General features: G+C 51.9%; 6 protein-coding genes across 14 annotated transcripts; 3 read left to right on the forward strand and 3 right to left on the reverse strand.

Annotated features, from left to right (window-relative positions):
- The first annotated feature begins 366 nt into the window (after positions 1-366).
- LLGL1 (LLGL scribble cell polarity complex component 1) lies at positions 367-17749 on the forward strand. 3 transcript variants are annotated; one of them, XM_058559552.1, is made up of 23 exons: positions 367-481; positions 3956-4053; positions 6239-6320; positions 6412-6542; positions 7740-7898; positions 7978-8140; positions 8223-8358; positions 8672-8726; positions 8888-9042; positions 9115-9338; positions 9550-9617; positions 10707-10860; positions 10935-11039; positions 11647-11939; positions 12264-12411; positions 12602-12749; positions 14072-14367; positions 14887-15151; positions 15356-15470; positions 15676-15788; positions 16032-16152; positions 16303-16391; positions 17111-17749. In XM_058559552.1, exons 1-22 carry the CDS (start codon positions 401-403, stop codon positions 16379-16381), a joined length of 3189 nt encoding a protein of 1062 aa, XP_058415535.1. In that variant the 5' UTR covers positions 367-400; the 3' UTR covers positions 16382-16391; positions 17111-17749. The 3 variants fall into 3 exon arrangements, with proteins under 3 accessions (XP_058415535.1, XP_058415534.1, XP_058415533.1); XM_058559551.1 differs by having other exon boundaries at positions 8226-8358; positions 12596-12749; XM_058559550.1 differs by having other exon boundaries at positions 368-481; positions 12596-12749.
- On the reverse strand, positions 17590-30987 carry FLII (FLII actin remodeling protein). 2 transcript variants are annotated; one of them, XM_058559549.1, is made up of 30 exons: positions 30892-30987; positions 29059-29169; positions 28687-28758; positions 27380-27460; positions 26975-27060; positions 26677-26838; positions 26331-26434; positions 25784-25959; positions 25536-25693; positions 24792-24876; positions 24240-24387; positions 23920-24053; positions 23518-23730; positions 23069-23248; positions 22413-22495; positions 22213-22287; positions 21889-21972; positions 21611-21782; positions 20966-21070; positions 20681-20872; positions 20277-20465; positions 19764-19903; positions 19444-19684; positions 19150-19304; positions 19011-19071; positions 18798-18926; positions 18616-18722; positions 18419-18524; positions 18229-18294; positions 17590-18145 (listed from the first exon to the last, which is right to left on the reverse strand). In XM_058559549.1, the coding sequence occupies exons 1-30, from the start codon at positions 30952-30954 to the stop codon at positions 18011-18013; spliced, it is 3813 nt and encodes a 1270-aa protein (XP_058415532.1). In that variant the 5' UTR covers positions 30955-30987; the 3' UTR covers positions 17590-18010. The 2 variants fall into 2 exon arrangements, with proteins under 2 accessions (XP_058415532.1, XP_058415531.1); XM_058559548.1 differs by having other exon boundaries at positions 23920-24056.
- Positions 30988-31244: 257 nt separating this feature from the next.
- Positions 31245-37464, forward strand: MIEF2 (mitochondrial elongation factor 2). Of its 3 annotated transcripts, XM_058559561.1 has the most exons (5): positions 31245-32374; positions 33329-33407; positions 34379-34534; positions 34740-34920; positions 35461-37464. In XM_058559561.1, exons 3-5 carry the CDS (start codon positions 34388-34390, stop codon positions 36513-36515), a joined length of 1383 nt encoding a protein of 460 aa, XP_058415544.1. In that variant the 5' UTR covers positions 31245-32374; positions 33329-33407; positions 34379-34387; the 3' UTR covers positions 36516-37464. The 3 variants fall into 3 exon arrangements, with proteins under 3 accessions (XP_058415544.1, XP_058415542.1, XP_058415543.1); XM_058559559.1 differs by lacking the exon at positions 33329-33407 and having other exon boundaries at positions 31246-32374; XM_058559560.1 differs by lacking the exons at positions 31245-32374; positions 33329-33407 and adding an exon at positions 32439-32551.
- Positions 37465-42845: 5381 nt separating this feature from the next.
- On the reverse strand, positions 42846-79974 carry TOP3A (DNA topoisomerase III alpha). Its single transcript, XM_058559553.1, has 19 exons — positions 79594-79974; positions 72984-73043; positions 72006-72079; positions 70860-70935; positions 70008-70116; positions 68352-68495; positions 68023-68193; positions 67645-67745; positions 65759-65833; positions 64153-64235; positions 62965-63172; positions 54285-54470; positions 53961-54090; positions 50942-51055; positions 50676-50841; positions 49698-49841; positions 47613-47735; positions 45845-46545; positions 42846-44271 (listed from the first exon to the last, which is right to left on the reverse strand). Exons 1-19 carry the CDS (start codon positions 79771-79773, stop codon positions 44093-44095), a joined length of 3024 nt encoding a protein of 1007 aa, XP_058415536.1. The 5' UTR covers positions 79774-79974; the 3' UTR covers positions 42846-44092.
- Positions 79975-80059: 85 nt separating this feature from the next.
- SMCR8 (SMCR8-C9orf72 complex subunit) lies at positions 80060-94436 on the forward strand. Its single transcript, XM_058559554.1, has 2 exons — positions 80060-83154; positions 89395-94436. Exons 1-2 carry the CDS (start codon positions 80795-80797, stop codon positions 89846-89848), a joined length of 2814 nt encoding a protein of 937 aa, XP_058415537.1. The 5' UTR covers positions 80060-80794; the 3' UTR covers positions 89849-94436.
- Positions 94287-121646, reverse strand: SHMT1 (serine hydroxymethyltransferase 1). 4 transcript variants are annotated; one of them, XM_058559555.1, is made up of 13 exons: positions 121511-121645; positions 114955-115069; positions 113472-113617; positions 106523-106638; positions 105952-106112; positions 102463-102544; positions 101747-101959; positions 100218-100334; positions 98763-98885; positions 96443-96559; positions 95748-95858; positions 94547-95419; positions 94287-94507 (listed from the first exon to the last, which is right to left on the reverse strand). In XM_058559555.1, the coding sequence occupies exons 2-12, from the start codon at positions 115048-115050 to the stop codon at positions 95247-95249; spliced, it is 1455 nt and encodes a 484-aa protein (XP_058415538.1). In that variant the 5' UTR covers positions 115051-115069; positions 121511-121645; the 3' UTR covers positions 94287-94507; positions 94547-95246. The 4 variants fall into 4 exon arrangements, with proteins under 4 accessions (XP_058415538.1, XP_058415539.1, XP_058415540.1 ...); XM_058559556.1 differs by having other exon boundaries at positions 121507-121645; XM_058559557.1 differs by lacking the exon at positions 98763-98885 and having other exon boundaries at positions 121511-121646.
- Between the last annotated feature and the right edge of the window lie 12072 nt (positions 121647-133718).

Below are 133718 nucleotides of genomic sequence, written 5' to 3' on the forward strand. Positions count from 1 at the left end.
TCGGAGGAAGGAAAAAGCCTCCTCCAAGTTGGGGAGCACGCACCGGGCCCCTCCAAAGCTCGTCTCCAACCGCCCACGCTGGAGCCCTGGCTCGCGGACTACAAGTCCCGGCAGGCCGCGCGCCGCAGTGCATGCTCGACGGGCGTCCCTTCGCGAGCCCGGCCGAGCCCGAGGGCCCTATCTTCCCCATTGTCTGGCCGGCAGGGGCGGGGCGGCGGCGTGAGGGCGCGCCCATTGGCCGGGTGGCACGTCAATCGCGCCCTGTGCCCACCCCACACAGGCCCCGCCCCGCGCGCCCGCGCCCGGCCGCCAGGCGCCCCGCCCGCGCCTCAGGACCGGCGGGGCCGCGCGGCGCATCCTGCGGGCGGCGGCGGGCGCGGCGCCGGCGGCCGGACGCAAGATGATGAAGTTTCGGTTCCGGCGGCAGGGCGCCGACCCGCAGCGCGAGAAGCTCAAGCAGGAGCTCTTCGCCTTCAACAAGGTGCGGTGGCCGCCCGGCCGGGCGGGAGGGGAGGGGAGGGGAGGGGCGGGGCGGGCCGGGGGCCGGGGGCCGGAGCCACGTCGGGCCGGGGGGAGGGGGCGCGCGGCGGGGCGGGCCGGCCGCCCCTCGGCGGGCCCCACTCCGCGCCTGCTCCGCGGCTCCGCGCCGGGCGCTGGGGGGGGTCTGGGTCTCCGCTCTCTGGGCCTCCCTGGCCCGCTCCGCAGGTCTCTGTCCCCGGGGTCTCGGGGGCTCCCTGTCTCGGGGCGGCTCCGCGCGGCTGCGGGCCTCTGCCCCGCGCTCTTGGGCCGCCTCCCCGTCCTCGTCTCTGCCTGTGTTTGGGAGGGGGTGTCTCTGCCTCTGTCCCTGTGTCCCTGTGTCTCTCTTCTCTCCCTGTCTTTCTGTCTCTGCATCTCGGAGTCTTTGCCTGTCTCTTCCTGCGTGTCTCTCTTTGCCTCCATATGTATCTGTGAGGTCTCTCGAACTCTCTGTCTTTCCCTCTCTGTCTCTCTATCTCTCTTTCTTTGGGGCCCCTCCACACCCCTGCTCAGCCCTTGGGGCAGCCCAGGGCCCCGTTTGTTTTGCTTTTGCGCCCAGGCTGGGCGGGAGGGGTGCGGAGTGGAGGCAGATGTTGGGGAGTGGGGCTGGGAAATCCCTTCTCGGTTCTCTCCTCCCTGCTCCCACGGCCCTCGGCTCTGCCGTGCCCTGCTGTACCCTGCCCTGCCGGGGGCTCCAGGGCAGATGCTTGGCTGTGTACCCAACTGCGCTTCACATCGTAGGGCCTCAGTTTTCCTTGCTGTGAAATGGGGCCACGTTCCTCTCTGCTGTGGGCTCTGCCCCCTGTGTCACATGGGCCAGCCGACCGAGGAGGTGGGGGTGGAAGTCTGCTCCTTCCTTTCTTTCCCTGGGTAGGGCGAGAGGGGCCTTGAGAAAGGGGCTGCCTTCAGCCCCAGCCTGCCCCTTGCTAACTCCTCCCAGGGGTTGGTTCTGGCCTCAGTTTTACCCCAAAGCCCTCTGATTGCACAGCCCTCACTGCTCTTGGGAGCTAGAGTTGTTATCCCTGTCATACAGGTGACAAAATTGAGGTTCAGAGAGGGCTGACGACTTGCCCAAAGTCACAGAGTGAGCTGGGGCACTTTGTCCTTGTGTCCCCTCGTCGGTGGGATTTGACTTTAGTTGAGAGGCAGGGGTTTTCCGAGGGGCTGCTGTGGTCCAGGAGGAGACTCTTGTCCAGGAGGAAGCTCTGGGACAACTGGACTTGGAGTGGCTGAGGCACTGGGACATCTCTTGGGGTGGGCAGGGTTTCTGAGGTGGTAGTGAGGGGCTGCCCGGACCCGCAGACTTGGTGGTTGAGAACCTGCCAGGGGCCTGAGGGGAGGCTGGTGCCCAGGTGCTCCCAGACGGCCCCCCTCCTGTGCTGCGTGGCTGTGAGGGTGAGCCCCCGGGCGGTGAGAGGAGAATGACAGTGGGGCAGGCACTGGGCTAAGGTGTCACCTCCTCAGCCAGTGAGTTGGAGTGTGAAGTGGGGACCTGAGACAGATGGTGGGGAGGCTCGGCTCACCCTGGCTGGCGCTGGGTTGGCAGAAGGTGAGGGCTCCCCGCTAAGGAGCCCTTTCTGAGTGGGCAGCAACGGTGGGGGCGTGGTCTTGGGCAAGGAGCTTGGTCACCAGAAGGAGTCGTATGTGATCACTAGAAAATAGGCCCCAGATTCTCTAGTCGGGGGGCTCGTCAGGGGCGAGCATGGACTTTGGACTCTGTCTTGGGTCCGAATTCCAGCCCTGCCCGTAAGTTGCCTGTGGGATGTCCACTCTATGACAGTTTAACAAATACTGAGCTCCTGCTGTGTGTGAGTTCTTTCTAGGTGCTGGGGACACCACAGTGACCAAAAGGGACAAATACCTCTTCCCTCAGGGGGCTGATGTACTAGTGGGGGAGAGAGTGAAAAGCCACAATAAGAGTAAATGCTGCAGTAATTTGGGTGGTGGGCAGTGCTGTGGATAAAATAAAGTAGGGGGAGGGCATGGAGCCTTTGGGCAGGGATGGCTGCTAGAGCCTGGGTGCTTTAGGAGGGAACTGACTCCTGAGCTGAGACCTGAGTGATGGAAAGGAGCCTGCCATGGGGTGTGCTGGGTGAAGTGCCTTGCAGGTAGAGGGATAGTAGATGCAAACGCCCTGAGGCAGGAGCCTGCCTAGTAAATTAGGGGAGAGCAAAAGATCACTGGGCCTGGAGTCCGGTGAGCCAGGGGAGAGTGGGAGATGGAGGGCGGAAAGGGGCCAGTTGTAAGGATTTGGCTTTGCCGGAGTGAGCTGGGAGCGCCTGGAGGGGCCTGAGCGGAGGAGGAGCCTGGTCAGACATGGTCAGGTCCAGCATGGGCATGCTGCCTCCCCACCCCCGGCGACATGGGTGATTGTTGTCAGGTGGACTCACTGCCCCCAGTGCCCAGGTGGGAAACTGAGGCTTGGAGAGTGCTGAGGCTAGCCTGAGGCTGAGCCAGCTGCCCAGAGGGCACAGTCCCTACCTGGATGGGATGAGGCAGGAGGGAGGCTGGGGTGCCAGGCCCGGGGACCAGGGTTTCTTACAAAATATGTGTCTTGCTGAGGCAGTGGTCAGGAGGTACCAGTGGCCCACATCTGGTGGCCCACATTGGTGTTGAGGACGGGGGCTGGGGGCCCAGGGCTCGAGGGATGAGTAGCAGCTCCTTGGGGGGGTGGGCAAATGGAGGAAAGTGCAAGTGAGCGGAATTAAGGAGCGAGTGCAGCCTGGTGGGACGGGCCTCGACACCCCCGGTGCACAAGCCCCCTTCACACCATCCCTGCCACAGAGGGAGTGTGAATCTCATTGCCTGGCTTCCAGGGAAGGAACCCACGTCTGGGAGGTGGGTGACACCTTCAGGGACTGGGCAGGAGGCTCCCCCTCTGGGCCTCAGTCTCCCTGTCTCTGAGTCTAGGGATGGGGGCAGTCCTCTGGGGGTGAGGGCATCAGGAGCCTCTGCCTAGATAACCTTTGGGTATTGGCCTCTGACCTCCACGTGGGGTCTGTGTTTGGGGAGCGCCATGGACTTCCCGTGGGAGACCGGGCAGCGTGGCCCCTCAGCAAGCTTCTGTGCCTCTAGGATGGGGTGCGGGGCGCCACCCTTGGGGTAGGTGGAGTCCACTCCCAGGCCTGCGCCTCGCTGAGTTTTGTTCTGTGTGTTTGTTGCCAGAGCCCGTGCACAGTGAGGTGGACACGGGTGTGGAGAGGGACGTGGGCTTGGCCAGAGGAAGGCCTCTGGTGGCGCCAGGGGCTCAGGCCCTTGTACGCTGACTGGAGGCATGATGGCCCATTTCACAGTTGAGGACACTGAGATACAGATTGCAGGTGGACCCAGCTCTAGTCCTGCTGTGCACCAGCAGCAGAGCCTGGAGGCGGCCTTGGGGTGGGCCTCGGGGTGGGGCAGCAGGGCCTGTGCGAGTGCCCTGCCCCCTCCTCCCCTGTAGACCGTGGAGCATGGCTTCCCCAACCAGCCAAGCGCCCTGGCCTTCGACCCCGAGCTTCGCATCATGGCCATCGGCACCAGGTCTGGGGCTGTCAAGATGTATCCTTTGCGGGCCACGGCCTCTGGGCCCTGTGAGGACCACCTGCTTGCAGCTCCTTGTGTGCTGGGCTCCGTGGGCAGGGTCCGGCCTGGGAGGGAGGCTGCAGTAGGTGCCGGGATCCTGGTGGAGGCCGCTGCAGCTTCTGCCCTGGGCTGTTTCCTCAGAGAGGATGGGGTGTCAGCTGGTAGTGGCCACAGCTGTCCCTCACTGCATTTCAGCCAACCAGTTACCTGGGTGACCCTGCCATTGTCCCAGCAGCTGTGACTGGGGAAGCTGGGCCAGGGGGCTGGCTGAGCATGGGACCCATCAGGGGTAGTGGGTGGGTGGGGGTCACACAGTGGGCCCCTGCCCTGGTGACCGGGCACACACACGTGTGTGCTGTGAAGACACGTGTGTTCGGCTGAGGGGCTGGGGGCAGTGCCAGGCTCGGCATGGTGAGCGCGGCGCGGCCCCCACCTGGATGCTGGCGGCCACACAATGGGCCGTGTGAGCTGCACAAAGCGGGCATTTTCCCTGCAAGCGAGGGGTGGGGGTGAGGGGGGCAAACAGGCAGCTGAATGCCTCCGTGCCTGCGGTGGAGAGTCCCACCCCCATTGCTCGCAGCGAAGCCCCTCAGGCGGGGACACTGAGGTGCAGAGTGTGGTGACGGCTGCATAGTGCGAGCTGCCCACCCCCACCCCTCCCCGTGTGACCCTCTGGGTCTCAGTGTCCTCGTTGGGGACATCAGTTGGCACAAAATGAGTCAGTGCCTGAAAGGAGCAGGGTGGGGTGGGGTCTGCCCACCCCAGGTCTGGGGGCACTGGCCAGGCAGGGGCGGGCGCCTGGCCTGCGGTGTGTGAGCTTGCCTCCTTGGGAGTCTGGCAGGGCCGGGATGCCCCTCCGCCACGGGCACTGAGGCCCCAGTGGGGAAGGGGATGGGCCAGGTGGGTGCAGTGCCCTGGCCCCCGGCCCCCAACCGCCCACCTGCCCTGGGGGGTGCCCACTTCCTGGCCTGCTGCTCCCACCCCTCCTGGGTGCTGTCCTGCCCCACTTGTGTGTTGTGTCCCCACAGCCCCTTTCTCCGTCATAGCAGTCGGTATCCCACAGTGCCCTGCACCACGCGTCTCTGTTAGCCTCTCAAGCTGTCCCTCCTGGTGTCCTGGTCTCTCTTGGGCACAGACTCCTCATGGTCACAAGGAACGTGATGTACAGACGAGGAGATAGCCTCAGAGGAGGCCAGAGCCCTCCCCTTCCCCCCAGACCACCCCAGCCCGGAGCCCTCGGTTGGGAAACTGAGGCTGGAGAGGACAGGCCCTGGCCACAGAAGCCGCCCCTCCCCCTCAAGGCTGGCCCTGTCTCCTTGACGACCCTGGTTCACGCCCAGCACTCTTGCCCCCTCTTTTGTCCCCTTTTCTGTTCTCCTGGCTCCTACAGGGAATCCCAGCTCCAATTCCAAGCAACGGCTCTTGCCTTGTTGCCGGGCAACGTTGCTGACCCCTCCCATCCCTCCCTCCTGGGCCCCCTTGGCCCTGCCCATCCACTGTCAAGTTGCTTGGCCTCTGGCACTGAGGCTGGGCACTTGAAACAGGTCGTCCAGCCTCCCCAAGCCTCTGTGTACTCATCTGTAAAATGGGCAGGCTGCGGCCTCTCCTCCCTTGCTGTGGGGGCTGCTGGCTGTCTGCCCCGGAGGGAGGTTGGTTGCCCACAGCTGGAGTTTGGCCTGGAGCTGTGGGAAGGGGCAGCCTGGACTCTCCTCTTCCCCGGGCTTCCCTGCCCAGGCCTGGCCTCACATCTCTGCCTGTGTGATCCTGACCTGCGGGCTCACGAAGCTGACATAGAGTGGACCCTGGCTGTGTGCCAGTCTGGGCCAGGCGTGCTGGGTGTGTTTCTCTTCTCACTTGCCCTGTGCCAGCCCTACGAGGCAGGAGTCACTAGCCCATTTTACAGATGAGGAGGTGAAGGTCACATGGCAGCGCCGACTTGCAGGAGCTCAGTGGAGCCTGCACTCGGACCTGGAGATCCCATGAGAGTGCAGGATGGCGCTTCCTCAGGGAAGGCCCACCTGGACTTTGGGGGCTCCTGGGTAGGCAGGGCTGGCTGGGACCCATTGGAATGGTCTTGGGAACGAGGACGCTTGGGCATCTCCCGTGCCTTGGCTTCCCGGCCCGTGCCTGCTTCTTTCTGCCCTTGACCTGTTGCCCTCAGCTACGGTGCGCCTGGCGTGGAGTTCACGGGCCTGCACCGAGACATGACCACTGTCACGCAGATGCACTTCCTGCCCGGCCAGGTGAGCCTCTACCCGCCCACCACCAGTTGGCTCCTATGGCCCCTAGACCCCCTCCCCAGCTAGCCCAGTCCTGGTCTCTGCTCCCCTCCAGGGTCGCCTCCTGACTCTGCTGGACGACAGCAGCCTGCATCTCTGGGAGATCATCCACCGTAATGGCTGTGCCCATCTGGAGGAAGCGCTCAGCTTTCAGCCACCCGGTCGGCCAGGCTTTGATGGTGCCAGGTACTGGAGGACTTGGCTGGACACCAGCCGCCGGTCATGGGGGAGCTGGGTGGGGGCTGTGGAAGCGGCCATGCGAAGGCGTGGTGGGGACAGGAAGCTGCCCGGGGCAGGGTTCAGGGTGGCGGGGTGCGTTGAGTTGGGCCTGGGTCCCGGAAGGCAGCACTTGGACCCCTCTTGACTGAGATGTGCTGCATGGATTTTGCGGGTGTTAGATGGGGAGTTGCAGCTGAGTCTAAGTTGAGCAGGTAGGGGCTGTGCTACGGGACTGCTAGGGCCTCGAGACCCAGGATGGGAGAGCGTGTTGTGTCGCAGGCTCCTGGTACCTGGTGTGTGGCACTGCGTTCCCTGCAGTGATGGGGGTGTCTGGGGGCACTGGGCAGGGCTAAGCAGAGCTGATACTAGCAAGGGTCCCCTGGCCCCTTGAATTGGGGGTGGGGTGACAGGCCATAGTGTACACAGGTGAAAGGGCGAGTTTAGGGGCAAGGAGGGTCCTACTGGGCAGTGCTGTGTGAGGTGCTAGCAGGACACCCCAGGGGACAACAGAGTGGCCTGGACTGCTGGTGAGAGTGTAAGGCGCCTCAGTCCCTCAGTCCCTGGCCCTGCTGGCCCTCACTGAAATGGCTGGAGGCTGGAGTGGGCAAGTCCTTCACCCTGCAAGATGCCTTTCTCTAGCTCAGCGAGAGGCTTGTACTGCTCCTGCTGGGGGCTGGATGACACCCCTACACGTGCAGCCATAACCTAGGGGTGCAGTCCTGGGATCTCCCAGCCTCTGCAGACAGGACTGATCTGGGCCCTCCTGCAAAGTCAGGGGGGCATCCAGAGGGCTGGCGTCAGGGGTTCTTGGGTGGGGCTCAGGAGGGCTGTGTGTCCTGGAGCTCCTGGTCCTGGCCCAAGGGGTTGCCTGGTTCCTGCCTTCCCTTCCTGGAGGGTGGGAGGAACTTCGGAGCCCGTCTCCAAGACCTAGGGAGCCTATTTTTATCCCTCTCACCGCCGACATCCTGACGAATAATTGAGCGAGCTAATTACCATGCCCACAGCCACCACCCTCACCTTCTGGTCACCAGCCTGCTTGATAATCAGGGCCCAGTGAGCACAGAGGAGCTGTAATGAGCTAACAGTGGCAGCCCAGCCCCCCCGCACCCTCCTCAGCAGGTGGACGGGCTTGCACTCTCCCCCGCCTCCCCTTGTCTCCCGCAGTGGCCCGCCCAGCCTCACCCGCGTCACAGTGGTCCTGCTGATAGCTGCTGGTGACATGGCAGCCCTGGGCACCGAGGGTGGCAGCATCTTCTTCCTGGATGTTCCCACGCTGACGCTGCTTGAGGGGCAGACCCTTGGCCCTGACGAGGTTCTGCGAAGGTGAGAGGTGGGCAGATCTCCCAGCACCCTGTAGTGCCTGGGCAGTGCTTCTGCTGGCTCACCTGAGCCCCCTCTGCAGTGTACCAGATGACTACCGCTGTGGGAAGGCCCTGGGCCCCGTGGAAGCTCTGCAGGGACACCTGCGGGACCCCACCAAGATCCTCATTGGCTACAGCCGAGGCCTGCTGGTCATCTGGAACCAGGCTGCACAGTGTGCAGACCGTGTCTTCCTGGGGAACCAGGTGTGTGGGTGAAGCCGGTGCCCGCAGCCGGGGCCCTCTGCTCATGGCCGCCTTGCTCACGCCCACCCGCCCTGCCCTGCAGCAGCTGGAGAGCTTGTGCTGGGAGCGTGGCGGCGGCACGCTGGTCAGCTCACACAGCGATGGCAGCTATGCCGTCTGGTCTGCAGACACCGGCAGCTCCCCGACAACGCAGCCCGTGGTAGCCACCACGCCCTATGGTGAGTACTGGGGAGGCCTGAGCACGGGGTTGATGGAGGATCCCAAGCTGAGGCACTGGGGGCTGCCGCGCCTCAGTGGGGGTATCCAGGAGGACTTGTGGAAGGCAGCAGCACCAAGCCAAATCTGCAGAGGTGAGCCCCCCGGGAGGCATGGTCAGGGGCAGTGGCCTTCCCCTTGGAGAGGCAGAAAGCAGCTGGGAGGCGGGGAGTGGTAGAGGCAGGACGGGAGTGGGCAGAGAGGTGAGCAGTGCGACCTGAGGCCCTTCTGGTCCCAGCAGGCGAGCGAGTGAGCCTGACACTGTCCCCCCTCCAGGTCCCTTCCCCTGCAAAGCGATCAACAAGATTCTGTGGCGAAGCTGTCAGTCTGGGTAGGTGGGGAGCTGGTCTCAGGTGTGGGTCGGGGACTGCGTCAGGCTGTGGGGCGGAGGGTGTGTTCCGGGCCACAGGAATGTCCTGCGATGCTCTCCCTGGGTCGGGCAGTGTGCGCTTCCGGCCCAGGTGGCTCACGTGGCTGCTCCACTCTGCGCAGGGGCCACTTTATCATCTTCAGTGGCGGCATGCCCCGCGCCAGCTATGGCGACCGCCACTGTGTGAGTGTGCTCCAGGCCGAGACTCTGGTGACGCTGGACTTCACCTCCCGCATCATCGACTTCTTCACGGTGCACAGCACGCGGCCCGAGGATGGTGTGTGCCCTGCCCTCCCCCGGCCTGTGCCCAGCGCCGCTTATCCATGCTCACCCCGCTGCTGCCCCACAGAGTTCGACGAGCCCCAGGCCCTGGCCGTGCTGCTCGAAGAGGAGCTGGTGGTGCTAGACCTGCAAACGCCCGGCTGGCCAGCTGTGCCTGCTCCATACCTGGCCCCGCTGCACTCATCCGCCATCACCTGCTCGGCCCACGTCGCCAACGTCCCTGCCAAGCTGTGGGCCCGCATCGTGAGCGCTGGCGAGCAGCAGAGCCCCCAGCCTGCCTCCAGCTCCTTGGTGTGTGTCGTGGCGTCCTGCGGGGCCAGGTCTTGGGGAGGGAGGGTGTTCCCGGTGGAGGGCACTGTCCAGGCACAGGCCTGGAGGTGGTTAACGTGGCAGGTGTTTGTGGGGATCTCTGGGGCAATTTGGGTCCTGGATGCCATGTCTGGGGTGAGAGGGAGAAGACATTTGTCCTCACTTTGCACTTACATCTCGCCCCTTCTCCCAGAGCTGGCCCATAACCGGGGGCCGCAACCTGGCCCAGGAGCCATCACAGCGAGGGCTGCTGCTGACTGGGTAGGGCAGATGTCGTGTCCCCTGGCCACGCACAGTCGTGATGTGTATGTGTGCATGTGTACGTGGGCGCGTGGGGCCTGGTACACTTGTGTGGCCCACACAAGTGTAGGAGAGCCGTCCTGGGCCTGGCGGGTATTGACCTGCCTGGTGACTCAGGCCCTGGCCTTGGTGGGACCAGGTTGCCCCATCCCACAGGGTGCATTGGGGTGAAGCTTCCCTAGATCCTGGTTCAAGGCCCTGCCCTGCCCTGCCTTTTGGCCTGGAACTGAGCTCCCCCCACCCAGCCTTCCTTGGGACCGGAAAATCTGGGCTGGCCCACGCTGAGCCGCCCAGGGCTGGTGTTGGAGAGCCCGGCCTGGGCCTGGCAGGTGCTGACGTGCCCGGTGACTCAGGCCTCACTTCCTGCCCTGCCCTTGCGCTTGCCTGTGCAGGGACCCTCAGGCCTCTGACTCCTGCGTCCCCCTCCCCTGCTTCAGAACTCTTAACTGTGGCTTTCAGGGCTGCTAGAGGTGTCCCAACCAGCCCCACAGACTCACTCACCTTCTCATGTCTTGTCTCTGGGCTCCCTCCACCGCCCAGGGGCTCCCCACTTGGGCTCTGCAGCTGTGTCCCAAAGGTGCACCCCAGATTTGTCTGCCCCTTCCCCACCCTTTCCCTTCCCTGCTTCCTCCCGACCTCCCCATTCTTCCTGCTGCTCTACCTACATGGCTGCCTCATGCCCCAACTGATCCCTCTGCTCTGTGACTGGCTAACTTCTGATTACCTTTTCTGGATGCCCCCGTGGGGGCAGAACCCCCTGGTCCTCTGTTCCCAGCATTACCCCCTCTTTCATTTCCTGTTCATCACACTGGGGATTCTTTCCACCCTTTCTCACCCTGTTTGAAGAGCCCAGGTGCATGTGGCCTGGCCTCCAGCAGGCCCTCAGTTATGTGTTTGCCCTATATAGTGGGTGCTTCCTGTTGGTTGTATGCAGTAGGAGTCTGGTCAACGTTCAGCATGTGCAGTAGGTGCTCAGTGAGCGATCACTGGATGAGTGGAAGGAGGGGTGCATGGGCACCCGGTGTGGGCCTGATGTCGCCCTCCCTGCAGCCACGAGGACGGCACTGTGCGGTTCTGGGATGCCTCTGGGGTGGCGCTGCGGCCGCTCTACAAGCTGAGCACAGCTGGCCTCTTCCAGACGGACTGCGAGCATGCCGACAGCCTGGCCCAGGCCACCGAGGACGACTGGCCGCCCTTCCGCAAGGTGGGCCCCCCTCCCAGCCCCTTGGAGCCTGGTCCCCGCTCTGCCCTGTGTCATCACTCCATCGCACTCCCCAGGTGGGCTGCTTTGACCCCTACAGTGACGATCCCCGGCTCGGCGTGCAGAAGGTGGCACTCTGCAAGTACACAGCCCAGATGGTGGTGGCCGGCACTGCAGGCCAGGTAGGCCTGCAATGTCCTCAGGGTTGGGGGTCTCAGAGGGCTTTCTGAAGGAGGTGGGCCTAAACTGGAGGGTCTGGTGGAGTGGTAGGGGGTCAGCATGGGCAAAAGCCCGGAGGTGGGAATGGGGCTCCAGGCGGGGCTGGCTGGGGTGAGGCCAGCCAGGGCGGTGGGGCCCATTGTTGGGGACCTTGCCTCCAAGCTTTGGCTGTAGGGGACCATGGAGGGTTGGGGCCGGGGGCAGGAACATAGGTGTTAGATGAGCCCAGGTAGGGCAGGGGCCAGTGGGTCTTGGTCACTGCCATGCCGCCAGCACGCGCACATTATGTAGAAGGTGCTCAATTTGTGCTTATTGCTAAATGGGAGACAGGCTTGGTGCGGGGGGATTACTTGGCCCCAGAAGGGCAGGGACTGGCAGGTCTTGGTCACCACCATGTTCCTCAGTGCTCACTGAGGGCCTTGGTATACAGTAGGCATTCAGTAAGTGCATATTCAGAAGACAAACTGGAGACAATCCTGGGACCACCCCGGCAGTGGCTCTGTGGGCTCGGTGGGGCACGGGGGGCCCCTCCTCCGTGCTCACCCCCCCCTCGCCCGGCTGCGGTCTCAGGTGCTGGTGCTGGAGCTGAGTGACGCGCCGTCAGAGCAGGCAGTCAGTGTGGCCAGTGTGGACCTCCTCCAGGACCGCGAGGGCTTCACGTGGAAGGGCCACGAGCGGCTGAGCCCGCGCACGGGGCCCCTGCCCTGGCCCACTGGCTTCCAGCCCCGCGTGCTGGTTCAGTGCCTGCCGCCAGCTGCTGTCACTGCGGTCACGCTCCACACTGAGTGGAGCCTCGTGGCCTTTGGCACCAGTCATGGCTTTGGCCTCTTTGACTACCAGCGCAAGAGCCCTGTCCTGGCCAGGTATGTGGGGGGCAGGCCCGGAGCCTGGTGAGATGGGGTCTGCACCTCCACCTGGGCCCAGCCTCCTGTGGGACCTATGGTGCAGCCCTGCGCCTGCCTGGGCCTCAGTTTCCCCTTCTAAGCCTTGGTGTGGTGATGGTGGTTCTATTGCCTCTGGCAGTTCTGTCCTTATGTGCAGTGCTGCTGGTGGGGCTCTCAGGCCACCAGCTGCTGGGCTGGGTGGGCAGCATAGAGGGGCTCGGGCTTCCTGACCGGGTCAGCAGGAGCACGGGGGCTGCTCCAGGAGGCTGCTTCGTAGCACGACTGGCGCCTGCCTGCCCCCAGGTGCACCCTTCACCCCAATGACTCCTTGGCCATGGAGGGGCCGCTCTCCCGGGTGAAGTCGCTCAAGAAGTCGCTGCGCCAGTCTTTCCGGCGCATCCGCAAGAGCCGAGTCTCAGGCAAGAAGCGGGCTGCCAACACCAACAGCAAGGTGAGCTGGGGCCTGGCTGCCCGGTGCTGCTCCTCTGGGCCGTGCTGTAAAAATGGAGCCCCCCGGGGCCCCTGGGGTGATCCGGGTGAGCGGGGAGGATGGAGGAGGAGTGTTGGGCGCCAGGCTGTGTGAGAGCAGATGGGGTGCAGGGAAGGCGATGTTCCGGAGCCCCACGCCCTTCCAGTTGCAGGAGGCCAACGCACAGCTGGCGGAGCAGGCCTGCCCGCATGACGTGGAGATGACGCCCGTCCAGCGCCGCATTGAGCCGCGCTCGGCTGACGACTCCCTCTCGGGCGTGGTGCGCTGCCTCTACTTTGCTGACACGTTCCTTCGAGATGGTGAGGCTGGGGGAGGGACAGGGCCTGGGGAGATGGGCCTCAGTTGGCCGTCTAGGAAATGGGTGGTGGTGGAGGAGGGGTGGGACCACACCTTCCAGGAGGTTGGAGAGTGTTCTGAGTGCCTGATGTGTGCCGGGCTGTGCTCGCAACAGGGTGCCCCGGCCACCCAGGCAGCCCCCCAGAATTTCCTATGCTACGGGGTTGGTCACTGAGTCGGGCTCCTCTGAGAGCCAAGTGGAGAGAAGGGAGTCCGAGATAGGGGGAAGGGAGCGTGGGGGGTCGGCCGGGGCCGAGGCCCAGAGGTGGCATGTGTTTGGGAGACTGCCTGAGTGGTGTCTGGAGTGGAGGGACAGGGCTCCGGGAGGCACTGGTGCTGGCCGCCTGCTGAGGAGCCAGCTTGGACCCCGAGAGTTGGAGCCCCGAGAGGGCCTTGCGCAGAGAAGTGATGTGGTTGGGTTTACTGACTGATTCGCGGATTGATTTTTAACTTGTATAACGGACAGTTTCAACCATACACAGTCATTCACGTCCCTCCCTTGGTGCCAGCGAGCAGGCCACTGCTGCACCTGTTCCCGCCCCACACTCTTGTTTATCTGGTTCGAGTATTCTACGTGAAAACCCTTGTGTGTGCAGGTTGGGATGTCTTGGCCGGCCGCGGCTTGAGTTGCTCGCTACCTTTTCTCTGGGGTTTGGCTCCCCCTCGTGGTTGTGCTGAGTTCATCAGTGCGTCACAGGCGCCCAGCGCTGCCGCCCGGGTCCACCTCACTCCTGTATTTTAGCTTTGATTCTCCTCTAAAGGACCTTCTCCAGAGGTTCAGCTCACACACGGAGAGCAGGCTAGACGTCCAGGGCCAGCCTTGGTTCATTTCAGCCCAGGCCCAGGACCTTCTGGGTCTGGTTGCCATGGAGAACACACCAAAAGGGGTGGGGGCGGCACAGGGGACCAGCAGCGGGGCACAGCCGGCACGCTGACGCCCCTTTTGGGTGAGGGACAGGACTGGTGATGGGATGTGGGGGGACGTTGGGGCTTTGTGACGGGGCTGCATTGCTAAGATGGGGCTGAGGGAGTGGCAGGTGGGGTTGAAAAGATCAGGGTCCACTTCGGGTACCGTTGATGTCCCTGTGGAGGTGCCTGAGAGGCCGTTCCTGCTTCTGCAGGAGGCTGCATCTGAGGCCCCCATTGTCATCAGCAGTCTAAAGAAGGGGCCCGAGGCCATGAGGCTGGCCAATAGAACCAGTCCTGGGTCCCAAGGTGTCAGGAGAGGAGGGAGGAGCCTGCAGCGTGCAGGCAGACACCTTGCCTCACTGCCTGTCACCCGCAGCGGCCCACCACGGGCCCACCATGTGGGCAGGCACCAACTCGGGCTCCGTGTTTGCCTACGCGCTGGAGGTGCCGGCGGCAGCGGCGGGCGGCGAGAAGCGGCCGGAGCGGGCGGTGGAGGCCGTGCTGGGCAAGGAGGTGCAGCTGATGCACCGTGCACCTGTGGTGGCCATTGCTGTGCTGGACGGGCGCGGCCGCCCATTACCCGAGCCCTACGAGGCCTCGCGGGACCTGGCGCAGGCACCTGACATGCAGGGCGGCCATGCTGTGCTCATCGCATCTGAGGAGCAGTTCAAGGTGAGCCGCGTGGAGACCCTGCAGGCCCCCGCCTCCTAGACACCATTGGACCCTCTAGAACCCCTGCTCTGCCTACACCCCCTACCTGCTGAGACCCCCCTGGGCTACCCCAGCCAGCAGAGATGCCGCGAAGCACCCCGATGCCCCTTCAGCCTGCTGCATTTCTGCAGACGCTTCTACCTGAGTCCCCACCAGGACCCCTTGACTGTCCCCCAGGCTCTGTCTGGCAAGAACTCGTGGTCTTGGGGGGTACCAGCCATCTAACCCTTACAACCCAGTGTGACTGGTTTTGCCACAGAGGGAGGGGCCCTGGGAGGTTTCTGGGAGCAGTATGGCACCTAGGTCGAGTCCGAGGATGGCAGCTCAGGGGGGAGAGTGTCCAGGCAGAGGAGGTAGTGTGGTCAGCGGCACAGAACTGACTGGGCTTGGGGTGGGGGCTGGCGCCGGCAGCCAGGAAGGATGGGCCGTGGGGGCGTGGACAGGCCAGCCTCTGCTCACCAGCCACCTGCCCCTGGCCAGGTGTTCACACTGCCCAAGGTGAGTGCCAAGACCAAGTTCAAGCTGACGGCCCACGAGGGTTGTCGTGTACGTAAGGTGGCACTGGCCACATTTGCCAGCGTGGCCTGTGAGGACTACGCTGAGACCTGCCTGGCCTGCCTCACCAACCTGGGCGACGTGCACGTCTTCTCGGTGCCTGGCCTGCGGCCGCAGGTGCACTACTCTTGTATCCGGAAGGAGGACATCAGCGGCATCGCTTCCTGTGTCTTCACACGCCACGGCCAGGGTGAGGCGAAGGCTGCCTGGGGCAAGCGACCAGGCAGGGCCAGGAGAACTGCCGGGGAGTGTCAGCAGAGGGGTGGAATCCAGGCGGGGGCACGGCGCCAGCCAGGGCGCAGCACTTGCTGGGGGGAGCCCAGCCGAGGGGCTGTAACTGGAGTTTCGCCTCCTAAATGCTCTCTTGGCTCCTTCTTTCCCCCAACCAACCCAGGTTTCTACCTGATTTCCCCGTCGGAGTTTGAACGCTTCTCCCTAAGTGCCCGGAACATCACAGAGCCACTCTGCTCCCTGGACATTAGTTGGCCCCGTGATGCCACCCATGCCAGGTGCATGGATGGGGAGCCCCTGGCCCAGAAGGCCTGTGACCAAGGCCGGTCTCATCCCCACCCCCACATTCTGCATGGAGCAAGGGTGGTCCTCCCTGGTGTCACCCCTTTCTGGTCCCAGGGCTTGGGAATGGGAGGGCAGGGGTCTGGCCCTCAAGCCTTGAGGCACCTGCCTGTGGCCCCTATCATGGCCCCATATCTGCAGCTACGAGCTCTGCGAGTCGCCCAAGCTGAGCCAGGCTAATGGGACCCCGGGCATCGTCCTGGCCCCACGGAGCCACGATGGAAGCCCCAGTCCTGTCCACAGCAAGGGAGCTGGTGAGGGGTGCTGGGCATAAAGTGAGGGTGGCGGGGTGCCCACACAGCTCAGACATCAGGGCAGGCCTCTGCAGGAGGCGGCAGCTGAGCCAAGGCTGGAAGCCTGGGGAGGGGCATGCAGGCCGGAGAGGGGTGGGGTCTGTTGGTGCTGCGTCCCACCGTGGGCTGGGTTTGGGACTGGGTCCCCAGGTGCAGAGGGTGCCCAGGGACCCTGGCAGGGGCCTGATCACTTCCTCCCTGCAGACACCCCAGAGCCACCCGAGGCCACACTCTCACCCGTGTCCATTGACTCGGCCACCAGTGCTGACACCACACTGGACACGACAGGAGACGTCACGGTGGAGGACGTGAAGGATTTTATGGGGTGAGGCGGGTGGGCAAGTCCACGGGAGGGGCTCCCCTGGCTCCCCAGCCTCCCTCCCCTCCCCTTCAGCCAACCTTAAGTCCAAGCTGGGCATGGAGAACCAAGGAGGGGCCAGACCCCAGACCGTCTGGTCACAGCCCCTTTCCCCAGCTCCTCAGAGGAATCGGAGAAGAATCTGAGGAACCTGGCGGAAGACGAGGCTCGAGCCTGTGCCATCCTGATCAAATGAAGTGCTGCAGGTGTGCCGGGCCCTGGGTCCACCTGGTCCTCACCATTCAGCCTTGACCCCTTGGGGCCCCCCAGCCCTAGTCTCCCACCTGAAATCCTGGCAGGCCCCTCGAGGCCTGGTTTCCTTCCAGAGATGTCCCGGCAGGGGCTTCAGGGACCCACACAGACAGGATTTTCATAGTTTGGTATTACAAAAACGGCCAGCTTCTCAGTTCCTGGATGTCATGGCGGGGGGAGTTTGGAACAAGGGCAGACCAAAACTTAGAGGTGGCGGCAGCTTGGGGCTCAGTGGCTGGTTGGCCCACTTCCGCAGATGAGATCACCTAGGCATATGAGGTTGGGCCCTGACAGGTGAGCCCCAACGGGGCTGGCCAGTTCCCGCTCCAGGCCCAGGATGGCTTCCTGCCTGGGTCTGGGGCGTGTGTCTGCCCAACCTGTTATGTGCCGAGTGCCCCCGCCCACACAGCCTTGCCCTGCACCAGGTGCAGACACCCCAGCTCTCTGTGTTTTGCTGGGGTCACCACTGCCCCCTCCCTGGCTACGTCCTGGGCTGGATGTGGTCAGTGCTTGGAAACTTGGCAAGCCCACCTCAGGCTGTCACTGCAGGGTCCTTGCCCCTGGATGGGTTGGGTGGTTTTTTGGCCTGCCCTGGAGGCACCTCTGGGTAAGGCCACCTGCCTCTTTGGGCCTCCCTGGCCATCTGCTGACCCCTCTTCTCTTCCTCTGCCAGGAAGGCCAGGACTACCCGGCCACCACCTGCCGTGCTCGGAGCTGGGATCTAGGACCCCTGGCTCCTTCCTGGCCCTTCCCTTAGACCCACGTCTGCTAACCTGTGGGCTCCAGCAGGACCTGCCCACTCTGGCCCCAGGGCAGCCCAAAGGCGTGGGCCTGGGATTCTGCTCAGAGCCTTTGGGGTGGGATCAGACTGGCCTCTGCCACAGGCAGTGGGCTCCCCCGGAGACCAGGTGCCGTGCAGGGAGGACAGCTGAGGCTGGCAGCCTGTGTTGCCTCCTACTCCACACACCATCCTTCCCCCCTCTCTTTGCAGAGTATTTTTCTAACGCCTGTGCCTGGCTGGACAGTCATTTCTAAAACAACTATTTTGGTACTTGCCCCTGGGCCAGCACTCCCCACCCCCAGCCTGTGCACAAGTGTGAGTGTGTGTGTGTGTGAGTGACTGGGAGCTCTGCCAGGACTGGGGCCCAGTCAGGTGTGTTTGGGGGTGGTGGGGGTTAGGATGGATTTCCCTGTAGATTGTACCTTGGGTCTTTTTTTTTTTTTCCTGTCATTTTGTTAAAGTTAGTGCTGTTTTAATATTAAAAATACTGATTTTTAATACTGAAAATAAAAGCATTTAATATCTCTTAAAGGGCAACCACATCTGTTTTCTCCCTGGCACGGGAGAGGATGTCACACGAGAGCTCACACTGGAGAGAGTCCAATTTCCCAGCCCTCGGGGGGCACTGGTTAGGGTTACCCCTGTTGGTGCTGCTTGGGCTGTGCTGCTGGGGACCATGGCACTAGGGAGTGATCAGAGCAGGGGCTGCCACTTGCGTGGACAGGCAGGCCCTTCCTCTCCCTCACCCAGAGCTGGGGTGCCAGGGGGGGCGCTGTAGGCGGGGGTGCCGCCCTAGGCCAGGGCCTGGCGGAAGGTGCTCCAGGCGTGGAAGCAGCGAGTGAAGGCGTGCTGCTCGTTGCCCTTGCGGACCAGGCGCAGGCGGCGGGGACGCTCGTGCTCTTTGGATCGCATGTGCTGGATGTACACCTGGCAAGCAGGACGGCGTGTGAGCCTTGGGCAGTCCTCCCAGACACCAGCCCGGCCTCAGCCCTCCCCTCCACGGGGCTCACCTGGCAGGCCTTCAGACTCAGTTTGATCTCTACCTGGCTTGTCTGGGTCCCCACCCACATGTAGACCTGTGGGGATGGCAGGGGAGGTGGTCTCATGGGGGACCTGGGGACACTCCTCCTCTCCCGGCTTCAGAACGCCTATCCACGGATGGGTAGGCTCTTTGAATGGGCAGGGTCAGCAGGGTCTCACCTCTTGGCCGTTGTCTAACAACATGATGTCATCATCTGCCAGGTCATCTTGGCAAAAGTCAGAGCATTTCTCAGTCACTGCAAAGTAGCCCTTCTCGTTGGAGCACCTGGGGTCAAGGGTCAGGGAGAAGCTGAGGGTCATAAGCAGCAGTGCCAAGACTAAGGAGGAAGCTGGGGCGGGGGTCGGGCCTGCCTCACCGAAAGAGCCGGGTGTGCTTCATGTATTCGGCGTCATCGTCATAAGGCTTCTGTGCCCCGATGCCCACCCAGAAGAAGTTCTCGGGCTCCTCTCCTTCGTTGATGACCTGTAGGAAAAGAGTCAGTCCCAGCCCCAGGCCCTGTCTGTCCTCACCAGCTTGCCCACTGCACGTCCCAGTCACCTGCTTGCTGTAGGCGGCGTCAAACATGGTGTTCAGGATATCCTCTGCCAGCTTGGCCTCGTCGGGATCCGACGCCCGGCCCACCCATGCATACACGATGCCCTGGTTGTCCTCACTCTCAAAGGGAACCTGGGAGCGTGCAGAGGGTTCGGGTCAGGCCAGCCTACAACCCACCACCCTGACCCACAGTCCTGGTCACACCCACCACCCCACCTTGAGGATGAAGCAGAACTCGGAGTTGAGAAGGCTGGAGTCAGTGTTGATCTGAATGCACCTGGAGGAGGGTGGGGTGTCAGCAAGGAGTCATCGACCCGCCTGCCCACCCCGCGACCCCTCCCCTGCAGCCAGGCACCGGGTGCACAGGGCGCTGCCGTTGGTGCGAATCTGGTAGAGGCTGGGTTGCAGGGCGCCCTGGGCTGCCTTCCTCTTGCCCCGGTGGATGATGAACTTTCTCTTGAAATGGGACAGGAACTTGGGGTTCTCCTGCTGCTGTGTCATGCGCACCACCTGGGGGCGTAAAAGTGTCAGGCCCACCTCCCTGGACCCCCACCCTGCCCATCGCAGGCCAAGCCTCCCCTGAGCCTGAGTCCCACCCCCCAGAGGCTGAGGGCGTGGCCCTGCGCGGGGGTGGGCGTGGCCAGCGCACCTCCAGTTTGCCCGGGAAGAGGCTCTCGAACTTCTTCTGCAGGCTGAAAGTGAAGGTGAGCCAGCCCATGTTGGAGGCTTCGCGGCCCTGCCAGAAGTACACGATGCACTGAAAGTCCTCCTCGGGCTGCTTCTCCTCCGCCTCGGCTGCCGCCTCCTCGCTTTCTTTGCCCTCGGCCCCGGCCCTCTCCTTCTCTTCTTTCGTCTCCTCCTCCTCCTCGTACTCCACGGGGACCCAATACCTGCGGGGTCAGAGGGCGGTAAGAAGAGCCCCCAGCAGCAGGGGAGGGGCCAGGCGAGGGAAGCACACTGAGACGGCACCTGCAGAGGAAGACATAGCAGTCCTGCGTGTAGAAGTGGCCGAACTCCTCCTCGGGCAGCCGCGCGAACTTCTTGCCCTCGAGCACGAAGCCCTCCATGCCGTCCAAGTCTTCGTTCCACTCCTCCATCAGCTGCTCGGCCTGCATGTTACCGTCACTCGTTGGCCCGGGCCGGCCCCTCCTCACCGCACAGGGACCAGCACACTGGCTCCTCCCACAACAGGTCCCATCACCGCCCGCCAGGGCCACGTCCTCCAGCCCCACCTCTAGGCCCGCCCACCTCCCAGGCCCCGCCTCTGGCCCCGCCCAGGCCGCAGGCCCCACCCAGGCGCCCCTCTAAGCCCCGCTCACCTCACAGACCCCCTCTTGGCCCCGCCCACACACCCCTCTAAGCCCCCGCCCACCTCCCAGGCCCCGCCTCTAAGCCCCGCCCACCCCCAGGCCCCACCCAGGTGCCCCCATAAGCGCCGCCCACCTCTGCCCTAGGCCCCGCCCTCCCCCAGGCCCCGCCCACCTCGGTCAGCGCCATGGGCGGCTGCCGCGGCAGGAAGAGCGCGGTGAGGTCAGCCTTCATCTGATCTTTCTTTTCGGCGTCGCGCTTCACCTTCCCGGCGAGTCCCGGGCCCTGCAGCACAGCCTCCGCGTTGCGCGTGTAGTCCACCATCAACACGTCGTCCCAATTCTTGAACTTGGCCTTGAACACCTGCCGAGGGGATGTGGAGTGGGAATTGGGCGTGGCCAAGGCGGGCGTCAGAGGAGGTCCGGAGGCGGGCCCCAGGAGCCAGAGGTGGGAGTGGCGAGCCAGAGGGGGCGGGGCCCGGCGGCAGTTCCGGGAGGTGGGGGCGGGAACGGATGCAGAGGGGCAGGGCCTGAGCGGTCCGCGGGACCCCGGGAGGCGGCGGTGGCCGCACTGCGCACCTGCGCCTCGGTGCCCTCGAGGCTGCGGCTGACCGTGGCGTGGCGCGGCCGGTGCAGCATCCCGCACAGCTCCTGGCCCAGCTTGAGGGCGGCGGCGCGCACCAGGCGCGGGGACTTGCGGCCGAGCCAGATGAACACGTCGGACCAACAGTCCAGGATGTACACGCAGCGCGTGTCCAGCAGGCTCTGCAGCTGCAGGGCCGAAGGCTGGAGGTCAACGCCGGGGCCGCGCCACTGGGGAGAGGTCGCGGCCCCCTCACCCTCCTCCCTGTGCGTATGTCTCACCAGCCGCATCCTAGGCATCAGTTCCACCTTGGGCCGCTTCTTATGTTCCACAGACAGCTTGTAGTTGATCTGCGGCAGCTCCAGGTAGCCCAGACCCAGGCCCACCTGGCGGAGGAAGAGGTGGACGTGGCAGGGAGGCGGTCTGGGGACATGAGCTCCACCCACAATAGCCCCTGATTTGGCGTGTGGCCCCTGCCCTGCTGTGTGCTCTCAGCTGCACTGCCTGCTCCTCTCTGGACCCGAGTTTCCTTCCTCCACCCACAGGTGTTTTAAGGGCATCCTGTCAGTGGAAGGGCTTTTAAACGGTGCTTTCCTTGCCTGCCCTCCTCAGGTCCTTACTGTCGCTTCTAATTCTCTAACTTGTCCTTTTCCTGCTCACAACACCCATGGCTTCCCATCACCTACAGAATTAAGGCAAGGTTCTCAGGCCTGGCACCCAGGCACTTCTCAGCCTCACCTTCTGGAAACACACAGCCCAGCACTGTTTCTCGTGGCCCCACCCAGACAACTTCCAGATCTTTGCTGGGGCTATTCCCTGTCCAGAAGGTGGCAGCCACTCCACACCAAAGTCCAGATGGAACCCACAGCCACCACAGTGACGCGTGGCTCATTCCCCCACCCTGACTGCCCTGCACCCCAGCTCACCTTATACAGCTTGGGCTGGGGGGGCCAGAAGTCATCAGGCACATGCTGCTTGATCTCAGAGGGCTCCCCGCCCAGCACCTCCCAGAACTCTGGGGGCTCCTGGCCCTGCACCATCAGCGTGATCTCTGCCTTCCCTTTCCGCTCGTTCTTGTTAATTTTCTCTGCAAAGAGCCTGAGGGCAGGTGCAAAGCCCTTAGTGAGGCCCATTCCCCTTCTTCGGTGATGATTTTTCTTTGCACAAAACACCCCACCACGTCTGAGCAGAACAGTCCTCGTACCTAGCCTTGGTGGTGCTACTCAGTGTGGCCTGGGCTCCCCGCCACACGTAGATGTCCAGCCCTCGGTCCAGCAGGAAGACAAACCTGGACAGGAGGGGCAGAAGGGGCTGTGACAGGCACGGGCACTGATTGCCCCCATGCCCCTGACCCCACCCCAAATCCCTTCTGATGGAGCTGTAGCCCCCCTTGCTGGTCCTTCCAAGGTCTGTGGGACAGGGGTTAAAGGGGCTGCTGGTGGCCTCTTCTTCTAGAGCCCAAGCTGCCCCTCCCTGGTGGGAGAAGGTTCAGGGTCCAGCGCCCCCACCTCACATCATGGGGGCTCACCTCGGGTCCAGGGAGGCCCCCTTGAGTGGCACGGGCTCCAGCTTGACGTTCTTTTTCCCATACACACGGTACATCCTGGGGGCCGGAGCAAGAGTGGCTGGGTGGGGGCACCAAGGGCCAACTGACCCTAACACACTCCCCCCAATCCTTCCCAGCTGAGTCCAGGTCAGTGCCACCCCCCCACACCCACACCCCCTCACCTGGTGACATAGTGCGTGTCCTCCACAGTGTAGAAGCCACTGGCTGTTCCACCCTCGATGTAGGAGATGTCGTTGTCAAATACCTGTGTGTGAGAGTGCGGGCCTCATCACTGCTGCCCCCCGCCCCCAATACACCTGTCCAGAGGGGACAGCATTGTGTACACTGCATCAGGGGCTACAAATCCCTTATGAAGTTAAAAAAAAGAATGAGATCTGTGTCTAAAAATGTAAACACATTCTGGAGTGTAAGGAGGTACAAACATCAGTGTCTGTAGATACACACAGCACGTTTAGATAAGCATGTATCAGGCTACGGGAGCAAGCAGCTTGACAAAGAGGCAAACCTCGATGAGTCGGTACAAGGGGATGTGGGGGTGTCTACAGGTAGCCAGCTAGCCGCCGGGCCAGCACAGCTCCCTAGCCCTTCTCAAGGGACTCAGGTGCCCTTGGCCCCGCCCCCTAGCCGCTATTGGCCCCACCTCCCCCTCTCTCTCCTGGCCTCCGCTGACCCAGCCTCCCGACCTTTGGCCTCATCTGGCTCCCTTGCCTTCACCCCAGTTGCCCTCCTGTTGCTTTAGGTCCCGACCTCACGACCTGTGGCCCCGCCCCCATCAGCCCGCCCCTCCCCCCACCCCCAGGCCCTTCTGGGGCGGCACCTGCAGGAACTCCTCGCTCTCATCGCCCATCTCCTCCCGCACGGTACGGCACTCAGCGCCCAGGTAGTTGCGCAGGTTCACGGCGTGGATGGCAGAGCAAGCCTTCTTGTCGAGTGTGGCCTCCCCGCCAATCCAGTAGTAAATCTCCCAGTTCAGAGAGCCGCTGTCATCGAGAAAGGTCTGGGACCCAGGTCACGGACTACGTCAGCCTTCACCAGGAAGTCTTGGCTTCCCAGCTGCCCCCAGAGAGGCTGCTCTGACGGGCACCGGCCCCCCCCGGCCCCAGGATGGGCTGCACGGCCACACCTCCGCCTGGCCCTCTCCACCTGTCCTCCGCAAAGTCCTCCCTGCACCTCCCTCACTGAACAAGACTGTGCAGCGGGGGATTCTGAGCCATCTAAGAAGAGGCTGTGGGGGTCATGGAGCCCCCACAGCTGCCCAACCCTCACCTTGAGCACGATGTAGCAGTCGGCCTCATAGAACTTGCCATGGAAGGCTTCCTCCACCAGCACGGGCACGAAGTTCTCGATCTGCCAGATGGTCAGGCCAGGCAGCTGGCCCACGTCCTCCGTGAAGAACTCAGAGTAGTCGAGGCGCGGCTTCTCCAGGCCCTGGTCCCAGCGCCGCACCTTGCCCCCGGGGGCTCGCGCATCAGCGCTCTCCTGGAGGCACGGTCACAGTGCGTGGATGACTGCAGCGACTCAGGCTGGTCTCTCTACTGGCTACCCACCGCAGGGCCTTGGCATGGGCTGCTCTCTCTGTCTGGGGCCCCTCTCCCTCTCAGCCTGGTTCACACTGTCTTGAGCAGAGCCCAGGGCCGCCTGCCCTGTCCAGGCCCGGGCCGGGCTTACCTCCTGCTTTTTGTTCTTCTCCTGGGCCACGTCTGACATGCCCTTTAACACCTGCTTGGCCTGGTCATCCTGGGCTGAGTCCTTGCGCCTCCGCAGCCGCATCTTTCGAGCCAGGGGGTCCTTGGGCCCGCTCCCTGCTTAGGGGAGGGGCAGACAGCTGAGCCCTGGCTGGGCCTGCCTGCCTCCTGGGGCACCCAGCCAGCCAGGGGCCAACTCCATCTCCCAGGGCCCAGAGAGCTGTGTCCCACCCAATTCAAGATGGGTAAGTTGTGGCCCAGAGAGGAGCCCCCGACTTCCAGGCCAGACCTTCCCCTGCTCACCCGCTGCTGCTGCAGCCACTGTGGCAGGGGAGGCGCCCGCCAGCCGTAGCTGGTTCTGCAGCGAGAAGTCGATGTTGTACCACTCGGCGGCACGGTCAGCAGGCTTGGGAGGCATGACCAGGCTGGGGTTCTCCCGCACGTCCAGGACCTGCCTCGTGGGGTGAGCAGAACTGGCACTGAGCCTGACCCCGTCCCCCAGCCACCCCAAATCCAGCTTCTTGCTCCTTGCAGCCGCCCAGGGCTGGGGTCAGGGGGCTCTCATCCCAGCTCTGCGGCTGCCCCTTGTGGGCTGGGTTTCCCCATCTGAACTGTAACCGCGCAGGCTGGCTGTGGGGCTTAAATGACGCTGTTGAGCGTGATATGGACGTAGGGACGTGGTTCTCCTTCTCCCCAAAGGCCCCCTGGCACTGGCCAGCCCTCCAGGAGGCCTCTGCTGGGTCTCCCTCACTCCAAGGACACAGCTTTGCTCGTTCTTTCCTAAGGTCTGCCTGCACCTCCCCCCCTCCGCTCCCCCTCCCCCCGCCCCCCGGTGCCAGTTGGGCCCGCTCCAACCTCGATCTCCGTCAGGAAGTGGATGGCTTCTGGGAGGGTCACCAGGCGGTTCTTGTTCAGGACGAGCTTCCTCAGCTTGGTGCACCTGTGAGGACAGAGCCAGGGCCTCAGGGAGGTGTCAGACGAGGGGCAGGGAAACTTCCGGTCCTGGGGGAGGGGAGGCAGGTAGGGCCAGAGGAACTGAGCAGCCCGGCTAGTTAAGACACCCGTGACTCTAACACGCTGGGAGGGAGGGCAGGCTGGAGCCCGTGGGCTGGAGTTGCCTCTCAACTCAGAGGTGACTGGGAAGTCCTTTCTATGACTTCTGTGGAGCAGCATTTTTCAAAATGGCCTCCTGCCAAATTAAGGGTCCCTAGATACGACCAAGTGGGCACCAAAACACATGTGCTGTCCTCAAATTGGCTTGGAAGCTGCTGGGGGGCCCTCCGTTCTCTGCCTGAAGGACTCTCAGAGCCGGCAGACCATGCTGGTGGACACTGGGACCTCCACAAGGGGATAGAAGTGGCACTGTGTCCCAAACTCACGGGGCTGTGGAACCCCTCTGGCCTCGTCCCTATCAGCGTCCCCAAAGGGAGCTCTGGGGACCCCAAACTGGGCGTCCCTGGCACAGGACTGTGCGGTCTTCAGCCACAAAGCCAAATCAACCCATCTATTTTGTATGATGCACGAAGACTACAGGTGGGTTCTGGTTACGATTCTGGGGTTTTTTATGCCGTGAGCCCCCACCCCGCTGTGCCCCAGAACCTGCAGAGGCTCTCCGGGATCAGCTCCAGGTTGTTGCTGGCAGCCATGAACTCCTCCAGGCTGGCCAGCTTGCCAATGCCCGAAGGCAGCCCGTCGAAGTCCAGCTTGTTGGAGTTCAGGTAGAGCTTCTTCAGCTTGGTCAGCTTGCAGATGGCTGACTGGAGGGGACAGAGGCAGGGGTGGCAATGAGGGGCGGAAGCCAGGGTGGCCTTTGGCCTTCTCCTCCCTCTCCTCGGGCCCAGACGCACGGGCAGGGAGGTGAGCTGGTTACGGGACAGGTTCAGGGTCTCCACGTGCACCCACTGGTCAATGCACAGGGACAGCTCCGTGATCTGGTTGCTGCTGAGGTTGAGGCGGCGCAGGCTGGGGAGGGTGTACAGGCACTCAGGCACCCGAGGCAGGTCGTTGCAGGACAGGTCCACATCTGGGATACAGGGTGGGGTGCATCAGCTGGGGCCCACACAGCGGGCTCCAGGGGTAGCCAGCCCTAGTGTGAACCCCAGCTGCACCACCTCCAGGCTCTGCAGCCTTAGGCAAGTGACTTAACCTCTCTGACCCTCAGTTTCTCCATATGAAGAAACTTCCTCAAACCAGGTGAATCTAGGCATAAAATCTGTGCTCACAACTTGGTGTTATTACTAGGCATCACAATAATGACAGAAATAATCATAACGTAACCACATCCTTTTCCCTCTGGGAAGTGGTCAGAGAAGCAGGGTTCAACCCCTTCCTCCATAAGGAAGTGAGGGACCTGAGGGGACCGGAGCCTGAGGGGGTCACCCAGGGACTGCCAACCTGTGAGGTTGCTCAGGCCCTCCAGGCTGGTGGGGAGGTTGCCCTGGGTGCGCTGCGTGTTCCTCAGGTGCAGGGTCTGCAGGGCCGTCAGGGCCGGGAGCTGCCTGCAGGCAGACGCGGCAGTCAGGCCAGGGGCAGGCCCAGGAGCGGGCCGAGAGGGCCTGCGGGCACAAGGCCAAGGTGGTTGCGGCAGGGGGGATGGGGCGTGATGCGAAGGGAGGACGGGGTCTGAGAAGCACAGCCCACACGGCAGGGGTTGGGGTGTGGCCGGGCCAAAGTGGGAAGGGCCAGGGCTCGGGGGAGACCAGGGACCAGGCCAGACTCCCAGGGAGGGGGCGGCGCCGACCGGAGCTGGGCGTGCAGCAGCGGGTTCCCGTTGAGCACAAGCGTCTGCAGGTGCACCAGGCGGCGCATCTGCGGCGGCAGGCTCTCCAGGCGGTTCTCGCTGAGGTCCAGGTACAGCAGGTCAGTGAGGTTGATGAAGAGCTGGTTGGGGATGGTGTCGATGCTGCAGGCGAAAGGGCAGGAAGCCAGGCAGGCGGGGCCGCCCAGTCAGTGCCCCACGCCACTCCAGGACCCACCTGGCTCCCTGTGATGTCTCCCAGCGGCCCCCCCGCCCCTGCCGCCTGCCACCAGCCAGGCACCTGTTGTGGCTGAGGTTTAGCACCAGCATGTTCTTGGCGTTCTCTAGCTCCCGCGGGCACTCTGTCAGCTGGTTGTAGCTCAAGTCCTGGACAGGAGGGATGACGGTGGCTCAGAGCTGGCCCCACCCCGCCAGTCCTCTGCTAGGCTGGGGATCAGGCAGGGCACTGAGAGGGGAGCGGATGAGGGAGTTTCAGGGCCAAAGGGAGACAGCGGGACCCTGTGAGGAAGGGTGCCTAGACGAGGGATCTGACTCTAAGAGTGACTTTGGACAAGGCACTGCCCACTCTAAGCCTCAGTTTTCCCATCTGTAAAATGGGATAACAATGGCCCCAGGGACCATTGTAGTGAGTGGGGACTGAATGATGGGGCCGGCACGGGAGCCAGGTGGGTGGGTAACCACTGACCAGGACCGAAAGGTCATCCAGCTTGAAGATGTCATCGGGGACTCCGGAATTCTTCAGGCTGTTGGCTCGAGCCACGATGGCCTGGGGATAAACCACAAGAGTCGGTGACTCCCAGCTTCCACCCCCATGAAGGAACAGAGAGATCAGGGAGGGACACTTCCTCAGGAAGATCACCGGAGGCCAGGCCGGAGTGCTCTCCTCCCCTGGCCTTTGCTCATAGTCCCTCCACCTGGCGAGCTCTTGCTATCCTCCCTATGAGCTCCTATTCCCATCTCAAAGCCCAGCTCAAATGTGCCCCAGAGCCCAGCAGAGGGTCCTCAGGGAACCTTTTCTGATCGAACAATCCCTATTCTTCCCAATTCCAGAGGGCAAGATAGGGGTGCAGCTCTGAGTGAGGGTTTCTACACAGAGGGAGAAAGTTGAGCCAAAGAGAAATCAAAGTGTGGACCAAGCACAAGTCTGTTCTCTCTCCCTGTCGGGCTGAAACCTTCTCATGCTACAGATGTGCAGAGAGTACATGCAGGATGGCTGAGGGGAGAGAAGACAGGCCAGGGGGCAGTGCCATGACTGCAAGTGACAACAAGACTAACGGTAGCCGCCACTGTTGACACTCTTTCAGCCCTAACGCCTGTGTGGTGCCATGCTGCTCCCTCACAGAGGACACGGCTAAACCCTCCCCAGAAAGGGAAAGGACTTGTCCAAGGTCACATAGGCGGGAAGGGGTAGAGCTCAGATTTGAACTTGGGCAGCCTGAGTCCAGAAGCTGTGCCCTTAACATCTCGGGGCTCCAACCTTGGATGGGAATGACTCTTGCTGTGGCCTGAAGGGTCTGGGACAGGGGCCTGTTGTTTTGGGACGTCAGAGGCTCCATGGAGGGCAGTGGTAAGCAGACCACCTTGACTGCGTCCCCCACCAGCCAAACCCCACCATACCCCAGCGCTACCACTGCCTGGCCATGTGACCTCAGGCAAGTGACCTGCCTCTGTGGCCAAGTGTCCTCATCTGTGAACTTAGTGGAGGCCAGGATTATATGAAAAAACCCTCATGGAATAGTTGGCACACTGCTCAGCTGGTGTCAGCTGTTATTATTGTAGCTGTTGTCCAAAATGGGTGGGATTTTGGATTTTTAACCGTTTTCCCCATGGGTGACTTAACATAGGGCATCACTGTTATCCTCTCCCCTTAGGAGCAGACCCCTGAGCCTCACACACTGATGGCAGAGGTGCTGGTCCAGCCTGGGGTCTGGCCCTGCCCTCATGCCCCTGGCTGGGCTCCAGCCCCCACTCCCGAGCTTGGCGAGCACTCACCCGCAGTGACGGCAGGCTGGACAGCTCCCCATGAAGCGTGGTCAGGTTGTTGTGACTCACGGATAAGTGCTCCTGGGCCAGGACAGGGGAGCGGAGGCTCAGCAGGGCGGGTAGGGTGTCTACAGAGTCCCACCACAACCTTCACCACCCAGGGCCCTCAGCCACACAGGCCCAGTCCACCTCTGCAGCCTCCCTCCCTCACAGACCGTCTCCACTCGCACATCCCCAGGGACAGGGTACCACTTCCCCTCTGCCAGCTCTGCTCGTGGCCGTCAACGTCTTCCTCTACGTCGTCAGCCTTCTGCACAGGCTCTGCCCCCCTGGCCCAGCCCCATACACAGGGACTCTCCCTGCCCACCCAAAGCCCCTTACCAGCTTCTGAAGGGCAGCCAGCTCCTCCGGCAGGTAGCAGAGGCCGGTGCGGTTCAGCTTCAGCCATCGCAGACTGGTCATGGCCTTGACGTTCTCAGGGAAGTAGCCACCCTGGGAGGTGTGTCACGGTGAGGCTGGTCTGGGAGAGGGGCAGCCCTGCTCTACCACCCTCTGCGGCCCCCACTGCCCATGGGAGCCTTTACGAAGCAACAGAGCCACCTCACACCAGCTGTGTGACCCTGGACAACTCTGTGCCTCAGTTTCCTCACCATAAAATAGGGCTAATAAAAGCCCCCTCAGGACTAAAGTGTTGTGAGGACCAACGAATTATCAGGATGGCTGGCGGCCAAAGATCTGTCTCTGCGGCTGGATTCTGAGCCTCAGGAGGCCAGGACGGAGCTGGCTTGTTCCAGGTGACATCCCCACACCCAGCTATGTGGTTACCTCAGCTCAAACGCCTTCGCCTGGCATTCCCGGCCCTGCCTGGGCTGCCTGGGGTGAGGGTACCCCCTGAGGCCCTACCAAGGCCCTACCTGCACCACCACCACCACCACCCTCCCCCCGCCATCAGCACATAAGCCATCTGTAGTCAGGTCCAGACCCCCCTGTGCCCCAGCCTGCACGGGTCTGCCTCGATCATTCGTTCATTCGTTATTCAATTCCTCACACTCAAATGCCCACCTCAGTATCCCAGCCCTAAAGGCAGGGAGCCGCGGGCAGCACGTGCCTTCAGTGCCCTTGGCTGGTGTCCCCTTCCCCCTATGGCCACATTCCTGGCTGATAACTCAGACTCTTCCAGTCTAGAAAGGCCACATGGAGACCCCAGGCGACAGTGGCAGGAACTGGGGCCCAGGAAAGCGGTGTGGCGGCCTGTGCATGCGGTCAAAGGTGTGTGCACATGTGGGTAAATGCAGGAAGGACCTGCCTGCTTCCCTGGCCCTGGCCAGACCTCTGACCCCAGCCAAAGCCTAGGTCCCCTGACCCTGCAGACCCAGGCTGACACTACAATGACCCCAGCCGGAGTCTGCCCAGCCACCCATGCTGCAGCCCCAGCCGACCCTCCCAGGACCAGGCCAGCTCTCACCTCCACTCCTACCCTGCCTCCTCCCTGGTCACCAGCACTGCCCACCTCGTTCCTGGCTCTCTACAACTGCCCACCCACTCGCTGGAAGGCTGGGCTCCGGTTCCTGTGGCCCTGGTCTGTCAGTCCACAGCTGCTCAGACAACTGCCACCCAGGGCCTCAAACACCTGCCCGACACACTCTCCATAGCAACTAATCCAGGCCGCCAAGAGGACGACTTTAAAGCCCCTTCACCGGATGAGAAAACTGAGGCTCGAGAGGGGAAGTGACTTGCTCAAGACCACAGAGGATGGAGGTGGCGGCGGCGGGGACAGGGCAGAGATGAGTCGGCTCCAGACCCGCCCTGGGGACAGCCAGGGGCACGGCTGTGAGTCAGAGCCTGGTCTGGGCGTGTGACCTCAGAGGGGTGGGGAAGGAGGGCCAGGGAGGAGGACAGGCTCGCGACCCCCGAGTCGCTCTCTGGCCCAGGCGGGGCCCACACCCCAGGAAGGGACACGAGGTGGGGGCCCGGCCCACCCCCTAGCGTGACCCCGAGCCCAGGCGTCCGCGCCGGCCCCGCCCGGCCGCGGTCTTCCCGAGCGGCACTGGCGGGGGCCTCGGAGGCCCGTTCGCGGGGCCTGGGCCCGGGAGCGCCCCACCCCGGTCGCCCGCAGTCCCGGCGGCCAGGCTCTGAGGCGGGCGGGGCAGGAAGCGGAGAGCCGCGCGGGCGCAGCGGCAGGGACGGCCCGGAGGGTCCGGGCCGCCGGCTCACCTTGAAGTCGTTGCCGCTGAGGTCCACGCCGCGCACGAAAGGCAGCACCCCGGTGGCCTCCATGGCGCCGCTCTCGCTGCGGGGCGCGGGCGCGGGCGCGGGGGACAGCCGCGGGCTGGGCCAGCGCCGCCCCGCCCCTCAGCGCGCCCCGCCCGGCCGGCGCGAAGGCGGAGCCCGGCGCTCCGCGGGAGGCGGGGACCCGCCGCGCCCTGGGCCTCTGCGGCCTCTGCTTCCCCGTGTGCTGGGTGACTGGAGGGGCCCCGGGGAGGCCGGGCGCCCCGGTGCTTGCGCAGGAGGACTCAGCGCCTCCAGGCCGGGTCCCCGTGCCGCACGGCGGGGTGTGTCCCGGGCCCTGCGGGTCCAGGTGCTGCCCCCTGCGTTGCTGGAGCAGCTGCAGTGGGCGTGACCGCGGGAGGGATTCTGGACTCAGTCCCGGGGGCGCAGGGACCCGGAAAGTCTCTCTCTGCCGCTGGGCCCTACATGGCGACCAGTGGTGGGAGGACGCCTGGGCCCTTGGGTCCTAGAGCCCGCGGCAAGCCCCAGGCCTCCTCCTGCCTCAGTTTCCTCATCTGTGAAATGCGTCTTAAGGTGGTTGTCAGGAACAAATGAACAAACGCACGGGTGGCTAGAGGCATACAGCAGGCGCTGAATAAGTGGCGCGTTATCATTCCCGCTTAGAGTCAACACCCCGTCCCTGTCCGCTCATTTATTTGCTTGCTGGCCCCCTTGGCCGGCACATAACAGGCCCCAATAAATAATTGCCGGATGAGCCACAACATGCTTCGCAGGGGTGGGGGGTCTGGGGTCCCCATTTCGCAGGAGAAAAAACCGAGGCCCGGGTGAAGTGGCCCACACAAGGTCACACGGAGCAGGCGGCACGGGTAGACCCTGAGTCATGTCGTGTGCCCCGCGGGCCAACAGGTAAGAACAATGGGGCCATCAAGGCCCTCTCGCAGAGGTGACCTCAAGGATCAGTCAGACGTGCGGGCCTCAGGGCCAGGTGCCGCCTGTCTGCCCGGGCCCCGGAAGGAACGTGAGCCCGGACAGCTTTCTCTACACCGGAGGCTCACATTACAAGCGCACACGCGTCACAACGGGTCCTGGGGGCTGGCTTCTTCCGCAGCCGGCCATACAGCTCATACCACCAGCCAGGCGGGTCGCAGGCTCGGAAGGGGGCCTGCGCCTGTAAATTCAGAGTGCATCGGAAGTCTCGCCCCCAATGGAGCGCGCAAACCGGTGAGGGGGCGTGGTCCTCCCACCATTGGCTGAGCTGCGGAGTATTTTGGAACGTGAGCGCGGGCCTCGAGCGCTCCGATTGGAGCTAGGGCCTGCTCGTCTGCGTGCCTCGGCGTCAGCGCCCGCCCCCGGGGCCTCGGAGTTCGGTTCCCGGGTCCTCCACGTTCCATTTCCAGGCAGGTCCGGGGTCCCGGGTCCGAGCAGGCCCGCTGCGTCCGCCGGTCGGTGCGCTGAAGCCGCGACGCAGGTACGGCCGGAGCGCGGCGGGGCGGCCCGGTCATCCAGCCGCGGGCGTGGCGCGTGCCCCGGACGCAGGTCGGGGGCGTGGCCTCCGCCGGGGCCCGCGGTCCCGGCCCGGGAAGGAGGGGAGGGCTCTGGGCCCCAGGCCTGAGTTCTGATCCGCCTCTGCCTCTTCCCGTCTTGGGTATGTCACTTCACTTCCCAGGGCCGCCGTGTCCCCCCGTAAAGGGGGCCCTGACATGCCCACGCAGGGCCGCTGCGCGGCTGCTCAGCCCCGGCCCTGGGTTTGGCGGAGGAGGGGAGGACAGGAGGCGTCCCAGGGCGCTGTGGGGCCCGGCTGCGCAGAGTCGGGTTATTTTTAACCCGCGCCCTCTCCCCCTTCCCAGCGTTGGAAGGCTGCGGGTTGGGGCCTGCACAACCCCGCCAGGGGTGGGCTGAGTCCCGAGTTAGACAGGTGGAGGTATTTAAAGCGCTTGACAGTTTGCGAAGTGGACTCCTGGTCCCGCTGGAGGCAGGTGGCAGTATTGATCATCGATGAGGAAACTGAAGCTGGTTGCAGGGTCATGCTGGGTCACCCGGCTAGCCTTTGACCAACTCAGGCCCTCTTGTCCTATTTTTAGTATGGGCGAATGGGGGCGGGTGTTGGGGCTGAGACCTGCAGTGCTTCAGGCTTCAGCTGCTCCAGGCATCTGGTCACCTGGTACCTGAGCCCCGGGCACCCACAGCCGAGCAGGGAGGCCAGAAGTCCTCGGTGCCCTAGCTGGCTCTGAGCTCACGGTCATCTGCTCAGGCGTTCTCATGGAGACAGTTGTGCCTGGTATCTGACTGGTCCCTTGAGTGTGCCCCTTGGTCACACTTCCTCCGCTCTCAGGGCTTGAGGGTAGGGGTCCCCCTGGAAGAACCTGAGGCTGGGGCTTGGTGGACTGGGCCCCAGGACAGATCTCTGCTTCCGCTGCCCCAGAGCTCGGCCCCACACAGCCCCACACTTCTGGGCTCCGCACTTGTAACCCTTCCTCACCGCAGCCTCTGCCATTTTACAGGTGAGCAAACAGCTGGGGTTTCGGGCCCTCAGCTTACCTTCTCTGTTGCTTGGTCTCTCAGCAGCTGAGGCCACGCCCCCACTCCCCTCACACTGTCCGGAGCCTCAGAGGCCCCCATCCAGGGTACTGTGCGGGTCCTCTGTTTGGAGTCTTGTCTTTAGCGGTACCTTGCTCGCTGCCCCCCCAGCGGGGACTTCAGCCTTGACTGACACATACTCTTGACAGGCAGCTCCTGGGCGCCCCCCCTGCCCCAGGTCATCGTGGGCTATCTGACTCATCCTGTCCTTTGACTTGGTAGCTCTGCCTCTGGGGGCTGCCCTTTCGAGATGTGGAGGATAGCTGTGGCTCCGTGAGCTTCACCAAGGTCCCCCCAAAGGTCTGAGAGGCCCTCCAGGGCAGGCTGTCTGGGACCCCCAGCTATGGTCTTCTCTGGGCCTTGGTTTCCTCCTCCTGTCCCCAGCCCTGGTTAGGAACTGGGAGGACACAGCCGCTAGGACCTGACCACAGGCCCAGGGGCCTGATCGGACTGGGGGTGGGTGAGAGTCTGGACGCTCTGAGACCCCCCCACTCACCGTGTGGTTTGGGAACCTGTTTCTCTGTAAAAGGGGGTGGGGGTGACAAGACCCACCTCGCGGTCTTTGGTGATGTTAAGGGTCCTTGAGGGTGGGATGGGGGGGATGGGCACCCTTCTCTGACCTGCCACAGGACCCAGGGCCTTTCTCTGCAAGACCCCCTTTCCAGGGGTGAGTGGGTTGTTTGCAGGTTTGGGTGAGGGGTCTTGGGCAGCTCCCCATTTCCTCCAAAGAAACCCTGCGAATGGCCCCTGTCTCCTGAGGAGTTCTCAGGAACCCCACTCGTGGGCGTAATTCAGCGACCCCAGCATGATGGCAGCCAGAGCGCCGCCCACACCTGCCCCGCTGCCAGCCTGGCCGTCCCCACTGAGCCATCTCCGTACCCTGGCTCTCTTACAGGCAGACACCATGGCAGAGTTTTCCCAGAAACGGGGGAAGCGGCGTGACGGCGAGGTGCTGGGCAGCGCTGTGGACTTCCTCTTGGCCAACGCCCGCCTGGTGCTGGGTGTGGGCGGGGCTGCCATGCTGGGCATTGCCACCCTGGCTGTGAAGCGGGTAAGGCCAGGCTGGGCCAGTTACACCTGGGGCTCCCAGAGGAAGACAGCGGGGCTGGGGCCTGCAGCAGGGTCCTGGGGAGTGGGGAGCACTGCCCAGAGCTGGCACCTGCTTCTTTGCCCTTGCAGCGTGGTTTGCTCTGCCCTTACCTTTGCCATGGCCGCCCAGGCTGTGGATGCTCTGATATGTGTCTCTCTGCTTGCAGCTCATCGACAGGGCCACCAGCCCCCGGGACGAGGATGATGCCAAGGGGGACACCACATGCCTGGAGGACAGCTGGAAGGAACTGAGCCTGCTGAAGGCCACACCATGCCTACAGCCTCGGCCCCCACCTGCTGCCCTCAGCCAGCCCGTGTCGCCCCTGCCTCCCTCCCCCTCTGCCCCAGGTGAGTAGCACCCCTTCCCCTCTGACCTGGGCGGGGTCCCTCTTTGGTGGTCACATGTGGGACAGGCAGCCCAGGCCCCGCCACTGACCAACCATGTGACTGATGCAGGTCCCTGCTCCTCCAGGGCCACGGGCTCCTTGTATGTTTAATGGCGGCATGTTTCTCTGCCCTCCTACCTCCTGGGTGGTGCTAAGGCTCCAACTACCAGAACATGTGGACTGGAAGGGTGGTACTGGAGCAAGGCGGCAGCATTATGACCGGGGGAGGGGGGGGGCCTCTGCTGGGGAAACTGAGGCCTGGGACCTATCTCGCACTCTGCATGAAGCTGTTTTAGCCCCAGAGTGTTGGGCATCTGGGGCAATGAGAATTTGTCATCAAGCGGTCACTATACATGAGGACTTTGACTAAGTGCTTTCTCAGGTGGTCACTTTATAGATGAAAAAAACGCAGCCCGGGGCGGCACACAGCCAGCAATCGAGCCGGCTCTCTTGGCTCATCACAGCGCGTTCTGACTTGTTCCCTGGCCCTTTCACTCTGCAGAGCGGCCTGCAGATGCCGGTCCTCAGATGCCACCTCCACTTAGCTCCCCAGCACCGTTGTGCCTGACGTTCCAGGAGAAGCTGCTGGCATTTGAGCGGGACCACGTGACTATCCCAGCGGCCCATGTGGCTCTGGCCAAACAGCTGGCCGGTGACATTGCCCTTGAGCTGCAGGCCTACTTGCGGAGCAAGTTCCCGGAACTGCCCTTCGGGGCGCTTGTGCCCAGCGGGCCACTCTATGACGGGCTGCAGGCAGGGGCTGCTGACCACGTGCGTCTCCTGGTCCCCCTGGTGCTGGACCCGGGCCTGTGGAGCCTGGTGCCTGGCGTGGACACTGTGGCCAGGGACCCACGCTGCTGGGCTGTGCGGAGGACTCAGCTTGAGTTCCGCTCCCGTGGGAACAGCCCCTGGGACCGCTTCCTGGTGGGCGGCTACCTCTCTTCCCGTGCCCTGCTGGAGCTGCTCCGCAAGGCACTGGCCGTTTCTGTCAACTGGCCAGCTATTGGCAGTCTTCTTGGGTGCCTGATCCGGCCCAGCGTGGCCTCAGAGGAGTTGCTGCTTCAGGTGCAGCACGAGCACCTGGAACTCACGGTCGCGGTGCTCCCGGTGGTCACTGGTGCCGCCACCGGAGAGCGCCTTCTTTTGGCCTGGCCCCTGGAGGGGCTGGCTGGGAGCCTCTGGCTGCAGGACTTGTACCCCGCAGAGGCCGCCAGATTGCGGGCCCTGGATGACCACGATGCTGGGGCCCGCCGGCGACTGCTGCTGCTGCTGTGTGGTGTCTGCCGCGGCCACTCGGCCCTGGGACGGCTGGGACGGGGCCACCTGACCCAGGTGGTTCTGTGCCTTGGGGAGGAGAAAGTGGACTGGGCCGAGGAGGCCTTGGGGGAGCGCTTCCTGCAGGCCCTGCAGTTGCTCATCGGCAGCCTGGAGCGGGCCAGCCTGCCCTGCCACTTCAACCCCAGCGTGAACCTCTTCAGCAGCCTGAGCGCGGAGGAGATTGATGACATTGGCTACACGCTGTACAGCGGTCTGCAGGCCCCTGAGCGGCTGCTCTAGATGCGTGGGGGTAGGGCCGCTGGCGTGTGTTCTGATGCTGATGAGCTGTGAACTGTGAACGCCTCCCTTCCAGGAATTTGGAGAGCACTTTTTCTCTTGCTTTAGCCAGAATAAAGGAGAGTGTGTTACCTAAGCTCACGGGGTTAGCATGTATGTAGGCTACAGTCCTGCGTGCAGCCTGGAGTGCCTGCTGCTCACACCTGCCCCCTCAGCCCTCGGGGCCAGCCCCAGGACCTTCGGCTCGTCCATCATCACCAGCAGTGAATCACTGAAAAACCCAGCTTCTGCGGGCCTAGGTGGGGGTAAGGCCAGCTCCGTTTTCTGTCGAGAGGCTGAGTTAGCGCTTTCTTGGGTGCCAGCTCCAGGCATCTCGAGGCTTCTGGTGCTGGATGGTAAACACCATGTGTTTCATTCGTCCCCAAAGGGCCAGGGTCACCTGGTACCCCTGGAATACAGCTCTCTGGCTGACGTAAAGGCTGGTGTTTTCTGATGTCAGCTGTGTGCCTAGCTTTCTTGTTGAGCTTCCTTCTCTAGCCTGGAGTGGGAGCTCAGCCTGATGTGCTGCCCACCTCCTATCTCGGGGAAAATCCCTTTTCTCTCCAACTAGGTGAGTTTTCTCTTTGGGCAGCAGAGGCCCCTGGGAGAGCCCCTTCCCTGCCTGGGGAGCTGAGGTTCTCCGTGCTGCCCACCTTGCCCCGAGCCAGGGGTGTCCTTCAGCTGCTAGTGTGCCTCCCGGAGAGGCCTGGTCTGCAGGCCCGGCCTCCACAGTGCCAACATGGACTGCTCAGCCGCCACCTGTGTTCACTGAAGCCTGGCAAAGGTGGGGGCTGAGGGAGGGAGGGTTCGCCTCCCCGCCCAGGCATCCCTCCTGTCTTTGGTAGCCTTCCTGCTGAAGCAAAGCTATGCCTCAAAGAATGTGAACAAGAATAAAAGGAAAAATTCAAATGTCCTTGTGACTCGTGCTGGGCTCATATGCAGCTGTTGGGAGTTCTGGAAGCTTGGCCAGAGGGGCTTGGGATCAACCTGGAGGTGGTAGGATTTAACTGGAAAAGCAGGTATGTGGAGGGAGAAGATTACAGGATTATTGGTGTGATGTCTCTTTTGTAATGGGAACCAGCTAGTTAGGGTTTTGATTCTTGGTGTGATGTCTCTTTTGTAATGGGAACCAGCTAGTTAGGGTTTTGTTTCTTCCCAAAAGCCTGCTCTTGAGCCCCCCTGTGCTTTCTGGATGGATGGGGCTTCCCCAAAGCCCTTTAGCCAGCACTGACAGTTTTCAGAGAAACATGATTTCTCCACCTCCCCTGCCTCTCCTTGTGGCCCCACAAGTGGGGGGCAAACTGCCCCCCTTGCATGGACAGGGCAGCAAGTGCGTCTCAGCATCCCCACAGGAGCCAGAGCTGGGGCTCGCTTTGTCACCACAGGACAGGTGAGGCCTGAGGAGAGCTTTGGGCCACGTGGGCTTGGGGTGCAGCCACCACAGCTGTGCCATCCCCAGCGTGCTTCTCTTCTTCCCAACCCATCGTACTTCCTGAGGGGCCCCCCACCCCTTCAAACTGTCTACAGGACACGGAGGGGGACGGGATCGGAGTCCTCCTTCGTCCAAGGGGCCGTGTCACAGGGGACAGATGAGATGGTAGCAGGACCATGGGCGGCCTCTGGAGGTCACAAGAGATCTGCCTCGGTGATGTTCAGATGGGCTTGATGGCTCCGCACAAAGAGGCGACGGCAAGGGTCAAAGGGCAGGAGACGGGCTTAGCCAAGGGCTGCTCAGATCCCTTGGTTCAGGAGCTGCACCTGGGCCTGAACGTGCTCGGTGCATGCAGAGCACTGAGCAGCTGTGATGGCAGCAAGGCCGCAGGCTGGCGCTCGAGGCTGTGCCTTGGTATTCTCATCAGTGAACTGGGGAGTTATGCAATACCTACTTCACAGCGCACCTGTAGAGTGACTGCTGGCTGGCAGTGAGCAGTGGTAACCCAGTGCCTGGCACAAAGAAGACTGCCCCCGAAGCAGAGATCCTTGGGCCTGCCTCCCTGACCAATGTCACAGAGCCCAAGCTCTGCTGCCAGGCCTGCGTCTGACCAAGGCCATGCTCCTTGGGACCACTGGTTATGAAGCGTCTCGGCTCTGGTGAGGGGCTGGCCTGGGTGCAGCTGGGGGGCAGTCGGGAAGCGAGCTGGGTCCAGAGCCCCTCTTCTTACTAGACAACCAGACCCCAACATGTGGTCCCCTCTGTGGAGGTCTCCTGCTTCAGGTACCTCCGAATTTCCCCACACCATGATTCCAGTAAGAAAAAAACAGGGTGAACTAAAAGGGAGAGAAAGGAGGTGTTCGTGGCTACATCACTTATGCAAGGTTAACGTCCGGGACTTCAGTTTCTAGCCAGAGAACTGGACACGAACCACCGTTTTGCTAGAAGCCTTTGCAGGAGCTCGCGCGCGGGGCCGGCTTGGTCCCGGGCTGTGCCAGCTGCACGGGAAGCTGCTGCCCAGTTTCACTCACTCCCCTCTGACACAAGGACGATTCCAACTCCCAGGGTCTCAACATCTTAATACTGAGACTCTTTGGCTGTGGTGGCAAAACCTGGCAATCCAAGTCCTTGGTTTGGCTTTACCAAGTGACCCAAGCCTGGAGTTCCGATGACTGTGGCAGAGCAGTGATGCCACCTGCTCAGAATGAAAGGACTGCCTGTGCAGATTAAAAAAGACCACAAAAATGACAAATAGAAACTTAGTAATTTAGGGCCGGCCCCGTGGCTTAGTGGTTAAGTGTGCGCGCTCCACTGCTGGTGGCCCGGGTTCGGATCCCGGGCGCGCACCGACGCACCGCTTCTCCGGCCACGCTGAGGCCGCGTCCCACATACAGCAACTAGAAGGATGTGCAGCTATGACATACAACTATCTACTGGGGCTTCCGGGGAAAAATAAATAAATAAAATTATAAAAAAAAAAACTTAGTCATTCAAAATGTGACCCATATTACTGCTACCCTACCCTAACTCTAGAATAAGTCTCGCCATGTATAAAGCATATCCTTTTGTAAATTCCCTCGAAAGCATGTCTCCTCAGGAACACTTAGCAGCAGAATAGCTACCAGGTGAGGTTACCATTCATCCCCCTAGAGCCGACCTGTCCAGTTGTTTCGATCTTTGCCATTATTTAAAAAAAAAAAAGCCCTGAAGAAAGTCTTTGTGCACACAAGCCTTCTCATCAGGAGATTCCTGGGAGTGGAAAGTGTTCAAACATTGTTCAGATGCTGAAGGATCTTGCCAAACTGCATTCTGAAAGGACTGCAGTCAGCAGGCCAGAAAACCAGCCCCGAAGCATGAGCCGAGACTGGCGGGGCTGGAGCCGAAAGGGAAGAGCGGCTGCGTGTGGGAGCTGGAAGCGCGTGGCGCCCTTGACACCCACCACCAACCTGCACTGCCACATCGCTGCCTTCTCCTGAGCTCCTCTCGTAAGGTTCCATCACTTGAGTGGACAATGGAAGTGCGATTCACACTTCACCAGTGACACTGTGTGTGGCTCGCCATACCTGCCTGGTGTGTGCTGAGGAAAAGCGCAGTCAGTTCAGTGTTGGCTGAGGAGCCTCCCGGTTCTGAGACCTTAACGGGCCAGAACCTAGCTCGAGAACAACTGCCCCTGAGCTAGCGTACGAGGCACACAAGGAAAGCACTTCCTGACTTTTGGTCCCAAACAGGCCCTTTCCCTTCAGACAGGAACTCAGCTGTGAGGCCGAGCTTCGGAGCCCCCAGGAACAGACACCGAGCTTGCAGGGGCTCTAGAGAGGGGTGCGCCTCGTCTGGGGACAGGAAAGGACTGGGCCCAGGGTCAGGGGCTGGAACAGCTCACACCGCAGCCCGTAATCCAGGGCCACTGCTCCACCTCTGCCCTGTTCTCTCTAAAACGAGGGGCCTCCAACCTGGTACGTAGTATATGTCTGTGACACTTTGCATTTTTCATAAGGACATTTTTCTTTTGTAATCAGAAAAATAAAGATACAGTCTTTAAAAAAATTATAACACTACAGTTTGGTTGCACTTAATTCATTGAGGAAGCTGTGGCTGTAGCGGACGGAACTCGAGAGTGTATTCCAAAGGCCAACGCACATGACTCGGGGGACCCTGTTTTGGGTCATCCTTGCACTGCTGCCAATCTCCTGAGACAACACAGTTCAGCTGGCTGGGGCTCAGGCTGGCAGGAAGGCCTGACTCTCGGCTCATTCGCTCGTGTGATTTTACAATGAACTTTCCAGGCCGACAGCGAGCACCCCCTCCCAGCATGAACACTGGTGGTCTCAGGCGGAGATGGGACACACACATCTGTCCCTCACAGGGACAGGCATTGGGAGTGAGCAGCACCACCCCAGCCCGTGAGTTGAACCCGAGCCACCTGTGCATTCTAGTTCAGGGAACTCGGACACTGCGTGATGCCCGAGTCTGACATCCGAAGTTCTGGGCTGCAACAGGCCCTGCAAGGAAAGGTGGCTGTGAATTCACCCAAAGGAAAACAGAGTCTCTGCCCAGCGTCCCGACAGCTAGCTAGTGCCCGATGCCGGCACAGCACTGCCAGACACATGGAGCCTGGCGCTCCCAGAGTGACTGGCTGCCCGCAGGCAAGGCTTATTTTTAGCTTTCAGCTGCTCCAAGACCAGTAAGCATCAGAGACAGAGCCCCTCAACCACCAGCAGCTGTGCAGGACAGCCGCTCTCGCTGTTCTCCAGACCAGGACAGGCAGTGCCACCCGGAGGAAGCGTGTGGGGTGAGGCAGCTGGGCTTCCTCCTCTCCGAGGCACGGCAGGGAGCTGTCACCCACCACAGGGGGCTCTTCCTCTTGGCACCGAACATGGTGTGGATTCTCCAAGAACTCTGAGGTGTAGACAGCGTCAGAGGTTTGGTTTCGATTCCAGCTTAGCTGCTTGTGGGGGAAAGCATGTGCCTGTCAGAGACGTTTCCATCAAATGGACAGCAGGCACTGGCTCGCAGGGGAGCTGGGAGGCTGAGAAACATGGTGTGTGAACCACGTGGCCTGGGGCCCAGCTGCAGCCAGGGCTCAGTAAGCGGGGGCTGTTTTCTCCTCAGTCCTGCACTGCACAAGCTGTAGATGGGGTTCCAACCTTCCCAATCACCGTCAAGTGGGGAAGGACCAATTTCTCATTGCACTGACTGCTGCCAGCCTCAGTGAGCCGTCAGGAGACACGGAAAACGCCCTCCGAGGTTCTACTGGGCAAGTTCTCACTGCAGTTGGGCCTGACTGTAACCCTGTGCCAAAGGGCCTCCGGCTGACTGGCACCTCCCTGTCACAGACAAGGCTGCTCAGGCCCAGCGGTGACGGCACCAGCCAGGGAAGCACGTGGTCAGTGGAGGCAGGACCCGAGCCAGCTCTGACCTTGAGACAGCCTGGTCCAGCAGTTCTCAGTCTTGGCACACACAAGAGTCACCTGTGGAAAAATTAAAATCCACAAAGGCATCTGGTATCCAGAATCGATAAAGAACTCCTACAACTCAACAACCAAAAGGCAGACAACCCAACTGAAAAATGAGCAAAAGGTTTGAAAAGACACTTCTCCAATGATACACAAAATGACCAATAAGCACGGGAAAAGTTGCTCAACATCAATGGTCATTAGAAAAATGCGTATCAGGGGCCAGCCTCATGGCATAGTGGTTAAGTGCGTGCGCTCCACTGCTGGCAGCCCGGGTTTGGATCCCGGGCACGCACCGAGGCACTGCTTGTCAAGCCATGCTGTGGTGGCGTCCCATATAAAGTGGAGGAAGATGGGCACAGATGTTAGCCCAGGGCCAGTCTTCCTCAGCAAAAAGAGGAGGATTGGCATGGACGTTAGCTCAGGGCTGATCTTCCTCACAGGAAAACAAAAAAAAAAAGAACAAAAATGCAAATCAAATCCACAATGAGATACCACTTCACACCCACTAGGATGGCCATTAAAAAAAAAAAAAAAGCGTTGGCCAGGATGTGGAGACACAGGAACCCTTGTGCATTGCTAGTGGGAATGTAAAATGGTGCAGCTGCTGTGGAAAAGAGTTTAGCGGTTAAACACAGAATTACTATATGACCTAGCAACTCCACTCCTAGGTGTATGCCCAAAAGAACTGAAAACAAGTATTCATGAATGTTTATAGCAGCATTATTCGTAGTAGCCAAAAGGTAGAAACAACCCAATAGTCCATCAACTAATGGATAAACATAATGTGGTCCATCCACATAAGAGAATCCAGTCATAAAAAGGACTGAGGTACCAACACATGCTACAATGTGGATGACCCTTGCAAACACTATGCTGAGTGAAAGAAGCCAGGCACAGAGAACCACATACTGTCTGATTCCCTTTATGTGAAGTGTCCAGAATAGGTAAAACCATAGAGACAGAAAGCAGACTGGTGGTTGCCAAGGGCTAGAGGGAAGGGAAAACCCCAAAAATGCAGGGCCGTGACCCACACCCACTGACCAGCTGCTCCAGGAGCAATTCCAGGCATCCTGATACCCAGCCAGGGCACAGAGCTACTGGTGTAACTGAAGACACGGGGCCAGGAGTCCCAAGACCTGAGGACAGTTCATTTCTTCACCAACTAGCAATGTGACTGGGCAATTCACACCCCGTTTCTGCTTATTTTCTAAACCATAAAATTATGCCACCATGGTTATGTATCATTAACAAGGTTTTTGTGAAGGCAAATAAAAAATGTGGCAACCTCTGGGAAGTGTGGAAGATGAACAGTATTCTGAATCTGGCATCAGCAGTCTTCTCTGCTCTGCAAGACCAACCGCGGGGTCTTGTGAGGGTCCCCCTTGTGGGGCCGGGAGAAGCTGGGCTTACTGCCTGCCCTGGGGACAGGGAGGCGGGGCGGGGCTGGGAGGGAAGGCCATGAGAGCCAGTGGGTGGCAAGACGTCCCTTGGGAACAGGCTGGTGTTTGTACCCGCTGTTCCTGCCAACCTTCACCAGACACTGCACCGTACCCACCAGAGTAAAGGGGTAGAATTCTTTATTAAGGCACATGAGCACGTGTCCCTGCTGCAGCAGCTTCTGGATGAAGAGGAATCAACTTGTATAGACACAATTTTAGAACAAGAGCCACGTCCTTGCATTAGACCCTCCTTTATCAGGGTGTGTGTGGAGGGAAGCCCCTTCCAGGCCAGAGCCTGTGCTGGGAGTGCCGGCCTCTCACTCAGAAGACTTTCAGGAGGCGAAGAAAGTCTTGGAGCCACAGTTACAGAACGCACCAACCCCGCTGCTAAATGGTCTAGCTACCAGCCTCTCTGCCATGCTAACAGCAACAATCCCTCCAGGATCACAGGGAGCAGCTCCCGTGACTTCTCAGCAGTGGCATGATCATTCCTGAGCCCTGGGCAAAGGGCCACTGTCCAACAGAGGTGGACTTCTAGAGAGAGCAGTCTGGATCTTGACCCCTTCACATGGGCAGGCCAGACTCCAAAAGCCGCCACTTTGATCCTCAAAGCCTCCTGGGCAGTGAAGGGCCAGCCGGTCCTAGTGAAAACAACTTGTTTCCGAGACAAAAGGGGTGGGGAGAGGAAGCGGCCCTCTCTACCCTACCCTGCTCTCATCTGTTCTGAGGACATGAGGGACGGGTGTGGCCAGGCTGATGGCAAAGGCTGCACGTCCGGGGTTTCTTGGTCATGGACCCGGTGTCTGAAGAATTTGCTCGGGCTCTTTTGCTTCTGGCCTCAGGCCCCTGGGTTCTTCCTCTGCCTCCTGGCCAGGGTGGGGCTCCAAAAGTCCCTGTGGGAAGAGTCAGCGGAAGGCTGAATTTAGAACGGACACACTGAAGTGACATACAGGTTGGTGGAGGGCGTCCTCCCAACCTTTATGGAGTCACATCCACCCCACAGGCCAGGCTTCCTTCACTCCAGGTCAACACACGACGTGTCACCACCTTACGTTGCCCTGATGCCTCTCCCTAAAAAGCCCTGAGCTCCTGAAGGCCTCGGCCCGCTCCCACTGTCCTGGTAAGGAGGTCACTGCTGTGACTTCATACACGCCCTTTTTACAGAAGCAGAAACCAAGCAACTGGCCTGCAGTTACGGAGGGGAGGCAGCACAGACAAGCAGGCCTGTGACCAACGACCTGCTCCCCATCTTCTATGCAAGGAAACCCGAGTTTTGGATCCTTCCAGTCCTTAGGCAGGCCTCTTAGTACTGACTGCACTGCTACCCAGGACAACTAATTAGCTGGCCTGCAGGTCAGACACCACTTCCTTCCAATGAGGGGACGAGTGGCCCTTGCAAGTATGAAGTGTGTGCGAGGCTGACTACCTCTCACACACTTCAAATGGGGGTCTGTCATGGCAATGGCCGTCTCTGGGCCCCTCTGGCACTGATAGCCAGCCCTATGCATTTACCAAGTGTTCTAGGTTCTTCCTGTATGTGCAGTGCTGGTGATGTGTGTGTTAGAATCACAGTCTGAAACTAACTAAACTCCTTTATAAAACAGGAACCCTAAGAAAGGTAGGCAGGTGCCCATCTTATTGTGGAAACTGAGGCTGAGGCCGAGTCATTTGTTGAAGGTTAGATGGCTGGGCTTTGGAACCAGCTCTGTCCAACAACAAAGCTCCCACCAGGCCTTGTGGTCGTTCTCAGATATTTAATTAAGCTTCTGCTGTGTACTGGAGTGGGCAGGGACCATTTCAAGGAGACTTCAGGTACATTATCGACCTTGATCCAATGTCTGGGTACCAGTTCTCACCATCTCCATTTCTGAGACACCGGCCTCAAGCTGTGTAACCTTGGGCAGGGTCCTAGACTTCATCAGGGCCAGTTTTCTCATCCGAGGAAATGAGGCTGATGATGACAACCTTGCAAAGTTTACAAAGGCTAGAGGAGCCCAGGGCTGTGGGACCAGGCCGACCTATGTTCAAATCTTGGGCTGTGTTGCTGTGTGACCCTGAGCAAAGTCACTGCATCTGTCAGGGCCCCACCTTCCTCATCTGTAAATTGTGATCACATGCTTACTTGATGAAGATGAAACAAGATGCATATAAAGTATACTCAGTGTAGTGCCGGCCACACAGCAAGCTATTCAATTAACGGTAGCCACCCTGTACATTGGAACGAAGACTGGGCCGTTCATTACCTTGCTGAAAGTGACCAAGTGAGGAGATAGAGGAGCAAGGCCGCCCATGCCTCTCCCAGTCCCACCACCTCCCGCCCTGCCTTCCCTCTGCTGCCTTTGGTCTCTGAGGTAGAGACCACCATGCAAACCTCAGGCACGGACCTGCACGCCCCCACCCACCCAGCCCAGCTCAGGAGCTGCTCCCCTGCAGTGCTGCTGCGGGGATGGCCTGTGCCCTCCTCACCTGGGGCCGCGTTCTCGTCCACCCACTGAAAGAAGCCGCACTGCTGCTCTCTTGGCTTGGCGCATGTGTGGAACTGGCGCCCCTTGTTGGGCCCATCCTTCTGCACAGTCCGTGTGACGACAGGCTGGCTGCACAGGCAGGACGTGCCACCACCACTGTCATCACCAAGGCTGCCAAACCTACCCGGGTGGTTCCCGGAGCCTGGTGGGTGTCCTAGCGAGCTGCCTGGGGGTCTCAGTGCAGAGGAAGAAGGCCCTCCTGCCCCTAGATGGCTGCTGTCGGCCCACAGGAAGAAGTTGCAACTGCCACTGTTGCACTTATAGAACTGCCGGCCCTGGTTGGGACCCTCCTTCCGGACAGTGAGCAGCAGCGCCTCCTGGCCACAGTTGCAGGTCACAGAGTTGCTTTCACCATTGGCAGTGGGTGGTGGTAGAGTCTGGGCCAGAGCCTTTGAGGGCCTGGTCTGCCTGGTGTTAGGAGGCTGGGGGTGGCTATGCTGGCCACTGTCCATTCTGTTCAAGGACTGGCTAGCCTGCAGGTAGCCAGAGGGCTGGTTGCCCGGCTGGTAAGCTCTGGGGGGGCCCTGTGAAAATCTCAGGTCTAAGATCTCCCTCAGGGTCTCATCACATCCACCGATGCAGCCAACAAACTCCAGAGGCATGGTCGGGGGAAGGCTACCACGTTTAAACTTGAACTTCAACCTAGTGAGGGCAGAAGATGGGAAAAAACATTACCAGGTGCCAGAGTCTTCTCCTTGGTCCATAGAGGGCTGTGTGCACCCTAGGCCTCCCCTCACCATCCCCACACCCTGGGAAGTCCATGCAAGGCACCAGCCAATCACCAGTCCCCTCCAGTTGTCACAAGAGCGCAGAGTGGAGGCAGATGAAATCTAAGACTCCAATGAATCACGAAAATACAGAAGCCTCTGAAAAGTTCATTTCCCTGTACCAGTGGTTCTCAAAGTGTGGTTCAGGGGCCTCTGGGGGCTCCTGGGCCCTTTCAAGGTGAGGTCAAAACTATTTTGTAACAACACTACGAAGTTACAACTGTTTTGCTCTCCTTCCACGTGTGTGCACTAGAGTTTTCTAGAGGCTACCACACATGCCATAAACTCAGCTGACCGACTATGGAAGCAGATAGGAGAACCCAAATGTCTCCTATTAATCCAGCCATTAGACTTGCAAAAAGGGGAAACAATGAATCCTTATTATTTTTTTGCTTTGGAAAATAGGTATTTTATTCTAAAAACATGTTATTTACCTTAGTATGCAATGCATCTGTTATAAACAAATTAACAAATATTTTAAGATAGCTCCACCTTACCTTAGAATATGGTAAATATTGATACACATAACCTACAATGAAAGCTCTTTGGGTTCCTCAATGATTTTTAAGAGTGTAAGGGGTCCTGTGACTAAAAGGTCTGAGGACCAGTTCTACAAGGGCTTTTGGGAGAAGCCTGGAAATGATACTGGAAACACAAATACTTGCCCAAGCCCTGCAGAGCAGCAATCTAGGTGGAGAGGGCAGGGAAAGGGTGCCTTTGTGATTCTTCACCAGGGTTCCTCCTGAGCCAGCCCACGCACCCGCCCCCAGGGACAGCTTCCACACATCGAAAAGCAGCGATGGGACACAAACCGACTTAGGACTGCTGACCTGGCTGCTGCTGACCACAGCGAACCTCCTCACTCCAAGTGCCTAGGAATTAAAGTCTCTGGAGAGTCCCACCGGTGCTCTGTCTTGCAGCTGACTCAAGTGCCCAGCTCACCTGTAAACAGGGTGTGGCTGACAAACTGGACAGACACTCCCATCCCTGCTGGCTTCCAGCACAGAGTCGGGGAACCACATGGCCGATCGACACTCTGGAAAACCCACGCAGCTGAGGTAGAACCTGGGGAGCATGGGAGCAGGGTCAGGCAGGAACCACCAGACCACGGGAAATATGAGAACCGTTCCTAGGCTGTCGCCCACCTGGCAAGGAAACTTTTCTTCAGCCAATTAAAGAAGACATTCATTTTTCTGGAGAACACTTAAATAAGACACACAGTCACTGATAACGAACGACTCAGAAAAACTAGCCTGCATTTATTTCCCACCTCCCTAAAAAAATGAAACAGCTATTGCTGACTCTGCTTTCTACTTAACCAACCCACCTGCTAACACCTGGACCAGCACAAGGCCAAGTACGGAAGGCTCTGCTCAGGCTCCGTGCTGAGCGCCCTCACACCCTCCCTAACTTACTCCTCACAACGATCCCGAGGGGGACCATCAGCACCCTCAGTTTACACTGGAGCAAACTGAGGCATGGAGCGGTCTGGAAACCTGCCCAGGGATGCACATGCCGTGAGTCCTGGAGCTCGGACTAGACCCCACCTGTCTGAGCAAAGAGCCCTACTCTGAACACCTACACCACGCCTTTCTTGGCCAACATCCCGACATCTTCCAGTCACGAAACTTTAGGGCTGGACTAACCAACACGCACGTGATTGACAATGTCCTTTGAGTGTGCCTGGGTACAACTCAACCAGGGAAAACAAACAAACCCTAAACCCCAATTGGTTAAATAGTAAATCCACAAACTCAGAAATGGAATTATCAGATAAACATCGGGATGGTAAATTCCAGAAGACAATCTCCAGACTTCCCTGAGTGACTTAAATACTTGGAGAATTCAGAGTAACACAAAAGCAAGCATTCTTTCCCCTTATGTTTCAATGATTACTAATCCATTTACCCAATGGTGGCAAAGAAAAAAACCATCAACAGCATTTATTAAGTGCTTACATGTGGCTACCAGGTACCGGACTACGCCTACAGTGGCATTGGCGTATATGTTTGCAGGCAACACAAGCCCTGCCACCTGCTGCCAGGTCAGGCCCACTAAGCTGTGGTTTCTGACAGCTGGGATGGCCTTCTCTTCACCCAGGTCAGGCCAGTGATGGCTAGGTGATGAGTTGGGGAAACCACCTCTTCATATGGCAGCATGGTGGTAACAATGCTGCAGCCCAAGGGGGCCAACAGAATGGAGAAGGGCCCTGAAGACCTGGGTTCAAATTCTGCCATTCCTGCTCCCCAGGGCTGCCTGGCTGTGGATAAGCCACCCCAGTCCACTAAGCCTTGGTCTGCACTTCTTAGAAAACTAGGGTAAAAACACCTGCCTTGTGGGGTGGTTATGGTGAAGAACGAGATGATGACTGTAGAGCACCTCGCATCATGCCAGCCACCAGGCTGGACAACCTGAACCTCAGGGTAAACTGCCCACTCTGACCTACTGCACTGAAAACGAAAAGGGAATTGAGATGTTCAGACCCAACTCAGAACCAAAAGTAGGAGAAAAGGAGAGCAGTGTGGTTGAGTATCTCTAACATATCACGCTCTGTGCTCTACTCTTGACCCTTTTCACTGAGTCCTCACCCTTCCCACAGCTTTATGAGCTAGATGCCAGTGCCCTGAGTTTATGGAAGAGGAAACTGGGGCTCAGAGTAGTTAAGTAACCTGCTTCGGGGCACAAAGCTTATATGTGGCAGAAGTGGGATTTGAACCCAGACTCATGTGGGTCTGAAGCTCATGCCTCTTCACCGTTCTCCACACTCTGGGTGAGCAACGTCCTAGTCACAGGGGACATAAACCCTGCCATCACCCAGTACCTCCTCCTCTAAATTCCCACAGCACTTCACCCTTTCAAGGCCAGGTGCCAGTCTGCTACATTCTGTCTCCAACACCTAGTCGAGGGGCTGGCGACAGCAGGCCTGCCTTTAAATAATGACACACAAATGAAACAGCTTTACAGAGCTGTCCAGTCAACCCGGCAGGTGCTGGGCAAGCAGAGGTGGGGCACAAGCTGGGGACTGACCCGCCGCTCTTCTTGGTCTTGAGGACCATGTCTTTGTTACACTGTGGACACTTCCTGACGGGCTCTGGCATGGTCGGGTAGATGGCTTCTTGCTGGGGCACCTCTGCCCCTTCCCCAAAGTACTGGGACAAGGCCTCGTCCAATCTGAAGAAACAGCAAAGCATTTACAACATTCTTATGTGCAAACAACATGAGTGTGACCTAGGGAACCAGCTGGCTGGTCAGCCACAGGCCTGATGCAGAGAACGGAGGCAGACAGGGAACTGTGCGGGCCACGTGGCACTGGCTCCTCTCTGACTCCTGGCTCTTGGTCGCTCCCAGGAGTGATCCAGCTACAGGCACGATTTCCACCTTGTCACTGGCCCCATGTCAAACAAAGAAAACCACACAGGCTCCATGTACACACTGCAGAAGTATCTGTGTGGGTTTAAGTTTAAACTAGCTCATGCATTTCTTTTCAACATTGGCACGGAGTAGAAAACATGTTATTTCTATCAAAATGCACACACGCTGCCTGCCAAATGGCCACCTCAAAATACTCCAGAGAACAAACGGGTCAGATGCCAGCACTTGGGTTTACTGTTACATAAGATTGTGCTGCCTACTAATTCAGGACAGAACTAAAATCAAGAGAATGGCGTTTCTAAAGCTAACAGCCCAGAATAACTGGACCAGATCTCTCTGATTATTGTTTCTATACCGACAAAGCTCTATGGAAAGAAACAAACAAAACTCAGGAGGAAAACCTGAAGGGGGAGGAGCTGTATGTGGACAGCTCTGCCAAGTAATAAGGCCACTGGTGAAGATAAACTGACCGGGCAGGAACTGAGCAACTCAAAGGGCATGGGCTACAAGGAATCACATCACCTGGTTTCTGCTGAATCACCCCCACAAACTCCCACTTCTTAGGGAAATGTGATGGCTAAGGCAGCAGAGATAAGCGAGCTCCTGCATAGCAGAGCGGGCTCTGGCACTCACTTCTTAGCTTTAGCCACTGCTTCAATGAAAACCTGCTTGTATTTCTGGACCTGCTGCCTTAGAACCACAAATTTGTCCTTCTTCCCCTCACAGATCAGCTTCAGATCGGCTTCCAGCTCAGCCCGGAGGTCAGGCTTGGACATCTCATAGCCCATGGAGTCATACCCTGCAGGGAAAAGAGCAGTGTTTAATGGCCCTGAACGACACCTCAAGGAGGTTAGTGACACAGCCTCCCCAGCTACCACTGCAAGCTCCCCCCTCCTTACCTTCCACAAGTCCCATGCCCAGGTGCCCAGGGAGAAACCGCTTGTCTGGGGTGAGTCCGACATACATCCGGGCTTTGATCGTCTCGATGTGCTCCGCGTGAGTGGCATCAGTACCTGAAAGCCACTCCCGGTTACTCAGGTTAATCCAGACACTCCCTCAGGTGTCCCATGGGCACCTTCTTCTGCCTGGACTTCCTGTTCTAGGTGAGACCCCTCCAATCACATCTGGCCCACGTAGACATCATAATGGCAAACTCACCTCTCCCTCACATCTGCTTACTCACTAAAGCTGTCAATTCCAGCTTTGAAATTCCTTCTTTCAGTCTTTCCCTTCTGCTCCATGTGTCAGAGCCATGGCCAGAGCCCACACCATTTCATCTGCACAATTACAACATCTTCAGTCTCCTCGTTTCTGGTCTCTTCCTCCACCCACCCCATTCTTTATGCTGTGGCCAAAGGGATCTTTTAAAATGTAGCTCTGCCATCAGGGAAATGCAAATAAAACTACAAAGAAAGGGGCCGGCCCTGTGGCTTAGCAGTTAAGTGTGCGCGCTCTGCTACTAGCAGCCCGGGTTCAGATCTCGGGCGCGCACCGATGCACCGATTCTCCGGCCATGCTGAGGCGGCGTCCCATGTACAGCAACTAGAAGGATGTGTAACTATGACATACAACTATCTACTGGGGCTTTGGGGAAAAAGAAAAAAAGGAGGAGGATTGGCAATAGATGTTAGCTCAGAGCCAGTCTTCCTCAGCAAAAAGAGGAGGATTAGCACGGATGTTAGCTCAGGGCTGATCTCCCTCACCAAAAAAAAAAAAAAAAAAAAACTACAAAGAAATATCATTTCACACTCACTTGGATGGGTATAACCAAAAATAGTAACAAATGTTAGTGAGGATGTAGAGAAACAGCCCTCTTACACTACTGGAGAATTAAAAAATGGTGCAGCCACTGTGAAAAACAGTCTGGAGGTTCCTCAAAAGGTTAAACATAGAGTTACCAAATGACCTAGCAATTCTACTCCTAGGAATATACCCAAGAGACCTGAGACATGTCCACACAAAAACTAGTATACAAATGTTCATTGCAGCATTATTCATAATAGCCAAAAAAATGGAAACAACCCAAATGTTTACCAAGTGGTGAATGGATAAACAAAATATACCTCCATTCAATGTATATCAGGTATACACATGCAATCAGACGGTGTGTGCTAACGAAAAGGAATGAAGTACTGAGACACACTACAACATGGATGAACCCTGAAAACATGCTAAGTGAAAGAAGCCAGTTACAAAAGGCCACATATTGTCTAGCTTCTTTTATAAGAAATGCAGAAAGATCAGTGGCTGCCTAGGGCTGGGAAGACGGGAGGGAAGGGGGAATGGGGAGTGACTGCTAATGGGCATGGAGTTTCTTTCTGAGGTGATGAAAATGTTCTAAAATTGATTGCAGTGATGGTTACACAATTTTATAAATATACTAAACACTGAATTGTACATCTCAAATCAATGAATTGTATGGTACATGAATTATAGCTCAATAAAGCTGTTAGCATTGTTTAAAAATACAGCTCAATTCTGCTCCTTTCCTTAGAAATCTTAGATGGCTCTCTGCTGACCACGGGCCAACGTCCAAGCCCCTCAGCCTGGCGCACCAGGCACTGCCTCACCTTCTATGACACAACCTCCCTCACCTCATCCCCCTGCCACAGTGGCTTGTGCCTTCCTGTTCCTGAGTCCTTCCTCAGGCCCTGCCTGTGCTGGGCTTGACTTCACTCATTAGGAATTCCTACCATGAGGTGTTAAGGTCTCTGCCTGTTCCTGGCAGAACCCATCACACTGTATTTAGCGTGCTGGTTTGGTTTCTTTCTCCTGCTCAATAAACCCTTGAAGGGAAGGATTCTTTGTGTCCTCAGGGCCTAGACCAAGCTCTAGCTCTCGCAGGCCTCAAATTTCTCATGAATAAATCACGATGGGGGAACTAGCTCTGATTCTACCTAAACTGACAGGCTTCCTGGAGAGTACAGTAACAGCCAGTGGACTGCGGGTGGGAGCACTTCTTCCTAAGTCAGACAAAGCTCACTTTGTAGTGAGGCGGCCGTGCCCCAGAGGGAATGGCTTGCTTCCTAGCACACCCAGGGAGTCCCACTTCCCCTCCAACCACTTCCCCCTCTATCCACTTCCCTCTCCTTTGTGCCACAGGCCCTTCTGAACTAGCTCTGCCAGAGACAATCCTTAGAGCTGTGACGAAAACTGACAAGGGGGCAGATTTGTTAGAAGGGACCCACTTGTAAACGTTAGGTCTCAGGACTTACTGGGGAAAAAACAATTCTGGCCCAGTTTTTTCTTTTTTAAACCTAATTTCTGATTCTTAAACAATTATGGGAAATATTTTAATAAAAGCTAAGCACATAGCCACCCATGGCTAACAGCAGGGTGGCAAACTCATACCCCTCAGGGGCCTGGCATGTAACAAGTAGGTGAGTGAAGCCAAGTGTTAGCAATGGAGAATGCACAACTAGAGGAGAAGGGCTGCCACTCAGATCCAACTGACTACTTCCACGTGGGAGCCAGGCTGCCAGACTTCCTCTGATACTTCCAAAGATGAAGATACAGATTTTTATGCTGAATCTCTCAAGTTTTAAATGTCGGTACCTTCTTAAAAATAAAACAAAAACAACAACAAGTCCTTGTGTAGGCCAGAAACAAAGTCTATGAACAGAACCTGGCCAGGGTGCGCCCAGTGGAGACCTCTGAGTTACGAGAAACATCTACGTCCTTACATGGGTGGTGCAGAGGTGTAGTGAAGAACATCGATTGCAGAGTTATTCAAACCCAGGTCTTAATAATACATTCTGTGACTTTAGGCAAATTCTTAACTTCTCTAAGCCTCACTTCAGCTATAAAGTGGGGGGAGAATATAACACCCACATTAGAGTTGTCATGAAGATCAGAACAGATACAGTGGCACGAGGAGTGCTCAAGAGCCGCTAGTTACCATGACGACGCGCTACTGACCAATGCCATGCTTTTCCATGAGGGCAATGAGGTCGGCTTCAGTGAGCAGCTGGGGTGGACTGGTCTCCCCATCCACCATCTCTACAGTGCTGGGCTGAAAGTGGCAGCCTCTCTCATAGGCAGGGAGGGTCTACAGAGAGCAGAGGCAGTGTCAGTCAAACCAGTCTGCCAGGGCACTCAGCCAAGACAACTTTCATGTCAAAGAACATGGCCCTGCTCCATCAGATGGCACTAGGGTTGGGAACATGACTGTCTTTCCCTCTCCCTGAGGCCCACAGGGGGAGGTATGGATTCTGACCTCTGACTGGACCTACGATTTATCACCTTGTCACTCCAGTGATCATATGGGTACACATCCAGATAGTTTCGGGCAAGAATCATGAGGCCGTGGGCCATGAAGCGTTCCTGAGCGATGTCTATCTCCACGGTGGTCTCCTGCCCCTGAGCATCCTGGGAGCAGCAAGCTAGGAAATGGCGAACGATAAACTCATATATTCGCTGTTCATCTCCCTATGAAGAAAAGAAAAGAGCCTGAAACTCCCTGCAGGATACTACCTCTCAAGGATCTCAGCATCATTGGTAGTTTAACCTGGTTAATGTCACCTTTCAGGCTAAAGTTCTACACAGAACAAAGCAAACCGCTCCTGTAGCCCCCTGCACTAACACGGAGGGCCAGGCAAATCCTCTGTGTGCTTACAGGTTTAGGCTAATAACCTTCACACCTCTAATCAGGCAAAGATAAGCAAGGGAGTCATCTTGCCCTCAAGACTGGGAAGTGATTCTTTTGACATAAACCCTACCTAAGCAGAAAACAAGGAGAAAGCATAAGAAGTTAAGAAGATACTGCTTGTCGGGGCCAGCCCCCGTGGCTTAGCGGTTAAGTGCGTGCGCTCCGCTACTGGCAGCCCGGGTTCAGATCCCAGGTGTGCACCGCTGCACTGCTTGTCCGGCCATGCTGAGGTGGCGTCCCACATACAGCAGCTAGCAGGATGTGCAACTACAACATACAACTATCTACTGAGGCTTTGGGGAGAAAAAGAGAAACAAAGGAGGAGAATTGGCAATAGATGTTAGCTCCGGGCCAGTCTTCCTCAGCAAAAAGAGGACTGGCGTGGATGTTAGCTCAGGGCTGATCTTCCTCACAAAATAAATAAATAAAAAAAAATTAAAAAAAAAAAAGAAGACACTGCTTGTATATAAGACACATAAAGATGCACCTGGTGGTCTTAGACCAATTTGATGAACACAGGGGTCATGGTGATTTTCTACCAATTCAGTAGTCAAGGATTTAGTGAGGCTGAATCTATCAAAAGCCCATAAGATGTTCATAATCATATCCAATAATTCTCCTTCTAAGAACGTATTCAAAGGAAATAATGAGAGATCTGCACAAATATTTATCTATACAGATGTTAACTATAGTATATCATGTATCAAAAAGCTGGAAACAGGAGTGACATCAGCATTGTGGTGGAGGTGAATTGTTCCCTTTGTCTCTCCCCTCTGAGCTACAACCAAATGGACATCCGTTATCCAACAGAGGATTCCCTATACAACACAACAGACGCCTGCGAGATCCATGCAGCTACACATCTGAAGCAGGTGGAATCTGTGACCAGAAGCATCAGGAACCACAGAAAGACCAGTGACCCAGCCTCCAGTGGTGGCAACCCCGACACCAGCTCCACCAGTGGGTGGGCCACACACAAGTGCCTGGGTCCCCAGGCCCCTGCCAGTGACAGTGACACCTGTGAACCCAGTACCCTGGCAGTGGTGCAACCAGCACCCCAAGACAACCTGGGAACAGCAGCGCAGGTGGTACACAGGACAGCAGTGTCCGAGCCTGTGGAGAGCCAGTGGAGAAACACTGGTGATCAGAACCAAAGTAACCAAAGCCTTACCCAAATAAGAAAAGGTGATTATTATCACAAATGTGCCAGTAAAGGATCAATTCATCAAACACCATGAAGAACTACAGTAACATGGCAGAACAGAAGGAAAAATGAAAATGACAACTCTCTAGAAACCAAACCTGCAGTCAGAGAAGATTACAATCTAACTCACAGAGAATTAAAAATAGCTGTCATAAAGAAACTCAACGAGTTACAAGAAAACTCAGAAAGACAGTTCAGGGCTGGCCCCATGGCCTAGTGGTTAAAGTTCCATGAGCACAGCTTCAGCAGCTGGGGTTCACGGGTTTGGATCCCGGGCATGGACCTACACCACTCAGCAGCCATGCTGTGGTGGCGATCCACATACAAAATGAAGGAAATGTTTACAAAATTCAAATTGTTAGCTCAGGGCAAATCTTCCTCAGCAAAACAAAAAAAAAGAAAGACAGTTCAATGAGCTCAGGAATAAAATTAATGAACAGAAGGAATACCTCACCAAAGAAATTGAAGCTCTAAAAAAAAAACACCAAACAGAAATTCTGTATATGAAGAACACAATTAATGAAATAAAAAATAATGTAGAAAGCATAAAAAATAGAGCAGACCTTATGGAGGAGAGAATTAGTGAGCTTGAAGGTAGAAACCTAGAAATACTTTAGGTAGAGGGAGAGAGAGAACTCAGAAAAAAAATAAATAAATTTTTCAAGAAATATCTGACTCGATTAGGAAAAGTCACACAACAATTACACGTATCCCAGAGGGAGACAAGAGGGAGAAAAGAGCAGAGAGCTTGTTCAAAGAAATAGTAGCTGAGAACTTCCCAAACCTGAGGAAGGAACTGGACATGCAAGTACATGAAGCTAACAGAACTCCTAACTACATCACTGCAAAAAGACCCTCTCCAAAGCATATTAAAACTGTCAAAAGTCAATGACAAAGAAAAAATATTAAGGGCAGCCACAGAGAAGAAAATAACCTACAAAGGAACCCCTATCAGGCTTTCAGCAGATTTCTCAGGAGAAACCTTCCAGGCTAGGAGAGAGTGGAATGATATATTCAAAACTACCAGCCCAGAATACTCTATCCAGCAAAATTATCCTTCAGATATGATGGAGAAATAAAAGCTTTCCCAGATAAACAAAAGCTGAGGGAGTTCATCACCACTAGATCTCCCTTACAAGAACTGTTGAAGGGAGACCTCCTACCTGAAATAAAAAGGTGAAGATTTACAAAGCTTTGAGCAAGGAGGTAAATAGATAGACAAAATCAGAAAATTGCAGCTCTATATCAGAATAGGTTAGCAAATACTAAAATATAACATAAAGGATTAAGGGAAAGAAACCATCAAAAATAAGTATAAACACTTCAATTTGGTCAGAAACTCACAACACAGTGACAACAAAAATATAGAAGGAGAAGTGAAAAGGGATGGAACCTGCATAGGCTAATGGAGATAAGAGGCTATCAGAAAATGGACTATCTCATGCACAAGATCTTTCATACAAACCTCATGGTAACCACAAAACAAAAAATAAGAGTGGAGTCACAAATCATAAATAAAGAGAAAACCATCACAGAAAACCACCAAACTGAAACGGCAGTCAGAAATACAAGAGAAAAGAAACAATGGGAATATAGAACAACTGGAAAACAAAAGAAAATGGCAGTTTTAGCCCTCATATATCACTAATCACTCTACATGTAAATGGATTGGATTCACCAATCAAAAGACACAGAATGGTGGGATGGATTAAAAAAATGACACCCAACAATATGCTGCCTCCAGGAAAGACATCTTAGCTCTAAAGACAAACATAGGCTCAAAGTGAAGGGATGGAAGATGGTACTCCAAGAAAATGGCAAGCAAAAGAAAGGGAGTGTAGCCATACTTAAACAAAGCAGACTTCAAGATAAAAAAGATAATAAGAAACAAAGATGGGCATTATATGATAAAAGGGACATTCCACCAAGAAGACATAACACTTATTAAAATATATGCACCTAACACAGGAGCACCAAAGTATATAAAGCAAATATTAACAGACCTAAAGGGAGAAACTGACAGCAACACAATAATATAGTAGGGGACCTCAATACCCCACTTACATAAATGGAGAGATTATCCAGACACAAAGTCAACAAGAAAATAGTGGCCTTAAATGAAACACTAGATCAGATGGACTTAATAGATATACATAGAACATTCCATCCCAAAATAGCAGAATACACATTCTTCTCAAGTGCACATGGAGCATTCTCAAAGATAGACTATATGCTGGAAAACAAAGCAAGCTTCAATAAACTTAAGAAGATTTAAATCATACCAAGTATCTTTTCCAACCACAATGCTATGAAACTAGAAATCAATTATAAGAAAAAAGCTAGGAAAGTCACAAATATGTGGAAACTAAACAACACGCTACTGAACAACCATTGGATCAATGAAGAAATCAAAGGAGAAATAAAAAAATACCTACAGACAAATGAAAATGAAAACACAACATACCATCTCTTATGGGATGCAGCAAAAGCAGTACTAAGAGGGAAATTTATAGCAATACAGGCCTCCTTCAACAAACAAGAAAAATCTCAAATAAACAAGCTTACCTTATACCTAAAAGAACTATAAAAAGAACAAACAAAGCCCAAAGTAAGTAGAAGGAAGGAAATAATAAAAATCAGAGCAGAAATAAATGAAATAGAGACTAAAAAAACAACAGAAAGGATCAATGAAACTACAAGCTGATTCTTTAAGAAGATAAACAAAATTGACAAATCTTTAGCCAGATTCACTAACAAAAAAAGAGAGATGGGGCCGGCCCCGTGGCTTAGCGGTTAAGTGCACGCGCTCCGCTGCTGGCGGCCCGGATTCGGATCCGGGCGCGCACCGACGCACTGCTTCTCCGGCCATGCTGAGGCCGCGTCCCACATACAGCAACTAGAAGGATGTGCAGCTATGACATACAGCTATCTACTGGGGCTTTGGGGGGAAATAAATAAATAAATAAAATCTTTAAAAAAAAAAAAAAAAGAGAGATGACTCAAATAAATAAAATCAGAAATGAAAGAGGAGAAATTATAATGGACACCACAGAAATATTAAGGATAATAAGAGAATACTATGAAAAGCTATTTGCCAACAAATTGAATAACCTAGAGGAAACACATAAATTCTTAGAATCATACAACCTCCCAAAACTGAATCAAGAAGAAATAAAGAATCTGAATAGATCAATCACAAGCAAAAAGACTGAAACAGTAATCAAAAACCACTCAAAAAAAACAAGTCTAGGACCTGACGGCTTCCCCAATGAATTCTACTAAACATTCAAAGAAGATTTAACACCTATCCTTCTGAAACTCTTCCAGAAAACTGAAGAGGAGGATAAGCTTCCTAATTCATTCTACGAGGCCAACATTACCCTGCTACCAAAACCAGACAAGGACAACACAAAAAAAAGAAAATTATAGGCCAATATCGCTGATGAATATAGATGCAAAAGTCTTCAACACAATATTAGCAAATTGAATACAACAATATATTAAAAGGATCATACACCACAATCAAGAGGGATTTATTCCAGGGATGCAGGGATGGTTCAACATTGGCAAATCAATGTGATACACCACATGAACAAACTGAAGAATAAAAATCACGTGATCATTTCAATAGATGCAGAGAAAGCATCTAACAAGATCCAACATCCATTTATGATAAAAACTCTGAATAAAATGGGTATAGAAGGAAAGTACCTCAACATAATAAAGGCCATATATGACAAACCCACAGCCAACATCATGCTCAATGAAGAAAAATTGAAAGGCATTCCTCTGAGAACAGGAAGAAGACAAAGATGCCCACTCTTGCCACTCTTATTCAACACAGTACTGGCAGTTTTAGCTAGAGCAATTAAGCAAGAAAAAGAAATAAAAGGGATCCAAATTAGACAGGAAGAAGTGAAATTCTCACTATTTGCAGATGACATAATTCTATATATAGAAAACCCTAAAGAATCCACCGAAAACTACTAGAAATAATCAACAAATACAGTAAAGTTGCAGGATATAAAATCGACATATAAAAATCAGTTGCATTTCGGGGCCCACCCAGTGGTATAGTGGTTTAAGTTTGCACGCTCTGCTTCGGTGGCCTGAGGTTCACGGGTTCAGATCCTTGGTGTGGACCCACGCACCACTCATCAAGCCACACTGTGGTGGCATCCCACATACAAAAAAAAAAAAAAATAGAGGAAGATTGGCACAGAAGTTAGCTCAGAGCCAATCTTCCTCAGCAAAAAGAAGAGGATTGGCAACAGATGTTAGCTCAGGGCCAATCTTCCCCACAAAAAAAAAATCAGTTGCATTTCTATACACTATAACGAATTAGCCGACAGTGAAGTCACGAATACAATCCCATTTTCAATCGCAACAAAGAGAATAAAATACCTAGGAATAAATTTAACTAAGGAGATGAAAGACCTATACACTGAAAACTATAAGACATTATTGAAAGAAATCAAAGTAGAGATAAAGAAATGGAAAGATATTCCATGCACTTGGATTGGAAGAATAAACACAGCTAAAAAGTCCATACTACCTAAAGCAATCTACAGATTCAATGCAATCCCAATCAGAATCCCAATGACATTCTTCATGGAAATAGAATAAAGAATCCTAAAATTTATATGGAACAACAAAAGACCCCGAATAGCCAAAACAATCCTGAGAAAAAAGAACAAAGTTGGAGGTATCACACTTCCTGAATTCAAATTATACTACAAAGCTACAGTAATCACAACAGCATGGTACTAGCACCAAAACAGAGACAGATCAATGGAACAGAACTGAAAGCCCAGAAATAAAACCATACATCTATGGACAGCTAATCTTTGACAAAGGAGCCAAGAACGTACAATGGAGAAAGGAAAAGTCTCTTCAATAAGTGGTGTTGAGAAAACTAGACAGCCACATGCAAAAGAACGAAAGTAGACCATTATTCTTACACCATACACAAAAATTAACTCAAAATGGATTAAAGACTTGAATGTAAGACCTGAGACCATAAAATTCTTACAAGAAAATATAGGCAGTGCACTCTTTGACATCAGTCTTAGCAGCATTTTTTGGAATACCTTGTCTACTCAGGCAAGGGAAACAAAAGAAAAAATAACAAATGTGACTACATCAGATTAAAAAGCTTCTGCACAGCAAAGGAAACCATCAACAAAAGGAAAAGACAATCCACTAACTGGGAGAAAATATTTGCAAATCATATATCCTACAACGGGTTAATTTCCAAAATATATAAAGAACTCATATAACTCAACAACAAAAAAATAAACAACTCAAAGCAGAAAATGGGCAGAGGATATAAACAGACATTTTTCCAAAGAAGATACACAGGTGGGCAACAGGCATATGAAAAGATGTTCAACATCAATAATTATTAGGGAAATGCAAATCAAAACTACAATGAGATATCACCTCACACCTGTCAGAATAGCTATAATTATCAAGAAATAACAAGTGTTGGAGAGGATGTGGAGAAAAGGAAACCCTCATACACTGCTGGTGGGAATGCAAAACTGGTGCAGCCACTATAAAAAACAATATGGACACTTAAAAAATTAAAAATAGAAATATTATACGACCCAGCTATCCCACTACTGGGTATTTATCCAAAGAACATGAAATCAACAATTTAAATAGATTTATGCATCCCTATGTTCATCACAGCATTATTCACAATAGACAAGACATGGAAGCAATCCAGGTGCCCATCAACAGATGATTAGATAAAGATGCTGTATATATATACAATGGAATACTACCCAGCGATAAAAAAAAGACAAAATCGTGCCATTTGCAACAACATGGATGGACCTTGAGGGTATTCTGTTAAGCGAAGTAAGTCAGAGAAACACAAACACCGTATGATTTCACTCATACGTGGAAGATAAACACATAGATACGGTGAACAGATTAGTGGTTCCCAGAGGAGAGGTGGGAGGAGGGCAAAAGGGATAAAGGGGCACACATGTATGGTGACAGATAAAAACTAAGGCTATTGGTGGTGAACACAATGCAGTATATACAGAAACCAAAATATAATAATGTATACTCAAAATTAACACAATGTTATAAGCCAATATGATCTCAATTAAAAAAAAAAAAGTTGGAAACAACCTAATCTGTCAAAAACAGACTTGGCAAAATAAATTATGGTAGGGGCCAGCCCAGTGGCATAGCAGTTAAGTTCACACGCTCTGCTTCAGCAGCCCGGGGTTAGCAGGTTCAGATCCTGGTTGTGGACCTACACACCACTTATCAAGCCATGCTGTGGCAGGCATCCCACATATAAAGCAGAGGAAGATGGGCACGGATGTTAGCCCAGGGCCAATCTTCCTCAGCAAAAAGAGGAGGATTGGCAACAGACATTAACTCAGGGCTAATCTTCCTCACACAAAAAAGAAAAAACGAAAGAACTAATATGCGTTATTAAAAGAAGAAGGAAAAAGACACTTACTTAGCTTTGCGATAAGCCTGCAGGTGTCAAACAAGCCTGACTAGCTCCAGCCCTCATGGAGCTCATTCCTCAACTGAGAAAATGACTGCAACATGTGACACATTCAAGCACAGCTGAGTGTGCAAACTCTGCAGCTCCTGGGGTATGACAGGAGGGGGGTGGTAAAGTTTCGAGGAGGCGATGGAAACCGATCCGGTCTCGGGAGGATGGATAGGATACTTCCAGTTAACAAGGGACCAAGGAGGCCAAGCAGTTCCGTGTGGGTGTGGGAACTGAGGAGGTACAGGAAAGGTGACCTGCCTAGTATGTGTGTGGAGGGATCAGCGAAGCAGCAGAGGGAGCTGACAGAGCAGGGAAGTGGGGCTGGATAGAGAACAGAGCCCACCATGGGGGTCTTTCATGAAAGCCAGGCAGAAGATGGTGATATAAGAGAATTTTGACACTAACATCTCTTTTCTGAAACAGAAGGGACAGCTCAAAATCACTTAGTTCTTACAATAAAAGCCCACAGAGTAAATTCAAATCCTACTACTGACCCCTCACCTCCCTCTGGGTTCCGGCAAACAGTACGGTCAGAGACACCAACCTGCAAGTTGCTCGTGTATTTGGTGGGGTGGATGGGAGGGTGAGCTTGGTCAGACTTGTTCCCGTTGCGTGGGGTAGGGCCACCCCGCTCTAGAATGTTCTGGGCAAAGGCCCCCCAGCGTGGATCCACGGTCTGCTGCTCCACCAGCGCTGTTAGGTTTAAGTCTTTGGGGAAAATGTTTGTTTCAGTTCGTGGATAGCTGATGTACCTAAAACGAAGGCAAACATATGGAACAAGAAATTGCTACAACTGGTCTATAAACAAACAAATGAGATTTAAAACACCTGGTGACACCTGCATTAACCCATCCAATCCAGCCAACTCAACTAAAGGCAACCTAGGTTACCTACGCTGAGAAAATTCTGAGATGTGACCCCCTAAAGGGCTAAGGAGCAGTAGGTTCTCTTGCCAGCACATTCAAAGAAGCCAAAGGATCAATGAAAGGGGCAGCACAGTGTAGGGCATGCTCCCTACAGCTCAGCTCTGCCAGCAGCTGTTCGCCTGGGCATATCCTTGGCCGTCTCTAGTGTCAGTCTGGCAGAGCAACACCAGGATGAGCCCCACGGCACTCACAGTTGCAACAGTGTGTGCTTCTACAACTTTCCTTAAAGTATAGAAAGAACAATGCTGCCCAGTAAACTATAATGTGCAGCCTACATGTAATTTCAAATTTTCTATTAGCCACTTAAACATTATTGAGATCATTTACATTCCTTTTTTCATAAAAGTCTTAGAAACGCAGTATATATTTTATACTTACAGCACTTCCCAATTTGGACAACCCAAATTTCAAGTGCTCAATAGTTACCTACGGCAAGTGGCTGCCACACTGGCCAACGTGGACCACACTGTCACGGGACGGCACCAGGGTGCTCATGACCCCGAGACAGGATGATTTACAACAGGCAAACAACTCCTGAAGGGGCTGCTTGCCACCTGCCAGGGCTCCAGGGGAGGTGCTGAGTGCTCAAGAGTGGGATTTGAATTCACTCTACGGGCTCTTAATTTAGGAAATAAATGATTTTGAAATGTCTTTTCCCTATCAGAAAAAAGAAGTCATTGTCAAAATTCTTCTACTTCAGAGCTCAGCCCTCGAGACAGTTTGTGTTTCCCCATAAGCTGTATTTCTAAAATATTTCACCCGGACAAAGATGCATCAAATTCTATTCCCAAATGTGGAATACTGACCCTTGAGTGTAGAGCTTTTCGGCAATCCTCATGGTTTCTTTAGCATTTATTCTCAACTTTCGAGAAGCCAGCTTTTCAAGCTCCTGTTAATGTGTCAACAGGCATGTTAGGGTATAGTGCGTGAGTCAGAGGGCACGACACAACCACACAACTCATCTTCAGAACTGTCTGGCCCCGTCACTCCAGCTGCTGTCACACAGAGGGAGGAAGACTGTGCCGAACAAAAAAGTTCTGGACCTGCTAGGCAGAGCCAGATCCCAGCCCAGCAGTTCTCAGACGCTGAAGTGCAGAAGCAAGAATCACCTGGAAGCAAGCAGATTCCGGGCCCTGAGCATTAGGGATTCTGACAGAAGAGGGCTGGGATAAAGGCCAGAAATCCGCATTTTTTAACAAGCATCTAATTTATTGATTTTAACACAGGCAGTCTGAGAGCCACACTTTGAGAACACTATCTGAGCCCCAGGAAATTCCCCTGGATGATGAATACCATTCTTTTAGGCCTCCTGGGAGAAAATCAGCTGTCCTTTCCCCATGGTGACACTCCAACAATGCTGTTGGCTACATGTCAAAGCATATTTAAGCAGTGAGCAATGAAACACTTATGCCTACTATATGAAATCAATTCATAACTCTCCCCTCGTCATCCCTACACACACACACACACACACACACACACACACACACAGTGCCACACCTGAGATAAAGAGCGCACTGCCCACCAGTCTCTGCGTGTTTCTTAGCCCGCACATTCTGTATGTTCAACCTCCAGAGTTAACCCAGACAGTAGTTATCCCCTGAACTTTCCTGCCAAGTGGTGACTGGGAAGGGGCACCCTAATGTGTTTTACTCAGACTTATGTCCCATGAGGGTGGCTCTTCTGGCTCAAAAAATTGAGAAACCCTATTCTAGAGTAGGCTTATAAAGCAGATATTTAAAATGATGTTTACAGACTGTGCAGAAACATAAAAAAAAAAAATGCTCAGATGGAAAAAACAAGCTATTCCAATTACAATGTGGTAAAAAATAAGCATATAAAAAAACAGGAAGAGGGTCTGGCCCGTGGCGCAAGCAGTTAAGTGCACGCGTTCTGCTGTGGCGGCCCGGAGTTTGCTGGTTCAGATCCCGGGCACGCAGTGACGCACTACTTGGCAAGCCATGCTGTGGCGGTGTCCCATATAAAGTGGAGGAAGATGGGCACGGATGTTAGCCCAGGGCCCATCTTCCTCAGCAAAAAAAGAGGAGGATTGGCAGATGTTAGCACAGGGCTGATCTCCTCACAAAAAAAAAAAAAAAGAGGAAGAAAAGACATCAAGATTATATCAGTGATCACATAAGGATGATGAGAAGATGGGTGATTTATTTTCCTCTTTTTGTTTTCCAAACCCCACTTAAAGTAGTTATGTTGCATTTATTCACTTAAAAAAAACCATTAAGAGGCCAACCAGGCCTGTGTTTGGGGGTTTCTGTTTGTCCCAAGTGCTTTCCTATGTGCCCCTGAGAAGGGTGACGCTTTCTGCCACTGGGCCACCGTTGGAGGCAGAACCCCGGTCCCAACAACAGGAAGTCAGAGCTCCTCAGGGGCTGGTGCAGGCCCTCCAGAACATACCACAGTGTCCAAAGCTTGAGGCCTCCACTTGCTCTTTGCCTTAGACCTGACCTCCACCACGGTCGCCCTGGGATCCTAGAAAGCCAGGAAAAGCAGAGGCCACTTTAAGCTACTGGTGAATCTTTCCCAGCTTTCCTAAGACAACCCCTGCTCACCATTCCAGATCACACTCACCGCCAGCAGAGGCCCCTACTCTAGCCCGTGAGAGTGCCCCACATAATGCTGGTTTATACTGCTCAGTGTGATGGATGCCATCCCCACTTTCCTGCTCAAACCAAAACTTGGAGGGGCAATTTCACAAGCCCTAAGGTGCCTCCTCCACAGCCTATGAAATACAACAGCCTATGCATCTCCTAAGCACAGTTTCCTATCTACACATGCACAGCGTTATTATTTTTTAAATTCATGATAATACGGAGTTAGAAATAGGAGAAATTACATAATACAAGCTGGAGAAATCTAATCTTAAGATCAACTTCATAATTTTCAGAGACTGCAAATGGACAAAGAACTCAGTTTAAGTGATTTGTTAATGAGGATATTTGTATATCAAAATCTAAACTTCTCTCTCCAAAAAGACTGAGGACTGGGTGCTCTTGACAATAAGCTCAAAGTATCCCACGTGTCATGTTTTCCTGCACCACATCCTAGTAAAATAGAAAAAGGGCAGGTCTTTTTAATTGAACAGATAAACGTGCAGTGTCACAGACACACCAGGTAGTGCCATGACCTTCAGGGTCAAAGGGGGGAGTAGTGGACAGACAGGGTGACCCTGGGAGGCAGCTGGTCTGCAGGAGCTCAGGAGTCAGACAAACTGGGATCCAGTCCATGCTCTGCCCCTTACTAGCTCCAGTGTGTCTGTGCACGAGTTACTTAACTTTCTCTAGCTTCCTCCTCTGTAAAATGGGAAGAGTTTCACCACCCTCACAGGCACCATTAGGACTAAATAAAATAACATGCACCACATAGTGTGTCTGGCACATAGCAGGTGCTCAGTAGTTTCGACTCCTCCTTACCAAATCTATAATAAACCCTCCAGTGGGCTATAGCCAAGAAGCATACCTGACTCATCAGACCTGGAGACCAGAGTTTTATTTAGGTACCACTGTGTGCAGCGCCTGGGTTAAAACAGGCTATTACGTGCTGATCGACAGGAAGCAACATCATAACACGGACGATCAGTCTGAGGGTTGCAACTCAGCCACTGATGGCCTACGGCCTGAGCTGGTCATGGTCCTTCGCATGTGCTGCTCTCTCTATTGACATATGCTTCCCTCAGGTCCTCTCATGGCTGCCTCCTGCTAATCTCTCCAGCCCTCACTTACACGTCACCGCTGAGACACCTTTCATGGCCACCACACCTGGAATAGCCCCTCTATTCCTTTACTCCCCAGGCCATGCTCTACTCCTTTACTCTACTTTTATTTCCAGGCATGTTTTGCTGTATGAGGTTAACTTGTTCACCTGTTTGTGACTTGCACCTCTCTAGATTTCATCACCTGACCAATGGAAGAGGGAGTTGGACCAGATGCTTCCCAAACTCCTTCCAGCTCTGGAAGTCTATGATCCAGACTGGTCGAGCTGATCCTTATTCATCTCTGGTGACAGTATACTGCTTTGGGGGAGGGATTTCAGCTATACATTTCTTAAAATATTTGACTTTACCTAAAAGTTCTACAGATCCTTTCCTTCTACATTTTTTTAGTGCTGTTTTCATGGGATGCTAGTCTCACTGATCCCCAGAAAGTGATGGCCTGAGATGCAAACTGAAAGCTACAGTTCACTGGGAAAATGGGACAGGATTCCCTCTGCCAACAGACATGGGGCAGCTTTGAAAATTGTAGAATGGTTTTCCAGGATCATTAAGATTTCAAAGTATTTTTTACCTCCATACACAGCTGATAGAGGACAAGACAGGCTGTGTGGTTAAAGAGACGATGCCTTTTCCAGTTGAATTCTACAATTCCATCTTTGTGGTCATGAGTTACTAAATTGGGGAAAGACAAACAGGAAAGCAGTGACTCAGAGAAGCCACATGCTATGACAGATAGGAAAAGGTATTACAGTGAAAGTCAAAGGAATATGAAGTAGAGAAGCTCGCTAAACTTTAAGTGGATTCTGAATATTCTAATGGGGTAGGGCGGAGGGCAGCAAGACTAAAAAAAAAAATCACACATTTAATTAGTGCCATTGATACTCCATGGTGCCCCTGGTTACTCCTTGGCCCTTAGGTTCCATACCATAAACAACTCCCCCAGACTTACCTTTAATTTTGTGAAAGATTTCTGGCACAAAAGCCTGAATGGCTTTGAACCTCTCCACCACAAACCCCAGTGTTGGGAACTGGCAGCTGCCGTAACTGATCAGCTGCTCTGCCAACACCTCGGGGAAAATCTTTTGAAGCCTCAGGGTCTGGAACCTAGTGAAGGCAGCTCCTGGAAAGTGAGGATGGAAAGAAGGAATGAGAAAATGATGGACGACTGCAAGGTCAAAGGTAGGTGCACATATTTACATACAAACCTCACGTCTGGTTCCATAACCCAATAACCAGTGACCCATGTGGGCCATCAAAGGAGTTTGTCCAGCTCCTCACCAATCCTCAGATCCAGCTCCTGCCTCACGTCCACAGCATCGCTCACTCTCTGATCAGGCTCGGTCAGGTTTTCACAGGCCATCCTGACAGCTCGGGGAGTGATCTCAGAGAAGCGGGCTCTCAACACCTGCAGATTGGGCTTCACTGTGGAACAGAGAGTCACCAAGGTTAAAGTCCAATCATACTGGGCTCATCACAAACGGCTTGCTTTTCTTAACCTCCTTGAACGAAAGGTAAACCAGTTCAAGAAGCTGCGAGGTGTCCAATTTTCATCACTAGGTTAAATTAACAGTACACTGTATATGAGGGAAACTTTACTATAACTGCTAAACTGAGTATTGTCAGAAATAACGGTGGAGCAAATTTTAGCTACTAACTCAAGCTCTCCAGTGAGCCTTTTGAGACTTTAACCTCACTTGCTCTCTTAGACCTACAGGGAAAAGAAAAATGTTGTTAATTAAAAGGTCCTTGGGGCCGGCCCCACGGCCTAGTGGTTAAGTTCAGCACGCTCCGCTTTGGCGGCCGGGGTTCAGTTCCCCAGATGTGGACCTACACCGCTTGTCAGCAGCTATGCTGTGGTGGCACCCACATATAAAACAGAGGAAGACTGGCACAGATGTTAGCTCAGGGCAAGTCTTCCTCAAGCAAAAAGAGGAAGATTGGCAACAGCTGTTGGCTCAGGGCCAACTGTCCTCAGCAACAATGACCACAACAAAAGGTCCTATGTCTTGTCATAGAAATAATGTAAGACATATACATTGCTCCTGAAAGTCAATGTATTTAAATCCCAGGAGTCATTATAGCTTCAAAAACAGGGAAAACAGCAACCCCCTAACTCTTCGAAGCCCAAGAATGGCCTTCCTCTAAGTTACCTGAAATCATTAACCCTGTTAGAGCCATTTAAGTTCATTTCAACATTTATTAATATTCAGGCACTATACAAAGAATATAGGAGATAAAACATTGGGGCCAGTACAGTGGCATAGTGGTTAAGTTCGTGCACTCTGCTTTGGTGGCCCAGGATTCACAGGTTTGAATTTTGGGCATGGACCTATGCACTGCTTATCAAGCCATGCTGTGGTGGCATCCCATATACAAAACAGAGGAAGATGGCTACGGATGTTAGCTCAGGGCTAATCTTCCTCAGCGAAAAAGAGGAAGATTGGCAAGGGATGTTAGCTCAGGGCCAATCTTCCTAAGAAAAAAAAATAAAATAAAAAGGAGATAAAACAAATAGAATATTCCAGAATTATTCTTCATACTTTACATATGGTATATACATTCTTTTGTAAATATTCTATATACAATTGTAAAAAACAGAATATAAAGTCCCTGGTCTCGAGGAGCTGGCAATCTACTTGGATCTAAAATATAACAAGCCCTGGACTACAGGGTCTACACCACTTATAAACTCAGTTAGTACTCACGCAACCCTAGGAACTGTGTCAGACTGCCTGACTTTCCAGAGAAGGAAGCCAAGGTTCCCAAGGGTTCAGTGACTTGCTCTAGGACACAAAGCCAGTGAGACTCACAGAGGGATTCAGGAGGGAGAGTATACGGGAGGAGCTCAGCCATAGCCCACTCGCACATATATACAGGAGAACCATCTATTTACACGGTCCCAAAGTACAGAAACTCTGAAGGGGCGTCACTTACCAGCCTTGCATACGTGGATAATCTCAAACCCGATATTTTCACCTTCTCTATCACAGTCGGTCCAGATCACCAGGGCCTGGCACTGTCGAGTTTCTCGTTCCAGAGTTTTCTGAAGTTCCCAGTGGGAAAAGAGCAGTGAGAGCACAATCGGCAGAGCACTTACTTTACACCTCTACACCAAACACGTCTGACTGAACGCTAACGATGTTCTCCGAGTGTGCCAACTTGGTGAGAAAAAGAGACCAGAGAAAACTGTTCTTACCAGTTCTAAGGATGGTGAGGTCCTAGTACAATCCTCCAGCTTAGAGTCACAGACTCACTAAGGAGCTTCCTGAAGACTGAGGGTTTAATACAACTATACAGCATAATGAAACCCAAAACTCAGCTCTAACACACACTTCTAACTCTAGTGGTTCTGATTATGTTCTGGTTAAAAAAAATTAACCTCTAATTGAGTTTCACCCCAAGAAGGTTTCCCAGTTAGCAGTGAACTAACTATAGGTGCCCTGATTCTTGAGAACTCACAACTTACTGTCACATGACCATTTATACTTTGTAGTTTCTTCATGCCAACTAGGGGTAGGATGGGAGCTAGAATTAATAACAGTACTTCTTCCTAGTGTTTACCTCAACAACTACTATTCATAAAAAGGCTTACTTCAATTCCTTGGCCACTTACTTTGAACGGTCTCATTTATACAATGGGTGGGAATAATTTTTTAAACCATGGTACTTAGTTTGGTGGAAAACCCAATCTCTAAATTCTAACGCATTCAAAATACAGAAATCACTCAGTTCCATTATTCTGTGGTTGTTCAACTCCAGTGCCATATGTCTTCCAAAAGATCCTACCTTGATGTCTACAAAATTCTCTGGGCAGTACTTTTCAATTTCTGCTTCAAAGAGGACAAGGGGATTGCAGCTCTGCCTACAAAACAAATAAAAACACAAAAAATCCTACCTCAGCACATTACAGAAAGTCCTCCATTTCAATGAGAAAAAATTGCTCCAGTGCACTCATGGATGGATCCCCAACAGAAAAAGTCCCACATGAGATGCCAGAGGATTAAAAGCAAGGCTATGACTCTCTGCACAATGCACTGTCCACTTCCCATGACGACTAACAGGAGCTGCTAAGAAGAACTTCTGGAATCCTTTCATACACATCTGCAGCAAGAGGATACATGCAATCCAGAGACTGCATGAAAAAGCTCTAGCTATCTGGGGGAACACACCTAAAAGTGGCTGTTCATTCTAAACATATGGTAAAAAGTCACAGCAAATCAGTTAATCCTAGGTCACTGCTATGGTCTCTATGGTTTGTGTCCTCTCCCAAAATTCACATGTTGGAATCTAAAGCCAATGTGATGGTACCAGAAGGTGGGGCCTTTGGGAGGTGATTAGGTTATGAGGGTGGAGCCTCATGAATGGGATTAGTGCACTTACAAAAGAGACCCCACAGAGCTCCCTACAGCCCTCCACCACGTGAGGACACAAGGAGAGGTCAGCAGCCTGCAACCAGAAGAAAGCCCTCACTTGACCACGCTGGCACTCTGATCTCCTACTTCCAGCCTCCATAACTGGGAGAAACAAATTTCTGTTGTTTATAAGCCACCCAGTCTGTGGCATTTTGTTATAGAAGCCCAAATGGATTCAGTCAGTCATCTTGGTATAGTCATAAGCCACATAACAATGTTTTTGGTCAACAATGGACTGCATATACAATAACGGTCCCATACGATTAGTACCACACAGCCTAGTATACAGTATGTAGTAGGCTATACCATCTAGTTTTGTGTGCGTACACTCTATGAATGTTTGCACGATGATGAAATCGCCAAACAATGCACTTCTCAGAATGTAGCCTCATCATTAAAGGATGCATGACTATATTACGTTTAAGTTACACAGTAAGATCAACATGTCTCAAAATTCCTGTAGTATTTCACAACTTACTATAATGATCAAAAAGTTCTTCCCCCCAGGAATTGAACTGACCATTTGCGAAACTGCATCCGGAAATCATGAGCCAGCAAATGTCCAGAAACTGAAGTCATTATCATGGTAACACTCTGAATGATAACAAAATTTGAGTTAGTCTTTTAGCAATTACATTTTGCCAAATCATTCAAATAAAAAAGAGGAACTTCTATTAAAGGAAAAAAAAGTGGTTGCCAGGTAGCGGGGGGATGAATCGGTGGAGCACAGACAATTTTTAGAGCAGTGAAAATACTCTGTGTGATATTATAATGGTGGATATATGTCATTATACTTTTGTCCAAACCCACAGAATGTACACTACCAAGAATGGACCCTAGTGTAAACTGGTCTCTTGGTAATTATGATGTGTCAATGTAGGTTCATCAATGACAACAAATGTACCTCTCTGGTAACGATGTTATTAATGGGGAAGACTGCAAATGTGTAGGGGCTGGGGGTACGTGGGAACTTTCTGCACTTTCCTCTCAATTTTGCTGTGAACCTAAAATTGCTCAAAAATAATGTCTATAAAACAAAAACCAGTTGAGTAGGAAGAAACAAACATAAATATAGCTCTTCAAGCCAAAAGCCATAGTAATACAATCACCATTCTAATTCTAGTACCATGATGCCTTTTGTAGCATTTAAAATTTCCTCAAACTATTGTCTATTAGCTTCATTCCTCTTATAAAGAGCTGAGATGGAACTATATTTTATTAAAAAGAGACTTCCTTATAAATTATAAAATGATCACCTGTAACCAGGGATCTTTAGGTCATAACAATAGTTATACTTAAAAGACAGTGACATATTCTACAATGGCCAGGGTAATTCTTCTTGATTACATAACTTTAAAATACAAGCAATTTAGGGAAGACTTGTAGTAAACAGCTGTTCTTTTTGGCTGTAACAAAAAACCCAAGAAATGTACACTAAAATGACACATGGATCCAAAAGCACACTTCAGCTGTATGATAGAAACCTTGTAGCACCTACCTGGCCATACAGATGATAATCAAATTCATAGATCTTGTTGAATTTAGAAAGTCCGTCCCTCTACAAAACAAAACAAAAATTAAAAACACATGTAAATTACATAAAAAACAAATGATTCCAGCGGTTAAGTGTGTACGCTCCACTGTGGCGGCCCAGGGTTTACATGTTTGGATCCTGGGCACGCGCGCACTGCTTATCAAAGCCATGCTGTGGTGGCGTCTCATACAAAGTAGAGGAAGATGGGCACAGATGTTAGCCCAGGACCAATCTTCCTCACCAAAAAAAAAAAAAAAAAGAAAGAAAGAAAAAAAGAAAAAAAAGAGGAGGATTGGCATCGGATGTTAGCTCAGGGCTGATCTTCCTCACCAAAAAAAAAAAAAAAAAAGATTCCATAGCATAAAGATCAAGCAAAATCCTGATAAGTGGGAATATTAAAAATGCAACAGTATTTCTTATAGATAAAAACTAGACTAAATTACTAAGACTATTTATTAAGTGGTCACTCAAAACACAGTTACAAGCATGTACTTGATAGAGTCCATGGAGTTTTTATGCTGGAAGGTAACCTTGAGATCAGCTATTATAACAACTTTTTACACACAAGAATGGACTTGTCCAAGGTCACATGACAAATTAATGGCAGAGAAAGGATTAGGATATAAATCTTGTGACGATTTTCTCCTTCCTCCCCACACATTACTACTATTTCCTGGCCATACAATTGCACCAGCAAACTGGTGACCATGGGCAAGTCATTCACCTTTCCGAACCTTTATTCTTAAATAAAGTTATCTCTAAGCTCCCTCTGGCTCTGAAATCCAATATCACCATGAGCCCCAGTCAGGACCGGAATCCTGTCTCCAAAGCACTTCTTCAGCTGCACTGTGGATGAACAAGGCATCCCACTTTCTTCCACAAAGGTGTTAAAAGTAGTTATGCATGTGAGTTTCACACCAACACTGCCCAGAAGACAACAGAAAGGCAAAACAGCAACTGGGGATACGTTCAAGGGCCAAGAAGAATCAGTGTCGAGAGGATACTCCCTCAGCCTCACAAAGACAATTTTTCTGTGTAGATGAGGTTCTCTTTGAGGCATAATGGCAAATTTAAAGAGAGAATTTATTAGAGTATCTGATACTTAAGAGTTCACTGGATTAATGTTGCAAAGAAAAGAAACTCCTTTCTACAAATTCCAATTGCTAGTTAAGCCCTTTACTAACAGAGAATAGAAATTGCCTAACCAATGGTTTCTACTTCTTTTGAAGAAAGCATTGAAGCTTTCCCAAACAAAACCTTATACGGACCCTAAGATATAACGAAGTTGAGGTACTCTGGCTGCAACAAGGCTGAGTCTTGCTTAACTCAGCCTCTCCCCAGTCTAGCCCCAAGTGGCTCCCTAGGTGCACATTCATGGTCCAGTGGGTCTCTTGGGAACATAGTCTGAAACCCACTGTTCTAATCCTCTCCAGGTAAACGACTTGTCTAATAACATGTGTGCGACCCCAGGTCCAGGGCTCTCCCAGGCAGCCTCCTCCACCAATGGATAGTCTTGAGGATGTACTTGCCTCCCTGTAATTCCCATTTGAAGATAGTACACAATTATGTGCAATTCCATCTCTTGGAGGAGGTGTTCAGGGGAATAGGCTGCTTCTAAACTACAGTGGAGTTCTGGAGCCTAGAGAGAGAAAAAAGGATAGATCAACAAATGTAGCTTCTGTGACCTCTTTTCTCTCTTTTTTTTAATAGAGTGGATAGCACTACAAAAAAGAGTCCAAATCCCATCTTCTCTAAGCACTCTGTAGGAACTGATTACACTGCTGCCCCTAAATCTATAGCAGGATTCTTTTTTTAAAATTTCTCCTTCTGAATATAAAAATAAAACCATGAAAAAACTGTATACACACAGAAAAGTCCCCAAAAATCTTTTAGTTATTAACAACAGTTACTGAGGTGGTGGGGATGGTTTATTTGACACACATCTGTATTCTCTGAATTGTTTGCAATAATTACCACTGACAAAGAAAAAAGAAACAGAAACATTCTATCTCTTGTTAATGTTTTGGTGAATTTCTTTCAAAGATACATATGTATTTGTTTAAAAGTCTTTTCAGGGCCAGCCTGGTGGCACAGTGGTTGGGTCTGCACGCTCTGCTTTGGCAGTCTGGGGTTCAGGGGTTTGGATCCCTAAACCTACTCACTGCTCATCAAGCCATGCTTTGGCAGTGTCCCACATGCAAAAATAGAGGAAGACTGGCACAGATGTTAGCTCAGGGCCCATCTTCCTCACCAAAAAAATAAATAAATAAAAATAAAAAGTCTTTTTCATAATAGATGTCTAATAACCTATCATAAGGAAGTAAAATTTATTTTACCATTCTATTTCCATTACTAGTTCTTGTTATTTCAATTCTTTGTTATTATAAAGCTGCAATGACCATCATTTGATTCTGAGTTGTGTGTGTCTGAGCTCCTCTATCAAAATTTAATTTAACTCCTCTATCAGAATTTAAGGTAGGGATAATGTCATTCAATGTGATTGTCATGTAGCAGGTTCTGTTTGAGGGATGAATAAATGAACAGGACCTGTCAGTGTTCTTAGGGAGGTGGCACTCCATGGGAGAGATGGATAAACAGCTAGATAACTCGACCAATGCTGACTGCTATCATCAAGAGAGATGAAACTGCATCCAGAAACAGAGAATGAAATGGATGGACAGGATGCTTAGGAAAGACTTCACAAAAGAGGTTACATTTAGGTTGTCTATTATTTTTTCTTTTAAAAGATGAAGAGGTCATCAGGAGAGAAGAAGGAAAATATTATTCCAGGAAGAAGGACCAAAATTTGTAAAAGCACAGTAAACTTGTATCATTTAAACTCTGATTGCTTCTATCATTCCCTTCCTCTCCATTCCCTCTGCTCCTACCTAAACCATTCCAAGGGTCTCCAGAGTTCAGGCCTCTGAACGCTCACATGGAGAACTCCAACAGCTGTCTCCCTACCTCTAGTCTTTCACTTTTCAAATCCTCTGCTGCCAAAATGACTTTATAAAACACAAATATTACCCCAATACACCCCTACTTAAAACCTACATTGCTCATTTCAATTGAAGCAGAAAAAGCATTTGATAAAAATTCAACACCCTTCATGATAAAGGGCATTTACAAAAAAACCCACAGCTAACATCACACTCAACGGTGAAAGACTGAAAGCTCTTCCTCTAAGATAAGCAACAAGACAAGGATGCTCATTTTTGCCATTGCTATACAAGATTACTATAAGTTCTAGCCAGAGCTATTAGGCAAGAAAGGGAAATAAAAGACATCCAAATCGGAAAGGAAGAAGTAGAGTTATCTCTATTCACAGACAACATGATCTTATAGATAAAAATCCTAAAGAAGCCACATACATACAAAAAACTATTAGTGCTAATAAATCCAGCAAAGTTGCAGGATACAAGATCTACACAAGATTGTTCAGATCTGAACAATCTGAAAGGGAAATTAAGAAAACAATTCTATTTACAACAGCATCCAAAAGCACGATGAAAACTACAACACATTGCTGAAAGAAATTAAAGAAGACCTAAATAAATGGAAAGACTATCTGTGCGCATAGATTGGAAGACTTAATATTAAGAAGGCAATACTCCCCAAAGATCTACAGATTCAGTGCAATTCAAAATCCCAATAGTCTTTTTTGCAGAAATGGAAAAGCTGATCCTAAAATTCATATGGAATTGGAAAAGGCCCCAAATAGCCAAAATAATCTTGAAAGAGAAGAGCAATGTTGGAGGACTCACACTGCCCAATTTCAAAACTTACTACCAAGCTGCAGTAAGTCAAAACAGTGTGGTACTAGCAAGAGGACAGACATACAGAACAACAGAATAGAACTGAGAGTCCAGAAATAAACCCAAACATCTACGGTCAATTGATTTTTGACAAAGGTGCAAAGACCACCAAATGGGAAAAGGACAGTCTTTTCAACAAACGGTGCTAGGAAAAACTGGATATCCACATGCAAGAGAATGAAGTTGGATTCTTACTTTACACCAGACAGAAAAATTAACTCACAATGGATCAATGACCTAAATATAAGAGCTAAAACTCTTAGAAGAAAACTTGAGGCAAAGCTTCATGACCTTGGATTTGGCAATGGTTTCTTAGATTTAATACAAAAAGCGTAATAAACAAAAGAAGAAAAAATAGATAAATTGGACTTCATCAATATTAAAACCTTTTGTACATCAAAGATCACTATGAAGAAAGTGAAAAGACAACTGATAGACGGGGAGAAAATATCTGCAAATCATATAACTAACAAGGATCTAGTATCCTAAATATACAAAGAACTCTTACAACTCAACAACAAAAAAGACAAACAACCCAATTAAAAAATGGGCAAAAGACATGGATAGACAACAAAACCACAATGAGATATTTCATACCCACTAGGATGGTGATAATCAAAAAAATGAAAAATAACAAGTGTTGGTGAGGATGTGGAGAAACTGGAACATTGCTGGTAAGGATGTAAAATTTTTTAGCTACTATGGAAAACAGTTTGGCAGTTCCTCAAAAAGCTAAACACAGAGCTAACTTATGACCCAGCAATTCTACTCCTAGGAATTTACACAAAAGAACTGAAAACAGGTATTCAAACAAAAACTCGTACATGAATGTTTACAGCAGCTCTAGTCACAATAGCCAAAAGGTGGAACCAACCCAAATGTCCACCAACTGACGAATGGATAAACAAAATGCGATTTGGAATGGAATATTATTCAGCCATAAAAAGGAACAAAGTACTAATACATGCTACAACATGGATGGATTTCAAAGACATCATGCTAAGTGAAAGAAGCCTGACACAAAAGGCTGTGTGTTATATGATTCTTTTTATATGGAATATTCAGAAGAGGCAAATCTCTGGGGACAGAAAGCAGATTAGTGGTTGCCAGGTGCTGGGAGGAGTGGGGAATGAGGAGTGACTGCTTGATGGCTATGGGGTTTCCTTTTGGTGTGATAAAAATCTGGAACTAGACAGACATGATGGTTACACATCACTGTGCATGTACTAAATGCTGCTGTACTGTATACCTCAAAATGGTTAAAATGGTTAAGTTTTACGTGTACTTTAACACTTGCACATAAAATACACAGCTCTGGAATACCTTCCTGATCTGCCTTCAACTGCCTCTCTTGCTTAACTCACTGGCTCCTCCTCCCACCACCCCACACTCCTCACTTCTGTTTTTGATCAGGCCAGCTGTTTCAAGACACTGGGTTGTTCTTTACAGTGTTTCCACCACCTGGTAGAACTTTCAGGACTCAGCTCAAACATTCATCCAACAAACATCTACTGAGAGGCTCCTGTATTCCACACACGGTATCAGGCACTAGGATTACAGCAAAGAACAAAACAGACACAGCCCCTTTCCTCTAGAGCTTAGAGTCCAGGAGGGGTGGTGAGGGACATCCAATGAATAATTGCACAGTGCATCATTTAACTGTATTGGTAGGTGCCTTCCAGGTAGAACAGGGTACCATGACACATATCACAAAGTGTCCCTCACCCAGTTGGGGGGAGAATGTGAGGAAAAGGTTCCTCAAAGAAGAGACATTTAAACAGAGCCCTGAAGGACACATAAGTTAGGTCAGATGGGCCATTCTCAAGAGGCCGAGAGCCCGAGAAGCAGGCCGACCTTGGGCTGGTCACCAGGACTCCTGGCACTGGAAAGAGGTGAAGCTCTCAGCTAACACTCACACAGCCTCAGCTCCTGCTCCCACTATCCACACGCTGGAAACAGAGCTCTAAGAATCCTGGGATTTGAAAGAAAAAGAAGCAGAGAACTCCCACCCATGCTCTTAGAAACGTTCTCCAGAAAACCATTGCAGGATCCACTTCCGTTATCTGAAAGATTTTCCTGAACAGCTCTTAAGGCTGCTGTGTCACCTTCTTCACCAAACCCTTTCTTACCTTCCCCTTCCTTCGCGCCTCCAGTGCGTCTAGAATACATCTTACCCCGTACCTGCCTGTCTCGCCCAATTCGTTTGTAGGAGTAGGCACAGGGCTACCTCGCCCCTAAGCCCCAGACCTTACACCCTGTTGCCGTGCCGCCAGCACTTACAGACTGTCAAGTCAGCGGGGCTGCAGGGCGCGGGGAGGGCGGCAGAAGGCGGGGAGGGCTAGGTCGGCTGGGAATGAGCCGGCAGGGCTTGAATGCCGAGTTAAAGGAGTTTGCGCAGCGGTTCCCAGCTTCAGAGTTTCAGAACCACCAGCGCAGACTGTTAAGATACAGGCTTCCCCGGTCTCATCCCAGACCCACAGAACAGCCAGCGCTCCACGTGGTTCCGAAGATCAGACACGTTCGGCAACCGCTGCAGCGGACAAGGAGGAGCCAAGGTTTTCAAGCAAATCAACGAAACGTTTTAACTACACTTTCAAGCGTCCATCAGTCCGAAGAGAAGACAGGAGACCACTGCAATGGGCCAGGGAGATGATGAGCACCAGGGCGGGAGGAGTCGCCCTCACCCCAACCCGGCGCCACCACCCCGTCCCGCTCGGCAGGCCTCCCTCACAGCGGCTGATCGGAAACGCGCCCCTTACCCGCCTCATGCGACCGTTGGACAGCAGGTCGGCGATCCCCTTGGCCGCGTCGTTTTTCTCGGCCACACAGAGGATTTTCCGCACGCCTCGGAAGGCCACCTCCATGGCGGCGCGGGACAAGGGCCGGCCTCCGGGCCGTTGCAGCCACCGGAGCGCGCAGCGGCCAACCGGGAAGATCATCCCTAGGCCCCGCGGCCGCTCCCCGGGAGCCCGCGCATGCTGGGGAAGCCGGAGGTGAGGGCCGCCCTAAGGGAACTAGAGCCTCCGGAGGCCGCCAGCACCGCCGCCCGCGTTCCGGGCACCCCCCCCCCACCAGCCTGCGGGGTTCAAGGCGGCAGCCACTTCCCTTTCTCCTCACTGCTGCCGCCTCCGCACCGAATCCCGCAACTTGGCGACGCGCTTCCGCCCGCCTAGTAGGGCCGCTTCCGCCCGCCTAGTCAGGCCACTTCCGCCCGGCGCGAGTGCCACAGGACCGCGAACTACAACTCCCAGACTGCTCCGCGCTCCGGTAACCCTCGCCCCTGCACGTTTCCGCTCTTCCGTCTCACTTCCTTTCCTTTCAGACAGGGGTTGGCTAATCGCTTCGTCCTTGGGAGAGGCAGCTCGACGGTCCCGCCCAAGCCTCTCTTACTCAGGATGTTTTCCTCTCCTACTCGGAACTCTACGCGGACGCTTCCGGGTCACGCGACGCCGACGTTCCGAGTCATGTGATACCAAGATGGCGGCGCCGCGGTAGCTGGCTTTGGGTTGTGGCGTCCAAGGAGTCGCGACGGTTTCTGCGGTCGGGCCGTGGGGACGGCAACGCGTGGCTGGTCCCTGCGGCTGCCCGTAGCCCCTCGTTAGGCACTCGTTCAGGGCTGGGGCTGTTTCTGTCGCGGTGGGTTCGAGGGAGTGCTGGTGACCTCGCTGCAGGTGCCCTGCGCTGCCCGCGTTCCGCGGAGGAGGAGGAAGACAACTGGCTTCCCGGTCTTCCAGACCTGCGGAGTTCATGAGGCCTCCGAGGGCCCTGGAGGAGCTACACTTCTGAGGGGGCTGAGGGAGTTCGAGTCCTGGGTGTGTGAGAGGCAGCCTAGTAGCCCCGGGGGCGCAAAGAAGACCGCAACGACTTTGCTTCCTCCTCCAGAGGCCTGGCTTCCCCGCGTGGATTACCCCCATATTCTTTCCCACTTCCTCTCAATGTTCTCTCCATATATTTGGAAATATGATCAGCGCCCCTGACGTGGTCGCCTTCACCAAAGAAGACGAGTACGAGGAGGAGCCTTACAATGAGCCGGCCCTGCCCGAGGAGTACTCGGTGCCTCTCTTCCCCTTTGCCAGCCAAGGAGCTAACCCATGGTCCAAACTGTCTGGGGCCAAGTTCTCTCGAGACTTCATCCTTATTTCCGAGTTCTCCGAGCAGGTGGGACCCCAACCCTTGCTGACCATCCCCAATGACACCAAAGTTTTCGGTACTTTTGATCTCAATTACTTCTCCTTGCGGATCATGTCTGTGGATTACCAGGCCTCCTTTGTGGGCCATCCCCCTGGGTCTGCCTACCCCAAACTGAACTTCGTGGAGGACTCCAAGGTGGTGCTGGGAGACTCCAAGGAAGGAGCCTTTGCATATGTGCACCACCTTACCCTGTATGACCTGGAGGCCCGTGGCTTCGTGAGGCCGTTTTGCATGGCTTATATCTCGGCAGATCAGCACAAAATCATGCAGCAGTTCCAGGAGCTTTCAGCTGAATTTTCTAAAGCTTCTGAGTGCTTGAAGACAGGCAACAGGAAGGCATTTGCTGGGGAACTTGAAAAAAAACTGAAAGACTTGGATTACACCAGGACAGTGCTGCACACCGAAACAGAGATCCAGAAGAAAGCCAATGACAAAGGCTTTTACTCATCTCAGGCAATTGAGAAAGCCAATGAACTGGCCAGTGTAGAGAAGTCCATCATTGAACATCAAGACCTGCTGAAGCAGATCCGCTCATACCCTCATCGGAAGTTGAAGGGGTCTAACTTGTGTTCTGGGGAGATGGAGCATATTCAGGATCAACGGGACCAGGCAGCCACTACCTCTAACCCTGACGAGTCTGCTGACACAGACCTTTACACCTGCAGACCTGCCTACACCCCAAAACTCATCAAAGCAAAGTCCACCAAATGTTTCGACAAGAAGTTGAAGACCTTGGAAGAGCTCTGTGACACTGAGTATTTCACCCAGACCCTGGCTCAACTCAGCCACATTGAGCACATGTTCAGAGGAGACCTGTGCTACCTCCTGACCAGCCAGATTGACAGAGCACTACTAAAGCAACAGCATATAACAAACTTCCTCTTTGAAGATTTTGTGGAGGTCAATGACAGGGTGGTAGAGAAACAAGAGAGCGCACCCTCTAAGGCCAGTCAAGACAGGCCGCCTTCCAGGTCTCTAGAAGAATGTCAGATTCCTCAAGTGTTAGTCAGCATTGGCTCTTACAAGTCCAGTGTGGAGTCTGTGCTGATCAAGATGGAGCAGGAAGTTGGAGATGAGGAGTACAAGGAAGTGGAGGTGACAGAACCGAGCAGTTTTGACCCCCAGGAAAGCTTGGACTACCTGGATATGGATATGAAAGGGAGTATCAGCAGTGGTGAAAGCATTGAGGTTTTAGGCACAGAGAAGTCCACCTCTGTGCTGTCTAAGTCTGACAGCCAGGCCAGCCTCACGGTGCCATTAAGCCCGCAGGTGGTCCGGAGCAAAGCCGTCAGCCACAGGACCATCAGTGAGGACAGTATTGAAGTCCTCAGCACCTGCCCCTCTGAGGCCCTCATCCCTGACGACTTTAAGGCCAGTTACCCAAGTGCCATTAATGAAGAAGAATCATATGCAGGTGAAGGTGAGGGAGCCATCTGCTTCCAGGCAAGCCTCAGCCTGCCAGAGCCGGGTGAGGCAGAGGAGGGCAGCTTGGAAAACACCCTGTCACAGACAGACTCCTGCTGCATTGGGAAGGAGAGTGACAGTCTGCGAGGGCCACTCTCCACTCCAGTCCACACACTCTCTGACGAGGACGGAGTAGTGAGCAGCCCCCCGCAGCGCTACAGGCAGAAGGACCAGGGGTTCCATGTGGACTTTGCAGCAGAAAACGCCAGCCCTTCTTCCCGAGACATCAGTTCCGAAGGCTTCCCTGCTTATGAGCTCGACCCAAGCTGCCTGCTGGCTAGCCGGGATGTTAGTAAGACCAGCCTAGACAACTACTCAGACACTACCAGCTACGTGAGCAGTGTAGCCTCTACCAGCTTGGACAGGACTCCCTCCTCTGCTCATCCTGCCAGTCCCTCTTCTGAGAGGCATAAAAAGAGAGCTGGCCAGAATGCTTTAAAATTCATCCGTCAGTACCCCTTTGCCCACCCAGCCATCTACTCCCTGCTTAGTGGGAGGACGCTCGTGGTCCTGGGGGAGGACGAGGCCAAAGTCAGGAAGCTTGTGACAGCGTTGTCCATCTTTGTCCCCAACTACAGTGGCTCTGTGAAACCCGTGAGGCCTTGGGTCTCCTCTCCTTTGCACATTATGGATTTTCAGAAGTGGAAGCTTATTGGCCTGCAGAGGTAATTGGTTACAGGTGGTGGGGAAGGGCCCTGTCCAATTACAGGTGAGCGTTCAAATGCATATCCTTCTGGGTGAGGTTAACAAGTTGGTGTGGTGGACCTTAGATAGGAGCCCTGGCTTCCAGACTGGGGCCAACACCAACTCACTGTGTTACTTTTGGCAAATCATTCCCCTTCCCTGGCCTTCTGTTTCCCTGTCTGTCACATGAGGGGGTTGCAGTTCTTAAGTGGTTGCCAACCCTGGTCTGCACCTGCTGTGTCACAGTTATTTGGGAGAATTTTTAAAGTCGTGAGTTCCTGGGCCCTACCCCTAGATATTCTGATTGAGTTGGTCTGGGGTAAGATATGGAATTTATCTGGTGTACAGCAAAGTTTGAGAACGACTGAACTTATAGATCTCAGGTCCTTGCTGATTCTCAAATTCACGCTAAGGTATAAATGATTGAGGAGAGATATGAGAAATAGCTTTCGTAGTAATAGGAGAGGGCAGCCATCACTGGTGAGAGGACATCAGAGGGCTCCAGTGGCTTTCTCTCCACTGTCCTGTTTGCCCTGGAAGACTGTCCTAATAAGGAAATGCAGGAGCCGACTCCTTCTCCCTCTCTTTGAATGCTTTCTATTTCATTTGCCTATGCTACTCAACTTATGTTTTAGTAGATTCTTTGTTTTTCCAAATACTCTTTGACAAGTTGTCTGGCTCTGAGGACTCTCTCTCAGCATATGCACTGTGTTCTGTTTCCTCATTCCCTTCTCTGCACCCCACATTGCTCACCTGTGAAATACAGGTGTTGAGCTAGGTGATCATTGGAGTCCCTGCTGACACTCTCTGCTTCCCATGCTGCAAAGAAAGGGCAAAAAGAATTTCTTCCACACTGTAGTCAGCCATTTGTTCTAATTTTCCGACTTTCCCTTTACATGGGTCACTGACGTCATTGAGGCCACCATCCCGAGTCTCACTTGTTGAGAATCTACGCCAGGCCATGCTTGCGGGGGCTGGGGTACCAGCTGGAGGTCCCTGAGCAAGGCCACTCCTCTGGAAGAATTCGTAGTCCAGGAGAGGGGACAGGCAAGTGACTAGAGCCTTGCCATACAGGGAGATGAGAGTTCTAACAGTGAGTGCTGCTTGTGTTCTAAGAAAACGAAAGGAGCAACTTAGTGACCTGTGAGCAGTGAGGCAGATGGTGCCTGGAGAAGGTCTGGAGTTTTTGGCTTGAGTGATGGGGAGGGTGGGGTTGCCATTGTGGGGGAAGAGTGATGACGTGGGGACTTGGGTGACATGCCTGAGACACCTGGACAAGTGCGTTCCTTGGGCATCATAGGAAGCCATCGAGTCCTTGCTTACAGATGCAGGCTCTGAGGCTCAGTGGGTTAGATGACTGCGCCAAGGGCCTTCGCAGGCTCTATCCTTCCTCCCAGGGTCCTGGCCCTCTGCTGGTGCCATCTCTGTGCTCTCTGGTTTAACCAGGGTGTCCCAGGAAGGGGAGGGCTTTTCAGGGATTATGATTTGCTACCGTTCTTGCTGGAATGATAGGTTGGTATTCCTTACAAACACACATCTTCTGTTCTCCAGCTCACTCCCTTCACCCCAGTGCTGATCTTTGACTTTTTTACCTCAAAAAGCGGAGAATCTAAAACATACATCAGTCTATTGACATCAGCTGGCTTATATGGGACCAAGCTCTGGACAGTCTTGCCCTTTCCAGAGGCTTTCCCTGCACTTCCCTCCTTGGAATGTGCCAGAATGGCAAAGAGGTTCATCTCTTATGCCAGCTCCATTCTACTGGGTAGCTGACTGGAGTGATGTGTTGAGGAGGATTCTGAGGCCTAGGTTGGGGTGCATTGGAAAGCCTGCTGTGATCAATTAACGGTGTCTTGGTGGGTAAAGGAGAGGGTAGCTGGCAGTTGGGCAGTGTATTTGGCATCCTGGAGTGGAAGAGGAGGTGTGAGGTGGTCTGAGTCCCGGGCTGGCCCTACCACTGTTCATTCACACTGGGCACCGGGGCAAGTCCCTCCTCCACTCGAGGCTTTGTTCCCTACTGAGAAAATAAGTGGGTTTGATCACTGAATGATCATTTGCCAAATATTTATGGAGGGCTGTTAAGTGCCAGCCACTGTGCCCGGTGCCAGAATTATAAAGTGAGTCAGTTGGGGTGCGTCCCAGGGCAAGGCAAGCATGGCCTTCGTGATCAGCCCTCACTCTAGCCCCAGCTCTGTCACCATTCTGTCAGCTTAACCTCTCTGAGGCTGCTGCCGTCTGCAGATGGAGCTGACAAGACCTACCTTGTGATAGCGGGTGTCGGAGGGCCCGTCGCATCTGATCTGTGCCTGATCAGCGTGTGCGCTCCTCTCATGTCCTTGCGGGGGTGCAGACAGACTGCAGGCAAGGTGGGGCAGCAGGAGCTGAGTGTGGCCTCACCGCCAGACTGCAGAGCCTTGAAGCATCTCTCCGGGAATGTGAAAGGCCTGTCAGAAGTGACAGTTGAGATCTTTCCAAAGACTCCCAAATGGGAAAGTGATTACCTCTCCCATTAAGCTTTCCTTCTCAGACCTCCTGAGCATGCGCAAATGTTGGGAATTGGGAGCATCTGCCTCCAGAGGGTCCTGCTCAGGCATGAGGTGTGGTAGGCAGGGGTTGGAGGCCTTGTTCCCTAGGGGACGTGTCACTGGGGTGTCAGCTGAGGGGCCAGAAGTGAAGTGGGGACTGGATTTGCTACAGCTCACCCAACGAAATCCTGGGAGGTGAGCAGTAGACATGATAGGAAAGTATTATGAGATGAAAATCTGTGGAGTCGTGGTCCGTGGCTGTTAAAGAGAGAAGTGGGGGGCGTCTTGAGTTCAGGTCCTGGTGCTGCCACTACTCGCTATGTGGATTTGGACCAGTCATCTCCTGTCATTCGCTCATTCAACAAAGCTTGTCGAACACATCTGTGATTGGGGCTTATAGTCGCCCCTGTGCGGAGCTGTCGGGAGGGTCGACCCCTGGGATGTATATGAAGCCCGAGTGCAGTGCCTGGCCCTCAGAGGTGCTCAGAGCTGTGGACAGATGGGGGTAACCCCAGTGGGCAGAACCAGTACTGAAACAGGGAGGCAGATTGGGGCCCCTGTGAGGACTAGCGTTCAAGAGTACGTGTAGGAGGGGTGCCTTTGTGTGGTTGTGAACGTCCTGTCCATGGGGTGCTCAGCTGTAGAGGGGTTGGTCCCGTGTGCTGGGTTAATCTGGAATCAGTGCTATGACCCACGAGAGTCTCTGTCCCCTCAGGTGCTTTGACTCCAGCTAAAACCAGTTCTGATGATGAACTGTTTTTAAGGACTCACCCTAGAACCACCAGTGTCATTGGCCCTTGTTTTTTTTTTTCACTAAAGTAGGTCCTCTGCCTGGAAATGCTTGTCAATCAAATCAGCCACTTGTGGGTATGAAATCAACTTGGTCTTCTATTATTTTAAATCAAAACCAGAGGTAATTGGGGCCAGCCCTGTGGCTTGGCGGTTGGGTGCGCACGCTCCGCTGCTGGCAGCCTGGGTTCGGATCCCGGGCGCGCACCGCTTCTGTGGGCATGCTGAGGCCACGTCCCACATACAGCAACTAGAAGGATGTGCAGCTATGACATACAACTATCTACTGGGGCTTTGGGGGGAAAACATAAACAAATAAAATCTTTATAAACTGAGAATTCTCTTTAAAAAAAAACAAAAACCCAGAGGTAATTGTATTGCTTACTAAGCAGCAGTAATAAGCCCTGGACTGTTTGAAAAATGGCTCAGTTCTGGTGGGAAACAGTGCTAGTGTGGGTCAGAGGCCCTGGGTTGAGTCCTGGCTCAGCCACTTCCTAGCTGGGTGATCTTGGACAAGCCACAGTCCCTCTCTGGGCCTCCTGTACAGAGGTTGCCTTCCTGGCTTTGGGATGAGCCGTAATGAATTTAAGACAGGTGTGGGAGGTGACGTGGGAGGCTCTCAGGCGCCCGTGCAGTGCAGGGAAGGGTCCCATGTCATCTGGCCTCCTGATGAGGAGCTTTGAGAGAAACAGAAATGGAGTAAGAGTTAGAAGGAGCAGCATCTTCTAAAAGGAGTAAGTGAGGGCGGTGTCAGAGCTGCCCTGGGAGAAGCTAGGCCTGAGGCCAGGCGGATGGGTGGCTGAGATGGAGGGGCAGGAAGATGAGGTAAGGCCTGGCTATGCTGCTGTGGCAGAGCCTTGGTGGGCTGGGCATGCCAGGCTCCAGGAGGCATTTGGCTCGTGGCCTGGCCCCCTTAGGGGAGGTAAGGGTGCCTCAGGAGTGGACTGAGCACACTGGGAGCGTGCAGGAAAAGGCCCTCCTCCCTGAGAAGCCAGTGTGCCGCCTGCAAGCTCCATTCCTCATCGCCCGTGGGATACGGGCCACAGCCCACTGCTCTCCTTCCAGTTCTCAGAACAAGTGGCTCTTTGCTTTCCCATCTCTGTGACCTTGCTCTTGCCATGGTCTAGAATGCTTTCCGCAGTTCCCAGAGCCCACCTTTCTTTCAAGGCCCAGCTCCAGGGCCACTCCTCCAGGATCTTCCTGGCCCTAGGCCTCTTGCGTGGAGACTGAGACCACGTCTCCTTCACTTGTGTATTTGTGTGCGTGTCTTTTCTTCCCAATCAAACCAGGATCGTTCTTCACTGCCTGCTCAGCCCCCAGGTCACTAACTGGAATATAGTTGATGCTCAGTGAATGACTGTTAACTCTACAAGATAACACCCAGGAAGGAAAAAGATGAGATCTTGGTCCCAAGTGACTGTGAGTCCTTTTTACGTATTACCTTAGATCTTACACAAGCCCTAAATTCTAGAGGTATGTCAGTCTGAAATCTCTGGTCAGCCAGCCATTTGCCAGATTCTGCAGGTAATCCCAGCTCCTCTGGGAAAACTGATCTAGAGGAAGGTTTTAAGGAGCTGCTTACTAAGGCTGACCACTCCGACCTCCTTCCCTCACTAAACAGACCCTGCCCACCTGCCTCTGATGTGCTGGGCACAGTACCAGGCAGCGGGAGCAGGAGGCCAAGTCAGGTCCAATCCTGGATCTGCAGAAGCTGTTGTCCAGTGGGCAAGATGAGAAGACAAACAGCAGTCACCACACTGGTCAGTACCAGGCTGATGATACTGAGGGCCAGGTGCTATCCTAAGCACAACTTATCTTGTCTCTGCAATAACCCCATGAGGTAGGAACTATTGTCTCTGACTTACAAATGAGCTTCAGAGAGATGAAGGAACTTGACCAAGGTCACATAGCAAGAAAGCAGAGGAGGGGATCAAGGAAGGCTGGATAAGGTTTAAATTGGCATAAGCCAGGCACAAAAGGTAGGGAAGGTTATTTGAGGCAGAGCAAATAGGCCTGTGATTTTGAGGGTCCACCAAAAGCTTGGCATGGGGGTGGCCTGGTGGCATAGTGGTTAAGTTCACACACTCTACTTCAGCAGCGTGGGGTTTGCGGGTTCAGATCCTGGGCATAGACCTACACGCCACTTGTCAAGCCATGCTGTGGCGGTGTCCCCTATACAAAATAGAGGAAGACTGGCACAGATGTTAGCTCAGGGACAATCTTCCTCAAGCAAAAAGAGGGAGATTGGCAACAGATGTTAGCTCAAGGACAATCTTCCTCACCAAAAAAAAAAAAAAAAAACCTTGGCATGGCCGAAAGGGAGTCATTGGGGAAGTAATAGAAGAGTCATCAGAGGCCAGCAGGAAGCAGGTTGTGCAGGGCCTTTTGGGCCATGCCAAGGCACTTGACTTAGTCATGAGGGTGGTGAGGAGCTTCAAAGATCATCATGATCAAGATTTGTCTTCAGGGCCGGCCCCGTGGCTTAGCGGTTAAGTGTGCGCACTGCGATACTGGCGGCCCAGGTTCAGATCCTGGGCGCGCACGGACGCACCGCTTCTCCAGCCTTGCTGAGGCTGCGTCCCACATACAGCAACTAGAAGGATGTGCAACTATGACGTACAACTATCTGCTGGGGCTTTGGGGCAAAAAAAAAAAAAAGGAGGAGGATTGGCAATAGATGTTAGCTCAGAGCCGATCTTCCTCAGCAAAAAGAGGATTAGCACGGATGTTAGCTCAGGGCTGATCTTCCTCACACACATAAAAAAAGAAAGATTTGTCTTCAGAAAAGAGCTAGTGAGTGTTGGCCGGGTGGGAGCAGGCCTAGAGACAGGAAGCCCCACTCCCAAGATTCTGCCTCCATCTTCCTGGTCCTTGCCCTTCCTCCTGACCTTGGCCTGTGTGTTTCAGAGTGGCATCCCCTGCTAATGCTGGCACTCTCCACGCCCTGAGCCGCTACAGCCGCTACACAAGCATCCTGGACCTAGACAACAAAACCCTGCGCTGCCCCCTCTACAGAGGTGCCCTTGTGCCCCGGCTGGCCGACCACCGCACTCAGATCAAGCGGGGCAGCACCTACTACCTGCATGTCCAGAGCATGCTCACCCAGCTCTGCTCCAAGGCCTTCCTCTACACCTTCTGCCACCACCTCCATTTGCCTGCCCATGACAAGGAGACAGAGGAAATGGTTGCCAGCCGCCAGGCAAGCTTCTTGAAGCTGACCCTGGGTCTGGTGAATGAAGACGTCAAGGTGGTCCAGTACCTGGCTGAGCTGTTGAAGCTGCACTATATGCAGGAGTCTCCTGGGACCAGCCACCCCACGCTCAGGTTTGACTATGTCCCCAGCTTTTTGTACAAAATCTGAGGTCAGTCCCAGCCACTGTGACCAAGACCTGTGACTCAGGGTTTGGGGAGGGGAGGGATTGGCATGACCAAGCAGTCCTCTGAGCTGTTGAGACTTCTGGTGTCATCAGTGGGAAGGATACCAAGGTGGCAGCCTTGGTTCCAGGCAGCTTGTGAGTTGGACTTGGGCAGAGGAGGGAGCCTGGCTCTCTCTGAAGGCTTCTGGAAGGACAGTAACAGCTCTTTCGGCTCCCTGGTGAGGAGTGGCCCTGGGGTGGGGAGGGGGCTCTTGGCTTCCAGAGGACTGGTAGCCAGAGCAGGAGACAGCCACAGATAGGGTGGGATGAGGGGCAGGAAGGCAAAGCCTGATGGAAGGAGCACCATGGCCTCATTCAGCTCCGCTGAACACTCGAGCAGCAAAATCGAGGGAAGCAGCCCGTTAACTGGAATGATTGGTGGAAAAACAGGACGGCGGACCATCCATTGCCTCATTCAGACCCCAGCTGGGACCCTTTACTTGGCCTCCTAGAGCCCATCATCTCAGGAGAGGCCCGGGAGCGAGTGAAGTGGAGAGGAGAAAGCTTGGCCCCAGCTGGGTCGTGGAAAACGCATAACCTTTTGGGCCCCAAGACACACCTGTTCCCATCCTCACTTCTGCCTGTAGGTGGGCCTTGGAAATCACTCCCCTGGTCAGCAGGAGTGACCAGAGTGGTCACTAGTCCCCAGTTGTGAGGAGGAGAGCCCAGGAGAGAGGCAGGGCCAAGGTGTCATGAGGCCGTCACCACTGTGCAAGCGATGAGGAGCCAGCAGCTCTGGGGCCCACCAGCTTTTCTGGCCAGAGTGCGTTAGTACTGTCCTCTTGGGGAAGGTCTGCAGACATGTTGGAACTCCGCAGAGGTCACACCCCAGTCCTCTCACCCATAGCAGACCTTTGCAACCACTTCACTACCTCTCACAGGCTCTCGTGGGCACGGTGACAGCGGAGTTCTGTTCAGCGGGCTGGTCTGGGTGGGTAGCCCAGCTCATGGTAGATAACTCATGGCAGGGATTTCCTCCAGGAAGGAGGAAAGCCTCCTTGTGTGGCTCTTTGTGGATCTGCTTCTGGGAGGCCACACAGGCCTGGAGTATGCGCACCTCACAGCAGCTCACTCCCACCCCCACGTGCCCCCCAAGTACACACACCTCACCGCAGCTCACCCCCACTCTCACGTGAGTCCCCCCATTTGTGGAAGGAGCCACTCCCTGGTTCACCCACCTCGACCTCCCTGAGGCTTCTTGCACAGTTGCCACTGGTATATAGATGGTTTCTGGCAACTTTGAAAATTTTGTACCTTTTATTTTAAGCTGTGTTTTTCCCTAATAAGGGAGAACTCTTGGTGTTACTGCTTTTTAATTTGTTCCCAGAAAATTGTGATAAAATAGACCTACCAGCCACAAGTGGTTGCTCCTGGGCACGCATGTGCACATCTAGTGGGCCACGTTCCGTGTAGTTGGGGTCCTGCTGTTGAGACGTGGCACCATCAGCTTTGTGGCACACCACTGAGGTCAGAGGGGAGGCAGAAACCCCTGGTGACCAAGGAGGGTTGTGTCACGACTCCAGCAGTCCCTTCCTTGCCCAGGTCTTCTGCACAAGGATACAGTTGTTGGCTCTTGGCCATCAGCTCTGCTCGGTCCCTATTCCTGTCAGAGGTTGTGTGTCATTTTGCTTCTGAGGCTGTGCCCGAGAACCTTGTGGCAGATGGTGCTGCGTACATCTCATTGGTTTTCTTTATACCTGTTCCCGTTGCATATGTTCACAGGGGTCGCCAGGACTGTCTTGGCAGCTTTAAAATGTGAAGTGTGTGTTTGCACGTGGGGAAGGCTGCGTAGGAAAGCTGTTTCTCTTCATGGGCTCCTCTGTTACCACCTCCTCTCCCTCATGTTCTAGATGCTGCTTTGTTTTCTAACTGGGTGGCTAACTGCTGTCTAGTTAGGGCTCCAGGGACATGATCTTGTGACATTTTATCTCCAAAAGAAGCAAGGTCTGTGGGGTCCACATGACAAAATGGAAAGTGATCATTGGCACCACCATTGCTATTTCTTTCCTATGTTTCACCCCAACATGGACTCTACAGTTAACACTGTTCTCAGCTGGGAAACTGATAAAGGCAGAAGGTCAGTCTTACTTGGCCTTCCAGAAGCAAAAGCCACGCACTACTATGGCTGAAGTAGAAGGCCCCTTTGGAGAGTGTTTGCTCGGAAGCTCCGCCTCAAGGAAGGCCCTGAGGACTGCAAGGCGAGACCAGTTGGGTGTGAACAGAAGACACTGTCCTGTGGGGCCAGCCACAGAGAGAGCAAACGGGGAGCGCCTCACTGAGTTGTTTCTTCATTAAGAAACAAAGTTGGCTTCGCGGACCGACTAGTGGTTAAACTGCAGGATTTAAATTTCGTTTGAAATCTAACTTTTCACTGTGGCAGTTTCAAAGGACTGCTTGATGCCAAGTATGTTTCTTCTCAAAGGGATCTTGAAGTGGAACTGGGACTGAGCCAGTCTGGGCAGAGACAGGTGAGACCATGCAGCTGCCCCTCCAGTGCCCTCCACTTGGGAGAACTGGAACCTACTAGAAGCCTTAGATGCATCTGTAAACCTTAATGGTGGGACTAATCTCTTCAAGAATTCTCATTTGAGGCTTTCCTCTAGTAATAGGTCAGTAAGTGTTAATAAAACATTTAAAAACACTTCCCAGAAAACAGAGGACATCAGTGCCCCTTTGCACTTCTTCAGTCCCGTCACTTTGAAGGCCCAGGCACCGAAACTTTGAGGTGCATGTCAATCTTAACTTCCAATCCATTACCTGCCCCCTCCCTTTTTTGAAAGCAGTCCAGGTTAAGAAAAACCTGATCAGGCTAGCAGTTATGCAGTAGTGGTTTCCAGAAGCTCCATTTTAGAGAAGCCTTTTTCAGCTGGAGCCTTTTATAGCACCTGTGGCACTGGGGACACTCCAGCCTGAGCTGCTCACACCTCCCTGTTTCCCTAGGGACCTTGCTCCATTAGTGGAATCTTTGGATTTTAGAAGCTGTGACGGAATTTTCCATAATTTACTGCAATGGCTGAATTATACACATTGTACCAGAATTTGGAAATGGGCCATGATGGCTCACTTGTCATTTCCCACCTAGCTTTTAACTTCTTTCAGATCAGGTACTATATTCAAAGTATAGTAGACTTCAACTGCAAATGAATAACAAATCCCATTTCAAAATCCTAGGAAGGCCAATAGATTCTACCCCAAGTGCCAGGGCTGCTGCAATTAAGTGACATGTTTCTGGAGGCCCAGAGCAGTCTTGAAAATCGCACGTGCACACATACCACCACTTCTGCCAGTGCTGGACGCACACTCTGCCTCCCCAGTTGTTGCATGGCAGGCCAGCTTCTTGTGCTGCTGCCATGTCATCTTTGCGTGGGTAGTAGCACTCCTCAGCTGGTGGGGGTCCACTGGTAGGTGAACAGCCTTCAGAGGCACTGATCCCCCAAACCAGCAATCCGATTTTACCTCCCATCTCCTCAGTCAGAAGGAAGTGCCTTGGTTCGTGCTTCCAAGCAAACCAGCCAGCTTTCTGGCTTTTCCCCAGTACTGTGATAGAAAGTGATAAAACTGGAATCTAAGAAAGAGATAGGGTATTAGATTGCAAAAAGGAAAAAGCATCAAATTTCTACTTCTGGCTGGAAGCAAAACCAATCTCAGCTGATAAGGTTTGAGCACACCAAGTTCTCCTGAGCCTTTTCTCCCTTGAGCACTGACCTAATCTGGCCTTAGCTGTCAAGGTTTGGTTTGGGCCATGGGAGGGAGGAAGCAGGAGTGGAGAGGGGATGCAACAAGCACTTTCCAGTGAATTAAGCTGCTGGTATGGGACCCTGGCTTCCTGGGAGTGACTGTTGAGCTTCAAAGTGGAGGCTACCGGGGTCTTGGAGATGTCTCTCTGTCTTCAGTTGGAGAAGAGTCAAGCCCTGAATATAAGACTGTTTTGGCAGCATAACGGCTCCCAAATTGAACACAGAGATGTGGGACTGGTGTGTCCCCCACGTCCCATGGAGACTGCAGCAGCGGTCCCACCTGTGCTGGAGTAAATGCCACAGGGGCGCCTGCCAGGCAGGACCACAGGGTGCCTCACCCACCGACTGCCCAACATCAGCTGGCTGGCTACACAGGTTGGGTTGAGATAAATGCCGCCTTTACGGTTATAGTGGAAAGCATAGTCTGTGAGGAAGTTGTATTTGTTATTTTTTGGAAAGCTATTTTATTACTGCATGTTCCTCTGTCCGTGCGTGTGAATGTGAGTTCAGCCACTCATGAGCCGCTGTCGTCGTCATGGTGGCTAAGGACAAAAGTGTGACAGACACTTGTGAGCCAGGCAGCTCCTAAGTAAGGCTGCACCAGAGTTTAACCAGAGTAAATGCCAAACAAACAGTATGAGAAGTGTACTTTTTAAGAAATTTATTTATTTGAGTTGAGATATTTTTGAAATATAAAAACTGGTTGTATTTTTTAAAGCTATAATTCTTGTAGACATTCTGTGGTTAAAAACTTGATTGTGCTTATTAAAAATGGTCATCTATGTTTTGCACTTCAGCTTTGTGAAAAATAAAGTTTCTCTGGGAAGGTGACATTTGGTTTCCTGATCACAGGAGGGAGCTGGTTATCTCGGGCAGGGCAGGAAAAGCCCTGGCTGCTGCTCATACCAGGACGGGACGAGGTGCCCCAGGCTCCCCTAGCTGCCCAGGGTGGGAGATGAAGAGACCGTTACCATCACGTATTGAGCTGCTGACAGGGAAACTCCCACCATGCTGAGTGGCCCCTGGTGTGGACTTAGGACTGATTTAAAATTCTGACTGAAAGGACACAGCAGAAGCTTCAGGAGAACTTCCTTCTTCAATTGTAACCGTCGTAATTCAGTTCTCATTTGGCATATTATGAATGGGCAGCTTTTACGAGCCATGAACTTGGGTATTTCTTATTTGTTGCAGCAAGTCAGGAGGAAGCCCAGTAACTAAGAGAAGGGTGAGTAAAATTACTGGAATCTTTCCAATAGCTCTGTCCTACTCAATTGTCTAAATGAATTAAGGCTAAATAGCTACATAGTATTTCATCTTTCTAGAATAATTCTCTTTATAGCTGTGAGAAAGTGAGGTTCAAATTTAAATTCCTTAATAACTTGTCCCAGAATTACTAACAATGAGCCTTAAACAAATTTTGATTTGTGAAGAAGATAATGTGAGAAAAGTCCAAAAAGAAATTTCCTCAGAGGGGACAAAGAAGTTGATCAGGTCCTGTGTGGGGCAGCTTTTCTGTCTCTCTTCAGAAGGGCACTGGGTCTTTGAGCAGGTGGCTCCTGGGCAGTCCCCACGCTCCCGTGCTGGGCAGGTGTGGCCACCAGCTCCTCTAGAAGTCAGGCAGGCCAGGCAAGGGGAAGAGAGACGCGAAGCTCTCTACCTCCTCCCTCAGAGCCCTGACAGCCCCTTGGTGCTTCTCATCCCCTGCTAGTTTCTCCTTGAATTCCTTCAGGGTGGCCTTGACACCGACATCGTTCTGAATCTGCAGAGTCAGTTCTATCCCTGTGCCGGCAAAAGACAAATGAGTCCGCTCGGGGCCGTGAGACACCCGAGGCCCAGCTGCCCAAATGCCCTCAGCAGCTGGGGCTGCGACAGCTGTGGGTGTCAATATTCACCCCAGAAATGATCCTGGTATGCACCCTTCCCTGGGCAGGACAAGTGTGCAAACCTCTCAGACCAGATGGTTTAGTAAGTGACTTTTGCTGTCTCCTGTCCCCAGCACTCAGCCTCAACACAGAAATGTTGTTCAGCGGCTGGGTCTCAACTGCTCAGTCACAGAGACTCCACACACACAACACAACGTGGCAGACCTCCAAACCTTTATCCTTACCTCTGTGAATAAACTGGGCTACTATTTGGAACTCTTTTTCCAAAAGCCCTCGGGACGTCAGTGCTGGGGTCCCCAGTCGCAGTCCGCTGGGCCGCAGTGCGCTTTTGTCACCTTCAAGATAAACAGGCTCTGTCCCTGGGCCCACCCAACTCACCACAGACCACTTGCATTACAAAGGACACTGGAGCAAAAAGAATAGGCCTGCGGATGCTGGCTTGATCCCGAGAGAAGGGCACAGCTGGTTCCAACACTAGAGGTAGAAGCGAAGGCACAGGCTGCAGGGGCACATTTGGCCGCGCTGTTTTAAGTAGTAAGAAAGTCACCTCCTGTGACGTGGCCCTGCTCCTCAAGGTGAGGCCAGCGTCTGTCTGGGTTTGGGATGCATCACCCACATCTTACTAATAACCCACTGAGAAATCCAGCCTGTTTTCGAGGCCCCTGCCTCCCTCATCGAAATGCCTTCCCACCTCTGAGCACTCCACCCCAGTCTCCCTCTCTGTCCCTGGCAGGGTTAGAGCCACGTCAGAAAGAGTGGGCAGGAGAGCCACGACTTAGCTCCCATCTAGCGTGGGGCATCTGTACCCCCAGATCATTTGATGTCTGTCCCCAGAACCAAATTATCATCAGCTATAACTCTGGCTATAAGAAATGGAGGCAGGAGAGGTATAGAAGAGAAGACCAAGGAGGATTCTCACCTGGGCAGGTGTTCTTGTTGCAGGCAATAGAACAGGCTTCTAGCACCTTCTCAGCCCTGCCTCCATCCGTGCCTTTGGAACGGAGATCCACGAGGATCAAATGGTTGTCAGAACCACCTGGAAACCAAGTTGGACATGGAGGAATACAGAAGGCTGATTCCATGCCAAGTGAAGGAAGCTCTCCTAAGAAATGAAGATGGAAGCTGCGGGGGCTAATGCAGACGAGGTCAGGAGGTGCACACCCTACCACGTGTCCTGAAGGCTTTAGTCACCTGCCAAAGAAAAGATGCCTGGGGCCTAAGAGTTTGAAACAGAGGACAGAGTAGTTTAAGAAGGGTACCTGATGATGCAGAGGGGCTGTGAGGCTGAGGGGAAAATGGCCAGCGGCTTCCACAGCCTAGACTACCACTGCCATGACCCAAAGCACCAGGTGCCGGGGAAAGGCCTGGAAGCTTGTCTGGGGAGTGACAGCGTGTTCAGTGCCATTCGTGGCTTCTGTTTTCTCTGACAGATCACTTGGGAATTTCTCACGTGTCTCTGAAATCCATCTTCAAGGCTCCCTCTAACTGGCATCAGAGTAGCAGGCAGCGGTTCAATTTATGGTAATGGTGGGTAACCCTACATTCACTGAGCACATTTTAGGCACCAGACACTGCTACTCTGTCGTATATTTTATCCCTAATCCTGCGAGGGTGACAGTATTACCAAAGTAGTACAGGTGAGGATATCAAAGCTATAAGAACTTTCTGGAACTGGCCCAAGGCCACCCAGGAGTCCAAGCACCTGGATCTTTCCACTTTGAACTCTCGCTAATCCCAGGTCATTGACTTTGGTAACAGCAACGACTTCAAAGATTCAGGTAACCTAGGTGACAGCCAACCACTTACTAGCCAAGTGGCTTTAGTCAGGCAGCTCAACATTTTGGAACCTCAGATGCCTACTTGTAAAATAAGACCAATAATTCACAAGGCTGTCAGGAGGTTTAAAAAAAAAGGTACTGTATATAGTGCTTGGCCAGCACCAGGCTCAAAGCAGGTGTCCACAAATGCAGGGTGCTCTTGTGGTCACATGACCTGCGTCAGCTGTCCGCATCGTGTCCTCAGAGCAGAGTGAATGAGGGGTAAGGGCAGGCGCAGGAGCTCAGTGAGGTGGGGAAGACTCACGGGGAGGCTTCGAGCAGTGCCAGGCTGTCAGGGCTGCCATGTGATGCCTTATAGTGGGAGGAGTTTGGCCTAAATCCTTGCAATGCCAAGGCTGGTTCCTGGACCAGCGTCACCGGGCAGCTGGTGAGAAACACAGACCCCACCGCAGACCTGTGGAGTCAGAACCTGCATTTTTACAGGGTGCCCGGGACATTCGTGTGCACATCCAAGTTTGAGAAACAGTGACCTAAAGGACCTTGACGGTCACAGTCCACGCTGAGATTTCTGAGGCTTTCTTACTGAAAGATGTGGAGAATGAAGAAGAAAGGAAGGGAAGTAGCACAGGAAAGAGGGATCCTACCCAGCTCTGCCACTCACGAACACAAGGTTTAGTGGGGAGCCCACTCCTCAGACCAGGGCCTGTAAGCCCTGTAACAGGCAGTGGGCAGGGAGTGGGCACCCAAGTCTACAGGATATCAGGACCCACCTACCCGGACCGCTCCACTGCTAGCATACACGGCAGCCTTATAAGCAGAAGAATAAAGCTGCCCATTCTCCAGACAACAAAGCACGCTGTCTGCCAGAAAAATGCCATCCTAACTGGAAGCCTGCAGTGACAGGCGGACGGCACCCCTGGAAAGTCCATCTCACTCTGTCACTCGGTGCCACTATCTTTTGTATGAAAGCAAACACGGACATAGCAAATTCCCCTGAGCTCCCAAGCAGGAGGGCCTGTTGTGCCCTGACCCTCAGGGGTGAGTGGGGACACTCCTGTGGGACAGCGCGAGGCAGTGCTGTTGAGAAGGCCCTGGGTCCTGCCCTCTTCAGGTCCTGGCTCTGCCGCCCATCAGGTGTGTAACAGCTGGTACCTCACCTCTCAGGTGAGCCGCAGATACTCCTTTCAGAATGCTGTTCTGAGGAGGTGTGGTCTCAAACGCCAGGTGACAAACGGCAGCTACTCTACCATCATTTAGGGCCCAGCCGAGAAGGCAGCTGGCATCGCGTAAGGAAGGAGGAGGCCACGAGGGGCACGCCGACTCCTCTGGAGGAGCCCAGGGCCACCGCCCCACAGCCACACCCTGACTGGACGAACCAGGGTGCAAGTCTGAATGCAACCACAAGGAGCAGGGGCGCCTCCCCAGGGTCAGTGGGTCCCGCCCGCCAGATTCTGTCGGTACCTGTTACGACTTTGTAGCCCAGTCCCATCAAGGTCTCAGCCAGAGCCCTGCAGTTGGCCACCACCTGGCGCTGGTAGAGCCTGAATTCCGGAGTCAGGGCTTGCTTCAGGGCCACAGCAACCCCTGGCAGGAAGGGATCAAAAGACAGACTGAGTCAAAAAAACACCCTTCTTTCCACTCAGGCTTCCCCACTTCTCAATGTCACCGAAGGGGGTGGGTTACATTGCCCCCCAAAATGATATCTATTTCTAACCCTACAGTTACCTGGCTAGCCAGACCTCTACACCTCTTCTCTCTAAGGAAGTGCTTTTGAGGTAGCCTTTCTCCAGGCACGGAAGTCTCGTGCTAATAAGATTACCACAGGAAAGCTGTACTTAAGCAAGACGGATCTTACAGTCCTTTTTAAGCTCGATATGTGAAAACAATTACTTAGCTGCCCCAAAAGCTGGTGCTTTGTTGCCAAATTATACAGATCAGATCAGAGTCCAGGTGAGAGGAGCAGGCCTGTTTTATTCTGCACGTCCACTTATCTGGTACCTTGTGTTCAGTCCTGAGGGCTGTTAAAGGGGCACAGAAAACGGAGAATGCAGAATACATGTGCCTGAGTCCAGCACAGAAGCCCAATCAATGTTTGTGGAAATGACTGGAAAAGGCCCAGAGTGGCTGGAGACCGGGCGATCCGATCATCTAAGAGTTGGAGAAACTGCGGTGCTGGGCTTGTAGTATAAAGGGGGGACGTGAAGACACCCCGGTGGGCACTCACCCCTCCCCAGGTGCCTACAATTCCCACTCACTGCTTCCTCCACCTCCCTCTTTGAAAAAGCTAGTGCTTCTCTTGATGGAGACATTACACCTCCGTCCTGGGCTCCTCTAACAATTGCTTTGTTCTGAAAAAGATAGTGGGATAACTTTGAAATCATCACATATTTTCTACACCACTTGCATAAACAGAGAAGGAACAAGTCAATGACAGCTTGCTGCGTGATCACAGAATAGGACCCAGGAGCTACCAGTGTGGCCCCAAGGTCAACAGCGTGCGAGTCAGACACAGGAGGTCAGGATGTCAGGGGAGAGGCCATTCGTCCTTGCTACTCATACACTCCCTTTGCTGTGCCTTCTAATTGTCACACGCCTTCCCCGTTGTTTCTTTGAGAGGGCTGCACATGGAACCTGGCCTGGCTCTCAGTTCTGCCTGAGGATGGCCATCAGTCCTTCTTGTCCCTACCATACCAGTCACCACTGTTTTTCCCTTTTCTTCCTTGTTAGCATCTACCAGACAGAGCTATCCTCTAGTTTCACCCCAGCATGGAAGGGCTGGCACACACTTTTAGTGGGCAGGTGCGATGGGAATTAGGGTTCACAGGAGGAGCAAGAGGGAGAGAACCCCAGGCTGCTGGGGCCACTCTGGATGAAGGGCCACCTTAGGGCTCTGGGGTGGGTTTGGGAAAGTTTTACCAGCAATGGCGTGGTTGTGGGGACCTCCCTGGAGGCCTGGAAACACGGCAGAGTTGATGAGCGACTCCAGGTTGTACAGACTCTCCTTGCCAGTCTTGGGATCCACACTGCGCACTCCTGGATGAAGACAAATCTTAAAATGGGAACGTCGGATAGGCTGTCCCCCGTCTTCTCCCTGCTTGGACTCAAACCCAGACGGGCTCCGGAGGCGCCAAGCACAAGCCTGGCTGCTACTCCTGGAGGTGAGACCAGGTCCAAAATGCTGCAGAGCAGAGAGGGGCGCTTGCTTCCCGAGAGGGACAGCCCCCCTTTCACAGATGAAATGGAAAAATAAGAATTTCCCTCCCCTGAGACTGTAACAAAGAACATGCCTTGGGCGTATTTCCTCAAAGAAGTGTTCAAGACAGCAGCCTTCCAAGATGACCACCTTGGAGAAAAGACTCATTTGGCTAGATACAGGGAATAAGGTTTCTTTCTGATAAAAAGTTAATCATCAGGAATAGTAACTACTAATGTCTAACAGAGAGCTTCTTGTGAGCCAGAACTGCTCTAAGCACCTGACCTAAATTCATTTAATTCTCACAGCAGCAGTCCAAAGAGACAGGTACTATTATTATGATCCTTACTCTGGAGGTGAGGAAATAAGACACAGAGAGGCTGTACAACTAATCCAAGATCACACAGCACATGCATGGCAGGGCTATCTGGCTGGCTGGGCCAAACAAATCACACCAACAGACAGTGGGAGAAACAAACATCTCCCAGGCAGTTGGGAATGGCTGCCTGCCTCAGAAACCTCAACTCGACTCAAGAAGGACCTCCAAGGAGCTCGGAGGCAACAGGGCACTGAGCACCCATGAGCAGCCCTGGCCAGGGGCTGGGAGAGGAGACCTCGCCTTGGAGGTAAAGAGAAATCCAGTCACCAGAGGGCTGGTTTCTCTGCTGATGCGAGGTCAGTGCATCGGGTCTCACCACGGGCTGAATGATGATCTGCTCGCTAATCTGGCTTTCTCAGGTATGGGAATCCCAAAATAAGGGGAGCACCTACATGTGGATTGTAAACATTCCATTACTGGAAAGACATCCCTCACTAAAATGACTAAACTGGTACTATGGTTTATACATCAGTGTCTCATGGTTTGATTACTGTGCATCTTTCTCTGGGAGAAACATGCTAGACTATAGTAAGTTCACCAAAATAATGCTGCACCGTGAGGCCTTCTGGTAGCCCCCACCAGCCACGCACATCTTCCTTTCACGCCAACATCTGCCTCTCTGGGGAGGGTCAGTTGAGCCAAGGGACACTGGCGCCCGGCACAATACCCTTCTTCCTTTCCCGGGACCCGGACAGCTGTGTTCAGGGCCTCCTTCTAGATCCCTTCCATAAAGCCTATCGTTGCCCCCTCCTAAGCAGCTCTTTAAAGGATCCTAAAATATTCAAGGGCTCCCAGGTCAGAGTCTTCCCCAGCTCCCTAAACCAAATGTGAAGCCCCAAAGGAGAAAGACAAACCCCACGCGCAGGAGCGCACCTCTCCTGTAGAAGATCATGCCGGCCCGGCAGCCCCGCAGAGTTTTGTGGGTGGTGGTGGACACCACGTGGCAGTGTTCGAAGGGGGAGGGCACCACACCAGCCGCCACCAGCCCGCTGATGTGTGCCATGTCAGCCATGAGATATGCCCCATTGTCGTCTGCAATCTTCCGCAATCGAGCGTAGTCCAGGTTTCGGGAGTAGCAGCTGGTTCCTAAGATGGCCAAGGTGACACTACGGGGTCAGAGATGCCCAGAGCCAGCTGAGAGTGGTCGCAGTGCAAATCTGCAAAGTGGCCTCTGGGGATGCATGTTTGAAAGCTTGGAGATTTCTCTCTCTAAAATCTCTGGGAAAAGAAATAAGAATGCCCTCGAAAAACATCTGTGTGCCAAAGGCAACCACTCTGATCTCTGCCTCTTCGATGTCATGGTGGTTGAGAGAGCCCCCAACTATTATTACCACCCCCAATTAGTCAGGGATTAACATTTCTAGATGCTTCTCTGAGAACAGCCTTGGATCTCACTCCATCTAGTACTAATGGTGACAGACATGGACATTTGCCCTAAAAGAAAAGAATACACTTAGACCCAAGAAGCTCAGCTATCCAAGGCAGAAACGGGCAGTGAGGAAGGACAGTGGGGTACATCTTCACATCTTCCTTTTGCATGAGGCACGGATCTGCTGACAAAAACAGTTGCTTTCCGCCCAGCTCATCACCTGCGATAATCAGCTTCGGGTGGAAGAGGCGGGCGTTTTCCTCCAGCTGGTCATAGTTGATGTAGCCAGTGTCTGGGTGTACCTGTGGAACATCACGGAGACAGCAGGCTGGGGCCACTTCCTCCAGCCACGCCGTGCCTGGCCCCCTACCTGAACTCCTGCCAGCTGTCAAGGGTAAGAGGACGTCCTGCACCTGCCAAAAGCTGTTCGCGCCACTCTGCCATGAACATGGGACGGATGTCCCGGATCAGGACTTGAGGGCGAGACGGAGTGCCAGTGTATTCGGCCTGCACAAGTGGTGCGCACAGCCAGGTATCCCTCATGGGCCCAGAATGCACTGAGGGGTGCCCGGGGCAGGGGCTCCACCCCTCGACCAAAAAGAAGGAACCAAAAAGCCGCTGCAGAATGAAACAGGAATGACAGACGTGCAGCACACAGTGCAGGCGCTAGGACAGTCACCTACAGGAGTGAGACAGATGCCTGCCAGCACCACTTCCAGTCCAAGTACCATGAGGCAAGAGAAAGAAATTAAAAGCAGGAGGATGAGAAGATGTAAACTGACATTACACACAACACCGTGACTGTGCACCTGGAAAACCCAAGACTCCACAGGCAGGCTATTAGACTTAGTAAGTGAATTTGGCAAGGTCACTGCATACGAGGTCGAAAAACAAAAACCAATTATATTCATGTATATAAGCAACAACAGAAAATGAAATTTTAATGATATCATTAGTGTCAAAAACCATAAAATACCTAATGAAAGATGTACGAGGCCTCTACATAAAACACTATTGGGAGAAATTGGAAAACACTCAGGAAGCTACAGTAACTAAGGCGGCGTGTGCTTGTGGAAGAGGAGCCCATCTGATGGGTGGGACGGAGAGCCCAGCACAACCCTCCTGATGGACGGTCACGGCTGGGTGACGACCGCGGTGTGGCAGGGAAAGGAGGGCTGTCCAGTCAACACACCAGCCCAGCTGGACATCCACACGGAAGACGACCTATCTGGACACCTGCCTCACCTCACACAGAAAGCAATTCCAGATAGATGTGGATCCATCTACATGTGAAATGGAAAACAACGTTTTCTTCTTTTCTGACAACACATTTCTTAGTAAGTTCAGTTTCTTAAAGTTGTATTAAAGCGTAAGTGCCAAAGGGAAGTAAAAATGATCAAGGGGGCTTACTATAGGAAAAACTGTAGGGGTGTGGGGCACAGGAGCCCTCTGGGAAGGGGTGGTGAGAGGAGTTTCAAGCTCTGAAGCCCCTGCCCCCTGGAGGGGAGGGTTTCAGGTTTGGTGGTTTCCCCTTCCAAGTAAAAAAAAGCACTTAGAATTCAACACAATCACGAAGCTTGTGTGTAAGGATACAGAAGCCAAGACACCATCTGGAAAGCAGGCTGAACGACCATTTGTGGTTTGGTTTTGTGAGTTTTGTTTCAGGAGTGTGAGCCGTTCTTTCTCAGTCACTGGAACTGGACAAAGAAACTGTTATCTTAATGAAAAATCAACAGCTGACCCACAAGAAAAAAATGGACATAATTCTAAAAATTTTTTAAAAGACAATTACCAAAAACATCTGTTGCTATTCTCTCCTTTCACATCTTGCTTTTTAAACTTGTGGGACTTCTTAAAAGATTTTTCTTTTTTTATTTTAATCTTGAAAATTCAACAATAAACCAACTCCCGGAAGAATTCACAGGCATTTGTAACAAACTGCAGAGGAGCCAGAGCAGTGCCGGGGCAGCAGCCAGCAAGGGAGCCCCCTCAGCTGCTTCGACCAGCGGGGATGGGGGATCGTTAGTCACAGAGGAGGGGGGGAGGCGACAGAAGGTTTGTGTTGCTGTTTCTCCAAAGAGATGAAATGCCTGGCCCTCGGGGGTGTTGCCTGGAGGGTGAAAGCCAGTCCCATGGCGGGGGCAGGGGCCCAGGGAAGGGCGGGGCAGGGAGGCAACCTGGTGGGCAGAGGAAGAGCCCTGCGGCTACTGCTGGAGGCCAATGAGGCCAGTGTCCTCCTCCTTGCCCACCAAGGCCGGTGCCCCTCCAGCAGGTGAGCTGTGCCTCCTGCTGCCCAGGGTCACAGGCCCCACTGCTCCACATCCCCCACTGCACCCACTGGGCTGCAGCCTGACAGGAGCGGCTGCCCGGGACTGGGGTCAGCCCTGAGCCTGCTAATGCCCAGAAGAGACTCTTCAGTAACAGAGGACATGAGGCTGCCCAAGGCCTCATCTAAGGTCCAAAAACAAGTCAGTGATTACTCTCTGCCACCATTCTTTCCATAGTGAAAGAAACTGTAGAAATTGGCTTTTGTGTTCTACATGCAAAGACAGAGCATTGTTACTATTGTCACGTTTCAAAATCCCTCTTCAAGGGCAGCATTGGCCAATGCGGACACCTGTGACTGGAAACACCTAGGCTTTTCGTGAAAAGAAGTGAACCGTCACCTGTACACAAAAAGCACATGTGCAATTACTAGAACTGAGACAGAGGCTAATAAACAACGAGCAATCGAGGGTATGCAACAAAGACCACAGATGCCAAGATAGAACACGGGCTTGATTTTCTTAAATGAATAAAATTATGTGTCTGATATCCTGCCAAGCGTAATGATGCACTACTACCTTTGCTCATGGTGGGACACATGAAACTAACCAGGAACAGCCCGTCTGACAATCAACACCACAAGGGGATGCTTCCTGGACATGAGGAAGGGTCATGTGCACCATAAACAAGTATGCAAGTTACCTCTTTTCTACGCATCACTCGAATCATCTTTACAGATAGTCACTATGCCTCGCATGAGCCCATGAATCTTACATGCATTTTTTGAACAAATTGTTTATGACAAAGGCCTTCACATAAATACATGCCGGTCCCACACTGGGCATATGGCTTGTACTGGCTGTAGCTGGCTGAGGACAAGTCTGTGCGGGAAGGTGGCAGGGGTGCAGGGGCAGGTTGTTCCCATAACAGCCATACCATAGGCAGCGGGTGGGCACACAGCCCTGGCTCCAGCCTCCCAGCTGCAGGGGCTGGCTCTGGGCTGTGGAGGGCTGTGTGTTGATGGGGCTGCTGGCATAAGTGCTAGACCCAGGGCTGCAGCTGCTGGCCCGCAGGGGTTCCAAGCAGGGCTGTCGCTAGGGGCCCGGCTGTAGCTGACCTGGTGGCTGGGAGCTGTCACCCTAGCTGTCATTGCCCCTAGTTCTGCAGCAGCCAGCAACCCTGCTGCAGCCAAAACCTCCTCGGTGGTCACCCCTGCACCCGTCTCCCTGTGCCTTGGCTCAGCCCCTTGCTCTCTGTCCCAGCTGCCCCCAGTGAGCCCTGAATGCTTGAGGAGTCCCCAGGGCAGGGAAATGACAAACGGTGAGAGGTGGGGGCTTCTGTAGTGCCAAGTGAACAAAACTACTTCTTCCTACAGGCACAGCCAAATGCTGGAGGCTGTGTGAGGAAACAGACCACTGAGCTATGAAGAGAGATGCACTCCTACCTTATAGGGCATAGATTCAAAAAAGATGGATGTAGCAGAGATTTTCTTCTTGTCTGTCATGAACCCATGGGTCAGGTGGCCCCCATCGGGCAGGTCCAGGCCCATGATGCGCCCATGGGGTTCCACCAGGGCGGTGTATACTGCGAAGTTTGCAGGGGAGCCTGGAAGGGCAGACCAGAGGAGGCAGGATTACTTCTGCCGAGGTGGCATCAAGAAGTGCCTGGAGCTTGGCCACCAGGCCATCAACCAGCAATGGCCAGAACAGGCCTGGCTGCCATTATGCATTCCCCAAGCCCCTTGGAGGTTCCCCTACAACAGTGCCTTTGATTGTAGGTGGAGGGGGACGTTCAGCGACAGGACGTGGCCTGGGAAGCACAAGTCGTGGCCTGGGAAGCACAAGTACAGCCGGGAGCCAAGGGCAACGGAGAAAGATGCAAAGACCAGGAGGGGCTTAGCTTGTTTTTCACTTTCGTTTATGGGCAGTCCTCCTTAGAACCCCTCCTGTGAACATCAGCCCTGGGAGACCAGGCAGGCCGGGGGCTGCTCAGGCCTGTCTGGACGTGGCAATTACCTGAGTAGGGCTGAACGTTGACCCCCCAGCACTGGGGGTCCAGATCATAGAGCAGCAGCGCTCGCTTCTGACAGAGGAGCTCCAGCTCATCGATAAACTCAGTCCCGCCGTAATACCTGTGGTGGGGGGAAAGCAGGAGACTTGGGCCCCCTCTGGCCCCGAACCTGTGTGCTCAGTGCAGAGGCCAAAGCCTGAGGTGGGACAGAAGAACACGAGCAGAGAACTGGTTAGGACCTGCATTCTGAGCCCAACACAGCTCATGTTCCACCAGTGCCTCTGGGCTTGAGGGTCAGGAGACTGAGCGAGCTGTGACTTGAGCAAGCATCTCCTCATCTGCAAAGGGCGGGCGGTTTCCAGCTTTAAGAAGAAATAAAGGGGCCGGCCCGGTGGCGCAGCGGTTAAGTGCGCGCGCTCCGCTTTGGCGGCCGGAGGGGTCGCAGGTTCGGATCCCGGGCGTGCGCCGACACACCGCTTGTCAAGCCATGCTGTGGCGGCGTCGCATATAAAGTAGAGGAAGATGGGCACGGATATTAGCCCAGGGCCAGTCTTCCTCAGCAAAAAGAGGAGGATTGGCATGGATGTTAGCTCAGAGCTGATCTTCCTCACACACACAAAAAAATAAACAAAAAAAATTAAAAAAAAAAAAAAGAAATAAAATTCTGACACATGCTATGTGAATGAACCGTGAGGGCATTATCATTCTGCTAAGTGAAATAAGCAGTTACTACAGTCTGACTCCCCTATATAAGGTACCAAGAGTCGTCAAATTCATAGAGACAGAAGGCAGAATGGTGGTTGCCAGGGCCTGGGGTGGGGACTTATTGGAGTTTTTGTGCATTTCTAATAAAATTTTATTTTCATTTGACAATTACATATCAAAATTTATCATGTATTTAGGTTTTTGATTATCTGTATACTATTAATAATCATAATCACTCACTCCAGAAGAAATTTTTTTTTTTGGGAAACAGTCGCTCTGAGCTAACACCTGTTGCCAATCTTTCTCTCTCTCTTTTTTTTTCCTCCCCAAAGCCCCAGTACATAGTTCTATATTCTAGTTGTAAGTCCTACTAGTTCTTCTATATGAGTCACCAGCACAGCATGGCTAGTGACAGACAAGTGGTGTGGTTCCACGCCCGGGAACCAAACCTGGGCTGCCAAAGTGGAGTGTGTTGAACTTTAACCACTAGGCCATCAGGGCTGGCTAAGAAGAAATTTTTAATACTTAGGCCTTGTGGTCACAAATAGCTTTAAAATTTTTAAGTGAAACATATATACATTTTTTATTAGAGTAAAAAACATATAACACTGGGGCTGGCCTGGTGGCGTAGTGGTTAAGTTCGCATGCTCCACTTTGGCGGCCTAGGGTTCGCAGGTTCGGATCCTGGGCACAGACCTACGCACTGGTCATCAAGCCATGCTGTGGCGGCATCCCATATACAAAATAGAGGAAGATGGGCATGTATGTTAGCTCAGGGCCGATCTTCCTCACCAAAAAAAACCCCACAAACAAACATATAACATAAAACTTACCATCTTAGCCATTTTTAAGCATACAGTTTAGTAGCGTTTGGTTAACTATATTCACATTGTTGTGCAACAGATCTCTAGAACTTTTTCCTCTTGGAAAACTGAAACTCTACACCCACCAAACAACTCTCCACTTCTCCCTCCCCCAGCCCCTAGTAACCATCACTCTACTTTCTGTTTCTATGAATTTGACTACTTTGCATACCTCACATAAGTGGAATCACACAGTATTTGTCTTTTTGTGACTGGCTTATTTCATTTAGCATAATGTCCTTAAGCTTGATCCTTGTTGTAGCATGTGACAAGATTTCCTTCTTCTCTAAGACTGAAGGACATTCTAGTGGATGGATAGACCACATTTTCCTTATCCATTCATTCGTCAATGGACACCTGGGTTGCTCCCACCTCTTGGCTATTGTGAATAATGTTGCAATAAGCATGGGTGTGTAAATATCTCAACACCCTGCTTTCAATTCTATTGGATATATACCCAGAAGTAGGATAGCTGGATCATGTGGTAATTCTATTTAATTTTTTGAGGAACCCTCATATTGTTTTCCACAGTGGTTGCACCATTTACATTCCTACCAGCAATACCCAAGGGCTCCAATTTTTCCACATCCTTGACAACATTTGTTATTTTCTGTTTTTTCCATAGTAGCCATCCTAATGGGTGTGAGGTGCTATCTCATCGTGGTTTTTTTTTTAAACATTTTATTTATTTATTTATTTCCCCCCCAAAGCCCCAGTAGATAGTTGTATGTCATAGCTGCACATCCTTCTAGTTGCTGTATGTGGGACACGGCCTCAGCACGGCCGGAGAAGCAGTGTGTTGGTGCGCACCCGGGATCTGAACCCGGGCCGCCAGCAGTGGAGCGCACGCACTTAACCGCTAAGCCATGGGGCCGGCCCTCATCGTGGTTTTGATTTGTATTTCCCTGATGACTAGAGATGTTGAGCATCTTTCCATGTGTTTCTTGGCCGGGAGCTATTGTGTCATGAGTACAGAGCTTTGTTTCTGCAAGAGGAAAAAGTTCTAGAGATGGATGATGGTGATGGCTGCACAACAATGTGAATGTACTTAATGCCACTGAACTGTACACTTAAAAATGGTAAATTTTATGTTATGCATATTTTACCACAATAAAGAAAAGACGAGGAATGAGAAGTTTTTACTCACACCACTTCTGATGCCAAATGTGTAGGTTTTTTTTTCACATCAACCAATTCTCACACCAACTGGGGTCCTACAATTCCAGTCAATTCCGACCTAACTACCTGGAGTTATCACAGACCCCACAGGTTAAGGACTTAGTCCTACAGGATGCTCTCACTTCAGAGGCCAGTCGCAAGTATTGGGTCCCCAAGTTACCCACACTTCTGTCTGACAAACTTGGGGATTCCCATGACACCCCTCAGGTTCGATAACTCATTAGAATGACACAGAACTCAGATAAGCACTTTCCTTACTATTATTCGTTTATTATAAAGGATGCAACTCAGGAGCAGCCAAATGGAAGAGATGCACAGGGCAAGGTGTGGGGAAGGCTCGGAGCCTCCACGCCCTCTCCAGGAGTCACGCCCTCCCAGCACCCCAATGTGTCCACCCACCGAGAAGCTCTCCAAACCTCCCTGTTCAGAGGTGTTGTGGAGGTTTCATTATGAGGCGTGACTGATGAAATCATTGGCCATTGGTGATGAACTCAGTCTCCAGCCTCCAATGTGTTGGTCTTTCTGGCCACCAGCCCCCATCCTAAAGCTATCTAGAGGCCCACCAAGAGTCATTGCCTTCACATAAACTCAGGTTTGGTCTCGAAAGGCCTTATTACGAACAACAAAAGACATTCAAGGGGACTTGGAAGCTGTGTAAGGAACGGGACAAAGACCAAATATCTCTCTGTGATACCACAGGGCGTTTCCATTCAATTGTATACTTTACTTGGGTGAACTGTATGGCATGTACATTACATCTCAATAAAGCTGTTTTAAAAAAATTAAAAACCAGAACTTTGTTTTTAGATTTGTACCAAGCAAAGTCATCAATGCTAGATTTTGAAAACAATGCTGTTTTCAAATGTTTACTTTGATCACTAATGTTCCAAAAGATAAACTGACCTTATTAATGGGCCTGGCCCCGTGGCTTAGCGGTTGGGTGTGCACACTCTGCTACCGGATGCCCGGGTTCGGATCCTGGGCACGCACCGATGCACCACTTCTCCAGCCATGCTGAGGCCGCGTCCCACATACAGCAGCTATGGAGGATGTGCAGCTATGACATACAACTATCTACTGGGGCCTTGGGGAGAAAAATGGAAAAAAAGGAGGAGGATTGGCAATAGATGTTAGCTCAGGGCCGGTCCTCCTCAGCAAAAAGAGGAGGATTAGCATGGATGTTAGCTCAGGGCCAGTCTTCCTCACACACACAAAAAAAACTGACCTTATTAAGAAAATATCATGAAAATGGGTAATAATCACCTTTTAAAAGAGTCCTCTAAAATGAATAAATGATTTAATTATCTTCGATTTAAGTTTTTATAATATATATTAGTCTTATTTGGTTCAGCTAAATAATGAAAAATCATAGAATGAGTCTTGAAACGGAAAGGGGCTTCAATGAATAACCTGGCAGGTCCCTTCCAGCCTCATATTCTCTGTTCTGTGACCAAAGAAGGGCGTGGTGTCCCCAAGCCTGAAGGAGAGCAGCCCCATGCCTGGGACCGTCAGGGATGTCAGGGCTACAGGGGCCTTAGCAATTAACCGTTTTCCAGGGGAGCAAACACAGTACAGCAATTCACAGTCCTGGTGAGGCCCCGAGCCCCTGCCTGCCTTGGCTCAAACAGACAAGCGGCAGCAGGGGCCTGCAGAAAGTGTGTGCTATGCAGACAGGGCCCGGTCAGAATCCAGTTCTGCTCTTCACCAGCCGTGTGACTTGGAGCGCCTCCTGCGCCGGCCCGAGCCTAATTCCTTATCTTAAAAGGGGGCTGAGAGGGCTGCCTCTGCAGTCAGGCTGTAGAATACAGAAAAATGGGGGGGCCTGTGATCGCGCTCAGCCCAACGCCTAGCACACAGCACTGCTGTGTTTCCTCAGTTTAAGACACCCTCAATTTCAAGACGACCATTATCTTATTAATCACCGAGAAAGAAAAAAGCATTTTCAATTATATTATGACTTGCCATCAGTCAGATTCATCTCAATTTCAGAAACGTTAAAGTGTGAAGAAATGAGAGCTGAGTGCTGATGAGGATCAGCCAAGCACTCGGTGACCGTCAGCGCAGCCCTGCCGCTGCCTCCACCTGTGGGCGAGCTCAGTTCTGTGCAAGGATTCAGAAGCCTGACTGTGGCCTGCTCTGCAAACCAACCTCACCTAATACTAATACTCTTCGTTTGTGTCCATTCTCATTGGGAACAAAACTCACGAGGAGAAATGCTACCAGTGATTAAGGGGTGCCCTCAAACCACAGCAGTAAACACAGCAAAACTCGGAACACCTCATGGGGGCCAGAATCCACCTGTCTCCGCTCTCCACAGACACAGGAACCCCTGTGCTCACTGTGTGGGGACAAAAAGCCCAGGAGCCATCACAGTATTTTCTACAAGAGCACCTAGAAATGCTGAACCTTCTGCGCCAGCCTGGGATTTGGAGCGCGTGTGGTTTTTCCAACACCAACAACCAGTCTCGGACACCAACTGGGTGTCCAACAGTTCCATTCAATTCTGACACTAACGACCTGAGCTGGCTCAGACCCCACAGGTTAAGGGTGCAGTTCCACAAGCCTGGCCCCACTTCAGATGCCAGCCACAAGTCCCAGGTCCCCAGGCTACCCCAACTTCTGTCCAACTTGGCTAAAAATTCGGGGGTCCCAACAACCACCCCTCAGGTTTGATAATTCACCAGAACAACTCACAGGGCTCGGAAAAAAGCTTTACTTATGACTACTGGTCTATTATAAAGGATTCAACTCAGGAACAGACAAATGGAAGAGACGCACAGAGCAAGGCATGGGGGGCATGCTACCCTCCAGCACCTCAAGTTGTACAAGCACCTACTCCAGCCTCCCCACCGCTCCCTGGAGGTCAGGAGTAGGGACTCAAAGTTCTAACCCTCGAACCACGTGTTTGATCTTTCTGTGACCAGCCTCCCTCTAGGGGCCCCACTCTGAGTCACCGAATTAGCATGAACTCAGTGTGGTCAAAAAGGGCTCATTATGAATAACAGAAGACACTCCTATCACCATGGAATTCCAAGTGCCAGGAACCAGGGACAAAGTCCAGATATTTATTTATCTATTGATTATTATTTTGTGTGTGTGAGGAAGAGTAGTCCTGAGCTAACATCTGTTGCCGATCCTCCTCTTTTTGCTAAGGAAGATTGGCCCTGGGCTAACATCCGTGCCCATCTTCCTCTACTTTCTATGTGGGACATCTGCCACAGCATGGCTTGATAAGCAGTGTGTAGCTCTGCGCCCAGGATCCGAACCTGCGAACCCTGGGCCGCTGAAACAGAGTGCGAGAAATTAACCACTACGCCACTGGGCCAGCCCCCTGATATTTATTTTTTATCCTACCACAGTGTGAAAACATCTGGATTCGAGTCCTAGCTCCGCTACCTGTGTGCACACTTGAGAAGTCCCTGAATTTTGGTCTCAGCTTCCCCATCTTTAAAATGTGGAACACAGCACCGCTTGCCCTACGGGGCTGCCGTGAGGTATCAGTTGTGAAAACACCCAGTGAACTCTTCAAGGCACAGTGCAAGAATTAGTTATTCACAGCAGGAGAAAGACAGGGCCCTCAACTTGGGTCTCAGTCCTTCTACAGAGAGCTTCAGGGGTGCCTCAGGATAGAATGCCACTTCAACTCCAAGGGGGACCTTTCTTTTTCCGTGTCCTTTGGGATACAAAGGTACACATTTGCAAAAACCATGTTAAATCCTGTAATCATCACCTTTGCCTGATTATGATGACTGTAAAAAACGAGTATACTTCTCGTGGTTCTCAGGGTGAAAGAGCTGACCAAAATCACTGCATATGTAAATCCAACATTTATAATGCAGAAATGGTTTCTAGCACGACAGATTCAGTTTTCACTTTCAGGTCACTCCTGATACAGATTCCATTACCCACATGGCAAGAGAACCTTCCATGGCATCACTCAGAGTACTGACCCTTTTCTAGAGGCTTGACAACAGTCCACCAACTCCATACTCCTTATAGACTGGCCTGTTATTCTAGAAAGCCCCCCAAGGGACTGTTAAAGTGACCCTGACCTCTTTTGAATTATGTCAGAGAGCAGGAGTGGAAAGGAAATCACCACAGTTGAAAACTTTGTTGTTTTCTGAAATTTCCAAATTGTTTGGGTTCTATACTGATTCAGTAACTCACGTCACACTGTCAGAAGCAGGCCTTTGACAACATCACGTACCTCTGGCCTGGATACCCCTCAGAGTACTTGTTGTTTAAGCAAGACCCTAGGGCCTCCAAAACTGCTCGGCTGGCGAAATTCTCTGAGGCGATCAGCTCCAATCCGACCCTCTGCCGGTTACTCTCCTTCTTAATGATGTTGTAAACCTGATGAGAAGAAAATAGATGCTAAACATTTGGACATTTGGTTTAACATTTTGCTGTGATCAAAGCAATAATCTAATAAAGAGAAGAGCCACTATTATAGATTCATATTTTGCCCTCAGAAGCTGACCATAACCCAAATAATCAAACTGTTACTCAAAGATTTTAGCAGCTGGGAAGGAATTAATAGAAGACAATGAATTAAGGAAAACAAAATGATTGAAGAGAAAATGATCTTTAAAATAAATATCCCATCTAATTTTTAATTCTACACCATCTTGTTAATTTTCATCCCTACATTTTACCAACTTTCTCCTTCCCTGAACCTTATTTCTTGCTCCTCTTCCTTAAAAGATGCTTAGGTAAATCCAGAGACAGAAAGTAGACTAGTGGTTGCCCAGGGTTGGGGAGTTTGGTGGGGCCTAGGGGTGACTGGGTTCGAAGTTTCTTTTTGAGGGGATGAAAATATTCTAGAATTGATTGTGAATATACTAAAAACCACTGAATTTGGGGCCAGCCAGGTGGCATAACGGTTAAGTGCGTGCGCTCTGCTGTAGCAGCCCAAGGGTTCGTAGGTTCGGGTCCTGGGCGCGCACTGACGCACCACTTGTCAAGCCATGCTGTGGCAGTGTCCCATATAAAGTAGAGGAAGATGGGCACGGATGTTAGCCCAGGGCCAATCTTCCTCGGCCAAAAGAGGAGGATTAGCATTGCATGTTATCTCGGGCAACAAATAATAAAAAAATAAAAAATAACCACTGAATTGTATACTTTAAATGGGTGACTTGTATGGTAAATGAATAATATCTCATATACAAAGCTGTTATAAAAATACATACACAAGGGCCGGCCCAGTGGCGTGGTGGTTAAGTTTACCGGCTCTGCTTCTGCAGCCCGGGGTTCACGGGTTCGGATCCCAAGTGTGGAGCTACGCACCCCCTATCAAGCCATGCTGTGGCAGTGTCCCGTGTACAAAATAGAGGGAGTGGGCACGGACGTTAGCTCAGGGCCAATGTTCCTCACACACACAAAAATACATAAATAAAAGATGCTTCTCGCTGTCTAGATAAGCTCCTCTGAACTGTAAGGAAAGGGTCAAACCTCAATGACCCCTGCCCACTGCCCGCTTTCTCCAGAGCACCCAGCACATCTCTGCACTCTGTAGAAACTCAGAAATATTTCAAAGGGCTTTTAGCCCCTTTGTCAGCCACTGCCTCTAAATCCGACACTCTTATACTAAGTGCAAGGCTGTCCCGAATAAAGTCCATTTATGACTAAAACCAGAGATGCAAACAAGAGCCTCTGAGGTAAGAACGTCCGTGAAAACCCCAAAGCCTCACCTCAACGTCGCTGTCTTTCAGGGGCTGCGCCAGCATTTTCTCATGTGAGGACCACAGGTCAGCATCCTCATGGGCCCCATTGACTGGAGTCGCCATTGCACTGGTTCAAAGTTGCCTAAAAATGGAAAAACTTTCAACATTAAATTTAGTCAAAGCTCCTGTTAGTTCTCCCAAGTTGCTAAAGTGCTGACACGCTTTTTCAGCCCTTCCCTCAGAGCTGCTTGGTAAACAGGAAGACATTCTATTGCCATACCATGGTATGGACCTTCTGGCTCGTTTATGAACTGTGGCTGTCAGCTTGTTATCTCGCTCGTAATGAGAACTGCCCTTCCTCCCTCCGAGGCCCGACCCAGCACCGCCTCTCTCCACTAAACCTTACCTGGTTATGGCTTATCCTCCCAACTGAACTGACTCCTCTGAAGGCAAAGGACTGTTACTTTTTTTTTTAATTCTCCCACAGCACCCAGCACGCCGTACCTGAAGTAATATTTGCCAAATGACTGAACAAATGAACTGCTGATGTAAGTATTTTTCCATTTTTCAAGTAGTGAAAATGAGGCTCAGAAAAGTCAAGTGTATTAGCGCAGGGCTGCACAGCAAGCCGGCCACGAAGATTAGACTCCAACTCCACAACACATGCTCCAAGTACCCCCGAGTTCCCGCAGGAGCTGAGTGTAAGCACCCCTCGCCTGGACACAGACCCTCCTGTGAGAATGACAGGTCAGATCTGCACGTCTATATTTCTCATCAGAAAACTATATCCCATTAAAATACAGCTGCCTGGAAAATGTATGTGCCTTAACGCATGTTTCTACAAAGAATGAGAATTCGTGATCAGTGGAATTTCCACTAGTGTGAAAGTTTAAATATTTACAGGAACTAATGTCCCTTAATCAACAGTTCAGTACTTTTCCATTAATTTTGTAAGTTTTCATGTGAAGTTTATCTTTTTGACAACTATTTATTGAGAACCTTCCCCGTCCAGCCAGCGTCAGTACTGGGAACACACCGTGAACAAAACAGACGGGAGCCCTGCCTTCGTGGGGTTTCCCTTGCGGGGAAGACAGCAGAAAACAAAACAGGTGCCTAAACGCAGCGGCATAACACAAGGAGAGCGCCACGGAGGATGAGCCCCAGGTGCTGGGTGGGCAGGGCTCACTGGACACCTGGGTTGGGGCCTATTGGAGACGATGACATCTAGACTGAGAAAGAGCCAATCACGAGGGGAGTGCTCACTTCCCAAGAGCACTGTGAAATAACACGGTCTCTGCTCCTAAAACCGTTGTGATTTCCTAAGTGATAAGAGTCCTCGGAGCATCTTTTGCTCTAATGTAGTGATTCTAGGTGGCTCCCGGTTAGGGGCTGGTCACCAGAAAGACCAAGCCATGATTAGAGGCCTGGAATTTCCAGCCCCATCCCCCATTCTCTAGGGAGGGGAAAGGAGCTGGAAATGGAGCTAATGGTAGATCACGCCATGTGATGAAGCCTCCGTAAAAATCCTAAAAGTATGAGGTTTGGAGAGCTTCCAGGTTAGTGAACACATCTACGTACCAGAAGGGTGACGCGCCCCAACTCCATGGGGACAGATGCTCTGTGCTCAGGACCCTTCCAGACCTTGCCCTATATACCTCTTCACCTGGCTGTTCATCTGGACTCTTTGTGATATCCTTTATTACATAATAAATTGGTAAACACGTTTCCCTGAGTTCTGTGAGCTGTTCTAGCAAATGATCGAATCGAAGGAGGGGGGTCATGGGAACCTCAGATTTGTAGCCAGGTTGGACAGAAGCTGTGGGGACCTGGGGACCTACTACTTGTGATTGGCATCCAAAGTGGGGGCAGTCTTGTAGGACTGAGCCCTTAGCCTGTGGGGTCTGCACTAACTCAGGTTAGTGTCAGAATCAAACTGAATTGTAGGACACCCAGCTGGTGTCACAGAATTGCTGATGTGTGGAAAACCCCCACATCTGGTATCAGAATTGTTGCAAGTGTGGTAGTAGTGTGAGAGTAAAGGAGACACACAGCAGGAAGAGTGTAGTTTTTCCTATATAAGTACACACACAGTAGAATTTGCTAGACAAATACACCCATTAAACAAAATAGCCTAAGAGTCCCAAATCACGGTGATCCTCCTTAATCTCTGGCAGAGCTACTAAAAAGAAACTATCAATAATCTTTAACCAGGAAATTCCTAAGTAGGGCTTTCAAAGCAGCCATTATTTTAACACGAGCACAGCATGATTAGAAACACAGCCATGGATGCAAAATGCAAAGCCACGGTAGAAGCACTTGGACTCAAATGCAATGGACACCTCTGCGGCAACAGCGGTACCACCTCGCTGAAGGTGGCAGCCCCCAGTGTGTCCACATGTCCACATTCCCGTCAGAGGGGGAGAGAGAGACGTGTACATGGTTTGGGCGCTGTGCCTACAGCTTCTCCGCGCTGACCTCTGCACTGGAGAATGGCCAGTGCAACCCAATGACCTCTGCATGGGCCCCACACGTGCGCTTGGCATGTGGTAAACCCACAAAAAAAGCACAGGAGCCAAAATAGGCCCCCTGGTCCTAGAATCCTGGAGAAAAGGGTCTATTAAATATTAACTACTCAAGGTTAAAAAGGACTCAACGGTGGCAAGCAACACACTGAAGATATTTCTCAACCACCAAGTCAGTCAAGTCCATTTGGGACCCTCCTCCTCCAAGGACAGTCAGCTCTGCAGTCACTCTGTGAAAGGCATTCAGTTCCACTCTGCTCAGGGAAGACAGCCTCCACCTTCATCGGGGTCTCCCTCACTTCACGTCAGCCTAACAACCTGCTGCCCTTCACCCTCACTGCACACTTTCTTCTTGTCCAACATGCTACTTCTGAGTCAGTTACCTCTCACCCCTCCTCAGGCCTGCAGTGCTATCCTGCTGTCACCGCCCACCCACCTGGAGGAGTTTTCTACCCTGTATCCTATTACCATTTAGGATCAAGTCATCCTCCAAATGGAGTACTTAATCCATACCCTTATTAAATCCCAACTTGAGTCCAAATTACACATTTTTTTAACCATGAAAAAGTCTGAATTCTTTATTCAAACAAAGAGCTCAAGGGGCTGGCCCAGTGGCGCAAGCAGTTAAGTGCACGCGCTGCGCTGCGGTGGCCCGGGGTTTGTTGGTTCGGATCCCGGGCGTGCACCGACGCACTGCTTGGCAAGCCATGCTGTGGTGGCGTCCCATATAAAGTGGAGGAACATGGGCATGGATGTTAGCCCAGGGCCAGTCTTCCTCAGCAAAAAAACCAGGAGGATTGGCAGTTGTTAGCACAGGGCTGATCTCCTCACACACACACACAAAAAAACACGTAGAGCTCAAGAGTCTTTGCCTTGTTTCAATTAAATCAAGTAATCTATTATAGATATAATCTTGTATATCTACTAAGTCAATTAAATCTTTTATATCCTGGGGCATTCTGAACTACAGTAAGAAAGACAAAGATCCTGAGACTGTAACTTTTTTTTTTTGGTGAGGAAGATTAGCCCTGAGCTAACATCTGTTGCCACTCCTACTCTTTTTGCTGAGGAAGATTGGCCCTGGGCTAACATCTGTGCCCATCTTCCTCTACTTTATATGTAGGTCGCCTGCCACCACTTGGCTTGATAAGCAGTGCATAGGTCTCTGCCCGGGATACGAACCTGCCAACCCCGGGCTGCCAAAGCGGAGCACGAGAACTCAACCACTATGCCACTGGGCCGGCCTGCCTGAGACTGTAATTTTTAAGATGCAGAGGGAAGATTATCATTTTTAGCTAATCCTATCTTTAGGGAAGACATACTTAGTATCTTTTCTTGAGGTCTGAAGGTTGGCTGAAAAACAATATACCTTGAACTTCTCTCTCACATTTTTTTGAACTGTGATAAAATATACATTACATAAAATTTACCATTTTAACCACTTTTAAGTGCACAATTCAGTTGTGCAACCATTACCACCATCCATCGCCAGAATTTTTCATCTTCCCAAACTGATACTCTGTCCCCATTAAACAACTCTCCATTCCCTTCTCCCCCCAGCCCATGGTAGCAACTATTCTACTTTCTGTATCCATGAATTTGACTATTTCAGGTATTTGTCCTTTTGTGTTTGGCTTATTTCACTTAACAAGATGTCTTCAAAGTTCATCCACATTGTAGCATCTGTCAGAATTTCCTTCCTTTTTAAGGCTGAATAATATTCCATTGTATGCACACACCACATTGTTTATTCATTCATCTGTCAATGGACACTTGGTTTGCTTCTACCTTTTGGCTATTGTTAATAATGCTGCTGTGAACGTGGGTGTACAAATATCAAGTCCCTGTTTTCACTTCTTTTGGGAATATACCCAGAAGTGGAATCACTGGATCATATAGTAATTCTATGTTTAATTCAAAATAAGCTTTTGATATTTAAGAGCTCTACTCCACTACTATTAGCCCACAACAAACTCAACCATTTCTTGAACAAATATCTATTGAGCAACTCCTATGTCCCAGGCACTGAACTAGGAACTAAGACTACCAGGGCCGCCAAGACAGAGGCCCTGCTTTCATGAGAAACAGATATAAACAAGGAGACAAGAAATACACAAGGTCATTTCAGGCAGTAGTGACTGCTACAAGGACAACGAATGTGCGGGGGCTTTTGGGGCCTGGAAGGTGCCTGAGCCAAGAGCTGACAGCGGAAAGGAGCCAAGCATATGAGATCCGGGGTAACAGGGAGCAAACACTAAGTGCAAAGGCCCTAACGCGGGAAGAAGTTTGAATTGTCAAGGGTCAGAAATCAGGGCCATGTGGCTGAAGCCTGGGGAACAAAGCAGAGACAGGGGAGATGAGATTCAAAGGCCCAAGGGTACGAGCAGGGACGGGAAAACAGATTTCACCGTAACAGTACATATTTTACAAGTTTCAAACTGTTTTCTAGAAACTTTGGTTTCAGGCTATATCTCAATCCATCTGTGAAATCTGAAACTAACAACTAGAGAAACCCAACTAGAGAAGATCAAGGGTCTTTACGTAAAAGAGCACGTGGACATCTCACAAGCTGGACGCCTCGCTTCTCCCACTTCCCAACAGTGAAGGCCACCTCCGAGGAAACGGCGCTGAAGCTCACCACAGAGCCAGGCTGCTGGGTTCAAATCCCACTCTCCACCTCCTAACGTGTAACCCAGTCACCGACACCTCTGTGTCTTGGTCCCCTCAGTACAGCACAGGGATGATGACAGTTCTCAAGCTGGTTCTGAGAATTAAATGAGGTATCAGATAGAGTGCTTGGAACAGTGCCAGGCACAGAGTAAGTACTACTCCAAAATTATCAGCTACTACCATTGTTAAAGAAACCTTGGGATCTTAGTGCCATCTTCATAGCCACTCAGTAACCCCTGCTGGGCACCGCAGGGGGACACAGCTCACTACAGCTGTTACTGTCATTACAGTGTTACATATTTCTGTTGGGGAAATGTCACTCATGTGTGGCATGATCCTCACCTCAACCCCAGGGAAACAGACCTAATAAGTGAAATCACTTGCCCAGGTCACCAGCCTCCCTATGCCTCCAAATCTTCCCTGGGCCTTTGTCACATAAGTGGAACCAGCCAGGAGTCTGCTGAGGGAACTACCCTGTTGAATGCCATCTGTCTGTCTCATACACAGATTTTGTGATCTCTAAGAAGAGGAAACCGAGATTCAAAGAGCTGAGCGGTCTCAGGTCACATAATAATGAGTCAGCATCTGAACTCTAGTTTACTTCTAGTTCCAAAGCCCTTTTCCACGACAGTGCACTAGATAAAAGCACAATTACCCACCTCTGCTGCATGTTCCCTCAAGTAAGAAATTAAAAATATGACTCCATAAGAACCTAAACTGGTGTTTCCGGTGGGCCAACTGCCTGATAGACGGCAGATGTCTGTGCTGGTCTCAGCTGACCAAGGGTCCCTTAACTTCCAGGACCTGAAGCACAGGGCACCGGGCCAAGAACTCTGCTGTGCAACGTTTGTTTCCTAGAAGAAGGGGTGACAGATTGCAGAGAACGGGCGCAGACCTTACCCCGCAGGGATCCGGTCGCACAAAGGCGGGCGGACCAGACACGTAGTGGTTGAGGGCACACGCTGCAGCCATTTTGCTAGCTGCAGGGTGGCGCCTAAGTCGGCTCTTCTCTTCTAGCCTCACCCTCCTCATCTGTAAGGTGGGCTACGTGATAGCGCCGGACTTGCAGCTCTGTTGTGAGGATACTGTAGCGAGATGAAGGGCTGCACTTAAATTTACAAGCTCAACGAGAGAGGTGCTCAGTAGAGCGCGGCTACCTGTATCAGCAGCAAGCCTTCGCATCTGTGTCCCAGCCCGGGGCCAGCACCAGTCTGTGACCAGGGCCCGGGCGCTCTGGCTCGGCCGTCCGACCCCTCACCCCAGGGGCTAACAAGCGCTCCTCACATTTCCGGCTTCGCAGCGGGGGAAGCGCGACCGGAAGGCCCGAACACCAAGGCGCCCCGCGAGCGCCGGGGACGCCGGGGCCCTGGCACCTGAAGCCGCGTACCTACCGGAACGGGGTCTCGTGCACCTGCCCCACGACACCGAGGCTGCACGCTGCTGCCCGCGCGACAGAGTCCGAGGTCAACTGACCTGCTCCCGGCCGCGCGCTCGCCACGTGACCCGCCGCGCGAGTCTAGAACCCCGAGCTTGGCGCGCGGCGCTTTGCGCACCGCCCCGGGCCCCGCCCGGCCCTGAGGCGCCCAATCAGAGTGCGCAGCCAGGCAGAGCCCCGCCCCCCCAGGGCGCCGGCGCTATTGGCTGCAGCGGGGCGGTGGGCGGGGCTGCAGCCCCCACTCCCAAGCCCGGGACAAGCCGCGTCGTGCAGCTGTTCGCCTAGGCCTGGTGGCGGTTGGGGCTGTGCCGCTGGCTACAGGCCAGAGGGGCGGGGATTTCCGGAAAGGCAGCGGAGGGCATGCCCCAGATAACTCGGGTAGGCGGTGGAATTAAGGGTGAATTTTTGTTGCTTGTGGTTAACTTTCCCAATGTCCTACTTCAACTTGAGCACAGTGGTCCTTTAAATAGGACAAACGTGGGCTCGAACTCCGACAGTCTGTACATACGGAATCCTAGACCAGTCACTTCCCTTTTTGAGTTTCGCATTTCTCGTCTTTGAATTGGAGATCAATGTATCTGCCTGGCTGGGCTGTCGGGAGGATTAATAGCATATCTAAAACACCTAACATTGTGCCTGACACATAATGAGGGCTCAATAAATATCAGACATTGTTAAGAATAATAAAAACCGAGGGGCTGCACGATATAGGGGAAAGCACTGACAAAGATTCTCCTATTGATTGAACTCTACCCAGGCTCCCCTGAACTCTTTTTCAACTAAGCCTGACTTTTGGACTTCTCGTGTTTGTCTCTGCATTGTCCAATTTTAGCAAGAATCCTGCTAAGTCAGTTTAACCAGAACCCCCCACCCTCCATATCTGATTGGATTCCTCATCCTCCACCATCCTGGTGATGTGTGATCACTCTGGCCTGGTCTGTTAGCTAGAATCCCTCTCACCCCTGATGTTTCCTCTTAGTAATGTTCCATCCGCTGATTCCCACTCTGCTCTTGGCTATAAAACCCCACTTGCCCATGCTGTGTTCAGAGCTGAACCCAATCTCTCTCCCCCACTGCAAGATTCCATCACAGTGGTCCCTATACCTATCGAAATAGTCCCTCCTCAAATAAAGTCTTCCTTACCATGTCTTGGACTCATTTTTGTGTGTGTGTGTGAGGAAGATTGGCCCTAAGCTAGCATCCGTTGCCAATCCTCCTCTCTTTGCTGAGGAAGATTGGCCCTGAGCTAACATCTGTTCCCATCTTCCTCTATTTTGTATATGGGATGCCACTACACCACAGCTTGATGAGCGGTGTGTAGGTCCCAGCTGGAAACCTGAGCCCGTGAACTCGAGGAGCTGAAGCGGAGCCCGCGAACTTAATCACTACGCCAGCGGCAGGCCCTTAAATAATTTTTTCTTTAACAGTTCCTAATCTTTCAGTCCTCAGTGTATGTACAACACTTCACCTCTTACAAAGTCAAGCGATTTCCAAAATGTTGTGACAAATGTGGCTAATGTGACAGTTAATAAATGGATTCACAACTGATTCAGAAAAGTCCAGGGAAAGACAATGAGAGAGTAAGGATCTATAAGTCAAAGAGGAGCACTGTTATTTCTAGGAGAGTCATGTACTAGAATACATATACTTAGAATGATTTTGTCAAATAGCTCTTTTGCCTAGTAACTCCCTTCCTTCCCCAGCTCCCCCAGCCCCCCCTCCCCCGTGGATTTTTGGAATTTAGAGCATCAAGCAGAAGGTAGATTGTAAAGACAAATACAAATTAAAAATAAAAGCCTTTGGGGCCGGCCAGGTGGCGTAGCAGTTAAGTTCACACGCTCTGCTTCGGTGGCCTGAGGTTGGCGGGTTCTGATCCCGGGCGTGGACGTACGCACCGCTTGTCAAGCCATGCTCTGGCGGCTCGGCTTGGCGTATGTGGGCGGCGTCCCACGTAAAGTGGAGGAAGATGGGCACGGATGTTAGCCCAGGGCCAGTCTTCCTCAGTAAAAAGGGGACGATTGGCAACAGATGTTGGCTCAGGGCTGATCTTCCTCACCAATGCCCCCACGAGCATTTACTTTAGAAGACTTGTAAGTACTTCTCTTTCTCTTTGAAGTGTATATGAATCCTTTTGAAGACTAGGTAGACCTTTTGTCAACTTTATGACCTAGGAACGTCTTTCTCAAGGACTGCGCCATCTCTTCGGAATGTAAACATGAAGGGAGCTAGCCCTACGCTTCTGTGGGATGGTAGGAGGCTCAGAGGCACCTCCTTCTAAGTTGCAAAACTACCTCCTGTCATAAAGATAGGAGAATTTTGTTACTCCTCTGGCTAAAGCCAAGTAGCTAACACAGATAGTCTCCCCGATTACCAGGTAAAGTTAGGATGAACTGTGTGTGACAAATGGCACCATCCAGTCCTCCTACTGGAGGACTAGTTCTCGTTTATCTTGAGAACACGTGTGTAATGGGGTGCACCACCCCGCTGTAGAAGGGGGAGGAATTGCTTTCCGTCTTTGCAAGCTCTTAGGGGATTGGATTGCCTGTGATGCATATCATATTCTAGTTTAATGCCCACTCATAATAAAAGTGTTTTCTTTCTCTACGACCTTTATGGTGATTTCTGAGCTGGCAGAAGATTTTGGTTTCAGTTCTATTTCCCCAACAAGATATATCATTAACTTCATTTACATATGAAGAGATTGAGACTCAGACAACCCACAATGACATAGCTACTGTGATGGAGACCTGATTCAAATTTAGGTCTCTGTTTCTGAAGCTGGGGCTGTGTCCATGGTGCTTTGTGGCAAATAATGCAGCCACCCTAGAGCTTGGCACGACGCATAGTAGGTGCAGAAGAAAAACAACCTGAATATTAGAGACAGGAATGTAGGGAGCACGAATCTCAAACCACAAGTGCAGGTGTACAAGAAAGGTAGCGCTAGTCCTTTTTTGATACCCAATTTAGTTTTAAGCCCTCGTTTTGCCAAGTGTCTTGAGCTTGCTCTCAGTCAATCACAGTCTCCCCTACTATTCTTCATGTTGCATCTAAGTTCCAAGGGTTATGTAGTGCCAAGGCGTGGACTGTGGTGAGGCGCCTCTGTGTGGACTTCTGTGTACATTAGCATCCGCGGTGCATTCTTGGCCTTGGTCCCTGTGTGTTCAGGCATCGTCTACTACTGTGTACTCTCCCACCACCAAGCCTCTTTGGCTTTGTAACAGCCCCTGTCTCCTTTGTGCCCGACACGAGTGTTGGGGAATTCTGTGCCCACTGCCTGAGTGCCAGGCTAGGGGGTGAGAAGACCACTGCTGTGCTGGTTATGTCAGGCTGCATGACTGTCTCTGCTCTGGACACAGAGAAGCCTGGGTTCTGCCCTTTCCCTAAGCACAGGTCCTCTCCACTCCCAGGTTGTCCAAACCCACTTGGGGTCTCTATTTACCCACCCCACACACCTGCCAGTCCCTCAGCACAGCAGGAAGCAGACCCCTTCCCAGGGGCGCGGCCCTGCATCTCTGACTGTTCGCCTCCAGACTGCTTCTTTCTCCAGTCTGGAGAAACTTCTCTCGTTATAGAGGCTTAGGTGCCATGGGCAATCATCTCGGACTCACCAGATAGTCTCTCTACCCTAAAGCTCCTCAAGACAAAGGCCTTTGTAACCTCAAACGCCTCCTCTTTTGCCACCCCAAACCCTTTTCTCTCAAACCACTTGCTCTGTGAGGAGGTTCCCAAATGACTCAAAAATCAAGAATTGGCACCTTTCTTTCTCTCTGCCTTCTGCTCTGTCATTTCATCCTGAGGCTATAGTGGAACGGGGAATAGGAGTCGCAGCCAATATTGGTGGGGAGAGCACATATCAGTAAGTAGATCAAAATATTGTGCTACCCAGGGAGTGATCTGAATATTTAACCACCTGTATAGAGTGGATGCTAACCAATTAGAAGAGGCCACACAGGCCAGTTAGAGTGGACACCAGCAAAAAACAAGGATGGCCAAACCAGTGCAAACTAGCTTAATATCAGCCTTGATGTTGCCACAAAGGCATGTAGAGGGACGTGAAGTGAATGTGCTGTGTGGCCTTGAGTAAGTCGCTTGATCTATCTGAGCCTTTGTCAAGTCCACTTTGGGCTCCTCTCACTCTTCCTTTGCCTTCCTCTAGCCTCTGGGCTCTCCAGACTCCATCTGTGGCCTTTGTGCTCCTTGTACATGTACTCCCCAGAGCAGCTCATCCACTCCCCAGGCTGAGTGACCACCTTGGAGAAGTGTCACAAGTGTTGGAAAAAGGAGAGACAAATCCTGGGCTGGAGGTGGGGGCGTGAAGGCAGGGAGAGGGTGGGTGGCAAAGAAGAGACACACCAACTCTGCCCACCGAGGCAGGAAACCTGCGCTGAGTCAGGGCCGAGTGAGCTGCGTCTTGAATCACAAGTCTGATTTCTCTAGAAAAAAAGAGGTGCAAGGGGGCTGAAGTGGGCAGCACAGCGTGCCGGCATGACCGGAGTTCTGTCCATTGTTTTGTCCCTGACACCAGGCTGCTTCTTTAATTGTCTTTTCTTTTGACTATTCAGCAAAACTTAAAAAAAAAAGAGAGAGAACTTAAAACTCCACCGTCATCACTTCCCCGTGTTGCCACATAAAAGTATTATCCTCAGAATGTTAAAAATATAAAACAGACCTCCAGTTCTGGTTATGGTGTGGTAGAAAGGACTGGATTGAGCCCTCCTTGATGAACAACTAGAAAACCGGGCAAAACATATAAAATAACCCTTTGCAGACATTGGACAACAAGCGGTGGAGGGCTGGACTCACGAGGAAGGGGAAGCAAACCGGCGAGTCCTGGGACTGCCCTGGCTTGAGGCATGGAGGAAATTTGCGGACCCTGTGTGCAGAGAGGGGAGCTCACAGAGGCTGGTGGTCTCCAGGGGACAAGGAGGTGGAGAAGTCTGTGGCAGCTGGAGGTTGTGGGCTGTGGTTCTGGAAAGGAGGGAGCTGTGCAGAAAAAGAGCCCTAGAAATCTGCATGGAGTTCCTCTGAGTTTTTGCCGAGTATGTGACCTGCATGTGTAGAGTAAAGCTCCACAAAGACAGAACGACCAGGGAATTGTAAGCTGAAAGGTTCCCCGAGTCCACAGAGGGAAAGATGTTCCAGCTCTGAGCGGCCAGGGTAGATTCCTCAGGGCCGACTGGGGGCACAAAGCGGAAACCCCTGAGGGTCACACCTTGGTGAGAAGTCTAAACTCCCCCTGGAGGGAGGCGAGCCTCCATCTGCCCTAGCAAGACTGTAAAACCAGCCTCAGACAGAAACCAGCAAGGACATTGGAGAACCAACACCACCTTCGGCGAGCTGGCCTAACTGGCGTTTATGCGAAATTCTGCCCATCAACAGCACAGTGCACACTCATCCAGTGACCGTGAGCAAATACCAAAGTCCACCACATCCTGGGCCATAAAACAAAGTTCAACCAATTTAAGAGAGCTGAAATCATACAGTGTGTTCTCTGACCTCAGTGGAATCAAACTAGAAATCAATAACAGGGAGATAATAAGAAAATCTCCAAATACTTAGAAACTAAACAATGCAGTTCTAAATACTATATTTTAAAAATAGGATGTCTCAAGAGAAAAAAAGATACATTGAACTGAATGAAAATGAAAATACAACATTTAAAGATTTGTGGGACACAGCTAAAGCCATGCTGAGAGGGAGATTTATACCACTAAGTGCATTAGAAAAGGGGAAAAGTCTCAAAGCGTTAGAGAAAGTCTCCAGGATCCAAGGTTTGGCGTTCTTGGACGTGACACCAAAAACACGATCCTTAAAAAAAAAAAAAAATCAATAAATTGCACTTCTTTACAATTAGAAACTTTTGCTCTATGAGAGACTCTGTTAAGAGGATGAAAAGACAAGCTACAGATTGGGAGAAAATATTTGCAAACCATCTATCTGAAAAAGGACTCACATCCAGAATACATAAAATTCAAAATTAAAAAAAAAACACAATCCAGTTAGAAATTTGGCAAAAGACATTTCACTGAAGGAGATGTGTCAAATAAGCACATGAAAAGATATTCAAAATCACTAGCCATTAGGAGAAAGCAAATAAAAATCTCGATGCGATATCATTGCACACCTATTAGTGTGTTAGTGTGCTCTGGTTGCCATAACAAAACGCCACAGACTGGGCGGCTTAAACAACAGAAATTGATTTTCTCACAGTTCTGGAGGCTAGAAGTCCATGATATAGGTGCCAGCAAATTTAGTTTCTGGTGAGGGCTCTCTTCCTGGCTTGTATATGACTGCCTTCTCACCATTTGCTCACATGGCCTTTCCTTGGTATGTGCGAGCAGAGAGACACAGATTTCTGGTGTCTCTTCTTAGGAGGACACTAATCCTGTTGGATCAAGGCACCACATTTATGACCTCATTTAACCTTAATTACCTCCTAAAGACCCTATCTCTAAATACAGTCACACTGGATGTTATGCCTCCAACATAAGAATTTGGCAGGGGAAGTCGGGGGGACACAAAATTCAGCCCATAGCAATCAGAATGGCTAAAGTTAAAAAATAGTGGCGATACCAAATGCTGGCAAGAATGCAGAGAAACTGGATCTCTCATACATTACCGGTAGGAATGTAAAATAGTACAGCCACTCTGGAAAATAGTTTGTCAGTGTCTTAACAAACTAAACATACACTTTCATCATTACCCAGCAATCGTACTCCTGGGCACTTATCCCAGAGACATGAAAACTTAAGTCCACGCAACCTATACATAAATGTGTATAACAGCTTTATTTATAATAACCAAAAGCTGGAAACAACTCAAATGTCCTCCAATAGGTGAATGGTTAAACAAACTGCTATGGCTTGTTTAAATGGTTGAACAAACATCCCTACTATGGAATACTAGTCAGCAATATAAAGAAATGAACTATTGATACACACAACAATTTGGATGGATCTCAAGGGCATCATGCTGCATGAAAAAAGGCAGTCTCAGAAGGTTACCTACTGTATGGTTCCATTGATATGACATTTTTGAAATGACATAATTATAGACATGGAGAACAAATTACTCATTGCCAGGAGTTTGGGATAGGGTGGTGTGGGGGCATGACTATAAAAGGGTAACATGAGAAAGATCTTTGCAGAACAGTTTTGCATCTTAATTGTGATGGTGATTACATGAATCTACACGTGTGATAAAATGGCACAGAACTATATACACATATTTTATCATTGTAAATGTCCTGTTTTTGATAGTGATGGAAGACATAACCACAGAAACTGGGTGAAGGATACAGGGACTTCTTTGTACTATTTTTGCAATTTCCTATGAATCTATAATTATTTTGAAACAAAAAAATTTAAGTCTCAAAGAGATCAAACAGATCCACAAGTAACTTAACTTCAACGCACTTTAAAGGAAGACAGCGAAGTCCGGATACTCAACAAATGCCATCCACAATGTCCCGCATCCAATCAGAAGCTAGTAGACGTGCTAAGAAGCAGAAAAACTTGGCCCATAACTAGGAAAAAAAGTTAGTGAATAGAAACAGATGCAGGAATGACAGAGGGGCTGAAAGTAGCAGACAAAGTCATTAAAGCAGCTGTTTAATTGTGCCCGACCGTTTAAAGGAGTACACGAACGTAGTGAGAAGAGACATTAATGAAATCAAAAGCAGAGTCTTTAGAAAAATCAACAAAATTGATAAAACTCTAGCTAGACTAGTCAAGAAAGCAAGAGAGAAGACACAAATTACTAATATCAAGAATGAAAAAGGGGACATCACTATGTATCATAAAAACATTAAAAGAACAATAAGGGAATTTAAATGAAATGGACAAATTCCTTGAAAGACACAAATTACCAAAACTGACTTAAGAAGAAACAGAAATTGTGGATAATCTTATATCAATTAAAGAACTTGAATGATTATTTTTGAAAGTTCCCATAAAGAAAACTCTAGGTCCAGATAGCTTCCCCATCTATCAAACAATTTAGGAAGAAATAATGCCAATTCTATACAAAATCTTTCAGAAAAATAGAGAAGTAGTAAACACCTTCCAACATATTTTATAAGCCCAGCATTACTTATTACAAAAACTAGACAAAAATCATTAGAAGAAAAGAAAGCTATAAACAAATATCCCTCATAAACAGAGACACAAAAATACTTAAGAAAATATTAAACCAAATCCAGCAATATATAAAAATAACATCTTTGATCAAGTGGAGTTTATCCCAGAAATGCAAGGTTTATTCAACATTTGAAAATCCATCAATGCAATTCACCATTTTAATAGAATAAAGGTGACAAAAACCATGATCATCACAATAAAGGTAGGGAAAGCATTTATCAAATTCAACACCAAATTTTTTACTATTATGAATAAAGCTGTTATAAACATACATGCACAGGTTTTTTGTGTGACGATAAGTTTTCATTTCACCTATGTAAATATCTAGGAATGGAATGACTGGGTCTTATGATAAGTGTATGTTTAACTTTATAAGAGACTGCCAACATGTTTTCCAAAGTGACTGTATAATTTTGTGCTCCCGTTAATAAAGTAAGAGAGTTGTAGTTGCTCCACATCCTCATCAGTATTTGGTTTTGTCAGTGTTTTTTTTTAAGCCATTCTAGCAGGGTAGTGGAATGTTACTGGGATTCTTATTTGCATCTTCCTACTGACTGCTGATGTTGAACATCTTTTCATATGCTTATTTGCCTCCTGTATATCTTTTTTGGTTATGTGCCTGTTCAGATATTTTACCCTTAAAAAAAATAAACTGTACACACTTAAGGTATATAATTTGATAAATTTTGACATATATATCATCCATAAAACAATCAGGACAATCATAACCAGAATAGTTACCCTGTATACCTCAATATGTGGTAAGCAGAATAGTAACCCCATCCACCTCAATCAACATAATGAAGATAGGGCCAGCTCCGGTGGCCTAGTGGTTAAGCTCAGCGTGCTCCACTTTGGCGGCCCGGGTTAGGTTCCCGGGCACGGACCTACACTGCTCTGTTAGTGGCCATGTTGTGCAGGTGGCCTACATACTAAAAAATAGAGGAAGACTGGCATGGATATTAGCTCAGGGCAAATCTTCCTCAGCAAAAAAATAAATAAGTAAATAAAAAAATAATAATAATGATGAAGATAATCATCCCAAAAGTTCCCTCATGCCCCTTTGTAATTCCTCCCTCTTGTCCCTTTCCCCATACCTCATTCTCTAAGCAACCATCAGTCTGCATTCTCTTGCTATAGACTAGTTTATATTTTCTATAATTTTATATAAATGGAACCATACACTATGTATTCTTTTTTGTGTGTCCTCTTTCATTCAGCATAATTATTTTTTATTTTTATTTTTTTGTGAGGAAGATCAGCCCTGAGCTAACATCTGTTGCCAATCCTCCTCTTTTTGCTGAGGAAGATTGGCCCTGGGCTAACATTGGTGCCCATCTTCCTCTACTTTATATGGGACGCTGCCACAGCATGGTTTGATAGGCAGTCCTAGGTCCACACCTGCAATCCAAACCTGCAAACCTTGGGCTGCCAAAGCAGAGAGTGTGAACTTAACCACTATGCCACCGGGCTGGCCCCTCATCCAGCATAATTATTTTGAGATTCATCCATGTTGTAGCACATATCAATAGTTCATTACTTTCATTGCCAAGTAATATTTCATTGTATGGCTATATCACAGTTTATCTACTAACCTGTTGATGGACATTTATGTTGTTTCTTGTTTTTGGCTATTACAAATAAAGCTGCTATAAAAATTTATGTATAAGTCTTTGTATGATATAAGCTTTCTTTCACTTGGGTAAATATTAAGAGTGGAATGGTTGGATCACATGGCAAATGTATGTTTAACTTTTTAGGGAACTGGCAAACTGTTTTCAAAAGAGGTGGTACCACTTACATTCCCATCAGTAGTGTATGAGAGTTCTAATTCCTCCTCATTCTTTCCAACACTTAGTGTGGTCAGTCATTTTAATCTTATCTGTTCTAGTTGAAGTGTACTGGTACCTCGTGGTTTTAATTTGCATTTCCCTAATAACTAATAAGATTGGGCATCTTTCCATAAGCCTATTTGTCATCTGCATATCTTGTTTGGTGAAGTGTCTGTTCAAATCTTTTGTCCATTGTGTTAGTTTCCTATTGTTGCTTTCACAAATTACCACAAATTTAGTGGATTAAAATAACACAAATTTCATGATAATCAAGTGTTTTAGTCAATTACCTTGATGAAAAGCCAAAAAGATGGTATGGTTTCCTTAGGCTTAACGTCTTTGTAAAAAAGAGAACACATTTCCAAAGATCAGCTCCATGGGCCGGCCCCGTGGCTTAGCGGTTAAGTGCGCGTGCTCAGCTGCTGGCGGCCCAGGTTCAGATCCCGGGCGCGCACCGACGCACCGCTTCTCCGGCCATGCTGAGGCCGCATCCCACATACAGCAACTAGAAGGATGTGCAGTTATGACATACAACTATCTACTGGGGCTTTGGGGGAAAAAATAAATAAAAAAAAAAAAGATCAGCTCCATGGAATATGCTTGTCTAAATCTTCCCTGTCTCTTGAGACCACCTCTTCAGTGATTCTTTCTTTGACTCAATCACATAAAAATGTTGATTGAGTTGCTACTATGTGCTAGAGGCTTATGAGATCTCATCCACTTCTAAAATGTGTGATTCCAATAGCAGAGATTAGCAAAATTGGTACCAATTAGATCGGGTAAAGCATGCTGGGCCATGATTGGATTTCACCTTTAACTCATTTGAGACCCTAGTAATCCCTTGTAAATCTGTATGTTCACATACACAGAGATAGGAAGGCAGAGGGAGTCCTAGCTAGGAAAAGAGAATGTTGACAGACAACTAATGAGAAAAAAACTGTCATCACAATGTCATTCAATTCAGCTAACACTTAGTAAGCACTTACTTGTGGCTACCACTGTACTGACTACTCCACATACTGCAAATTCAGGTGTTAAGCCCAATTGGGCAAAGTGTGGATTAATCATACAAAAGCACTCACAGAATATGAGCACAAGTTTCTTTTTTTCCCTTTTTGGCATTGTGATAGTTATCGAAAGCTCAGTTCACTAGCTGCTCAGTTGCTTTGCACGACTACCCTATGCACATATGGAGTTCCAGAAACTGCTGAGTAAGGTTGATAAACCCAGGTTTCCATTTATTTTCCATTTATTTAGATGTTCTTTAATTGCTTTCAACAATGTTTTGTAGTTTTCAGAGTATCAGTTTTGCACCTCTTTTGTTAAGTTTGTTGACGCAAAATAACCAATAACCATTCTATAGATAAGAGAGATAAGGTAAGTTTTACTTGAGCCAGGGTGAGGATTATAAACCAGAAAGGCAGTTTCCACAAAGGAAGAAAGTTCAGAGAAGCATGGTTTTCAGTACAGTTTTATACCATTTTAGAACAAAGAACATACATTAAACACAGTCAGGATACATATTCGTCAAAGTTTCAAAGAAGCCTTCAGTTGCAAATTAGCAGGTCAACATGACCCTGATGTTGGAAAAGGGACTAATACAGGAGTTACTGATAAGGGGATAGAGTGTTACCAATACTGGCATAGGAGAAGTATGCATTCTTATCTTAAGGGAGTGCATTCTTTGCTTTAATGGTTAAAGCAGATGTACAATGTATGCTTGATATGCTGTAAGTCAGGCTTCTTTAGTTCAAGCTGAATCACTTTTGAACCAGAATAGTTACCCCATACACCTCAATATGTGAGAATCTCTTGTCATTTCCTGCTTTTAATCATAATATTTTGATAGAAAGCATTGATGATCAAGATATTGTCCCTCAGTGCCAGGGTGGTTGCTGCCCGCTCTGGGTCCATCATGTCCCTCGGTGCTAGGCTTTTATTTCATTGATTTACCCAGTTATCCACCTTGGGGGGATATAGTCAGATATACTGGGCAAGCATAGAAGTATATATTGACAGGGGAAGCATTTCATAGGTTACGTAATTTATCAGTTACTCTTAGACTATCGCACAAACATTGTACATGTGCTTTTACATGACTTCTTATGATTACATTGTTTATAACAATGGTAATAAATTTAATACTTGAAATAATTAGTTGAGAAGAATGAATTTTAGACATAGTCTTTACCAG

The sequence above is a fragment of the Diceros bicornis genome, chromosome 18 (assembly GCF_020826845.1).
Source record: "Diceros bicornis minor isolate mBicDic1 chromosome 18, mDicBic1.mat.cur, whole genome shotgun sequence".
In the NCBI taxonomy this organism is placed as follows: domain Eukaryota; kingdom Metazoa; phylum Chordata; class Mammalia; order Perissodactyla; family Rhinocerotidae; genus Diceros; species Diceros bicornis.

Bases quoted from the DNA above. Each gene is read 5' to 3' on its own strand.
- LLGL1 (XM_058559550.1), top strand. From the start codon at position 401: ATGATGAAGTTTCGGTTCCGGCGGCAGGGCGCCGACCCGCAGCGCGAG. The intron at 9,339-9,549 runs GTGTGTGTCGTG...CCCTTCTCCCAG, and splicing joins AGCCTGCCTCCAGCTCCTTG to AGCTGGCCCATAACCGGGGG. The intron at 15,789-16,031 runs GTGAGGGGTGCT...TCCTCCCTGCAG, and splicing joins TGTCCACAGCAAGGGAGCTG to ACACCCCAGAGCCACCCGAG.
- FLII (XM_058559548.1), bottom strand. From the start codon at position 30,954: ATGGAGGCCACCGGGGTGCTGCCTTTCGTGCGCGGCGTGGACCTCAGC. The intron at 20,466-20,680 runs GTGCGCAGTGCG...TCCCCTCGGCAG, and splicing joins TCGAGGGCACCGAGGCGCAG to GTGTTCAAGGCCAAGTTCAA. The intron at 19,072-19,149 runs GTGCCTGGCTGC...ACCCTCCTCCAG, and splicing joins GGCAGCGCCCTGTGCACCCG to GTGCATTCAGATCAACACTG.
- MIEF2 (XM_058559561.1), top strand. From the start codon at position 34,388: ATGGCAGAGTTTTCCCAGAAACGGGGGAAGCGGCGTGACGGCGAGGTG. The intron at 34,535-34,739 runs GTAAGGCCAGGC...CTCTGCTTGCAG, and splicing joins CCACCCTGGCTGTGAAGCGG to CTCATCGACAGGGCCACCAG. The intron at 34,921-35,460 runs GTGAGTAGCACC...TTCACTCTGCAG, and splicing joins TCCCTCCCCCTCTGCCCCAG to AGCGGCCTGCAGATGCCGGT.
- TOP3A (XM_058559553.1), bottom strand. From the start codon at position 79,773: ATGATCTTCCCGGTTGGCCGCTGCGCGCTCCGGTGGCTGCAACGGCCC. The intron at 70,936-72,005 runs GTCAGTTCAATT...TTTGTTTTGTAG, and splicing joins CGGATGCAGTTTCGCAAATG to GCAGAGCTGCAATCCCCTTG. The intron at 54,471-62,964 runs GTTGGTGTCTCT...TTTTCTTCATAG, and splicing joins AATACACGAGCAACTTGCAG to GGAGATGAACAGCGAATATA.
- SMCR8 (XM_058559554.1), top strand. From the start codon at position 80,795: ATGATCAGCGCCCCTGACGTGGTCGCCTTCACCAAAGAAGACGAGTAC. The intron at 83,155-89,394 runs GTAATTGGTTAC...TGTGTGTTTCAG, and splicing joins AAGCTTATTGGCCTGCAGAG to AGTGGCATCCCCTGCTAATG.
- SHMT1 (XM_058559555.1), bottom strand. From the start codon at position 115,050: ATGGCGACTCCAGTCAATGGGGCCCATGAGGATGCTGACCTGTGGTCC. The intron at 106,639-113,471 runs GTACGTGATGTT...CCCCCACCACAG, and splicing joins GAGGGGTATCCAGGCCAGAG to GTATTACGGCGGGACTGAGT. The intron at 102,545-105,951 runs GTAGGAGTGCAT...GATGTTCCACAG, and splicing joins TTGAATCTATGCCCTATAAG to GTACACCCAGACACTGGCTA.